The 121,763-nt window shown below is 39.8% G+C and overlaps 4 protein-coding genes and 1 non-coding gene across 7 annotated transcripts; 1 reads left to right on the top strand and 4 right to left on the bottom strand.

Annotated features, from left to right (window-relative positions):
- The first annotated feature begins 24,873 nt into the window (after positions 1-24,873).
- Positions 24,874-36,941, top strand: CNOT11 (CCR4-NOT transcription complex subunit 11). Its single transcript, XM_067294681.1, has 7 exons — positions 24,874-25,315; positions 26,176-26,340; positions 30,544-30,696; positions 31,273-31,475; positions 32,584-32,786; positions 33,760-33,856; positions 36,602-36,941. The coding sequence occupies exons 1-7, from the start codon at positions 24,874-24,876 to the stop codon at positions 36,797-36,799; spliced, it is 1,461 nt and encodes a 486-aa protein (XP_067150782.1). The 3' UTR covers positions 36,800-36,941.
- Positions 36,942-42,007: 5,066 nt separating this feature from the next.
- On the bottom strand, positions 42,008-42,118 carry LOC136991212 (small nucleolar RNA SNORD89). The gene has a single exon (XR_010883256.1). It is a non-coding gene; the product is annotated as a small nucleolar RNA SNORD89 (small nucleolar RNA).
- A 588-nt stretch (positions 42,119-42,706) lies between these two features.
- On the bottom strand, positions 42,707-62,869 carry RNF149 (ring finger protein 149). Of its 2 annotated transcripts, XM_067294687.1 has the most exons (8): positions 62,371-62,869; positions 54,598-54,848; positions 51,894-51,962; positions 48,933-49,015; positions 47,840-47,936; positions 47,296-47,325; positions 44,885-45,080; positions 42,707-44,510 (listed from the first exon to the last, which is right to left on the bottom strand). In XM_067294687.1, the coding sequence occupies exons 1-8, from the start codon at positions 62,828-62,830 to the stop codon at positions 44,452-44,454; spliced, it is 1,245 nt and encodes a 414-aa protein (XP_067150788.1). In that variant the 5' UTR covers positions 62,831-62,869; the 3' UTR covers positions 42,707-44,451. The 2 variants fall into 2 exon arrangements, with proteins under 2 accessions (XP_067150788.1, XP_067150793.1); XM_067294692.1 differs by lacking the exon at positions 47,296-47,325.
- A 3,340-nt stretch (positions 62,870-66,209) lies between these two features.
- CREG2 (cellular repressor of E1A stimulated genes 2) lies at positions 66,210-85,279 on the bottom strand. 2 transcript variants are annotated; one of them, XM_067294700.1, is made up of 4 exons: positions 84,753-85,279; positions 82,502-82,671; positions 70,762-70,875; positions 66,210-69,812 (listed from the first exon to the last, which is right to left on the bottom strand). In XM_067294700.1, exons 1-4 carry the CDS (start codon positions 85,215-85,217, stop codon positions 69,665-69,667), a joined length of 897 nt encoding a protein of 298 aa, XP_067150801.1. In that variant the 5' UTR covers positions 85,218-85,279; the 3' UTR covers positions 66,210-69,664. The 2 variants fall into 2 exon arrangements, with proteins under 2 accessions (XP_067150801.1, XP_067150805.1); XM_067294704.1 differs by lacking the exons at positions 66,210-69,812; positions 70,762-70,875 and adding an exon at positions 80,993-81,185.
- A 1,876-nt stretch (positions 85,280-87,155) lies between these two features.
- Positions 87,156-121,163, bottom strand: RFX8 (regulatory factor X8). Its single transcript, XM_067289711.1, is given in 17 exon segments — positions 87,156-87,190; positions 91,020-91,065; positions 91,068-91,312; positions 95,311-95,425; positions 96,632-96,726; positions 98,294-98,450; positions 102,664-102,722; positions 104,196-104,346; positions 105,015-105,128; positions 105,674-105,751; positions 105,836-105,970; positions 106,974-107,037; positions 108,671-108,733; positions 112,850-112,936; positions 114,551-114,612; positions 117,657-117,780; positions 121,114-121,163. Coding segments are annotated over 17 exon segments (1,680 nt in total).
- Between the last annotated feature and the right edge of the window lie 600 nt (positions 121,164-121,763).

Raw genomic sequence — 121,763 nt, forward strand, 5'->3', positions numbered from 1 at the left:
CGTAGCTATATACCCATACATTCTCATCTATATCTCACACACCCACAGCCGGGAGTCGTAAAGGATGGCCAGAAGGAAAGGACGCCTTTACTTTGGTCGTGGCAACTTCTGTTTTCCTGTTTGTTTCTTCTAGATAACAGCTTAAAACATAAGCCTGCAACTACTTACTTTGATGTTCATAGTCATGAATGAATGCCAATGTTTGAAACTTAATATCACAACTGAAAAATCCAAGTCCTAATTATTACTTGTTTTTTTCTCTTTTAAAAAATAATCAGGCACTGCTTGTGGCTGAGCTGTCTTTAGGATCATTTGTGAACCTACACAAATAGTTATCATGCATCATCTTATATTGGAAATAATGGATCAAGCCTTTTGGGCTAAGGTGTGAACAAATACAGAACAAAATGACGATCCCTGAATCATGGAGCTGGCAATCTTGTCCTCTTTAGCCTAATGTGAAATCCTTCTGGCACCAAAATGGTCATCACAAAAGCTTGTCAGAGCCCCTTCTGCAGGTTGGACCTGACTTTGGGAACTACAGAGATAAGCAAAAGAGTGTGCAGCAGATCTGCACTTAACCTCAGAAATTCACTGTGGTATTATCATTCGTACTGTATTCTAGGAAATGCTTTTTAAAACCCAACCTGTCTATTTTAGAATATGATATTTAAAATAAAATGTGTCTATTTTAGAATCTGGTATTATATTACACATTTCAGTAACCCAAATTGCCATTAAAACATGACCAGTGTACTTTCTCTCAGTCAGATCCTGCTTTCAATTAATAGCAAATATTTAATAAGTTCTTTATAACCACTGGTTTAAATGACAGCTAAACCTCACAAACTCTTTCTTAATTTGAATTAAAGACCCCAGTCACTGTGGGTTAAATCATGTACCCACAATTTGGGCAAAGATCCCCTTTAGCAGAGCATTTTGATTAAGGAAAAAGATCTGAGCTTCAGTTTACAAAGCTCAAGCTATTGTTATGTGAATTCTGAATTTCCAAACTCCTTGAAGGGGATTAATGCTGCAGTGTGCTATTTGGTGTAGCCAACGGTAATTATTAACTGGGATTTGGAAGGTGACCATGTGGACTGGTTTCCAGCTGCCAGGGGAGCAGGAAAAATTCTGTACTCAACTGCAGTCTAGTAAACACTGTGAATTCTGTTCTTTATGATTTCAGGTAAAGCAATCTTTTCATTTTCATACAGCAGAACAGCAAGCAAGCATTGTGAGCATACTACTTGTCTGATATAAAAATAAAAGCTATTAAAAGGAAGAGATGATGGACATCCACATAACAATGTATTTTAAAAATTAATGACAGTGTAAGAAGGGGTTTATTTTTAAATGCTCATTCGGGATAAGAATAGCCCAGAGGCTTTCCCAGCCCCAGAACAACCCTGAAGACATGTAAGTCTTAAAATTTTAAATAAATGCTCAATGAAGTGAGATGGGGAATTTTTTTTCCTTTTCTGATATTTGAAAATTAATATCCATTATTGGATTTCAGGATTTTTTTACATTCAACTTTGTTTTTTGAGTGCAGTGATTTGAGACATAATTGAAAAGAAGACTGAGTGGACTGCTGATCTTTGAGGTGTTTCAGAGTCTTGTGAGTTAAAGAAAGAGCAAACCAGTTTCTTTAATTTCAGTATCATGTGTCATGCACACTTGCCTTTGGTAATTGTGTCTTGAGACAGGCTTCTGGTTGAACCTAACCAATAATACTCTTTCAAAGTCTCAAGCTTTGTAACCACATCAAAGCTGGCCCAACAATCATTCAATCAAAATGTTATAATTAATGTTTTCTAAATAAGCAATTTTTCTAATGTGGAATCTGTAGAAGGAAATTAATGAGGAACCTTTTCATAAATGGCTTGAGAGGAAAAAACAAGGGGGTGGATGAGAAGAGTGAAAACTAATCTGGGATGACTAAGACAAAGCACTTTTTAATATATATTGTAATAAATACTTCACATATATTGAAAATAGGAGCCTACTTCCTCTGCAACATGGAGTTGCATGTGGATTTCCCTGACATTACAAGGAGATTGTAATGAGAAGCTCATTGCCAAAACTTCTGTGAATTTTCAGGTATCATCGCCCTCGCTTGCCTGTTACCACACGTCAGCCAGAGCTGCCCTTTCTCACCAAATTCAGAACACGTGAATGCTCCGGAGGCGCTTCAGCACGAAGCCATCCAGCATTTACCATGTACCTTAAGCTGCCAATTAAGGTATTTTGAAGAGATTCTCCGGCCTTTGTCCTGCCACGGCTGAGGGTTGCTCCCACATGCCAATACACTGGTCCTTGGGCAGGAGGGCAGCAACATGCATGAGGAAGAAGTAACGAAGCTGCCTTGGCATTGAACAGGTGCCAGGAAACTGGAGGTCAAAAAGGGCTGCAGAAAGAAGATGAATACGCTTATTATATTATTTAGGCAAAGATCTGCAAGGAAAAAACCCTCCACACACACGTGCTTCTTATCACCAAATATAGTAAACTCTAACTGCTAACTAGATAGTCTTTGGCAGCAACTAATGAAAAGTTTATATCCATGGAGAAAGTCCTGCAGCTAAGTACCAGCTATTTCCACAGCCGGTATTTGAACAGGATTTGGATGTTCTAAGGATCTTCTTCTGAAATCTCATGTGAAGCAATAGTTTTACAATGCTGATCTGTCAGATTACTAGACAGAAAACAGGGTGCTGTGAAAAGTTATATTCCTTTTTAGGTCTTCTCATGTATACTCTGGAAAGGAACAGGAATTGTATTACTCAATAGCCTGAAGGTATTTAAGGTTAGGAGACAGGAGAAAAGTAACTTAAAAAAAAAAAAAGAAAATGTATTTGAAAGTAAAGAACTGAAAGAAAATGAGATTTCTGGCCTTATTCCATACTTAACGTGCATTCTGAAATGACTGTATTTATTTGCATTGTTTATGATCCTATGTATCATTCTTAGATTTAAGTAACAGCACAAGAAACCTAGTCTGCAGTTCAAGCTATATTAGAGCACATAATCACAGTCACACCTGGAATAAATAACAATTTCATGGTGAATGTCATAAATCACATAGATCCTGAGTATCTCTGAGACAGAGCACATAGTACAGAGGCAGTAGAGGGAAGTCACAGGGCAAACTCTCCTATCTCTTCTTGCTTTTGTCACTGACATCCTTCATGACCCCAGGCGTGTCCTTTAACTTCACATCACTTCACCTTTCTCAGCCATAAAGCACATATAATTTTTTTCTATGGATATCACAGAGATGTTTGGGCAAAGCAGATTCCTCATGTGCATAAGGTCTATCAGGCATCTCTGGGCCTGGAAAAGAGCAGCCGCGGCGGTTTGGGACATCACCACTCAGCCTCCTGGTTGCCTGGGCCCTGGGGAAGGTTGCTTGGGCCTGTGAGATGATAGGAGGGGCTGCGACCTGATGGCTGCAAATACTTGAACTTACCTGCAAGACCCTGCAGCGTTGTAGGGTAGGCTCCAATGCTTGCAGTTTCGCCATTTAAGCTGATGCAAATACAGGCTGTCACCAAAACAGGTTGTCCATCCACCCCCCGCCAAATACAACTCATATAGTGAGTTGGCTTAAGGGACTTACCCAGTTGAAAGCTAACTTTTATTTAAGTGTTTTGGATAGGTTAGTTTTTAGCCATGTTGTGACTGTAGGAACACTGGGGTGAAAACACTTGCCCTGGGACAGAGGAAAGAAGCAGACTGCTCTTTTTGGCGGGAGACTGTAGTGAGATTAATTTCCATTTATCATGAAATGACACATGGAGCTTGATGTATTTATGCTTATAGCAACAAATTCCTTGGAAATTGTCTAGCATTCTGCAGGTGAATAGGCCTATCATATACACATTTCCACTTTTGAGTCTTTATCTTGTGTCTTTATTGATATCTGAAACAGTCATAATTAGTAAGCTAAATAAATTCCCAAGAACTGGTTAGTGAAGCTGCCAGATGATCCTGAGTTTGGACATATTAGAGGCAACAGTGAGCGCAGTGGAATAATGTGTAGGGTTTTGGAGAAGTAATACATATTAGTGAATGTAATATTGAAAACTCAAACTGCCAGCTAATACATCTAGGGAAAAATAATTAGAATATACTTATTCCAGTGAACCAAAATAAGCCTCACAGAGATTAACCAACAGCTGCTGATTTCAACCCTTTCTGATTTGCAGCCCCCAAGGTTTTCCACTACAGCTTCAGACTCCTGCACACCAGTTGTCAGCAGGCATCAATACACTTGCTTTTCTTCATGGCGTGTCCCCTTGAAGTCATCCACCAATTTGGAGGTCCATGGACCTCCAGCTGAAAACCACTAAGCACTGACAGCATCGAAGAGATTTTCTGAAGAACTGAGCTACAAGTTTTCAGATGCTCAGCTGGATTTTGAAAACACCTTATCTCCCACCTACACTGAAATAAGGAGCAGATGTACAAACTTGGTCAGCATCCAGAGCAGGCTTAAGCACTCAGCACGCTGTTCCCAGGCTCCAGGTCACCATTGAAAGGAACCTCAAAATCCACCACTTGCTGCTAAGACTGCCAGGCAGTCCACATAACACAGGAGCACATTTCCCCTATTGTAAAGCCAAATCCCACATCACAGGCCAGGTAAATAACAGTCCTCCTCTACAAAAGTCCAAAGAGACCATTCTTGATATATCGTATTAATTTCAGAGTACTTCAGTGCTTGAGCAATGTAGATCTAGTGGAGACAGTTTAAGAAAAGAACAACAGAAATGATTAAGGGTTTAAAACAGGGCTTGTGAGCTCAGACTGGATGTGTTTGAAATATGTGTACCTTGGCTGGAAGTGACAACTAAAGTAGAACATAAAGCACCTACAAAATGCCTACAAGTATTGGTGTGTTAAACACAAGGAAAGATGATGTATTTATTGTGTTTAAGAAGCAAATGACTAAAAGCAGTAGGAAAGATTTTTTTAAAAAGGAAAGGTTAGATTAAATACTAAGAAAATCCTGCTGACCATGAAGTCTATTACTGTGCTGAATAGTCTATCAAGGGACTAGAGACATATCAAAAATAGTATAAGATGGATCGTTCTCTCTAATGTAACTCTGGAGTCAGAAAGACTGGACAACTGAGATGCCCTCTGCCTCCTATGCCCGGATAATGACTTTCTTCACTACAAGAAATCCCCTACAAGAGGGGATTTTTTAAGATGCTTTATAAGGCTTCTCTGCAAGGTTTTTCACACCAAATCTCCTCCCAGATGCTGTCCTGTTGGAAAAGAGCCATGTTTGCCTCTCACTTGCAGAAAGTCCACTTTGAATTTGGCAGAAACAAGAGGGCCCAAAGGGAAATCAGGGTAATTCACAAGGAGCTCCAAACTCCTGGCAGCATGCCTTCATTGAAACCACCCTGCAAAGACCCTTCCTTCTGGACATATCAGATCCTGGGAATATGCAAAAATAATAATTAAGCTTAGATCTATTAAATGGATTTAAATGCAAGATGCATTTGGGTTTGAAAGGACCCAGCAGATGGCAAAGGTACTCGGTTTCCTACACTAAGGAGCGCTGTGGAAGTGCCTACATTTCCAATATCCTGTAACAACTGGCTCACAAGCGCCAGTTAATGGCCCACATTTTTGTCTTTCTGCTTGTTCTAGTAAAGTAACAAACTGTCATGAGCTGTAATTACTTCTAGAGTTTAGTTTATTATCTCTGATGAAATTAAGGTCTGTGCAATAATTAAGATATAAAAAGATGTAATACACTATCAAGAGCAAGTACAACTAATCTCCAGGCAACACTGTAAAAATAGATCAGAGTTCTTCAGTGTCGTGCAATAAGATTGCATGGCTTTTTTACAGTGCACATTTTTACATTTCAGCTGGCAGAACTCATTCATGTACTAGGTCTTTTGATGAACTATTTAGGATAGAAATGTCCAGAAATGTGTTTGCTGTTGATTCCACTTCTTGTTTTACTACCAGCATCACTCCCTTATTTCCAGTGGCAAATCCCATTTCTGCAAATTAGGACTGCAGAATCTCTTCTGGGAACCACAGAGTTAATGTGACACCCAGAAGGGCTATCAAATTTCAAGGTGTTTCGCAATCATCTCCTAAGAAGACAGCCCCTCTCAGGACATGTATTTACAATCATAGGTGTGGTTTAATACTGTAGTTCTCTAACTTTCTTCTCGTCTCCCCCAACTCCAGTTCTCCAAACCACTGGACTAAAACAGTCCTTTAGCCCTGTATACTCACACACAGCAAATCCTTAAAGAGCATGCAGGCTGTAGAGGGGAACCCCAGGCAGATGTCCATGGCCACTGTTTCTACGAAGGACAGCACTGAGGTGTGATGTGGCATGCCCTGCCACTCACTGACCCTCCTACTCCTCGATAATACTTTACTCTACCGGAGCTGAGTCTCACCTGAGTTCCTCTGCACCTTCAATAGGCCGCCCCTCTTCATCTCCATCCCAGTCTGTCAAACCCCATTGGTAATGGCCCCAGGAAGCCAAGAGGAGATGGTATCATGCAAAGAAGGTATTTCTCATATTCTCACTCAGGATACCCTCCCTGTCCATCCTCCAGGAACCTGGCTCCTGGTCCCAAAGGCATTTTTATTCTCAAAGGCATAGCTGTCGACAGACCCAATTCTCTCAGGACTTTTATATATTACCCAGTTTACATTGAAATAAGACACTGAAATTACACTGGTGCAAAAGGAGAAAAGAGCCCAGCCCCAGATAAGAAATTGCATTCCAAGACTATCATTTATTTTTGGCATGGGATAGTCACTATATTATAGTAGGAATGGAAGAGCTGGCCTCCTAATATACATTTGCACTCTTCAGGGAAAATCAAACAAGCAGCCAATGGTTTTGATACCTTCTGGAATTTAATTAATTAAACTCAGTGATCTTGGACAACAGTACAAATAAGCAGTGCTGAGAACAAGGGTGGCACAAGCAGAGCTAAAGGTGTAAAAATTCTGTTATCTCTGACAAGGCGAAAAGTCCATGGCAGAGAGTAAAAAACTTCATAAACTGAGGTTCAGGCCTGCCATTTTTCTAATTGCAATTTTCTGTATAGCATTGATGTTTTAGGACAGAAAGCATATGACCTTGATATAGAAAGGTATTGCTGTACTACCGTGCTATTTAAACTGTAGCTTCTGGCATTCACACATGCTATGCAGCCTCAAAGGAAGCCTGTAGTGGAGTTGTCAGTGTTAGTAGCAACTTCCTTTAAGGCTGTTTCCTGATCCCAAATCCCCATACTAATTCCACTTTCAAGATCAAAAAGTCTTCAAGAGTTCAGCAATAATCAGGAGATGCTGGGGGGGTGGGGGGGGGAAGAAAAATATTCCAGCACTGTATATAATGCCCTATCTGGTTTCTGTATAAAGATCGGCAGTAGCGTTTCTACCCTAGCTATCTTTTGCTGGATGTGGGTACAATCCATCTTGACTAATAATATGGCCTAGAAAGCTGACAGAATTTACATTTTGCTTCCCTGCATTTAGAGCAGAGGTTCTTATTGTTTTAAAGATTTCCTTTAGGTGCTTATCACGCTTTTCCTTTGAACATCCACACACGGGAATATCGCCCATGTAGACAGTAAAACCTTTCTGAAGCCTTGAAATAACCGTGCCTTTTTCTCAGTCAAAGATGACTCAAGGCATACAGCAACTACAGAACAGAAACACATCAAAGTGTCTTGTCTCACTGAGGTTATTATGGTCTCAGTCCTGCCTATACACAGCAGGGTCTAACATGTGCTGTTGTCCCACTGGTTTTCTCATAACCCTCCAGCCACAGGCACCAGACACCAGCTTTAAGCCTTTAAGCCTGGTTTTCCATTTTTTTCTAATCCTGTCTGTCCTTTTGGCAGCTGTGGTAGAGACGGCCTCCTCGCCGCAGAGCTCAACACCATATTATGAGCCGACCAGCGTTGAAGGGCTGAGGGTGCTGTTGAGGCTGGGCATGGCTGCACGGCAGAAGATGTCGCTTGCCCAGTGGTCCAGTTTGTTCAGTGAACTACCATTTCTGCTCATGTCCTGAGGATTTCAAACCACCTGCAGGCAACAGCAGCTGCACAAATGGCAAAACTGTATCATAACTCAAACCTGATACCACAGAAGCGTCAGTGCTTTGAGCCAAGTTTAAAATGTGTGAGTGTCTTTGAGATGCCCTTTAAGATAATTTTCCAGGCAATTTTTTGCTCACTTTCATGCGCTGGGGTTCCCCAGAGGAGCCCTTCTGTTGTGATTCTTACATTTTTCACTGATTTGCTACAACATCCAAGGTTGCGCTGAGATTGTACTCTCAGCACATCACTGATATTGCTGAATAGGAACTGTGCTGCACGTGCCTGTGATTGGGTTTGAACTTGCTCTTTCATCAGTATGGTATTTCTGCATCTAGCTGACAATTACTATATTCAGAGGCTCTTCTTTGTGTGAAAACTGTGATTTTCTCCTGTTCTGCTGTTGGCTAAATTAAATGTGATAGTCTCCATTTATACAGAATTTGGAGGCTTTTTCACCATCGCTATTTTTGAGGGTAGGCAAACAAGACTCTTTGAAACAAACAAGGCCACAAAACAGTTAAAAATGAGAATGTATAATTCCAAAGAAAATGATTATAACTCTCTTCAGAGAGGTTTTTTTTTTTTTTTTTGCTTCTCTGGATTTTAGTGTTTGTGGTAAGACTACCAATTCACATGGTTTCTAATAATGCTCTGTGTTGTCTCCCCCTCACTTTGGCAATGCTGGTAACAACATACACTTCCATGTTTTATATTCCTTTCAGGAATAAAATATTCATCACGCACTTACAGAAATGCACCCAAGCTATCTGCCTAGTCTTTATGGGAGGTGTAGAACGATTTCAAAACATGCTCTGCTTCCCTTCCCATTTGCACAGATGAATGAGTCTACTTGGAAGTCTTTTCTTTTAATCTTTGTTTATCTTTGTCCTTTTTGTAACTGTCTTAAGTCTGGGAAACCTCTGTTTTCATTCTTGCTGCAGTGCAATAGTGACAAATTAATAAGTGCTAGATGTTCATATATATCTTTTTCTCTCATAAACCAATCTGTTTTTATACACATTGGGAAAACCCAACAAGCCAACACAGCCTGAATTTTCAGAAGGTATTGCTGCTTTTGAGTGTGTGGGTTTAGACCTAGCTTTACAGAACTAATCGGCATTTAGTTGACAATGATGGCAACTGTGGAATCAGTGCTGAGTGCCAAGTGGGGCTTTTAAAAGTAGTTTTTGCTTTTGAAAACTTTGGACTTCAGCCAGAGCTTTCATCTCTTTATCTACAAAAACGGAACATGGTTTAAAAACCTCTCCAACAGCTCGTGAAGGTTCATTAGTGCTCCTAAAACCCTTGGAATGGAAAAGCACTGAGTATTACTGATTTTTATTCATTCCTGTTCTCTTGCACCTTCACATTCCTTTCACATGCCAAAGAAGTGGGTTTTGTGAGCAGCAGAGCCACTGAAGCTTGTGACAGTCTCCGTTCTCCTCTGTGTCCTCCCTCACCACCTGTCCCAGCCTCCCTCTCCCTCACCCTGATATCCCCACATCACCTTGATGTCTTTGGTCCTCTCCTTCCTGCAATGCCTTCTCTCTACTCTCCTTCCAGAGCGCCTTGGGACTCCCAAGTCTTCCAGGCAGGCGGCAGTGTGTGCTGAGGCCAGGTGGTTCAACACGTCTGCAGACTAGCCAAGAAGTGGGTGTCAACTCAAGAGGCTGAAGAGCCCGAGCCACTGCAGACTCCACAGTACAGCCCTTCTCCTCTGCCAGGCTTCCCTTTTACAAGACTTGTAAAACCTCATCTCTTTCAGGCCTCTCTCTCCCTCCTTCATCTGGTTGAAATTAGCCAACAGGTTTAAGAGTTACTGGGAATGGGGAGAGGGAGGTTGGTGCATGATTGTGTGAAAACAGACAAACAACAAAGTTGTTCCTTCCTTTGTTGATAAAACAGACATTTGAAATACTCCAAAATAATACTCAGATCATAAACAAACTGCACTGAGCAAACTCACTTTTTACTGTTGAAACTGTTTGTCCTAGTACAGTATTGACATTTCCCTACGGCCCTTTTAACGCGGTTGCAGTTACAGCAGAACATGTATGTGAGTTGATTCGTCCATGGTACACATGAAATCCTGCAAAGGTGGTGGCTTGTCACAGAAGTGTCTATATTCTCTAGTGACAAGAATCAGGACATTAGCAAGAAAGTGATATGCAGATCCCAAACATTTTCAGAAGCATTTCATGCTATTGAAATATGCTACGGTAACTTTCAGCTGGTCTACCTTGTGTGAATGTGACCTAATGTTTATTCTGTCTCAGCATTGCCTCTGCAAGCAGAAGTAACTCTTCTGGCCAGAGAAGGGATGTTGTAAACAGAGGAGCATCGTGGAACACGCTGTCTCTAAAGTCAAAGAACATACCCACAAAAATACAGGTACAGGCACATCCATATGGGTACTTTGTATATGTAGATGGACAAAGCAGTGAGCTAGCTGGGGAACTGAAATGAAGCTAGTCATGTTAGTGCTATGCCCTTCTTTGGCTGAGGAGGCAGCCCTAGGATGCAGGAGACCTGACGCTTTCATTTACTGCCAGCTCTGGCAAGTTACTTCTCTGCCTGTGTCTTGCTGTAGAATTACCCTGCTTACATATGTAGGTGTGGACACCAAGGCAAACCAAACTTGCCTGAAAACAAATATTCAGTTCACATGTCTATTATTCAAGTTACAGAATCATGGAATGGTTGAGGTTGGAAGGGATCTTTAGAGATCGCCTAGTCCAACCCCTTGCTCAAGCAGGGTCACCTAGAGCAGGCTGCCCACTTCACACAAGGAGTTTGGGGAGGGTGGCTGGGACCTCAAAGCCTCATGAATGAACTACCTTAGGAACTGTTTCACCATGCATTGCAGAAAGCCCTGTTTGTCTTTCCTCAGCTCCTGTTCACAAATGTCCTTAGTCCATTATTAAACTACCAAAAATAAAATACTTCTGATTCAGTATTTCTTCCCTTGTGTCCTCTCCAGCTGCTGCCGAGGCATGGATCCTGCCCCAATGAGTGAACTGTTCCTGTTTTGGACTGTGATGTTATTTCAGTAGAATGCACACAGAGGGCTCTGGCCATGAAGGGCATTTCAGCAGTGTTTTTTTTTAACCCTTATTTGACTGTGATGGTGCTCAGTAAAGATACCATGCTTATGTAGCAGAATAGAGACAGCTATTGCTTGCCTCAGCCTGAGGCCTCTGGTGTTACAGGGCAGTGAAATTACATTATTATCTAGACTAGAGATGATAAGCACCCACTATGGAGTTATTGTATAGGGAAAGCTGCCTTCACAGAGCCCTGAAAAGACCTTGCTCTGATCCACAAGCGCTATAATGAACCAGGGATGGAGGCCAGTGCATAACTGAGTCATCACTGCTATCTGGGAGATGGCTGTGTCAGACTTAGGTAACCTTTTCCATGTTGACAGGATTGGACATGTGACAGTAAGATGTTTGTACTGTGATGGCTAATGCCAAACGACAGGCTCCAGTGGCTAATCTATGTGAAATAGTAGCTGGCTGGGGGACAATGCACTTCTCCAGCTACACTGACTGCATGTGTGGATTCTTGGTGTGATCTCTGCAAGAAACACAGGAATGATTGGCAGGCAAAGACTTTCCTGGATAGATCTGCAGATGGTGGCTGATCATAAGGAAAGATTCATATATGCAAGCATGGGATGCATAGTGCATGAAACAAGGATCCTGAAAAGAGCTAGTGTTCCCCATTTGGACAAGGGACTCAGGTTTATTTCCAAGAATACAAACAGAATATCTGTGCCCAGTATTACATTATCTGGCCAGCTAACCATATTCTGTCGTAGCATGCAAAGTTATATGCTGAGATCAGAGCACCTGATGGCACAAGGTTTAATTATATATTAAATATTTGCAGAATGGTTTCAGTTGCTGAAGGCAAAATGGCACAGCCTTCAAACAGCTCAGACTCCAGCGTATTCAATGCCATTTGCATTAACACACCAGTCTGCACCTTCACAGCATCTGTGAGGGTGTCAGTCAAGGACACGACTCTTCCTGTGATAGGCAGGAAGAGCAAGAGAAATCAGGGATGCCACATGGTCTCACGTCTCTGTACTGTAAGTGGCATTTTTGTGCACCTGTATGCATCATAATCTGTGTATGTGAGGGTAAGAGTTTCACACTGGAGGTACTTCTTGACTCTTCTGTCTTTCCCATGTACTCAAAGGCCAACATGTATGAAAAAAATATATCTTAAATTTAGGAATATTTAAATAACAAACAATGTGATGAGAATCACTACAGGAATTCCAGTTGCCACTAACTGCAGTGTACAGAGCGTAAAATGATCAATGCATATGCATTTTAACCACTCTTACAACCGCAGGATGGACAGGGACTGTCACCCACTTCCTGTTTCATCGCACATCCATTACCACCTTATGCTTTGTCCACATGGAGATAGAGGTGATGGCACCACAGATGTGGAAGAGCAAGCCCAAGTTGTCTGGAGGTGACATGGTGGTCATCAGCTTCAGCAGCTAAAGACACCACATCTTCTGCTGCTATTCATGCAAATTCCCTCTTTAATCATTACACAAGTACTTCAAGATCACTTAGTCATCCCTCTTCCTTTCCTTGTCCTACTTATCTTCCTGATACTTCACATGAAGATTTGATCTGTGTCTAAAAACACTATGCATTTGCAGGAGAATTGGGAACCTTCTATTTCCACACCACCACCACCAGCAGATTCCTGCCTTGTCATCTTATCTGAGAAGCAAACTATATTCTATTCCCCCTGCTAAAAGAGCTTCTTTTTTGTTTATCGGGGGAAAAAATAAGATTTTTCCTATTTACACTGTCCAACATACCGGGGTACTGCTTTCTTTTATCTCATCTCTGCCCATTAGCCTGTTCAGAATCCTCTGCAAGCTAAGACGTTTCCAGACACTCTGAGATACTTCATATTTAAATTTAAAATAATTAAGGAAATAAGTGTCTCAGGTTTAATGAAGACTAGGACAATTGAACAAAAGGCATGTCACCAACACTGGTTTACATACCTTTTCAGGTACTGACTTGTTGCAATTTCCTAATGAGAGAAGAAACTGCTTTCCTAAGAAGATGTTTAAACATTAGCTGACTGACCAGCACATTGGTGAATAGGGAGGAACTAAGAGAAGCTTGGTCTTTTGAATAACTTACCAACATCTCTATAAAAAGAAATTCTCAGACATCACTATAAAGAGTCCAGTAAGGCATTAGCAGATGCTGGACTGGAGTGCAAAAGCTTTTTAAAAACCAAATCTGTTTTTCCTTTTTCCTGTTTCCATCTTCTCTCTTTTTTCTTCCTTCTCCCATTTTCTCTCTTTTCCTATGTGCCCTTCCTACGTGCCCTATTCCCATAATCTGAGTATCATGCTACATATCTCCAAGGGGTTTACACACTTTTGTTGCCACTGAGACTTAAAACACAGGCCACTGAGGACAATGCTCTGATATTGAAATATAAGAACATATTGGTGTTACAGTGGAAATATGAACTCATGTTCACTAAGCCTATAATCTTAGCCTATAATCTTATTTTAAAACTACTTTCCAGACATCTGGACTATTTTCCAGGCATCAGTTGCAAACAGATAGAGTAAATGAATAATTATGTTACATATGTGTGTTACACACAAATGTACATGTTACATACTTCCCTCCAACACACAAACATACATGCACTGTTTGAGATCATATCTCATGGTGGAACAGACAGGCGGTTACAGACAGGCAAGGAACAGCCTGGGATTCTGCCTTGATCTGAATATACTTGAGATGCTTTACAGGTAAAAAATTCCCAACAGTGACACTGAAAAGGCCCAGAGATTACCCACAAATATATGGGCAAATTTTCACTCTCCATTTGAGGTAACACATGTACTTGTAAGAGGTTTAGCAAATGACTGGTTAAACATGAACCTACCCCTATTTCCTCAGTACATATTATTCTCCATAAAGAAATTATGTGGGAAACACTTGCAGGTAATAACTAAGACAGTGATGACCTTTTCTCTGTCTCTGGCTCTGCAAGTATTTCATTTCTACCCTGTTCCTTGAACCACCACTGAGAAGCTCACCAGAACATGACCTTAAAATTCAGTAACTTTGTGATATAAAGAAAAACTCCAAGTGTTCTCTGACCCCTACCTCCTCCATGTCCACAATAACAATGCCAGCTCCTTCACTTCTCCTCTGCCACCTCCCTCTCCCCATCCCTCAAATACTACCACATACTCAGGAGACCCCCTACAGAAATACCTCTAAAAGGCAACTCCAATCCTTCCTGTTTTCCCACCTTCCAGAGGTAGCATGTGGCATGGCATTTTGTGACTACGCACACATTGACTAGCCAGCCCGTTGCTGCCCAGCTGCAGAATTCAACCAGTGCTTAGTTCTCCAGTTAGTGAACTAATAAGGTCTTTCTTCTGGCCCAGCCACTGATTTTCACAAAACTTGTGTGCATTTAACACTTTTGAAAGAATTTTGCCTTTCCGTCAGATCTGGCTGAAAAAGATTAATGGTCCAGCAGTTGAGGGGGGGAGGGAAAGAAGGAAGGGGGTTGACTCAATAGAGAGACAAATAGACAATGTGATTGCATCAGTCTCATTTCCTTAGGAAACTAGGCTAAAAATAAAAGGCTTTATTTGCTCCTGGGAATAAACCAGAATGTCTCTCACATCTTTACAAAACATTTGTTTCTATGTATACTTATAAATAGTAAGGATAGGAGAGGAAGTTTGCATGGGTTTTGAGCGGAGAATTAAAAGGAAGAGCAGTAGGTGTGTGGATTTCAAAACCTGTGATCCTTCCAAGCATATGACAGCACAGCAACAAACAGGGAGTCTTGTACACTAACACTGCATTACCCCCGTCTACTTGGCTGGCCTGTAAACCAGCTGCCCGTCTACCACTGGTTTTTTTGAGACTACTGGGCGATTTTTCTCAGAACTGCCACAGAACAAATGCACTTCTATAAAGAAAATAAATGACGTGTTTTAGACCAAATTCGTCATGCACTTTGAAGTCAGCAGACTCTCACAGGTGTAAGTGGGCAATACAGAAATTGCTATATGTGATCATATTTATGGTCTAGAGACTCATATCTGACAGTGACCAAGACTAGCTACTTCAGAGGAAATACTCCCCCCAAAGGTCTCATTCATTGCTAATGGGTTGTTTAAGCTGAAGAAGCATTTATATGCCTTCTAAAATTCTCCTTTTTTGTGTTAACTCCAGATATTCTTGTAATCTTTGGAAATATTCCTCCTTACAACCTTGGCCTCAGTGATAGTCTGTGGCAGTAAGTTCTTTTTATGCATGCTGTATATAAAATGATTTTCTCTTACAAGACTTGAATTTACTGTCTTTCAGTTTGACTGAACTGGCAGCATTTTGGACTTGTGTTTTTATGGTTACACTTAATAGAGGGGGAACAAAGTAGTTCCATATCCTCTAAAAACTTGTGATTGTTGCAAGACACAAGTGCAGACGTAACATCAAAGAGAAGAGAACAGTTCATACAGCAGGAGCCGAGGGGAACTTCCCTCATATTAGGCCAGCAGAACAGAAGGCATTTTGCATTCTCCATTTCCTTTGCTTCTGCACTGACTGTTAGTTTTTGCTTCAATGGTGTATGCATGCAAGCATCTTCTTCCTGAGACATGCTATAATTTCCATTACTGGAGTATTTAGCAGTCCCAGCAAACACTGTACTACGCCTATGTAAACATGTCATTAGAGTCAGTCCTTGTCCTGAAGAATCTATGTTTAAAATATGCAAGACGAGTACAGTCTGGGGAAAAGAGATACAACACACTTGGAAGACAAGAAATTGAACATATATTTTGCCTGGGGCTCTTATCAGGATTTAGCCTCACCTCTTGGCTTCAAATCTATTCTTGCTTCCCCTGGGGATTCAGCATGACCTCGGGGATGGGATTTATCTGCCCTAACTTAGGGGTCAAAACCAAGACATCTGAGGTCATCATTCCACATTCCCTCTGCAGTCAGCAGAGAGAATCAGGTACTTCCAGGAGACCGTTCATGTGACCTATTTTAAATAAAAAGATAAGAGCCACTTCTTCTGTCTTCAATGATGCATCTGAAATTTCTTCTCTGATTGGTTCTTACTACCACCAGTATTAAAGCTAAACTGTTTTTCTCATTTCCAAATTTGTGAACCAAATGAAGACAGTCTGTCTTCTTGATCCTCTCTGTCACTAGTTAGAAGTCAGTGCCTCTGGATATGGGCAGAAATAGAACTTTACATACATTTTCATCACAACACATGGGCGCCTATGCCTGTCTTAGGTACCTTAGCTGTTAAATGCTCTATGATTTCTTAGGTAACCTCTGAGATTCATGTATCTATCTTAATTTCAGCCTAATTTGCATACTGGGAACTACTCCTAATTCAAAAAGTGTCTTCAAAAGAGTTCAAAATCACTTACATAATATTCTCAAGAATTTTGTGACCTGCAGTATGATCTCGAAAGATAAGCACAGAGATTGGAAAAAATCTGAAAAAAATGGTAATCAAAGCAGCTAGGCCTTCTTTTGCTTTTTGCTAAATAGCAAAAAACCTGTCTGGTTATACTTAACTGCAATACAGTCTGAGTCATGACCTGTCAGATGATCCTGTTGGTGGATGTGGTTTCAAATGAACAGCTGCACAGTGTGAAAGCAAATGAACTGCAAACCTTGTACAAGCATTAAGTCTTCCATGAATCCCTGGTCTTTTGGCTTTTCTCTCTCTGTATAATACTTTATGCCCATTCAAGGGATGGACTGTATTTCCTAATATCTTGATAGTGCATGATATCATGCACATTTATGTGGCCGTACAGGTAATTGGTGTGTAAAGCATACAAATGATGCTGTGAAAAGGCAAAAAGGTGAGGCTTATATTTGACGCAAATTGCACTCGTATTCATTTGTTATAGACAACCCCTTAAAAAAAACCATAATGGCTCTAGAAAAAGGAGGTCCACAGTTATAATGCAAGGAACTATAGGAGTATATATGGCTGGTGCAGCCTGACAACACTGCTGTTAATGTTACTTCAAAGTACCCATGTATGGGGGCTAGCCACTGCACTATATCTACGTTCCATCTTTCTCATTGATTTCTTGGAAACTTCTCCTAAATGCAGTGCTCTCTAACTCCTGAGTTATTCACTAAAAGGAAACTGTTATATTTTCTTACCTTATAATGGCATGTATGTTTACTGTTTTCATATTTCTGTTTGCTTTTCCTAGTCCACTCACTTAGCCTGAGTTACGGGACGCTATAACTAAGCTATCTCCTATCTAGAAGGCATCCCTGTGCAGTTTATTTTGTTGTGGAGTTAATGCGCTGTATTCTCTGACAACCTTGACTGAATCTGGATCATTAATAACTTCTTTGTGACCACAGCAGATAAGCAAAGCTGTACATGGATACAGTGATCTTGTGTTTTTCCCATTTATTCCTTTGTATCAAGGATTATGGTTTACTCATTTCTAAGACACTGAAAAGGACATACTTCTAATGTGGCTGATTGCAACAGACTGCGGCGGGGGTTCAGTAGACAGGGATTGTGGGGCTTTTTTAGTAGACAGATAGTGTGTTGCATTTGCCTTGTCTTTGAATCACATTAAATATAGACACTGTTAAAAGGCTATTGAAATGTTCAAATGTCAGTGTTTCAAATGAAAATCAATATCATGCTATTAGGCTCGTTATATTGCTGTTATGCATCATTAAAATGTATTTAAAAGCCTTCACCATAAAACAGGAGATGGGAAGAATAACAAGACACTTTGAGGATATGCAGCATACTTAGAAGGCAATAAAGAATCTTGAGAGAAACTTTGTAGGGAGTTGGAAAAAAAGGCCTGCAAAGAGCTCAGTAGGTGTTTGAAACATCTGGGAACGTTATAAAATGAACAACACAGGACTGAGTGAGGGTAGAGACAAATCAGTGGAGCTGCAGCACTGCTGGAGAAAAATAAAATCATCAAATATTAAGATACTTTTACAAATGAGCCTTTGCAGTTTGAGGTTCTCTCTTTGCCTGGTCTATAAATATCACTGTACCACAATGCCCAGTAATGCCCCTAAAACACCACTCACATTTTCCTTCTTGCAGAAAAAGATTGTATTAGGGCCTAAAAGCATCTTTAAAAATTATCATTTCCAAGCCTCTTTCTGGTCAAATGTCATGTGGAAAAGTGTCAGGTCATCAGATACTCTAACCTCCTTCTTCCCTCTCTGAAATAGAATATTTCTAATAAGAACCTTATGTTTTAACACTTAAATGTGTGTGTATATTTTCATACATGGACAGGTATGTAAACCTACATTTATATACATGTGAAACAGAATTTCCTTTCTAAATTTCTAAAAAAAAAAAAAAAATTCTAAAGGAAAAGAATGGGAAGAAGTGATTCCCTCTCCTAATGGCTGGGATTTTAAATAGGCAACGAGGCAACAGATTTCCAGACCCTACACTCATGCATTTTTATGCTTTTATACCTGGTTATCATTGAACCTGGTTATCATGCCTGCCTTGTTCCTGGAGCAGGACTAGAACACAGATTACCATCCTGCATTTCACCAAGAACAGTCTCAGTAAAACCATCAGACCCTGGTTTTGCTCCCTTTCCCTTCCAGTGAATCTTTATCTCCTGTAAACAAACAAAATAACTTCAACCCAAGGAGCTGAACATTCCCCTCTGCTCCTAGGATAACGATAGCCCAGGATTTGAGTTTGAAAACCTAAAGCAGAGGAAGAAATAGAATCTCAGTCTCCCACTTCCCGGATAAGAGCTCTACTCAGCTCTGAATTATTGAGTACTTTCTCAGAAAGTGGATTTCAAATTTGCAGCTTATGCATAAAGTCCTTCCTCCTGCAATTCTATCTGCAGAGGGGAAGATTCAGCTGAAATTGATTTTGGATAAAAACAGAAACATAAAGCGTAAATCAAGTCATCAAGCCACAGAAGAGAAATAGTGCCATTTGAGCTATACAATTGCACAGCTCAAATTATAAACGCTGAGTACTCAAAGTTCAGCGTGAAGAGTTCCCAAGCAGTGCATATGCTGACTTTTTAACACAAAACACATGCTCAGCAATTTTAGAATAACAAATTTTAAAAAATCCCTGTCTGATTAAATAAGAAGAAAAAGGGATAAACAAAAAAACATTTTGTTTTGAATCATTTGCTGAGGAGAAAATGTTTCTAAGTTATCAGCAAAGGGTTCTGTAGTCAGAAGGGGAAGATCATACAAAAATATACGTGTGTGTGTGTGTGTAAATAGGCATATTTTATCTTGTTTTTATGCGCCAATATGACATGCTGGAGTTTTACCATTGATTTTAATTGGGGCCAAAATTTCATCTCTTCTGGAGTGTCTAGCATGCTGAAGAAACCAAGTGAGTAGACTAGCATGAATTTACATATGTGAGAATCTGGCATTTGAAAACTGGCTTAAAATGCAAATGTATCACTGAAATTCGCAATACCTAAGAATGCAGCAATATACATGTTCATTTCTAAACTACCCAGTTATCAGCACTTATGTAGTTGTGCTCTGATATTATAGGTGTTTCTGAAGTGTACTTCAAGCTATATCCAAGTATCCCTTGACATCTTTGAGGTCTGACTAAAAAGTGAAGATTCATTCTCATACAGTTACTCAGAAAAGCTTTTAGGCATTGTTTGTGTGCCAATATTGTCTGTTATGCCATGAATAACAAAATCCGTGTCTGCATTGGTGGTTTCATCTTGTGTCTCGAAGAGATGGACTTAGAAGAAAAACATGCAATGGGTGCTAGAAAGATAAGCATGAAGAGATGCAGACAAAGCACACCTTCTCCTTCCCCTTTCTGATTTGTTTCTATTTAAAATACACTGTAGATGGGATTGGCCACTTAAATTATCAAGGAAAGTAATTTGTCTCCAGGAGAGAAATCTCATGAGAATAAACAGAACAATCTGGAAGTGCTTTAATTTCCCCTTAGACTTTAAGGTGTGATCTAATTCCTTCCTACCATATTCCTCCCAAATGAAATGAGAGATCAAAAATATGCTGGTGGAAGTTGTTTCCTAAGTATTCGGCTTCTTTGCTAAAAGAAACTCAAATACTTGTAGATCAAGTCAAATTAATACAGCTTTTTTACCTTTTTCTTTCTCCTTCCTAATGCTATCTTTTCTGCTATTTCTTTGTTAGTAGCTTTTTTTCTAGCACCCACAATGCAGTTCTTGTTTGTTAGGTTCATTCGACCTAAAATAAAATAGCAAAAAATAACAATTTATTTTAATAAGGAAAGAAGGCAAAACAATTTCTGAAGTGAAATTATATGGCTTTTTCCTTAGCTTTGCCCACTATTAGGAAATCAAATCAAATCAAACTGAAAATGCTCCTTTGGTCATGGATCTAATTTTCCAATAACAATTACGATTTCTCAAATGCCGGTTTTCCTTTAAATATTAAACCAATTGCATATTGGAAGTCAAATAATTTGTAGAGTTTTATTTGTATTTGTAGAGGGTTACCTGACAAACCAGACTATCTGTGTCACTTTTAGTCTGAAATCCATGCATCTGTATTAGAATTTATGAGCCGAGTGGACAGAGTTGGAAATGGAGAGTCAGTAATTCAAGTACAGCCCAAATCCTTTTGTCCATCTTTAAGAACTCAATGCATGATGTTTACAGAGGTTCTTAGCCAAATCCAAACATAAAAATGATGGAATAAACTTTATGCTCTTACTGACCATTTAATGGCTACTCTATAAGCCTTCTAAAAGAAATGGAGTATGCACTGCCTAGCTCCAGAGGAGCTGTTCTGCAAAGGCAGAAAACTGTACCTTTCTTTATCTTTACACCATGAGACTGTGCTGCAGTGATGCATCTTCTGTGGAATCTAAACCCACTGAAGTAGCTGGAGTCCCAGATTTCATCCTTGAGAGTAAAGTGGTCCCTTTCAGAAGTCATATCTTGTGAGAATTCATCTGAGTCTCTGCAAGCACCACGTTCTCTTGGTTCTTCATTATGCAAGTTTCAAGTTCAAGAACATCAACAGCAATACACTCTGTCAATATGCTTACAAAACGTAGTAACTTGTGCAGTAACTGAAACCCTCTTTTGTAGCACATTTACTATACTTCCTGCCCCAGTAGCATTTTACCCCCATCTTTTTCTTAGATTAAGATTTTTGCTCCCCCAAAATGGTCATCTGTTTTAAAAGTCACAAGGACTTCAGAATCTCCTTTGTCAACTGATGCTTGCTGCCCACCCCACTTCCTATGAAGTATTCCATCTTCTAGCTTTTCTGCTCTGACCAGAAACCTTTTAATTTGGATAGAACAATTTCAGATGGCTTCATTAGCCACATATGAGTCACACAGGTTTTTTTGCTATCTCAGTCACTGGAGAAACTTTTTATTGCTCTGAAGTCCATTTCTGCAAATCTACATCCATTACTCCAGTAAGCATGTTATACAAGAGTGACTGACATTTCTGCAAATTATAGGAAAAGAAGCTTTCTCTTTCTAAACATGTTTGTTCCTCTTGCAACAAATCCTTTGCTCTGCTGTCTTCAGCAGAGTTTCTTATTAAGAAGGAGGCTGTACAAAAAAGACCATATGGACAGAAGCACCACAGGTCTATTTGACTGTGAAACAGCACCTGGCAAATTGTTCTTCAATTTGAGCTACAGTTTTAGGCATCATCATCCCTAACCACAAACTTCATCCCAAAAATGAACAAAAAGAACTTTTCCTAGCACAGCAAAGGCAGAAAATCTGGAGAGTCTGTGAATTCAACAGATGAGCAAGATATAAAAAACCACCGAGGGAAAAAGGTTACAAGAGAAAAGCCAAATTAATTCTTTGCATCTCTACATGAGATGCTGGAGATGTTCCCAGACAAGAACCTTTACTGATGGGGTACAAGTAAAGAGAACTCTCTCACACTGAAGTAAGAGATATGAAACTAAATGCATAAAATGAGCTATTATTTATCACCAAGAGCAGATGGGATTCACCCAAGAGATTTATATCAGCTGAAGGATGAAGATGCTAAACTATGAACTGTGGTGTGTAACCTGCTGATCTAAATGGTCTCAGTATCACAGAAATAAGGGTGGCAAATGTCATATGAATCTTTAAAAAGGCCATGGGGATAATCCAACAAACTACAAACCACCAAGTCCAATTTCCACACACATTGCATGAAACCACAGCAATGAACAGAAATGTGAACACAGAGGTGAGACACTGAGGAGTAACTCCCATGTATGTGCGTTAAGGGACTGATGAAGCACTCTTCCTGGGTACATGTTGCGGCTGCTCAAAGATTCCCAGTGAGACAAAATCATTCAGGATTGTCAAAACTAGAAGTCATGGGAAATCTCAGGAGATTTTCATAATATTGAATGACTAAATGGAATGGCAATAAAATCAAATATTTGATAAATGCAAAGTAAAACACTGTAGCAAGAGTGGGGTGCAAAGGGAAGGAATCCTTCCCTTTTGTAGTGGTCGGCGCTACCCAACTATTGCTGCTGAGGAAAGCTAACCTGAAGTCACTGAGGACAGGTCTTTGATAGTGTCAGCTCAACCCTCACTGATCAAAAGAGCAAATAGCATATTAGGCATTACTGGAAAAGGAACAGAGAACAAAACACGACTCATTATATAAAGGTGTGTAAACATACAGATCTACGGGACACTCACAGGTTGAATACTAGATGCAAGTTTGGTCCCCACTACTCAAAAAAATGATATAGCAGAAGTAGAAAAAGCAGAGAAGGGCAATAAGGATGACAGAAGTACGGAATGGATTCCACAGAAGGGGCCATCAGATAAATGAGGACTCTAGTTTAGAAAGGGAACACCTGAGACAAGATAAGAGATGTACAGAATAATGAGTAACGAAGAGAGTGGAGAAGGAAGTACTGTTTTGCACAGCATAGTTCTTAAATTGCCACGCTCACTGCCACAGAGTGGCAGTGTCACAGGGTTTTACGGATGCCAGAATTATAAACGGGCTCGAAAAGCACCTAAGACGGGCTCATGGAAGCAAGTTCCATCAATGGCTACTAATCGCAGTGATGAGGATTCAGCCTTTGACTCAGGAAGTCCCTAAGCTGCAGATGGCCAGAAGCCAAGAGTACATGGGGGGAAGTGTCACTCTGTGCCTTCCCTGTTACACCCTTTCTCTAAGCTTCTGCTAACGGTCATGGACAGGGCACTGAGCTCAATGAATGTTATGAACCTCGCTGCTTTTGTGTACAGCAATGGACATTTATAGCCACAGCTACCCATACAAGTTTCTTTCATTTGGTCCCATGGCTCCTAGCAGGAAAACTTAGTTTTGCTGTAATAAGCTACCACTCTCCCAAGTCTTTTATATCCCTGTATCAAACCATATTCCCCCATCTGTGTAGCTGGCTTAAAAGAGAGACAGGAACAGCCACCAGGGCCTTCTCCACTCTGCAGATCATTGACATTGTTTCACCTTCCCAACAACCAATAGTTCTTTAACCCCACAAAACCCAAAATCTTTCCCTGACAAGAACAGAGAACTACAGTAATTCCGCAACAGATGAGTGTTGGTGGGTCAGAGGGGAAGACAAAGTTGGTCTGTTCTGCATATCCTCAGTTCCTCTGTAAGCTGAAATGTCTTCTCAGAGACTGAGTGTTCAAGCCAGCTGCAGAAGTTCATCTTTCTCCCTATTTTTCCAGAAAGGCATTTGACTTCTGAGGAACCTTCCTCTCCTCTCTCAACTACTGAGCTTTCACATTATTTGACCGGGGATAATCAACCTCCTCTAGGCGTCACAAGTAAGGCAGGAAAGCTCTCACACATGTCTGAACTTTCCCAAGCTCTCCGGCAGGCCTCACCGCACACCTACACCAATGACTTCCTCAGCAGTCTGCAGTCCTCTGGTCTTCCTCCCAAAAAGCCACCCCCACCCATCACAGCCATCCCCCTGGAGGCTGGTCCAGGCGGCCGTCAGGAAGCCGCGCACCTCCTCCCACACTTCCCACCGCACCTTGCACCGGGATCGCTCTCCTCTAATAAAATAAAATAAAATAAAATAAAATAAAATAAAATAAAATAAAATGTAAGGAAACCGAGAAAAACGCCTGCCCCCGCGCCGAGGGGCTCCGCCGCGGCGCTCCGTTGGCCGAGTCCCCACACACGCAGCGAGCGGCAGCGGCGGCGGCGGCGGCAGCAGCGGGGCGGGCGGTTGGGGCGGGTCCCCACCTCCAGCCGGCCCCGCCCCGCCCCGCCCCGCGACGGCTCGTTGCCGCCGGGCTCCCCCTGCCGGCCCGCCCCAACGGCCGGGCGGTGCCGCACCCCGGCGCGCTCCGGCCCCACCCCCCGGCGCGGCCCAATGGGAGCGCACGGAGCCGCGCAGCCACAGCCAGTCCCCCGCCCCCCCTCTCCCGCAGCGCGGCGGCGGCCAATCGCTTTCCACGGGGACAGGCAGGGGGCCAATCGCCGCCTTGACTGCGGCGGGGGCCAATCGCGTGCGCGGGTGGCGCCCCGCGCCCCGCCGTCGCCCTCCCGCCCCGCGCCAAGCCGGAGTCTTCCGTCCGCCCCGTTGCGGCCTCGCGCTGCTTTACGGCAGCGCCGTAAAGCGGCGCGGGCGCGACGGGGCGCGGCGTTGCGGCCGCAGGGCGCAGGGCGCAGCAGGGCCGGCGGCCTGCGCGGGGCGGGGCGGGACGGGACGGGGCGGGGGCGCGGATGCCCGGCGGCGGCGGCGGCGGCAGCGGCAGCAGCCCGGCGCCCTGCACTCAGCTGGCAGCGGAGGAGCCCGGCGGCGGCGCGGCGGCGGCGGGCGGCGCGGCGGGCGGCAGGATGAGCCTGTCGCCGAAGGAGCTGTCGAGCCTGCTGAGCATCGTGTCGGAGGAGGCGGGCGGCAGCACCTTCGAGGGCCTCTCCAGCGCCTTCCACCACTACTTCGGCAAGGCCGAGCACTTCCGCCTCGGCTCCGTGCTCGTCCTGCTCCTGCAGCAGCCCGACCTGCTGCCCAGCCCCGCGCAGCGCCTCACCGCCCTCTACCTCCTCTGGGAGATGTACCGCACCGAGCCCCTCGCCGCCAACCCCTTCGCCGCCGTCTTCGCCCACCTGCTCAACCCCGCGCCCGAGCGCGGCGGCGACGAGGCGGAGCGCACGCCGCTCTCCGGTGCGTCCCGGGGCCGGGGCGGGGAGAGGAGAAGGGGAGCTCCGGGGGGGCCTGCCGCCGCCGCGTTTCCCCGCGGTGCTGGGGGCAGCCGGGCGCCCCCGGGGTAGCGCCCGCCCCGGGCTGAGGCGCTGGGCGTCGTCCGGCCCTTTGCCCCCCTTGAGCGCTTCTCGGGGCTTAGTACGGGTGGCGCTGCCAGAGAACGGCATTCCCAATTGGGGAAGAAAAAATAAAATACGTAGCGGTTTTTCATGGCAAGCGTTTCCGTGCCAGTTCGGCCTGATACCAGAGAGCCTGTTAATTTGACCATAAAACAGAGCTTTTTGCAAATAAGCTTTTGCAAAAGTGCGAAGGTAATAGGAGGCTCTCAACAGCTTCTTCAAAATGGTGAAGCAAACTTCTTAATGAAATACATGAAACCCTAACGTGAAACACTTTTCCCCATCAGCAAGTACAAGCATGATAGTGATGGGTAAACCAGTTTCTAAATTTTTTTTGTGTACTGACTATGAATTGCAATGAATGTCATGTTTAATAGCTTGTTACTTATCTAAATTAGAAACCATGTAAAGAAACCATTATGACTGACTTAGTGTTAGGTGTTGCATGTCAAGATGTGCTGGTTTTAGATTACTGTTTAAGAACCAGTAGGTATAATGTTGTATTTCACATCACCATTACATCAGGAGCTGAGTAGATAAGGGTTTTGTACATATTCATGAAGACTTTTCAGTTACACTGATGTCAGCATGGTACAGTAGTTTGTGTTCTGTTTTTGCTTGCTTGCTCTACATGAAGAGTATTGAAAGTATTAACGTTGCTGCCTTAAAAGTCAGGGATTATTTTTCCTTGTGTCTTCACAGGCTTTTTACCTCCCATAACTGCTCCAGAAAAATTCTTTCTTTCCCAGCTGATGTTGGCCCCCCCTAGAGAACTCTTCAAGAAGACTCCTCGACAGATTGCTTCAATGGATGTAGGGAACATGGCCCAGTCAGTGGATATAAGTGGCCTTCAGCTAGCCTTAGCAGGTAAGGAAGAACTTCAGTGTGGCATGGTTCAGTTAAGAATTGAAGTGTTAATTGTAATTTGCCCGTGAGTTACTTGACAAACTCTTTATCCTAAATATTAAAAGGGTTCAGCAATGGTTTAGAGTAATAGAAACTTCAAGCACAGATTACATCTTTATCCTACTTAAAAAGCAACTTCTTAAGCACGGAAGTCCTCACTGCCTTAAAAATGAGAAAGTTTCGCAAGTATAAAAAGACTTTCATGTAAATCATTTTTTCTTTTGTTTTTTTTTTGTGAATATTTTTATCCCTTTTCACTCTTTGCAGTAGTTCTAGTATGAAAGAACATAGGATAACTGTCACATAGCAGTACTTCAGCTGCAACTGGCAGATAGGCTATTACAATTGCATCTCCAGTTTTATAAAATAAAGTCAGATTTTCAAGTGTTAGCTTGAGACTGGGAGCAGTCTGCTTTTACTAGGTTAAAAAGAAAAGCAAAGTGCTTATCCTTTGACAGGAGAAGGGAGCATGATTGTTCCGATCATTTTGACTGATGAGTCACTTCTGGAGCTGTTATGAAATAGAAAATATTGTTGAGGGCAAGGAGCCAGTATGAACAGCAAAAATTGGTAGTTTTTTTTTCCTGGGTATGTGGAAATGCACTTACTCACCTGAAAACTGATCTTCCTGGTTTTGTATCTGTATAATGTGTTTCACCTCTCTGACTTAGGCAATGACTAGGCTTTCTCAGTCCCACAGTTGTATCTTGATATCCTCATTTTCTGCAGGATCAGTCACTGATTTCTTGTGCTCTGTTATGCTGTCCCTTGTTTGCGGTGTATAAATATTCTCTGGTGTCCTCCTCAGTCATGATTTCCAGACTGCAGGATCTTTTGAAAATGCAAATTGAATCCACTAACCTACCTTCTGGGGGGGGCGGGGGGAACCTCTTCTGATTTTGCTTCTGTCAATTCCATCTGTGCTTTTTGGATTATTTTTGTGAAATCAGATTTTACAAAATTTCAGGTAACTTGTGACTTTAGCTGCCCAATGCATGGTGCTTTAAAGAAGTCTGGTGTTTTTTTGTTTGTTTTTGTTTATTTTTCCCTTTGGTACAGTGCTTTCTTTCTGAAGATTTTGTTCACATTGAAGGTATAACATGTAGGGTTGTCACAGTTGTATGGATGGGTACTCTAGTCAATACACTTTATTCTGCCCTTTTTTAAAATACAAGGCAATGATGCCTTTAAAAACAGTAGTTATTAGTGGTGCTTTGCAAAATGAAGCTCTGTAAGATGTGTTTGTATGTTTACTTACTTAAGATATTAAACAACATGCATAACTAGCTTTGTTATATAACTCTTGCAAGGACTCCTAGCAATACTCTACTTCTGATAAAACTTCATGCTGCCTTTCTCATCCTTCTAGCTGTAGCTTCCGAGAATACATGTCATCTGCTTTCTATCCACTTTCTTAGAAGATGGCTTTTTTGCTCTTATTTTAACATTGTCATGCTTCTTAACTGTCTACTTGTAACGTTTCAGAAGCTCTGTAAATTTTTCAGAAGTCTTCAGTATGTTTCTCTTAATGATTCAAAATACTAGATGAAGCTGTGCTTTTAACAGTGCATACTTACTTCTATTACGATGCTTAAATACAATGTTTGAGGTGTTGGATTTGCCCCATTTTTCTCCGTGTTTCCTGGAATGTAAAAGTTGTAAGATTTGATGGCTCTGGAAAGTTTTTTGTCCCGGAAATGAATTCAGAGCTATTTAGGGGAGAATGATTTTGACCTGCTTTAGAATGTATCTGCAAAATCAACTTAAGCTATTTAGAAAGCATCATGCTCTGCACTGAATCCATCCCAAACATTTTTTTCATAAATGGAAAAAAACCACTTAGCTTGTCCTCTGGTGTCAGAACTGAGGCATAATTTATGCATTCCTTAAGCTAAATGTGACAACCTCCCTTATCAGCTGTAAGATGGGTTTTTTTGTTGTTTGTTCTGCTTTCTTTTTTCTAAGAGCAGAATGTTGGAATACAGTGTCTTGGGAATCAGTATGAAAGCTTGGTTTGTTCTCTTACTTTGGTTTGCACAATGTTCATTCAAGCTGCTGTCTGTTTCTCTAACTTGCTTTTGTTGCCCTGGTGTGTACCCTATCAAAAATGTCACTTTCTAGTAGTTGGAGGGACATGACTTCTGAGAAAGTGTTTTTAACTGTTCATCTGATAACCCTTACTTGTTTTGAGGGTAGTGGAAAAGTATTGAAAATTGATTTCTAATGCATTGTAGCATGTTTTGTTAAGAATTAAAGGAAGTCTCTTCTAATCTGTAAATACAAAAAAAAAAAGCTCTGTAATGGAGCCTTAGTGATTGTTTTCTGATTAGCTTTTCAATTCAAATGTACTAGTTCAAGAGGCAGGCTATATTCTTTTCTGTTAAGTCAGTATCTTAACTGTAATTGACTGCTTTCAGTTTTTGCTTCCAGTTATCTGAAATTATTGATCCAGCCCTGATTCTTGGAGCAGTGAGGGTGGGCTGTTGAGCCTGAAGGATTGTAGCCTAAGATTTTATATTTCTTGGTAAGCATCATTGGTGATTTGAGATTATGGGGATCCAAACAAATCTGTGATTTACTATTACTGACTTGATAGAGATTTAAATTCTATACTATAAACTGCAAGACAGAAAAAAAAATTCAATATCTTTTTCTTCCTTTTCCCTCAGAGAACTTCATTTCTTAAATCAACCATTTTGTTCAGTGGCTGAATGGGAGCATTCACAAGCTGGAGTTTGCAACAGTTCATAAAGTAGAAGAAATGTTTCATAAACCAGTTCATTTGGACTTAGACTTCAAAATCACTTTTTTTGAAAATAGCTAAAAAATTATAATGCTTGTCTTTAACAGAAAAACACACCCTGCTGTGCTAGTTCAGTAAGCATATATTCAAATGTTTGCATCATATGAAATAATTGGCTAAAGCAGGACAGAGCTGTAAAGGAAGTTAGCAACGTGTAGTGCTCTGTTTTGATGACCTCTTGCCACTCATAGGAAGTTCACTTTCAGCATCTCTCCTGGTTTTGGCTGGTGTCATATAAAATAGAGTCCTTCTGCATGGGAAGTCATGAAGGGTCACGATTGCCCAAAAGGGAGCAAGCACGCTTTACTTCAAACAGTTAGGGACAGCTCACAAAATCTGAGAACACTATGCTGGTCGCAAAAAGAAGCGGTGTTTAGTTTTATGTGGAACTTTTCCAAGGGATTCTTTGGGCCCAAAGGTAAACTCTGTGAGACCAACAATTTGGGGATTCAGCTAAGGTTTAGTCTGCTGCCTAGTGTTCTGTCGGAGAAAAATATATTTACACATGCAGTTGTATTCAGCAAGATTGGCAAAGCTTAAAACAAAGTGCCAAAGTCATAGAAAACAATGTCTGTTGGTACAGAGAATATAGAGGGTCAGCCATTAAGTCTTCAGGGACAAAAGAGTAATAGATTGTGATGGAAACTAAACACCTAAAATCTAGTAATGTAAGGATTGAGCCTGATTTTTTTTGTTTGTTTGTTTTTCCTGTTCAAAAACTGGCTATTTTTTCATGTCTTAAACTCTATGTACTAGACTTAATGTTATTTTTGGGCAAATTATGTTTTCTAATTTAGCCTATAAAGGGACACTGTCAGGTTCTCTCAGGTCAGCTTTTACAGTGATGTAGAATCTTGTAACAATTCAACTTGGGCTTGTTCATGCAAGCAGTTGCTGTAGCTGTGACAGCAAATGCAGAAGTAGCTTATGCAATACCACTAAAATGTGCTGAATAAACCTGAATAGCTGAATAGTACGGCCTTTCTCATTGTAGAGTGTAAACATTGTATCCATGTAGGTTTTTTGCTTCCCTGCTCTGAAAAGTGATTGTAGAATGTGAGGTGGTATGTGAACTCTTTCAGGAGTGTCTGAAACTACTTCTAGTTCATTTTAAGAAGCAGATTAGATCAGTTAACCTACCTTTTTTAAAGCCAAGACTACACTTCAGATTCATTTGTGTTTCTACTTTATCCTTGCTGGCACCTTAAGAATTAGCTGACTGATGTGGTACTAAATTTCACATTGTTATCTGTTTTTAAGCTAGTTCTTTTTTAAAGCTGATTGTTTCTTGCTACTTTTAGTATTCCAGACACCTCTGTTTCGATTTTATGCTTTAATATTATGGACTGACCTTCTTTCAGAACGTCAATCCGAGTTGCCAACACAGAGCAAGGCCAGCTTCCCCAGCATTCTCAGCGATCCTGACCCAGATTCTTCCAACTCTGGTTTTGACAGCTCTGTTGCCTCCCAGATCACTGAAGCCTTAGTGAGTGGACCAAAACCTCCTATAGAAAGTATGTGCTTTTTCTCATCTTTGTTTCTGTAACTCCTGACATACTGTGTTATTGTACTTCTCCAAATCAAATGTAATGTAATCCAAAAGTACTTTGAAGGTATGAAATGTGAACGGAAATGAATGAAACGTGCAAAACTTCATCAGGATGGTCTTCAAATCAGATTTCACAGTGTTCACATTTCCAGACTTTTCAAAATCTGGAGTCTTCAAACTGTTAACTTGCATTATCTGCTGGCTAAAACATTGGGTCTGATGCCCTTGAGATCTTAGTCCTCTACACTAAGATCTGCATTGACTATAACACCTCAAAGAACAAGTTATTGTGGATGGGGAAATGGCCAGGCCTCTGTGGTGCAAGCAATAACTCTCTGAGCTGAATCACAGAGAAACAACTGGCTGGATGTAGCAGCATCACTAAGAATCAGGAATAAACATTTGTCTGGGAATAGGAATCATAATGTTGTTTTTGCTACTATAATAACCTAAAGAAATGGGTGAGGGGAGACTACTTCTTTACTTATTTTTATTTAAATACCTGAAGTTAAAAAAACACTTCGTATTGTTGCCTTTTCAGGTCACTTTCGACCAGAGTTTATTCGACCACCACCTCCGCTCCATATATGTGAGGATGAATTGGCATGGTTAAATCCAATAGAACCAGATCACACAATTCAATGGGATAAGTCAATGTGTGTTAAAAACAGCACTGGAGTAGAGATAAAACGAATCATGGCAAAAGCTTTCAAAAGTCCCTTGACTTCCCCACAGCAAACACAGGTATGTATGATGTTTTTGCAGTTTTCTGTTTAAGTTGATTTTTCTAACAAGCTATTTATTCGTGTATTTTAGAAAACTTGGGTCATTTTAACTGAATTCAGATCTATCTTCTGATTCAGGAAACTCCAAATACTTTGAATTGTCAAAACCCAAAAGTTTTGACTTGGCTTTGTATGGATAAGGAAAAAATCTTTATACTTCATAGCATTGGCTGGACATGGTTAAAGCTAATCAGTAAGTGGCACCAGTATTTCTCTGCTTGGAAAATCTTCTCATAGCAAAGTTGTTTGTGCTTCCGTGGAAGCTTTTGATAAGAAATTAGTTCAGAAATGCCATCACCTAATCTTTGGTAATATAACCCCTGAATTCTTTGGACTTTTTGTGATATTCGTTATGCTAGAACTGTGAAGTCTCCATTATTCGTAGAACTTTTTCTGACAACAGAGAACTTGAAACTGAGGTTTTCTTCTGCTAAATAGGAAACTAAAGAAGGATGAACCTTGTAATGCTTCTTTTTCCCCCCCCCCTTCCCTTCCTTGCTGTCCACTGATGAAAGACTATTAAATGCCTTTTAAAGGCACAGGTGTCCTTAAATAGAAATATTAGGTACATCTACAGTGACTTTTAACAACGGTGTCTAAATCTAAATGATTATCATTCTCCTGTAACTCAGGTGGATTATAGCTGCTACTTCAAATGGCAATATGAATAGTTTAGAAAAAGTTGACTGTTTGGTGGTACACCTTATCTCTAAGTATTCTAACCTGCCCAGGTGGCCTTTTTTTTTTCCCCCCCTACAGCAAATGGAGTGAGATGGGTGATCAGTGACTTGTATTTTAGGGTACAGTGAATTGCCATCTCCATGGAATAGGGTTACTCTAGATTAATAGCTTAAAGTAGACACTTTATTCTTAGATTGTTAAATTTGGGCATGATGAATATGAATCTTGTTGGTCGTGAAATGGAACAGTTCTTCATAGTCCTGGTATTTCTTTTCAGGGCAGTGGATATTAAGAAATGAAGCATAATGAAGTCCAGGTTGTGTTTTAGGTCAGCAGCTTGTTTGCAGTTGATTACTGGAACTTAAGAGTCTCTTCTTTCTTTATAGCTCCTTGGAGAACTGGAAAAGGACCCCAAACTTGTTTATCATATTGGTCTCACTCCTGCCAAGTTGCCTGACCTTGTTGAAAACAATCCTTTAGTAGCTATAGAAATGTTGCTTAAACTGATGCAGTCAAGTCAGATAACAGAGTATTTTTCTGTCTTGGTCAACATGGACATGTCTTTACATTCGATGGAAGTGGTAAATCGGTAAGGAGTATCTCCAATCTAAGAAAGTTTTCTTAAGTATGTAAAATGTGATTGTGACACTAGCCACAGGGCTATATTTGGATTCATTTCAAAGACTGTCAAAAGTAAAAGGAATTGAGGAAATGACTAGTCAGATTACAGTGAAGGAAAAGAGAGAGTATCAGGCAATCATTTCCTTTTCAATTTCTCCATGCTATTTGTGATTTTTTTTTTTTTAAATCCTCTTTTATACTAAGACTAAAACATAGTGTCTTTGGATTCATCCTGTAGAGGAGGACAGTGTCCTGTATTTATAGATTTCTGCAACTATTGGACTACCTAAGTATGTTTCTCTTGTAAAGGTTTTATTTGCTTTGCATGCAGTTTCTCACTGGCAGTGCCTGTAGCTAAACAAACAAAAACCCAACTCTTCTTCTGGTCTAGATTAAATTTGTAAAGTTAGCTGTGGGTTAATAATTGAAATCTGGATCTGAAAAAACTAAGGAAAGTGTTTTGAAGCAACAAAAAAGTTATTCTGGTTGTATACTTCAGGAGGGAGCTCAGCATCTAGATTCAGTACTCGAAACTCAAATACGAAAATGCAAAATTGTATTACAGTACTTACTGCAGTAGAATCTTGGTACTCAAACAAGTGGTCTTCAGACAATTCCTCTTAAATTTGAAATGAGTAACCCTGACTCCTTTATGTAATATATAGCAAGTGTTTGTGGAGTAAAGGTCAGGGGTGTGTTAAATACACTAGAAACCAAATCCAACTTAGCTTCTGTACTGTGCCTGATCTCCAGAAATGAGTTTTGGACTCTTACTGGAAAAAGTAAAATGTTTATAAACATGTCTGTGGAAGCTGTCAGAAATCAGTTCTATATGACATGTTCCAGGAATTAATATTATAGGTCTGTAATTCATCTGCTTTGTAATGGAGTAACTAAGATTTCTGGCTTCATAAATCATTGGATACTTTTAATTTGCACAGGCTTACAACTGCAGTTGATCTCCCTCCTGAATTTATTCATCTTTACATCTCTAACTGTATCTCCACCTGTGAACAGATTAAAGACAAATATATGCAGGTGAGTACTTCATAGTAAATTAGTTAGAAAAAAGGGTCCCATCTCTTGCTCTGTGTAGTTTGTGCTGAGATTTTATAAGGCTGATACCATTAAATTATTCTGCTTTACTGCTTCTTTATTTCAAAGGATAATTTTTTTCCTAATGAAGTACACAGTTCTTCATAGTGTTTATCACACACTTTGTATGTTTCTTCACCTTTTTTACAAGACTTCACAGGTAATTACTGTTCTTTTTTCCTGTAAACATCATATACTTCTCCCTGGCAAAACTGCAGTTTTATGAGACTCAGATCCTTACATGCAAGAGGCTTATCTGTCACTCAGTATGCCTTTTCTTCACCCCCTGCATTAGATGCTTGCCTTTTTGCTTATTTTCAAGCTTCCAGTTCCTTTTCCGTCAAAGTGCACCCACCACTTCTGGACCTTTGAAATTGTTATAAAACTCGTGGAATTTTTCCCCTTCATTCATGCCTATTACTGACCCACAACAGCTTGCAGAACTCCTTGAAGACCTAAAAACCCATTCTCTCCTACTCTGCTAATACCATACCCACTGCTTCCCAAGCCTGCCTGTCTTCCTTCCTTAATACCAGCATACAAGTTGTGCCTACTCCAAGGATCTTTACCCACCTGACAAGTTTTCCACAGCTTTGGCACAAGGTCCTCTACATGCTGTGTGAGGTACTTCCTTCCATGCTAAACTGATCTGTTTCACCAGGTGCCTAGTATGCCCTGTGTTCCAGCATTTGGTGAAAAACAGTTCCACATTCAGTTTACCCAAGGCTTTGTAAACCTTGATCTTGACCAATTCCTCCCCAGGCTTTCTCCTTGCCATACTGAAGGATTACAGCCTCTTTAGCCTCTTGTGAGGCAGATGTTCCTTTCCCTTAAGATTTTTCTGTTGTCCTTCTCTAACTCTACTTATCCTTAAGCTGCAGAGACCAAATTTGCACACAGTACTCAAGATAAGGGCGCAGTGTGGTTTTAGCAGCAAAATGCCCTCTGTCTTGTTCTCAGTACTGTTCCTGATGATGACTCTTGACTTTTTTGGTGGCTGCTGCACATTTGAGCTGATGCTTCTCTGCTTTGGGACTCTGCCAGATATGCGTGCGTGGCTCAGTCTGTGACTTACTGAATAGCTTTGCCAATTCATTTGGTATCAGAATAGGAAAAAACTGTAGAGCTGGGCTGCAGCTGGGTATATACCCACACAGTGGGACCCTGTGCTCAAAGGGGCTGCTGTAGAAAGCAGACTCCAGAGAGCACGTAACAGCTGTGCTTCAGGCACACTGAGGATGAAAAAGAACAGAGGGTCAGGGAGTATAGCGACAGCCAAGTAGCATTTGAGTTATGCACAGCAAGACTTGTGAGCTGCAATTTGCCTGTTCCTAAACTATGATGGCAAAACACCGAGAACAAACCAAAAGCTCTTACGTTTGTCAGTGCTACGTATGAGGTCTCACAGCAACTGGAACACAAGATGTTTTGTTTGAGAAGCCCTGTACAAAAAAAAAACCCTTCTAATAGAAGTTAAACAGCCATGATTCTTGGGAGTCAGCCAGCATCTTGCATTTGTACTTTTGTTCTGAGTTTCATACTCTCCAATTATTAAAATTACTCTTCTAACTAATTCTTGTGTTGGAAAGAAAACCTGTGATGCCTTTTTGACTGCAGTGAAGGAAGTAGCTTGCTTGGTTTTGCATTCTCTCAGCACAGGTAGCAAATTTTGCAGTTGTAAACTCAGTTCTTGTAAAAATAGTTGATAATTTGTCTCCTTCAGTTTTCAGTGATAAATAATGTAAAATACCTTGAACTTTTCTATTAAGTCCAATCAATTCAGTCTGATAGATGCTGTTCATGTATATGGCTGTTTTTTAGAGAAAGATTTGGGTTCAACTCTTCCACAATGCAAAGTATGAAACTATTTTATTGATAGTTACAGCAAGGGTAAAATGCACCCTGTATAAAGCGTGTAACTAGTGACTGAATCTGTGTATGGCAAACTGTAGGTGTTAGTTTCTAGGTCTTGAATTTGCAACTCCTGGCATGCTCAGCAGGGTGTTAGCTTAAGCAGCCCCTAGGAAAGAGGAACTTTTCAGAAATCCCATCTTTTCATAGGACCAGGCAGGGAATTACAGCTCATAGCATGAGCTCTGGTGCATGTCCTTGAACTAGGTGTCTCTGGTACTGGTCTTTCCTTCTAAGACACACCAAGAGGGTAATATTATTATTTGCTGATAGAGCACTTTTCCAGGAAGCAAGTTGGGGATGGGTTCAGCAGCTATCATTTCCCAGCTGGAGTGCCTTAAATGTTTGATGACTGGGGAATTCTGAGATGTGAAGCTTGTTCGTTTTTGTGTTACTTAAGATTATTTTCTATAAATATTAAGAAGGGTGCTCTTAGTGATAACAGTGTCTTGGGATATGATCCCTTCTATCAGGACTTTATTTGGTGATTACATAATAAATTAAGAACAGTGTATTTGTAGATCTGGTACTTCATTTATGCATGAGATGATTAATTTTAAGAGACTGCTCTTCTATCTAGAAGTGCAGTATTATAAAGCAGAGGAGTGCATTTTTAAATAGAGTAGTATGGGAGGTAGAAGAGTAGGGGCAGCATATAAAAATCATGATGATGATTACTGCTGTAGCTAACTAAGTACTCCTGAAACAACAGTCCTTTAACTGAATTGTTTACAAGCACTTATTTGGATGATGAAACTGCCATCTTTTCTGTTTCAGAACCGCCTGGTACGTCTTGTTTGTGTCTTTCTCCAGTCTTTAATCAGAAACAAAATTATTAATGTACAGGACTTGTTTATAGAAGTGCAAGCATTCTGTATTGAATTCAGTCGGATACGAGAAGCAGCTGGCCTTTTCAGATTGCTGAAGACACTAGATACTGGGGAAAATCCATCAGAGACAAAAGCTTCAAAATAAAACCATTTTGTCATTGGAAAGAAGAATTAACATTCTATACCAATTTATTGTACATTTTTAAACTTAAATCATGGGATTAAATGACAATACACTATAAATAGCATTTTATGCATTTAAACAATAAATATTGCTTTTTCTGATACACATGCTTGAACTGGTGAAATGTGTTAGGCCTTACATGTTATGCACATGACATGCAGCATTTACCTGTAGTCATAGAATGTCCTTAACAGGCTCTGCTCACAGAGATGTAAATACTATTTGCCAGTTCACATCAAATTTAAGTATTAACCTGGCCTTTTCACTGTCTTTGTGTCCAGAACGGTTGATGAATAGCTTAAGGCAACTTCTGTCAAGATAAGTAACTTCTGTTCCTGTTTAGCCTTTTCTCTACCCTCCATGTAGGAGACCTTTTAAAAGCTGAATGCAACCTGATGCATGTTGTTTTCAGGGAGTAAGGAAAGTCTGATGTCTGGAATAAGCTAAGGCCTCATCTTTAATTTCTGTTATAAATAAGTGTTGAGTTCCATCTGCTGAGAGCAATATGCTGTCTCTTCAAGATCACTGAATTGCAAAATACTGATTTCATACCAGCAGTGGCTGGTATGTTTCATGCTTGCCAGAATGATTTTATGAAAGAAAGGGGACAGTGGAACAATGTCCAGGAGCATGTTCACACTTTGAAACTTGCATAGGCAGTTGCTTTGTGGCTACCAAAATTAAAATAGCCTCTTTTTGCTAAAGCATGTAGTCAGAGTACCATTCATATGCCAGAATGAAGGTGCTGAGGAAAGCTGAGGTGGAGGGATGCAGGATAAAATATTATTTCATGTTGATAAACAGTAATCATTGTATTGAGTCCTGAAAGTTAAAAGCAAAATAACTTAACTTGAAGAGCTAGTTCTATATTTAATGGTGCTTGAGAAGTGACAGCTGCCATAAGTTCGCATCTGCTTCTCAAATTTTCATGAAGTGCAAGATCAAGACTTTCTTTTGGCTTTATCTTTCCAAGTAGTTTAAGTGGCTACATTGCTGATTGAAAATCTCATCAGTCTCTCACCAGGACGTTATGCTGCATAAAAAGTCCTGTGAGAAGTGTTTCCCAGGGATTAGGTTTAAACTTACACAGCTTCCCCCAATACAATTTTATTAAGTTTACTAAAGTAGCATTTAAGCTCTGCTTCAATTCTAGAAATTCCTTCTTATACTAGACAAGTTTGCTATAAATCACCATTAACAGCAAGAGTCAATATAGCTCTAAGTTTGTAACCTACTGCTTCACATCTACTGAAGTCATTAAAGTTCAGCATTTGACTGCTATAATAGGATTCATCTTCTCTCTACTAGTATCCCTCTTCAGACAGTGATTAAAAAAAAAAATCCTTTATGGAGCATTTAAGTTTGTTTGGAAATTACAGCTTTAAACAAAATAATAGACTCAATCAAAAAAATTGGTTACTACTCTATTTGCATTATGACTTTAAGAAACACTTTAAAAGAATTTAAGCCTTAAGAAAAGTAGGTTGCATAAAAGCTGCAGAAGGCTACTATGCTACAGCAAAAGCCTAGTAGTTCTGGCTCTTCACACTACTTGCTTGAATTCTGTTAGCCTATGTAAATCCTCTTTCCATGGATTAGTCCTGTAATTATAAAGTTATCAGTGATCAGAACAGTTATGATTTAGCAGTGGAACTTCTGCAATGTAGTCCTATACTCAGGAACTTGGCAGAACATCCCCTTCATTTTATACTTTTGTGGGTTGATGAAGACATTTTAACTTGTTACTGAATTTGCTATTATCTTCTGCCATTGTTTCTTGTTAGGAGGGAAAGTGATCCTACATATAGGTTACACAGGAAAAAAAAACATGCAAAAGGCAGAAAGGATGTGAACTTTCACGTAGACAACACTCTCCTAATTCCCCAGCACAAAGTTAAGCTTGTTCTGGGCTATGCTAGTTGAATGCCTCACATTCATTTACAAAAATGTAGTAAAGAAAACAAGTGTTGCTTTTTTTTTAAAAGGTCTATAATTTATTATGGAATTTGAGCTTTCAGCCATTAACTTTTAAGTTACATCAACAATGCATAACTTGACATTCTTACAGTTGTACATACACAATGGAAAAAGAGTTCAGTGCTTAATCTAATCAATGCAACCAAGTTAATACAAGGTTACTATAAAAGACAGTTGATTGTGAGTAGTAGTTGACAGCAAGACTAGCAAGTTCAAATGGTTATGTGCAGACATTTTTGTAGTAGAAGTAATTGAACTCCAAGTTTTGGACTTAAGCTTCAGACTAACGAAATGATGGAAGTTCAAATTATTTTTCTCTTCTGAATTAAGAAGGATATGCTCATTTTAAAATGCAGTATCATTACCATGTTTCAGATGGTGAAAACTAGCTTCAGGTCCAATGGAAGTATAAACAGACAGTTTCCAGGCAATGCATTCCTCACACAAACACATGCAATTATAAAGACATTCTACTTTTTAAACTTTCTCAAATCAAGTTTTGCAATACAGCAGGATATCTGAGGAGAGAGATCAGGACCTATACTGAACAAGAACAAAAGCCTTCCACTTGGTTTGTGCATGTTTAATCTGCAATTCCAATTCCCAAATCTTCACATATCACCTGTGAGAAAAGAGAACATCCAGTGAAGAGCAGGCTCAAGGACAGAAAACACGCTACAACTTTCACAACACTTCTGGTTGAGAAACCTTCCATTTCAGGTATAATAATTCAGCACAGCCCTGCTATAAAACTGCATCTGAACAGCTCTTCCCCCCCTCAACTCCTCATTCCCTTAGCCCAGCTTTAACACTCACCTAGTTACACAGTAGAGTCATTCAACTCCCTACTTGGCAAAATATATCTTTGATAAATTTATTTTCCGCTATTTAAGCTAAGTTAGCTTAGCACATGCTCTTCTTCTGAATGCAAGAGCCAGCACAAAGTAAATAGTGAGAGCAGAACCACACTTATCTCCTCCTGGTAAGAGGAAGCTATTAAATCGGTTCAAGCCATTTTGTGAACTCTCACCCTGACTGGTGGCTTAAGTGAGACGGAGAACAGTCTTGTCAAGCTGCCAGCACAACTTGATCCACCAGACAGCCAACGTCAGAAATTCCCTTCCCTTGAGGTTAACCTGACACGATACTGCCAGCTATTTTTTCTTCTTTTTAAACTAAATTTCAGTTCCTCTTTTCTTTGTAGAACTGCAGAGTCAGTACTCTCCTGTTGATCTCAGTATCCTGGTCCAGCACAGAAACACCACAATACTATACCAAATGTTGAAAATCCAACTAATGAAAGATTACACATATAATGTCTCCACTCTATTAAAAATATAAAGGTAAAATAAAGCCAACAACTTCCACAATAAGATAATTACTGCCTTGATACAGAGCCCTTAAGGCTTTTCTGAGCAAATGCTCTCAGCTTTACCAAACACTGAGATGTGAATGTGGTATAACTGCCCATTGTAACAAAAAAATATCTTTATTACACATTTACAGCCTTGCCACCACCCCCTCTCCCCCCCAAAAAATCCACAAATTCAGAATGCCATTCTTAAACTACTGATGTATACTTCAAAGCACTAATTGGCTTTGCTAATAGCAGTTATGTTTAGACTCGTCTAGAGTTGTAAGAAGTTTGCTTTAAGGGGAGGGCTAAATAATCATCCCAACCTGTTGTCCTATTTGTTGCTACCATAACATAAAACCAACAGCTTACACTTCTGACTGAGAAAGAGACTATATCGACACTTGAAGGTTTTGCTAAGTTCAAAATTTCTCTGAACCACAGGGCATAGGAGGTGGGAAAATAATCACTACAGAGCTACTGCTGAGCTACTCGCAGCAAAAGCATGGCAGACTAGACAGAAACCAAGGATGAGCGCTCCTAAAATCAGGAAGTGGCAAAAACTTCATATGTTTCACAAAGTTAGGAAACAGTTTGAGATATTTATAGCTCCTTTTTAATACTCTTGTACTTCACAACTTTTCTCCCCCAGTAGTAACACTATTTGCCCAACTGACTCAACACTGCCATTTACACTCTGAATTATGTTACTTTCCTACAATCAAGTGATGCTTACTAAGCCTTGCAGACTTATTGCTCAACAGCATGGAATTCTCCACCCCAGAGATATGAAATGAGAGGATTCATGTGTCTCTTACTCCTGCTGTGCTACTGCTTTAATATATACAATGTTGAGCAATTCAGGTCAGTCTGTATAATTTATTCTAATTAGATACTTCCCAGTTTTACTAGTGATTATGTTTTTCTCCAAGCCATTGATAATGAAATGAACAAAGGGCAGAAAGCAGATTTCTGGCAACTCAAGTAGAGACATTCATTTTCTATTACAAGAGAAGGCATAAATTAGCAGGTGATTTGATATACATTATTTTGGTCATATTAAGTACTAGTTTTTAATATACGTATACATGCAAGATTTGACTGATGTGACCCGTTTTCCACAATGCATTGTTGTCAGGCATTTATTATACCATTGTCTTCTAGTTTTCTGTGATTCTGCCCATTTCTGAGTTCCACCTTCACCAGCCTATAGTGGGGCTTCGGGGCAGGGTGGGTGTCCACTGAGTTGGCACTTTTGCTTTGTATAATCATACCGCATGCATATCTCTAGAAAGAACCCTTCTGGCTGATACCAACAACATCGGACAGAGATCTCAGAGACAAGTTCCTGCATGTTTTGTGAAAAATAAGCAGATAGGAAGAAAGGAAAGATCCCAGGATAGGGGGGGGGGAGTAAGCACAAACTCCCACATTAGGCAGCAATAACCTAAACAGAAGAGGCAGATTATAGATTCTTCAAGCAGGGGGAGGGAAGTCACAACACCAACCCTACAAAAAAAAAAAAAAAAAAAAAAAAAAAATCACAGGAAAAAAGCCTCATTAGTTCTGATCCTCATATAAACCTTTGGGAGTTATAAGGGGCTAGAAGCTAGAAATACTAGTTTGACCCAACATAGTAGGTGCAGATCAGCAAGATCTGGGAACCTATAGCTGCTTACAGCCATTTACTCTAAAAGTTATCTGTTGGAGCTGTAATAGTAGAGGATATCCTTCATGTTTCTAATCATCCCTTGTTACTGTTTGAAGTTCCATAATTTTCTCTCTTTTCCTATACTTTTTTCTACCCCCTTCTTTTTCCTAATGCATGTAGCTATTTTACTGAGGTCAGACTAATGATTCGCTTCAGACTTTGTCATCGTGCATCCAAGGAGAGCAAACTGCTTATGGAAGCACTGCAATTCGGCCTTTTATTGTCATCATTCCTCAGCAGTGCGGCAGGTCTTACGAGACCCAGCTGTATAAGAGATTAACTTTGATGCAAATCAGTTCAACTAAAACAACTGTAACTCTTCTTCGGAAAGTTTGAGTGAAACAGGTAGTGTCATCGTTAAAAACATATTCCAGGAATTTCATACTCGGGCATTTTTTCAAGATCAGAAGCATTAAGCATCACTTACGCTTTGGATTTTATAAGCGCACTCTTTGATTTGTGGGATCTTTAGCTTTGCTTCCCAATTTCTGTCAGATTGCAGCTCCAATTCTTAAAAGATTTTACTTTTACAAGTAAAAGTTGAAGTACTTACCACATTTCTCCCCTCCAGCATGAATACTGTGGTGCATGTATCAGCAAGTCAGGATCCACAGATTGACAAGGCTTCTCTTGATAGCTCCTTTTGATTCCTCATTGAGCTAGAGTTTAAAACCTTTCAATATATACTATATCAATGTTCAGTTTTGTGTTAAGGAAGAGGGAGAAGACTTAATTTTCATATTGAAGTTAAAAAGGCAGTTTCTGGAAATATTGATAAGCTTCTTTTGGAGACATACAGGTCCCTATACCTTGGTTTAGTTGTGGGGGTTTTGTTTTTTTTTTTTTTTTGGTTCAGTTTTGGAGATGGTTGGTCAGTCACATTCCATTCTCATGTGCTTCTCATAAGATAAAGGCATCACAAAAACTTGCACCTGCTGGTGACATCAGAGAACTACAACCTGACAATTTTCCAGTACACCTAAAATAAAACTCCTACTGGGAAGAGGCAGATTTTTTTTTTTTTTTAAGTAGGCGTTAATAAGAATATTCTGAAGAAAATTTAGGATGAAACATCTGCTCTGCAAAATACAAATTCAAATTCTTTTTCCCCAGCTGAAACCTCTGTCATTTCTGGAACATTCATTCTAAAATTAAAAAAAGTTATTGCTTCTATTGAAGCTCAATATAAGTTAGAAAAAGAATTGCATATTTTCTTAAAAACATTGCAAATATACATCTAAGAAACAAAATGCACTCTAAAACAAGTGTCTAGTAAGAGACACTGTTTTAAACAACCTGTAATTAACAGCTTTACAAAAAAATTGAGGAATGTAGCACATTTATAACATGACAATACTAAAATCCTAAACAATTCATTTAGCATTCTTGGTAAGTAGTGTTTTAAATATACATATCTCTTTACAAAACAGTTTAGCAATTCCTTATACCACTTACAGTATATAAATATTTGAATAAGAGGTCATAATGGGAGATGCCAGGGTTTATATTTACTCTCAGATGCTTCAGATTTAATAAATGTTTTACTATAAGGCACAATACTGCTAATCCAAAAGAAAGGAATGAAAGCTAATGATAAACCCAGTCAAAACTCCTAATATGGAACCACCAAGAGAAGAATTCTAGCATCTATAGGAAAACAAAACAAAACAAACACACACACTTCAGAGAGGATCTTAAGAAATGGTTCCAACTTGTACATAAAGTGGGACAGGATGGGAGCAGGAGTAAGAAGGAATTCAGTAAAATCTTATAAATAGACTAATAAATATACTTTTAGCCATAATTAGCCCTTTACCTCTGTTCTACTGAGTTTAAGATTGAAAGAGGTAACCAGTGTGCATATACGTAAATAAGTCTACATGCTCAGCACGTTAAGACCCCCTAGCACAACCTATTACTGCCATATTCAGTATAAAAAGCTAGTGAGATGGAGAAAGTCTCCTTTTCTCTCAGCATCCACTCTGAGTGGAACACATTACAAGATCAAATTAGTATTTATTACATATAAGGATATTTGTAACTATTATTTTTTCATCTTGAAAAAGGATATGCAACATATCCATGAGTTATTTGATTCCTTCAAATAATCCTTAGACTATGTCTTTTCTAAGAACATCTATCTCCAATTACAACAGATCAGAACTTTCAGATCATTTTAATAGTTGTAGTCTTGTAAGTGTTCTCTGTGTGTAGGTACTGAATGTAAATAGTGCATCCAAAATATTTACCATTAGACATTCTACACTGTTTTCACTGCCTAGTCTTCATCTTTTTTTACAGCCCTCTGGAACACAACGACATTGTAATAATGCTTACAGAAAAAGGGTTATTGCATCTTTTTTAGGATGAGACATCCAGAGGAGATATTATAAAATCCTCTTTTGTACAAAATTCTAAGTTATTAGCCCTTTTGGAACACCAGCTAGAAAAGTTTGAAAGGTAAAATAATTTACATTGTTATTTTCCATTAACTAGACAAAAGTTCATACTAATTAAATAAAAAATAATAGTTCTTTAACAGTCTGTTCAAGATATCTTCCATGAAGCAGTTCAGTGGGAACTTCCATTAGCCAGATGTTCTCCATGCCGGTTATTACTGACATCCACATCTAGAAGTCAGGAATTAGAAGACAAATTGTTTGTTGATTTACCATTTTAATGCACTTTATCTGTTAAGTTAATCTCATCTCCAGCAAAAAATGCCATATTCAGATAAATCTAAGGTTCTCAAGCTTCTCTAGGTGAGAAATCCTCCCAGAACATTGTTTACATCTTTTTTTCTCTTAAGTCCAATCTTCTCCAGCTTGATGGGAGTCTCTCAAAGTCTGCCTGCTTGTAATTTTTGAACATCAGTAGCAACACTACTCAATCTGGTCAGCACTGCAATATTAAGACTACTAACAACACTTACAGAAAGGTTTCTTCTTCTAACCCAATTAATGGCATTAAGGTTTGTCAAGGGATATACTGCATTATTACTTACCAAGTAATGCTGTGGTTTCACCTGCATCCTCTTTCAAACTGGTACATTGCAATACAGATTCATTGGTGGAGGAAGCTGACAGTTCGCTTACTTCGTTTCTGTCATCATCTTGTAAAGCAATACTCAGACTTCCAACTGAAACACTGCCACTTATTGATTCAGGTATTGGAACATCAAGCGCATCTTCAGAGTCCCCCTTCAAAATTAAGTATATTAACTGACACTTTGGTCCACCATTAGGAATCAACAGTCTTCCATTTTAGCACTTTGTAATCTGACCTTACTGAGAAAAGGATCATTCTTCCCATTTTCCACACTCTTGGAGACAGAATTGAGCACTATCCACTCTCACTTTTAATATCTGACTCCCAAAAAAAGAACCCTTGATGAACCAATAACAACAACTGCAGGAGTCTACTTAGCTAGCATTCAGGATGGGGTATCTCAACACTTGTTAGCAACTGTATTGCTGCAGTCTGGTTAGGAGCATGCTCAGCCTATACAAGGTCTTCACCAAGCAAACATGCTGATCCTTTACAAGGTTCTACTGAGTCTGTGGGAACTGCTCTTTTTCATGATATTAGGCTAGCAAGTTTGGACAGATTTTATTATTTCTATTGAGGCAAGCAAACTTTTGACATCAGAACAAACTTCCCTCCTCCTCTTCCTACAGCCTATCCTTAAACTCTTCCAAAAGATGAAGATGCTGGCTTCTCAGTTCGCAGGAAGAAAACATTTTCAACACAAAGGGATTTATTTCAGCTATTATCTAGCATGTACTACTTTACTAAAACCAGCTCTCAGAACGGATCAAAGAAGTCTTACATGCACAATTCTGTTCCTAAGATTAAAGAGACCCCCTTCATAAAGCCATTGCCATTAACGTTATGAAATTAATATTATGAAATTAATATAATGACATTATTTATGCACAGGCAAGTACACTGCAGTACGAAGTAGCTATTCCTCAGGCTTTATAAAGAATAGTCTCCTCCCCGCTTGCTCCACCCTGAAACGATTAGCAAACTCCCATCTCCTTAGGATTTATGAGCTTCTAGGCTGGTCCATTCTTTAGCATCAAAGCAGCACAGTTTAAAATATGCTGAATTTTAGTAAGTTATAGAACAGTTACATTTAAACACAAGTTAAGACACACATGACAATTAATCGCCAGGTTTTGTCGTATGGCAGTTAATGGTTTTGGTTTCCAAAAAAATTCGGTTTCCAGGCAGTTAAATAAGCACTGAAGTTACAAGATTCAAAAATGCTCCACTAAATCAGTAAATTAGACATGTTGAACTCCAGTTCTTTTTTTCATAAGAAATAGTGTAATGCAGAACTAGATCACTGAAATCCCTTGTTTACAAAACAAGGGCCAGGAAATAGAACTTAATGCTTTCTTTCTATTTTAAGCTTTTAAAATTTGAAGCATATAAATATTTCTATTTTCCATAAAATTGAATCCAGCCTTCAGCCTCTCTGCAGAAAGTTTAATAGATTTCTATAATAAGGCTGCACATTGCTGGCTGCAGTTATGTCACTCAGTGAGCTCACCAGTAAAAGCTGTCTTGTTCTTCACACTTACTTTTTCTTATGTCTGTAAAACATTCACACAATCACTCTACGAACCAGACTGAGCAACCTGAATCAAGCTGAAAGCTAAACCAGATAAAGTACTGAATGATTTCACACATTACTAATTTCAGTGGAGCTTGAATGTTTGATGTATAAGCAAGCTCATTTCCCCCATTCCATTAGGAAAAAACTGGGCTTCTGTATATAATATAATATAATGCCATTCGACCTGCTTCCAACATTCGTTTTTCCTAAAAAGCAGAGGAGGTATTACTCCTCTTGATTATGCTTAGTATCAGCATCCCCTGCAACAGTCCAAATTTAGTGAAGAAAAATGATGTTCTGAAGGACAACACATTTCAGTATTCAGACCATACACAAAAGCATATATCCCTTTGCATATAACAAAAGTTAGGTCAACTCCAAGAACTGAAAATAAGCCAAAATTAAGCTACTAACACAGACGTGTTAATGTAACTGCAGTTGTTCCACATGACCAAAAAGATTACAAATCCTGGGTAAAGTCAGGTTTGATGCACAGAACCACCACAATCTGGTATATATTATATTGCATAGCAAGAGTATTGTCACCTTTGACAAAAATTAAATGGCGAGTCATAAAAGCAATGTCTCATAGATCTGCTAAGTCTCTTTTACCAAATAAGAGAAAAGCTAGTCAAAATGCACACGTAGTCTATGAAGGGAAGGTACCCAAAACCAAAGAGTGCCACTATTTTCTCAAGATCTCTATAGAACAGTAGAAAAGAGGTACATTCATGCCTATGGCATTTTAGTGGAACTCAAGACTATTTATCAACAGCGACTGAGTAACCTACCGCATGTGTCTTCATCTCTCTTTTCTGGTGCTGTCAGAAAGAAATGAAAGCACATCATTTTCTCTATTTACGTAACTCCTGGTGAAAGTCTTTAGGAAGGTTCTGAGTACTGGTTCATTTACAAGGACAAAACATTTGGCATATGTAGAAGCACACATAAACACAATTTAGAAACACTAATTTCTTCCTCTGAATCACAGTTCTCAACAAGACAGCATATATGTTCTAGATCTACTGAAATTAGCTAGATTTGTGCAGCTTGGGCAAATTGCCCCACCTCCGCCTTAATTTCATTACTATTGTCAGCTGGGGATAGAAAAATTTGGTTATTACAGAAGAGTACATGGAGGATTAGCCAACTGTACAATACACCGTTCAAGCTATTACTCATAAAATTCCCCTATTTTTCCTGGTTCTCACTTGATTACTCTTGCATCTTTGCCCAGCTTCTTCAGTCTAGGCAAGTGACAACTGTTCTCACATTCTGAACAGTTATATGAAGTCTTGTTTCTTGCGTTGTACTTAAAGTAAGTATGCAACATACCCAGTATCCCAAAGCTTTAATAACGTCTAGTTTACACATTGGACAAGTTCGGTGGTCCAAAAGCCATGGGTCAATGCACGTTCTATGAAAGATATGCCTAAGGAAAACAAATACTGATTAGAACTTATCATTCAAGACTATTACATTAAGAGGTAAGCCAATTCCTTCAAAATCTTGACAATTATTCTACAGTTCATATAGATAATTAATATTCTTAAAGCATCATTTCACAGTCTAAGTGATTAAAGTGATATCACATAAAATAGTTGCAACAGTTGAGACAAGATGAAAAATATAATTCCTCAGAACTTTAATACACAGAACTACTATGCATATGGCTTGCATCAATAACCATTCAGAGCCAGTGCCAGTATTTTAGCAAGCAAGCTCTAAAAAATAATTCATTAAACAGTTGCTACACATCTAAGAGCAGCCATTTTAAAGCTCAAAAAGTCCATAACATCACATGCGTAATGGTGTTTTCCTATGATTCTTAATTTAAGATACACTGAAATATTGAGGATATTTTCTCATCTTTGGAGTTACCCATGCCTATACTAGCAAACCCAGCTTCCAAACAGATGGTGACATGTGAACTGCCCATCACAACTATCCCTAGGATGTTCTAATGCCTGAACTATACCTGAGAATTGTTTGGGAGAGTGTCGCGCTGGCAAGGGGCAAAAGCATAGCAAATAATGTACTAAGAATTTAGCAGCGTTCCAGTATGCAGGAATGTGTTTAGGCACTTTTTTAAATTCACTAGTACAGGCATAACCATAAGTTTTCAATTTCATGCTAGCCTTCTTAAGAACGAAATGTGTTACTAACCACATAAAACCCACTGAGCTAGCAGTTCAACAGTTCAAACTTAAGAGGTTCTGCTTTGCTCCTACACTTCTCCCAATTGCTACTACCACCTCATATATGAAATACTATACAGTCTCCCAAAGCCCTTTAACATGTAACTGGCCATACAAATGGCACAGCTTCAGCTCTGTATACAGCTTTGCCACCAGAGTTTCCAGGAAGCTCATCGAATATTTCTTAGGGAAAACATAGTAAAGAGGAGAGAACAGTTATGGTAACTTACTTGCATGGCAGAATCCGGACAGTATCTTTCAGTTTATAATTTTCAATGCACACAGCACAGTTTTCCGCATCAACATCTAAACCCTGAAGATGACAACACATTTAGATGCATTATGTCCATCTGTCATTACAGTAACAAGCCGCGTCTCATATATAACTTTGCAAGTGTATGTGGTATAGATTGTTCTAGCAAACAAACTGCTTCTTCACTTAATTCGAGATTCCATCAAGAGGTGATTTGATCAAGTGATACCAAAGATTAAAACCAGCCAAACTCCGATTTTCTAATTTATACAACTATACACAACACCTTAAGCCACTTGTTAAGTTGCAAACGCTAGCTGTGTTCATGGGAGCACAATAAAACTTAGTTTAACATCGCTACAACATGAAGAAAGTTTGAGAGATTCACAGAGATGCAAGTACATAATCTAATTCTTAACTGATGGTCGGTCTCAAAGGCTTGCAAGTGCACAAGTAGGAAGAGACTCTGGGGGTTGAATGCTACAAACTCTCCTTTCCCTACATTTTTCTTTCTTCTATCGCATCCTAGTAAATAGTCTTGGGAGGCTAGAGGAGAAGAACTGAAGTAAAGAATTTGCATGATTTTAAAACTCCTCTCCAAGCTCATACAAAAGATGTAGTCAAAACACAGTATTTTTTTTTCCCCAGTGTGTGTCTTTCAAAGGATCCTAACAGGTCATACATACATACTAGGTTATATATGAAGGATATATCCTGATACAGGAGAAATAATTCAGTGTTAACTGGGTTGTATTAAAAACAAGTATTAGAAGAACAGAGAGCAGGCCAACTCCCTTTCTCATCCCCCACAAAAAACTGCACTATTTCAATATTGTTACCACAAATGTTCATATGAACTAGTGCTACAAGCAAGCTTTTAAGATCAGGGCAAAATTTTCTTTTTTTTTTTTTGCATACTATCAATTTACGTAATTAATGATTTAAACTCCTATATAAGTCAAATTAAGATTTGTTTTTATAAAAGCAGGGAAAATAACAAAAAATATTGTATTTATTCTACTGCAAATATTTTTCATTCCGTACAAGAGGCAAAGTCCAAGCACATCGTATGTAACACAATCAAATGAGTATCCATTTTACAATAATCCCTTAAGCCTCTCAGGAAAGACCTAGATGATAGCAAATACACTTTTTAAGGTTGACCTATTTTTAGTTAAATGCCTCAACTCTGAGTGAAATAATGAAAATTGTACTGTATCACAATAACTAAAAAGAAGAAATATACTCTTTCAATCATAATGACTGAATGAAAGGAAATATTTAAAAGAAAACGTACATTTATAGAGTAGAAAAGACTATTTTCAGATGAATTTGCATCAGTTCACACAAGTACATTTGCATCAGTAAGTTACACAAATTTGCTGATAGTAGGCTGATTCAAACCAAATGATAAAACATAATTCACCAAGGATAAAACCTGTGTAGAATTTAATCTAATTTCATTCTACTTGGCTAAACCAACATGGCATTCATTGTTACAACCAATGCACTGTATAACAACTTACTTAAATTCTGCTTCCCCCCATTCCCCCTTAAGGGTATATAGATGGGAAGGTACACTGCAAACCTGGTACACTGCAAACAATCTCATAATCCTTTTTAAAGGTTTACTGAACATCAACTTAAAAGCAGTTAACAGCTTCCTTATGGCCCTCATCACAGATTTCATCACGACCCATTTACACCCATTTCTTCTTATGCTGCTTTATACTTTGATACTAGTTTACACATGTTTTGGTTCAATTCCATCCTTCTTGATCTCATCAGTGCACTGCACAGAAGTATGAATACTCCTCTGTTCGTGGCTTGACAAAGATGACAAGTGGAATTTAGAATATAATTAAAATAAAGATTAACAAATAGTTGTAAAATGCTACTTAAACATGCTGAATGTATAAGGGGAAAAAGGCAAGTCAAAGACAGTTTTTCTTTTAATTTAAAACTGGTTTAATAAATGAAGCAAATATTCTAGGAAGTATTCTGGGACCTAGGCCCAATCGCTTCTGTTCAACCATGTCTTCTAAAGTTTTTAAAACTTCAACATCCTTTCTCACCTTAGTTTTATTTGTGGATTGAAAGCAAAAAAAAATAACTTTTTTTTTTTTTTTAAAAAAGTCTCTGAGCAAGTCACTCCTTAATTAAAAACTAATCAAATAAGCCAGATTGGGTGGGAGAGGGGGGCCAGTAGGGGGAAAGAAATCTCTGCACTGGCAGAAGTCTGCAGTCAGAAACCAATTCAGACCCTGGAATCAGAATCTAGAGACTGCCTGAAACAGTATTACTTTCTTTCAAAACCTAGGCTTTTTCTACTTCATATTTATTTTAGATTTAATAAGTTTAGGCCTTATATGCCAAACATATCTGTTTTAAAAATTCAATACAACTTTCAGAAAGTTTTTAATATAGAGAAATATTTTAATTTATGCTTCAAGCAGGTCTATATAGCTCCTTAATGTATTGTATGTCAAAAGGGATAAAACAAGTATTTTATTTTTCATAGCTTTTTAGATTTCTAAAGCCTTCTAATCAATAAAAAATATGGATATTCCATTAAAAAAAGAAAACAAAACATTACATCAGCTGTAAAAACTGTGCAATCAATAGGTCCTAGGAAGTATTTTGCAATTCACTTGTTGATGCTTGCAAGTGCTGTTAAGATATTAGTGTTTCCTCATGTTTACAGAGCCAGCCTTTTTAGTCTCCTGCAATGTTCTGCATAACTAGATATTATTTGCAACAAACTAGCCTTACATTTCAGAAATAGTCTGAGTTTGGCCTTCTAAGCAAAGGCGCTAAAGAGGTTATAAGGGTCACACTCCAGCTGGGCAATCTTGCAAGCATTTTAGTTTAAATTCTACAAAGATTACTTTACAGCAGTGTTCAAATCACATGTCAATAACCAAAGCCATTGAATTACCTTGTCTCCACGTTTCACAGTATGCAGCTGAAGCTGGCTGATTGCTTTCTTGGTTTCTTTCCTATGTCCCTTGAATAAAGCCAGACAATTTTAAATATTAGTACACAGGTTAGTTTTAAGAGTGACATTTAAAAGCTTTTAAACACTTGCCATGTAGATTACTAAGTTTTCTGAATGCATCCAGAAAATTAACAATTTGGCTAGATCATATGTTTACAAAATACTTCCAGCCAATAGATGTTGAGGAACACCATGTTTTGAATTCTTAGGGCACACTAGTAAAAATTATCTATAAACACTCTGCTTAACAATGGAACTAAACTGGGTGCAGAATTATGCAGACAAGGTTGACATATGTAGTCATGTACACTAATTGCCTGCATTAAGGGACTTCCCACTCAAGAAAATTAAAACTAATTTTCTCTTTAGAGGCAATCAAAGCTGAAACAACAGTAGTATAACCAGGCCTTCTAGATAGTCAAACCAATAAGCAAGCATGCTGGTACATTTTATACAAGCTTGAGAGAAGGGGGAATTCCACCAAAGAGTCTATAGCTAGTTATCAAGGCTTAAGGTCAAAAGGCTGTTTGTTGCTATTAATACTTCCCCTCAGTTGCACACTGTGTAAGACATTATACAAAGCCTTCCATTGAAAAGACTTGCTATGCAAAGGAGATAACAAGAAAGAAAAGGCCTAACAGACATGAGACACTATATCAGACAACTATACATTAACAGTCCCAATTATGCTTAGAGGGGAAGTGAGAAAATGAAGAGGTACTATATTCTAAGACTAAAGTGATAGCTACCATTTGAAGTTGAAGAACGAATCACACCCAATCAGCAGATATTGATCTGTCTAGCAGCAACCCACATCATTGATGAAATACCATTAAGAAATCAGAAAATAATAATAATGGCAGCTTTTCTCTTTAATGATGATTACAGTGACTTATATCCTGCAAACAAACTTATTTTTCATTCTTTAAAAAAGAAAAATCCTAATTGTCAATATTAGAATTAAGATTAAAGTACCCTCAAAAATAGACAGATTTAACGAGGCAGCAGTCTATTCCACCTTCTATACCAGGTCAAGATTTTCTGCACAGTCCTATTTCATCTTTGGTAACAAGGAGCTCTTCCAAAGATTTATTGCTAAACTGATAGTAGGACAACTCAGAAGATATCCTTTTTCAGCTTCACTTACCAGATATAGAGTAGCTCGCATTAAAGCAAAGCTTCATTAACTTCCAAGTTTTTATTACTATGGGGTCTTATTGCCAAGCTAAATAAAGGCTTTTTGGAAACAAAAAGCCACTTTTCTAACTCATATTTTAAACATCTAATAATATATCTTGACAAAAGTGTCCAAAGTCTGTTTAAAACCTAGTTTGTCGAAAACTGCATTTCGGGGGAGGGTTGATTTAAAAAAAATTTTTTTTTACAGCTGTTTTAAAAGAGGGAGACTAGAGGAGAGTGGCATAGCCTTCTAATGCTAGACAATTTCATTAAATTAAAAAGCGCTTAAAAGACAAACCAAATGGCAAACTTTGTTCTTAGCGTTTGTGACATGTATTTTTGGGAAACATCCCGTTCAATCTATAAAATGCTCTTAAACTCTTTTTATAAAGAGTTTGAACTTTCTGTAACTGTCCTAAAGCTAAAATAACAGGAAGAAGCAACTTTCTTCATGAAATAGCTGTTACAACAGATATAAACATCCCTTTTTCTATAAATATTCCTCTAAAATTCTTGGGCTTTTTTGAAAATATTCTGAGGTTTAAGTTCTAAGACTTAAAGCTTCATAAAAAGAACATAGGGAACCAAAACAAGCATCTTTAAGTAGACTGTAAGATTAATCATTATGGATGCCCCAGGTGTTATCCTCAGCTGTTGAAAAGAGGAATTAATTGTTTTCCTAGAAGAGTCCTGTAAATTACCTCAGAGCTCAGGCTCCTGAAGTCAATCAAAAGTTATTATTCTCCTTTCCCTCCTCCCCCATAGTTAGAACCTACACATCCAAACAGAAGGCATATAAAGTCCAAATGTTAAGTAGTCATTTGAAACTACTTTTTCATACAAAATTAAGATTAAATGAAAGAAAGAAAAAAGCTGTTTGCAAACAAAACCAAGTGCAATTTTCTTTTTCACTGTGACTAGAGAACTATGGCATGGTTGCTGATGACGATGGATGGACCATGATGACTGCACACTGGTGGAAGGATAGGATTGTAAGTCTCAAAAGGATTTCTCAAAGAACCAAAAATCTTAGGCCTAATTACTTGAGTGTCCTATTAAAAACAGTTAACTGTAACACTGTTAATCTCCGTTAAAAAAAAAAAAAGTGTGCCCTGGTTAGTGAAGTTAGTACTTTCAGAATGAAAATTACTTAAGAATTAACATAACTTCCTTCCTTCTGAAGGTAATTTAAACTAAAATGACAAATCACACAAGAAGCTGCCTTATTCAGTTGTTGACAACTGGCTAAATATATTTCCCACAACTTCGTACAAACTTGTGATACTGATTAGCACACTACTTATTAGCCTTACTAAACACAACTGAGTACTGCTCATAGATAATGCAGTAGCAAGCAAACATAGATCTTTAAGAATACTTCAATAAATAGGCAAAGTCAGGAAAATGATTTGACATGAGAAGACTGCAAACACTAATGCTTTAAAGCATCATCATCTCTAATTACCTGGTTTCCAAATTGTGATCCTGTATACAGAAAACGTTGTATATAGTAAAATATGAGCCAAGCAAGTGATATAATCATCATGGTGATGAAGGCGATGGCTACAAACACAACCGACTGACCACTAATATATTCCTGCACGTGTCGTGTACCAACAACGATACTCATTTTTACTGGAATCCCTCTTCGTACTGGCTCCAGTATCTCTATTCCTTTTGGATAACCAACCATTATCACCACTGTATTTCCTGTTCCTGTTGAGGGGGGAAAAAAAAAGGTCAGTCAACATGGTAAGAAAGGCAATCTGTTTTGATGGTAATTTTGGCCTCTTCAGTTAAGATCTGGGAGGAAAGTTATAGGAAAATGTCTAAGCTTTTCATGCATAGCAGACCTTAAAGAGAGTTTAATAGTAAAGAACATACTATTCACATTATGAAACACTTACATGCAAGAAAAAAAAAAAAACCTTCAACAGATGCGCCTTTATCAAGGTTCTTTACTCCTCATTCCACACAGTGAGACAGGATATGGATGCTAGGCAAGAATGGGCAAGTTATAAGCATTTCACATCTTGAAGTTGCTAAAGTTCTAACACGCTTTCAAAAAACAGCTAATCCTTATTTGTCAGTGCAGAAGTTTTAGCCATAGCTGGAGACAGTCTAGGAAGTACCAAGAGGCACATCCAGTTAAACTGAATCAGAATCCACAGCACAATTAGATTGGAGAGGTGAACAAGAAAAAAAAAGATTAAAATACATTAATATTAAATTATATTAAATACTTTAATACTTAAATATTTAAAATTTAATGAGACCTCATGACAAGCTCTTGTTAACAAACACTCTGGGACTCATTTGAGAGCAAAGAATCAAAGGATTTTTCCATTATATTAAAACTTGAAAGCCTTCAATCCATATGAAAACAAAACTGATTCCAGAAAAAGACTTTAAACACATTAGTATGACCAAACAAGATAAGATATTGTCAAGACCTACTAGCAGAAACCAAAGATCCCTTCTGGCTAGAGCTTCACTCATTTTTTTTCTGGAAACATCTCCAGCATTGTCCCAGAAGCATCTGACTTAAGAGTTTACAAAATAAATGACAAAACAAATCTACTTGTTAAAAATGTTACCGCACATCTTCCTGGTTTAAACCATATTTATTCAGATAGTTCTTACTTCGTTTACTAACACTGCTATATACTCCTGACAAAACATGTTTTTATAGCCTACATTTCACTCATGCTTCTGAGAAAAAGTAACTAAATTACAAGCCAGCTCCTTTCAGAGAGAAAATAAGAGGAAAAAGAAAGGGGCTTTCCTATCCAAAAAGCTAAAGTCATAATATCATGACTACCTTTTTAGATACTCAAAATTGCCTACTTGCAGTAAGACCTTCCACTGAATATTTATAAAACCTTTTTTCTTCACAGTTGTGTTAGTTTCACTATTGAGAAGCTATGTCAAAAGAAACTGCTAATTTATAACATTACATCATGGGGGGATTTTCAAAACTTAAAGAAAAGCATTTCACATCCAACCACCCACCTATCTGCCTACTTAGACAGAAAGTTATTTGCCTGAAGCATTAAAAAAGTCAGGGAAACTCTTATCCATTGGCATGCTAGGATATCACACACTTTCACTTCTGTAGCTCCCCCTTCCATTAACAGTTCCTCCTTCCGTAAGGTGCTTACGGTCTGCTGTGGATAAAACGCTAAAAGTTCCAAATAATGGCATAATCCTCCTATCTGTGTGCCAGTTAGCCTTTTTCACCTTCAGCTTAGGCAATCATCCCACTTCCATTCATCTACTCTTAGAAACTATTGCACCCGTTTGTGAGTTTCGGACCTGGCAAAAGAGCAGATTTTCCAGATAAGGCTAAGTTTCTAAAAGTTTTGAGGGTTGTGTGGAGAGACAAAGAATAAGGTGCCTTTGGAGAAACTAACTTATGTCTCCACTCAGTCATCACACACTGTGCACCAGCGGCCAGTTGACCAGTCAGCATTCACCCAGCTCACAGCATGTGTTGTCTTGCCTAGTGGGAGTATTAGGAGACACAAAGCAATGAAGTTTAAGATGACTAGGACACATCCACAAGCAGCTAGGCTTCACTAATTAGTTCTACTGTCAGAAACAACGTGCTTATTCACACGACACCAAAAGTCCAAGCATGCTAAGAACTGATTAACAAATGTTATTTTCCTCTTAAACCAGCACAAAAGCATTATCAAAGAGACTAATGAATCTTTGAGAGAAGGGATAATTTGAAATTTTCTTTGCTTTCTGGCCTTGGACAAACCCATTGGAGTTAACAAGAAAAGAAAGTAGGAAGACAGAAATTCTCACATAGTTGAGAACTGTTACCCACAAACTTAAAACAGGAGATTAGGTTCTATTATGTCTTTAATCAACTGTAAGAGTTTCAAATAACTGGGTGCTTCAGGGTTCTTACTGACTGGTAAAGGACTGTTGGAAGAGGTTTGCATGGTTTCATTCAGGCTGAAGAGAGCAGGGAAAGTTTCAAGACTAGAAGAAGCTTGGATTTTTAGATCAGTGTCTACCTCCTCTTCAGTCCCAAAATCTAGAGTTGGTTAAATCCTGCTATACAATTCTCTGCACCATTTCTAACGAAAATATTTTTGAAAAAGGCCACAATAATCAGTAATGCCTACTGATGGAACAGCTGTTTTGGCATTAGCATGTCCAACTGTCAGTCAGCTATTGCCTTGATTAGGAAAGCTGGATATTTTTGTGCAACAGCTGCTAGATACTGTGACATCTTCCAGTTTTAAAACTTAACAAAAGCCAAAAAAGTGAGATAAGGCACACCAATACCAATCTTATATCTATTACTCATATGCCACATTTAGTTTCTAGTTTGCTTTTACCTCTTACAAGCTTCAAGTTAAACAGTATATGTATGACATTTTTTATTTAAATGCCCATTAAAGCATTTTTAACATTTTAAAGATTTGGTGATGAACCTATTAAAAATACATAAAATTAAACATGATGGCCTTGAAGGTCATGAGATGGAAGGAGGGGAAGAAAAAAATGGAGATTCACTATTACAAAAGGAACAAGAGTGGGCTCAGAAAAGCAGTTGCCCCAAGCAGTCCATAAAACTTTGGACTATAACTTCAACTCCCATTCCCCGTGCTAATTTTAGACTTCTGTTCTGAAAGGCATTAAAAAAAAAATGCTGCCGAGTCATTCCATCAGCTTCTTCAACTGCAATACAACTCAAGAGACCTTAAATCACAATTACAAAAGAATTTCAAGCATCTTGCATGCACGTGTGCACACACGCACACAGAAAGCATGATTTGTTGGCTTTACTCTTCTGTGACTATTTCCAATTTTGCAATAAATAACCAGATGTTTATTCTGCTAGAACAAATTTGTTATATTTTTTAGGATTGCTTGATGCTTGAGTGGAATTGGGTAGATTTGAAGTCTGGCATGTGCTTTTTAAAAATAATTATCCAAATAAAGCAGTGCGAGCTGGCAAATCCTTAGGATACCTGGAAATGAGGACAAGTTTGGAACTCTGAGGAGACGGAGGCATGTTTCCTGCCAACGTGCCAAGGTTATTTTTACTCCTGGTATTGTTACAGTCTTCTCTTGTAGATGGAAACCAGCACTCTCCTGATGAGGAAGAAGCAGCGCAGATACAAATCTTGATTCCAGGCATTCCAAACTATCACATTTATTCCCATTCATGCCTACACATAACTTCAAGATCATTTTCTATCATCAGGGAACCAAATACAGCTATAGTCTAGTTCTGTCCTCATGAGAAACACCAGAAAATCCTCAGAGCTTGAGAACCCTGGTAAGAATGTTTGAGGTCAGTCTATTTTTGAGGTCAATCTATTTAAGCTAGGCATCTTACTCAAATTGCCCAAATTTACACTGAATGTGCTCTTTCACTTCTGATTGCAAATCAAAAGCTCTGACCTTTACCAAGCATATAGCAGTACACTAAAAAGTTGAGACAATGAAGCTTGTCATCTAATATCTACCCCATTCCATCTTCCCAAATCCCAGATTTGGGCCATGTTTTCACTTGCCTCGAGGAGGAAGATGTGTAACCAGAAGAATCAAGTAGTCAAGGAGTCAATACAGATTCCCCCCATAGGTTTCTAATGCATGTTTGCTCTTATGTATAAAACAAGATATGAGCATTTTCAAGTTAAGCCTGTTTCTTCAGAACAATGTAGCAGCTCAATGTAATATAGTTGTTCTCTGAGTTAAGAGCGAGCCACTGATTTCAGTTCTATCCTTTTAGAAGAATTGTACCAGAAGCTATCAGAAGCCATCATTAGAATGCAAAAGTAATACAGAAAGTTATTCACCATTTCAGAGTCGTGGTAAGAACTCAGGTCTCTGAAAGCTACATGGCAAAAAGTTGAAGTATATGCCAAAATAACCTGAACTCTGCTCCTTTGGAGCTGGTAAGAGCCTTTAGAATCATTACAACAAAGTTAGTCTCATCTGCTTTCTTTAATATAAAAAAAAGTGACAGTGAAGGAAAGAATTAGTTGGAACACTTTGGTAAAGCTGCACCAGGTCAAACACGATTTTCTTTACATAGCCAAAGCCATACACTCAAGTCCTGAGCTCCCATTAAATCTACAAGTCACACACCAAAGCTCCAGACCCATTTCTCAAAGTACTGAGGCCATCCCCCATTCTTCCACACTACACCATGTTTGTCAAGCACAATCATATTTTATTCCTTGGTCTTCAAAGCATCAAACTCACATTCTGATCGGGATCCCCAAATCCTAGCTTGCAGAAGAATTCAGAAAGGGGCAGGATGCATAGCATAAAGTATAACAGAAAATACAGAACTGAAAGACCCTTTATTCTTTCCACTGCAATATACCTGTCTCCCCTAACTTCTCCACTGACACAGAGCCTTTAACTCTCCTTAGTCTACCCTTCATAATCCTCCCCACCTTGCCACTCCAGACTCATCACCAATCCTCTCCCAGCTAACATTCGTGTATGTAATTTATTTTCTTTTTGGAAAGGAATCTGAAGGCTTTCAGGCTACCGTATAACAATAGGGCACCTCCCCCCTCCTATAAACCTTGACAGATTTAAAATTGCCTGCAAAGTCTAGATTGTTGACAAAATTGAAGTTCAAATTTATACTGTTCAGATTCAGTAGACAAGGTATAATTCCTTGAGTCACCCAGGTAAAATGAACACTTCCTAGTGGAAAGTAGTCTCTGCCCCACCTGAAGTGGTTTCAGTATTACTTCACCAAAGGAAACAAGGCATCTGGCATTTTGAGCCACTTAATTCAGGCAGGGAAACAAATCAAAAGTTCAAAGGCCTTTTCTTTATTTAAGAAAGAGGATAAAAAGATGAAATAGGTAACCTTGAGATCAGAAAAGCTACCCATTTATCACATTCATGTAAATCAGGCTACACCTCTCTCAGGTATAACAGCTGTCTCACCTCACATCTTTGCCAGTGCCACTACTTGCAAATCCATTAAGTGGACATGCCTTATGTATATAACTCCAGTTCTTAGTTACAGCATTGCAGATTTCCCAGGGTATTTGTTCTCAGCACACCTCCCAGAAGCAGGGCTTCCTCAGATGCCGCTTCACAAATTCCTTCAGAGGAATGGCAAACTTGAACCCTGTAACACAAATAGCTTTACATTCCATGTTCTCCCTTGCCCAGGAACCTTTTCTTCAAGTAATCCAGGATTCAAGTCACTAACAGTAACTCCTCCCTATATTCCCAGCAAAGTACACTGAAAATTGTAGTAGCTATTTAAACATTTAGCCATTTGAAAGTTTCAACCATCAAACATGAAGATTTGTTATTCCAACAGAGCCAATGATTATATACTATTATATTCCTGCCCCATCCAGACCATCTTGAGGTCCAACCTGCATTTGTGAAATAGGTATAAGGCCATACAAATGGATACAAATATATACAAATGTATGTACTATAATAACAAAGCACTCCTTACATAGAGCTTGTATCAGCAAAATTCTATCAGTCTAACAGTAAAAATGTTGTTAAGAGAGTGGTAGCAGTCAGCAAGCACTTCTTTCTCTTCATACCACTGCTAGATGCAGCTAGACCAAACTGGAGCACCAACTCAAGAATGCCTTCTGCAGCACAGAGATGACAGGGAAGCAAGAAAATCATGAAAGTTAGAGATTAAGCAAGATTAAAAAAAAAAAAAAAAAGAGATTCTACTGAAAAGCAGAGAATACTTATGAGAGGGTAAGGTGGGGCATGGAGAGGAATATGGGAAAAACCAACAGGGAGAAAGATTTTTTTTTTTTTAACTGATTGGCCAACACACAGTAATGGCCAGAAAAAGAATGTAGCAACTGATAAGAGGAAAGAATTACTACAAAATAAAGAACCTTATTTGCCACATAATATCAAAATGAAAGATACATTTTGCTTAGCATCCCACCTCCACTTTCATGAATGATTAAGAACACAAGAAACAGCCCAAGCTGATACACCCAAGCAAGCAGGAGACCAAGAGGAATAGTAACTACGATTTCAACATCCAAGTTGGTGCTACTCAGTATTTCAGGAAGAGAGAGGCTAGTTCCTCCGCAATATCAGCAACAGCTCCCTAACTGAGGTTTTCAGCTAACCATATAAGAGTAAGTTTGTCTTCTTTAGAAGCACATTACAGTTCTACTTCTACCAATCAATCCCCATCTTCCTTCTCCTCACCACCAAGAAAGATGGACTGGTCATTAACAAGCTCATTGTACCAAAACCATATGAAACAGACATTTGCAGCTTTTTTCTCCCTATTTTGCTTTGTATTTGCATCCTTCTCTGCAGATCTTCCAGTTCGTCAAAAATCTACAAATGCAGTCAGATTTTAGCAGAGTTTTTTTTTCTTCAGTTTAATCATTTAAAACTGTCACGTTCACAGAATTCAACAACGCATTTTAGTCTAGTAGACTGAACAGAGACTGATGCTAGAACATTTAAGTTCTTATCTTGGCAAAAATCATAGATCCTTTCTGTAGGCATGTATAGATAGGCATGCTTGGGCAAGCCAAGTCAGCTTGATCTTTCTCTAGGCGTCAATTTTCCTACCTCATTTATAAGCATTTAAAAATTACCACCTAATGTTTATATCTTTTCCCGTCTTTTACAGAGTTACACATGAGAAAGGTGAAGGTATTACAATAAAGTCTGCACTAAAAGCCATCTTCAAGTAGCTAAGCCCGTGCCTTCAGTGGCACCAGAAGACATCTTCAGGATATCTCATATATTTCTGCACAGTCTGTAGAAAGAAGCCTATGTGTTATTATTGTAACAATTCTGCTTGGAGGTACAGGCTAAAGTAGAAAGCTAGCTTTAAATACGACCATTTCTCCTCTGACTGCAATTCGTTACAGGGCTTCCCGTTTCGATGGCTTCGCCACCTCTTCTCCTAAAATCCTCGTCTGCAACTTTGAAAGCAGAAATGCAATCTGCGTGTTTTCGCATTGCAATGTCTAGTACTTCAAAAAAAAAGGGGGGGGGGAGAGGAAGTCGGAACCAATTCTTCGTATCGTTTTTTCGGCGATTTCTCCTATCCTCCCCCCACCGCGCCGCGCTTCCGTGTCACCGAGGCAGCGATGTGGCCCCGCGCTAGACAAAGCCACCTCCTCTCCCGCAGGCCCTCTGAGAGCGCGGAGGCGGTGCGACAACAAAGCCCCGCGGCGGCGCCCCAGCCGCTCCCGGGGGCCCGTCCCCCGCCCCGCGCCTCGCTCACCGAGGTGCGACATGGAGACGGTGCTGTTGCCGAAGCGGGCCTCGTTGTAGATGACCACGGCCGCCGCCCGCTTGCGCGCCGCGTTGGTGATCTTGTCCTTGAAGGTGCAGCCGCCGCGGGCCACCAGGGCGATCCAGGGCGGCAGGTCGCCGTCGGGCGGCGCGCGGCTGCCGGGCGGCAGCGGCACGTCGTAGTCGGTGTCGGCGGCGCAGCCCTCCATGTGGCGGGGCGAGGCGCCGCGGGGGATGCCCACCAGGCCCTGCGCGCCCTCCTTGGGCGAGCTGTCCCCGTAGCGGCCGCTCTCCGTGTTGCCCCGCACCGTGCGGTTGCTCAGCGGCTCCACGTACGCCGTGCTCACCCACGCCGTGTACCACTCCAGCGCCCGGGCCCCGTGGCCGCTCGGCGCCCCCAGCGCCACCAGCACCGCCGCCACCAGCGCCAGCCGGGCGCGGCGCAGCATGGCCCGGCCGCCGCCGCCGCCACGCCGAGGCGGCTCGCCGGGGCGCTGCGCACACCAAGAGGCGCCGCCGCCTCGCCGCTCACTGCCCCTCGCCCAGCCCCGCCGCCGCGCAGGTAGCCCCCTCCCGCCTCCTCCCCGCCCCGGGCGGAGCCGCGGCGCGGGCGCAGCTAATGGCGAGGGGGAGGCCGGCCTGCCGCCGGCCCGCCCGCCCCGCCAGACGCCGGCTGGTCGCCACGGGAGCGCGCGCGGGGCGCCGCGCCGCCCAACGGTCCCCCCGCGCCAGGGGAGAGGGAGGGGGAGGGGCGCCCGCCGAGGGGATGACGGGAGGGGCGCCCCTTCCCCTCCCGCCTCGGCCCCGCCCCGCCCCGCGAGCGCGCGCGCGCGGGGGGCGGGGGAGCGGCCGTTGCTGCGGCCGCGCGCTGTAGGGCGCCACCGCCCCTCTCCCCGCCCCCGCGCCAACGGCCGCGCTAAACGGCCGCGCAGGTGGCAGCACATCGCCGTGCTGCCCGCGTCGGGCCGGCCAGCCCACACGGGCAGCGCCGGCAGGCTGCAGGGCCTTTCCTCCGGGAAGCGGGTCTGCTGGGGGTGGTTTTCTGCTCCCCTCTGCGGTCCCAACTGCCTGGATCCCAGGGAGGCTGTTTGCTCGGGTCTGCAGGCCGGCTCGCTTTGTACACTTTGCACTCTTTCTGCCTGGGATGGGCATGTTTGACCCCCCTCGGTGGAGCCCTCTGGATGCGCAGCCAGGGCTTGGGTGCATGCTTCTGCATCGAGGTGCCCCATCAAGACCTTAGCACCCATGCCAAAGGTTAGGCCTAGACAGAAGAGCTAGGAGGCATTTTAGACAGTGTAGAAAACAATGACTGTGCAAAGCTGCTCAGCGCAGGGAGATCTGTGCAATTTGGATGAGCAAGGGCTTAGTGGGACCGGTGGCTGTTGTGCGCTAAGAACCCATGATGATGTTTTTCTCTGTGTAGCAAGCATGTCTTTGCATGATGTGACTTAATTACTTTGAAAGTGCAATAAGCCAACTCTCTGCATGCGAACAGTGGCCACACAGGGAATTAATGTAAAGTATCTAGCATGCTGATTATTTCCACTGTAGTTTTCTGTATACCTGCCTCCCATACAAACAAGCCCATCAATGCTGTTTTTACTTTAACCCCAGCAATAGATAACTATTTTAAGTCCAGTCTGTCAACTTGCCCAGTGACACATGCATAAATTGAATTAGTCATCTACTCCACCCTCCAGAGCACTCCTCACCCACATTCAAGGGTAAAATAAGTGTTCTCCCAAATGGAAGGCAGACTGCGAGTACAGGAAGTGAGGATGAATGGGAAGAAGGTATGGTCAGAAGCTGTCCAGAAATAGAGCATGATCTATAGCAGAGCAGGAAAAAAACCCAAATCACTGAAGCTAAAAGTTCAAATAAGAAAGGTACTTGTGCTATTATACTGAAGGAAGCTCATGCAAGAAGGGTGACAAATGTGAAGAAAGTCAGTACCCTATAAACTTAAGAAAAATGTATTGAAATAGAGATAAAAGTACTGAATAAAGATGATAGTTTTATGGATTAGTTTTACATTAAAGAAAAAAAAAAGATGTTTACCTCTTCTTGCATAAACATGTATTTAAAGGCTATCTATTTTTGCATAAAAGGCATCTGCATATTTTTCTAGCTTGCAAAATTGATCTCTTGTTCTCACCAGTCCTTTTCGAATGGTGTTGAACACTATCATTTCTTTTTAAAAAGTCAACAGTCATTGTGTGATCTTACATTGTTACATATGTTGTCAAACAAGGCTTCCCCTTTTCTTCCTAGTCATGACTGTATGTTGTGGCTGCTGATGCCCACATGGATTCTAGTAGGGTTTGAACACTTTCTAAAGGTGTGGCTGGCCTCCATCTTACAAAAGCCTGGGGCTTGGTTAACTCTTTAGCAGCAGAACTACTCTATTCTGTATCAGCATCAAGGCCAATGTGTTAAAAGTTCTGATCTAGAGTTGGTGCTGAAATAAATTTTCAAAAGATTTTCAAACCCGAAGTTATTCTTTAAAGTAACTCTTTAGCATTCTCCTAAAACACTTGGCAATGTAGTTTTAGGACTCTATCCAAAGGCACTGAGCATTGTGAGAACAAGATCAAAGCAGCAAAATCAAGAAGACAGCCAAGACTGAGATTTGTGAAATGGGGAAAGTAGTGTGTAAGGAGCTGTGGAGCAGGAATCAGAAGCTGAAGAAAAAAACACAGCAAAACTAGAGTTAAGAAAAAAAGTATGGAAAAGAGGATAAGGCAACAGAGGAGCCGGAGGATGTTAGATGGGAGATGATGAATGCAGTTAGCAATAAAGGCAGGTAAAAGATAAACATTGTTAAGGACAGCACATGACAGAAAATTCAGAATAAACAAGAATTCAGTGTTTGGTAAAAAGACAATCAAGAAAAGTGATGGTATTTTTAGGGAGTCCAAAAATGTAGTTCAAATGAGAATTTTTTGAAAAGAAAGTGAAAAACACTTAGTGAAAGCAGAATAGACATCAGCATTGAAACTGAAATCACTCCAGAAATACGATAAACTAGAAAGAGTACAGAGTGTTCATTATAGTCAGTGAAAATGAAAAGAACAACTGCAGGAAATGTTCTTTTAAGAATATGGAAACACTGACAATAGGAAAATGGTATTGACTATGATTATACAGGTTAAGAAATACTATTGCCACAGTCTTCACAGAGAATGAAGCAAATGACAAGACAAAGAATGTACAGCATAAATAGGAAACAGAGACTGTTTCCTATAACTTTTTTGAATAAGGAGTGGGAATTTTAGAGGGAAAACTTGAATTTTGTTGAAAGGAGATGGCAGGAAAGAAAAAATGAGAAGATAAATTAATGACCTTAGCTTGGGAAAAACTGCCAGAGGAAAGCAGACAGTAAAGAACAAGGTGTAACAGGAACGTACAAGAACAAGGCTAGTAAGGGAAGAAATAGCACTGAGGAAACTTCCAAAATACCATTAATGCAGACCTGATAGGTGAGTGCTCAATCTCCGTGTGCAGAAAGGAATAGCAAACTTTACTAAGAATGACAATTAACTGCTACCTTGAAAGCAGAGCTGATAGAAATGAGAAGACGAAAGAAGGATAAAAGGTGCTTGGCTAGACTTTTCTGCCCTAGAGAAAAGCTAGGCTATGCTAAGACAGATCTGAGTCTCAATTCCCAAAAGTCCCTTGAAAGAAATCAGCTTGGTTCAAGAAAACAGAAAAAAAGCAGATGTTCAGATCCGATAGAAATCATAATGGCTGTCAACAAAAGGTCAGTTGCTCTGGCTAGCACTTTACTGAAGACTTAAGAATGTTCTAACTGCAGTTTCACCTCTGAAATTTATTTTATTTGCATTTTTGTGCTTGACAGACATTTTGTTAACAACATTCAATATCTTCAGAAGTCAAAATACATTGCAAATTGCAGTACACATCCAGAAACAAGACGTAGTGAATTTCATCCACTTAAGTGATGAAAATTTCATTAGAAATGGAGCATTCTTTGGTTAAATAAGAACAGCAGTTAAAACTAGCTGTACTTAAATACTGTGCATGCATTACATTTGCACAAATTAGCTAAAAGTTAGAACTCAAGTATAGGAACTTTGTCTTCCTCTTTTCAGCAAATATACAGACATGACTAAATGCATCCCTTAAATATTGCAAAACTACAGTTCAAGTTTTAGCTATTATATGTTGCATGACAAGGTTTTTTGGGGAAGCTACAGAAATAAATAGCTAAAATACAGAATACATGAAAATAAAAATCAGCTAGTTGCAATGCTTTATAAATTCAAAAAGGCTTACAAAGCCTTTCATAAAATGTCTATTTGATCTAATAATTAAAGCACAACAAATAAATAAGAATTTTGCTATTGACTTGAACTAAAGCAAGATCAGACCCATTACAGTCTCAAGAAAATATGATTTATTATAGATCTTAATGATAATCTTTGGATTAAAAGCTTTAACAAACATCACTTCCATGTGATGACCAGTATCACTTGAGACATTTGTCAGTTTAAAGAAAAACTGTAAGTAATATATAATTAACAATGTAAAGTCCAATTAAACAAACTAGTAGCTATCTCCTCTCCTTTTTTTGCTGCAGAAAATTCCATTCAAACCCTGCAGAGCATATTTTTGATGAATTTTTACAGGCTTTCAGGAGCTTTCATGGAAACTATTTTTTGGGAGAAAGAAGCATGAAATGAGAACAGGTGATTTAAGATGACATTTCTTTACAAAACCCTCTTTGTCACTTTACATGCCCCTGCTATTTCATGTTTTGAGGTTCTGTCAAGAGTCTCAAGGCTTGTCCATATAGCAGAGCTTGTCTATTGATGTGTCACTTTATAATATAGTAACTACTCCAATTAATCTAACCATGCAGGCAGAGAGCTGATAGCAAATAGCATATTGTAAATTCAAGACTTTTCTTAGTGCACATTGACTTTTTAAAAGGTTAAAGCTCTACTAAATATCGTTGATACTATCCCTTAGTACTTTAAGGCAAGAGTGTTAATAAGTAACGGATACTACCTGGTAGGGCCATATCACTGTTATCAGGCTATCCGAGTATGTAAGTGAAAATGAGAGTATAGTAATAAGAACATTTCTAAAATTTTTATTCTCTTCCTTAGCTTGTTTAAACATTAAGCGTGTTTGTGTGTGTGTGAGAAGGAGAATATAAGCATTTCAGGTTTCTCTGGGAATAATAGTGAACTAGGATAACAAGTAATTAAAGTTGCACATAAATTTGTACTTCAGACCTGTGGAGATTCTCTTGTTGGGTCTAGTACTATTGAACACTCTTTAAAAAGTCCCATTAATCTTAAGGGGGATAGAATCAAATCCACCGTGGATAAAGATCTCCATGGTAAAATAATATGAATCCAGGAGGATTTCACTTAATGGTATTCTATAAAGCTATATAGGATCAGCTCTTTTGCTTCAGTACTACAAGATTTGGGAGCAAACTCATATGCAAAAATGCTCTTGATCTGACAAGAAAAAAAAAGGAAACACATTCAGGCAGGACACTTCCTCTTTTTGCATAATTACCTCTGCAAAAGATCAGCACTGTTAACAGGCTGGAAGTGAGACAAGAAAAAATATGCTTAGCAAGTGTCCAAACAAAGATTGCCCCCCTGCCAATTTTTCTCCAGTTCTTATAGAATATTAGTAATGGTAGCAATGCCTGGAGCCTTGAGATCACCCAAGGTCTAAGTGGCCCCTAGTAGTTAAAACAGCATGTTGTCTAGCTCGGCTCAGAGAATGATGCCCTGTCTTAATGCATGAACCAAAATAAGCTCAGCTACGCTTACTTGGCTTCCAGCTGGTCACAGTGCCCTGAGCTTAACTTGTCCGAAGTTTAACTTGTAAAAGCTCAGGTTGCTAGCGGAGACACCCATGCTCTTCCTCGGGCCTACCTTGGCATGGGTTACTATCAAGAGCTCTGGTTCCCTCCCAGGGATACTGAAAGACTTGTGCATTCCCTTCCAGGCGCATAAAACCCACCTAAATTTATCTTGTTTTTAATGTTACAGGGAGGACAACTGTATAATTTACAAACTGTATAATGAATTAGCCAGTTAAGCCATGGGACCTTTTTTAACTGTGATACCCTTAGAAGCTACAGAATAAGTTTACCATCTAGAGAAAGGGCTGAAGACCTTTGAACAATTTTAATATTATAGTGAAAAATGCCAATACATAATGTGTTCGTAATGAAGTTTGCGCTGTCCACACTAAGAAAGTGAGTTTTTCATGGACTGAAATATCTAACTATCATTCGGCCTCTTTAAAAAATAAATTCAGGAAGGAACCCTTTTAAGCTTGATGAGAAAACAGAGTTAAGGGACTGGTTCCACCCCTTAAATGAGTTAGTGATGCTTTACAAAAGTCAGTTGCACAAATGAGTTAAAAATAAAACAGTAGCTGGAGATGGGATGTAAAAAATTTGGAACTATAGACTATTAAAAATACTTTTCCTGTCTCATAATCTACAACAGGCTAGCTGAGAACATTTACTTAATTTTTTTTTACAGGAATGTTTATACCTGTATTGGGATAATCCTTGTGGGGCTGATTTGTTGTTTGGCCCTTAACATGTTTAACCAGCTTTGCATCAGCAGGAGACAAGCTCTACTGACGTTGTGTTGTTCTAACTGCTCGCATTTTTGCTACTAAGTGAATGATGGGAGGCTGTGTTCTACCACCAGCCTTGCTACTCAATTTTCAAATTAAATAGCCAATTAGATAATTAGGGAAAAATACATGTAGAAAATATAAGTTAGCAAATGAGGACACCTTTATTAAAATATTTTTTAACTTAGATATCTAAAGTTGTAGCTATTAGATTTAGCTTAGAATGCCTACAAAACACGAGAGACCAAGCAGCAATACTTCCACAATACACAGAATGTTTTGAATAGGCAATTCGCTTTTCTGTAAATCAGAACATTATATTTAGCACGCACTATAATTTCCATGTGGGTGTGCAGCAATAAAAGTCAAAACAAACAGATACAGAATGTTTTTAAGTGATGTTCAAGATGATATATTGCCTGTTTGAAATGATGCATTTGTACTTTGCAGGTTAGGGTTACTATTCACCTCTCCTTTATAATTTCAAAGTGTGTGTTGATTTATTTTCACTCTGTTCCATACAAGACAGGGCTATTTTGAACACTTTTGAAAAAAAGAATCACTGTAAAGAAAACATCCAGCATGAAATTTTAAAAGTGTTTGGAAAGGAAACTCAGAAGACCTGTATTTCAAAGCCCATTTAATCATGCTATACTTGGAATTGCTTTTAAATACTCTTCTACTGTAATGGTAGAAACTTCTCCATTCCAGCTTTGAAGCCAAATGTGCTCAATGTTCATTTTCATGAAGAACCACTCATAGTTACGAGGCCACTTTCTTATCACTGGGTGCCTGGAAAGACAAAAAAAAAAAAAAAGAAAAGAAGATGTGCCAAAGCATATGCATAGTCCGCTTTTTTTTCTACAGTCTAGTGCACTCAGCCAGACTGAAACCTGAGATGTGAGAATCACCACCATTCATCTTTTTTTTTCCTTTCTTATAACAAAGTTTATAATGCTCCATACCTCAATCTGGCAAGAAATACTACTAAGGCGGCCAAGGAACACCACCCTACTCCCTTGCAGAACTTCGTCTCCAAAGGCTGATGTTGTTTGGTCTATAAGTAAGTAAAAAACAGTAAGAGCAAGACTCTAAGCATGCTCATTTTTTCTCCAGTGTAGCTCATTTGAAAGTGTGAAGAACTGCAGCTCTTGGAAGCATGGGACAAATTGTTCCTTTTCAGCCTGCAAAGAATTTCCAGAAGATGGGAAGCAGATGACCCATAATTTTGTTGTACTTGACATAGGCAATTAGGCTCAGTGGGCATCATGGACGACCATTGTGGGACTCCACTCCACAAAAAGGTGTGAGCCTGATGCCTGAAAGCAGCAAAGTTCGTCACTGTATCTTAATAGGCTGTGGCTTAAAAGCACTATCTTGTTCTAAAGTGGGGGAGAATTATTAAAGGTAGTGCCACACTGAACAAATAAACCTTGTAGTTAGGAATCTCTCCTCAAAGCCGTGTGAAATAGTTTCCTAATCCCCAGATTATAAACCACATGTACTATTGGAGTCTAATATTTACTAATTGTATTTCCATATTTCATTACCCCAAAAGTTAAAAGGAGGCTCTAAAGCTCTGCGTATCATTGTAAGAAACACAGGAGTCGAATTACTTTTGTGGCCTCCAAATGAAGGCCAGGTTCATTACTTCTCAGATTTTCAGTCCCAAATGGCCATGTCTATATATTTGTCTCAAAACAGCATGTTGTGTTATACTATATGCATATTACATACAGACCTAGAAAACATTGCTTGCTTGGCAAATTCCATTTCCTCCAGAGGCACCATGACCATCTGTCCTGTGAGAGTCAGTCTGGTGCATCTTGGATCCTCAGGATCAATTACATTTTTTCTGCGCACAAAGAAAAATGCTCATGTATAATAGCTTGCTTTTTTTGTTATGAGCCTTTGAGAAATATGAATGTGAACTGATTCTCACATATATATATAGCTGCAATATTTTGTCAGACCTTTCAGGTCTTTTCTACACTCAGCAATAACATTCAGTGGGGCTACTGAAGGAATACTCACCTAAAGTAGACCTCTGTTGTAGAGATTTGTTTAATCTTCATTTATATTCTTTAAAACTAGATCGGAGTATGTAGTCAGGATTCTGAAGAGTGTTAGTGAAATGGTTAGTTTGGATCTAAGCCTAAAAAATAAGTGTGCATATGTATATATGTGGGTATAAAATACAAGGTCTTTTCCTAGTGCCTCCTGCAGACTCAATCCCTGTTTACTTGTACCCTGCTGATTGCTTTATATCAGATTCTTTTTGCAAACAGAAGAGACGCATAAAATCTGTTAAAAAAGATCCTTGAAATATCTCCATCCTTCAAACCGAGAATAGAAAGGTATTAGTTGCTTGTTGGATCTTCCTACACAATAATAGTATTTAAATAACTCCCATGAATAGCTATGGGGCAGCTGCTGACTCTGACATACACTATACATAACTTGACCAATAGCAAAAAACTTGCAGGAAATCACCGTAAAGGCCTGATCCTGTGAAGTGCTGCACCACCCCCAAGTATCTCACAGGACTGTGTCCCACGTAAGAACATAAGCTCAAAGAATCACATTAGGAAACGAAGATTGCATTTCTTGTTCTCTGTGCTTTAATCTGAAGCACCAAAGCACAGTAAATTAAATCTAATCTGTGTGCAATTTTACTTAAAGATCTTGGCTTTAACCCTTTAGCCTTCACTGTATATGCAATCTGCAATGCCTTTTTTCCCTATGATTCTCAATGCGTGTCTGTTGCATGCAGGAAGCACATGGGCATTCTCCTGCAGCTAATTTAGCACCTGCAGATTCCCCACAGATGGTTATGAAAGACTGCGTAGTTTACTGGATAAAGTGTCTGCTTTTATACATAGGACCATGAGCAGAAATATGCCAGAAAATATAACAGGCTGATACTCAGCTATGCCCAGTAAGCACTTGGCACAGTTTGTAGCCTGTGCTCCAAAGAGCCATTTGCAGTCACATCATTTCTGGGATGTTTTTTTCAGCATCCTGATCAGTTCGGAGCAGTTCTCTGAAGTTGTTCAGCTTGATGATGTCTGGACAAACCCCACTCATACTCTTTTTCCTCTACCTCACTTTCTGCATGGAAAGAAGGACAGCAGCCAAGGATCCAGCTCAAGCTTTCTATTCACATTAATAAATAATGCTCAAGATTTTTTCCAGTATATTTTTTGAAATATGAACTAATAAATGAATGGTGGTCTAAGTACCTGAAAATCTGCATTCCATGCACCAACTCTGGATTTAATTTTATCAGTGTATATTCAGAGTATGAACTTGTCTATGTTGTCACCTTGGCACACTGTAGAGCCTCTACACTAACTCATACCGCGTGCTGGAGATGCAGTCTCACAACTGGCTTAAGGTGATCTAAGACTGTACTGTCCCTAAACAGTGCAGCTCCATTCTGGCTTTTTTTGCCCCAACATTAGCCATAGTTCATGTTGTTTCTTCTGCATTGGCTTTTGATGTTGTGTGGCCATTCAGTGTGTGTGATCCACTGGGAACCTAACCCACCAAATATAAATATAAATATCAGTCATTATAACTGAAACAAAGGAGGAAATGGGTATGTGCAGCTGGGAACAGCCTGCAGTTTAAGACCAGATTACGCTAACTATAAAGCTGTACTTTATGATATTTCAGGTTACAGCTGAACTGATTTAACAGGTAGTTGCCACCAAAAGGTTCAGATCTGCTTTTCCCTCTCACCTCACTTTTCCCCTACCAACTGCATTCCCTCTCTCTCCCTCATGGTAGGTCTGGCACTTCTCAGGCTGCATGGTAACTCTTTGGAGTGCCTCTGTGGCAGAAAACTAACCAAGTTTTTTTAAAAAAGGAAACAGTTTTGTGTGAGTTTAATTCCCAGAGTTCATGCAAAGAAAGGGGCAGCAGCACACAGCCTGAGTAAAGATGGAGAGGAGGGGCAGAATTGCCCCTTTCGTTAATTGTTTACAATAATTTACTCCACTTTGGAAGTGGGATAAGCTGTCTCACAGAAGAGCACTTTAAGTGGGAGTCAGCTCACCTACAGCGTAGATGAATACAGTGTACACAGTTGAAGAAAGAAATATGAAGGAGGAATGAATCCCACTTATAGAGTGGGAGATCAGGGCCTGAATGTCTAGCATCTAGGCCAGTGTAAATTCACACTCCTGTACACAATTGGCCCTGTATAGAAAAGTCATAAAGTCCATTTGAAGGGATTTCCTGATCTACTGTTACATTTTGTGCTTAATCTTTGTATTGTAGCAACACATTTTACATATATGTATATATTTAATTTGTAATTCTTAAAAATAAATGGAAGGGACTTCTCACAAGCAAATTTTCACTTTAGAAATTTAATTTAAACTAATTTAAACCACATACCTGCACGCCTGGAGCCCTTTCCAATGGAGCCTAATAGTACTGTAAAGCAACAGAACAGCTGGGAAAAACAGGAATAGTTGAAAGCGCTTTTGTTTGGTATAGCTCCTAGGTTAGATGTTGTTAATTATTTTCAGATAGGAATTATAAAGGGATTGTTAGTGAAGGATGTCTACCGCTCATAGAATGGATCAAGGTGATAAATTTGGGTGTGATGATGAGCAGTGAGAGATTTTGGCCTGATACCTTCTCAAATTACAAAATTTACAATTATTTAATTTCTTCTGTAAGTATTCATTTATTCTAAAAGTGTACTTGCCAGTTTTGAGTAGGCAACAGACATGATGTTGCTGTCGTTAAGCAATGAATCCTATCTTCCTTACTGAAATCACTGAGAGGTTTTTGCTTTTTGCCTAAGATTGGAGGGTCAGGTATGACTTTGATTCTTCACTGATTTACAGGAAAAACTGCTCTCTGCATATTTGGCTGACAACAGAACCCATATACTGTACACCTGTATCTGGAATGTTTCCATCTCTGTCTTTTCCCGACTTCTTTTATTTTCAGCTTTCTCTACATTCGTTCCTCCAGACCTTGTGTGTTGCATTAATTGACATACAAAAGCAAAATACTATCATTCCTAGTAAAAGTTATTTAAACTGAATGTTGCACATTGGAATAATATTCTGGAGGGTCAGAAGTTTAACTTTCAGGGAAACGAGACAAACAAATTATTTGTTACAATTATGTTTGACAAAGTTTTTGGAAGAGCTGAACAGGGACAATGATACATTTGAATTTAGTATGCTATGTTATTACTTTCTTAGCTTTGTTTTTAGCACTGCCTCTTATCATAGGTTTTCTATTTCAGAATAGTAACCTTGTACTCTAGTCTTACATTGACATTAGTATTTTCTTTATCAAAGGAGTTGTTCATGTTCTGAAGCAAATCTGTTTCTGCATCACTTTTGGCATAGTATTTCCCTAATAATGTGTAATTATTTTTACACTTTCTAAACCATTAAAAATCACTAAATTTATAGCTACCACTTCTAACTCTATTGTGAATTTTCAGTGGTGTTACTGGTGTAATTTGTGTAAGTGCAGGCTTTGTTTCCTAGGAATAAAGGGATATAACCAGGATTACATCTCCTATTTTTACTAAAGATGAAAACTAGATACTAGGGATAAATCTGCAGAGGTCTAGTCACGCATTCACCAGTTACTTCTTGCCTTCTGTATAAATAAATACTTATTCAGCTCTCAGTCCTTGGGTCCCTTTTATCTTTGTTGGCACAAGAACAACTAGGTACGTAGAAGTGGCTTTATGTAACATTTGTGCATTACTGACTGGGGATTGAGGGAAGCAGAATTAATGGGAAGAGATAGCATGCTGATTATACAGTCTCTGTAACGGGGAAACCCTAGATGGCTTCTTAGGCTCTGTCTTTACCAGTGCTGAGAATCAGGTCCTTGGTATTACTGGAGAGGAATTCATGAAGGCTATGATAAAATATAAACTGAGGGGAACAGAAAGCAGGAAACTGTGGAAGGAGACAAATCAATAGAGAACACATTTACTTATTTATGCTTATGTAAAATATGCTCACCTTGTGGAAGAAATTAAAGGAAGACAGATTAAAATGGAAGACAATTCAGTTTATGCATTTTATAAGAACATAATGCATTAAGAGAGATTATCTTAATTATTCATCTGATTTGAGGACAAGGAAGAATTGATTGTCTCTGTTCCTCTGCTTACAGTGAGCAAACTATGTATGCAGCATTTGACTCTGTCCGGGCAGTTGTCTGTTTTGAGTACGTGAGATTAGAGAATGAGCTGTGTTCAGTCTCATTTAATGGCCTATAGAAAGCAATCTCTTACAAAGGTGTCAGCTTTTCTGAGCTTATGGAGAAGTCTGTGACCAAGTTAAATATGTTTCCCAACAACGATGCAATGCAATGAAGCACATTGCTGATGAACATCTCCCACTTATTTCACTATGTTCCACTTCTGCCCCTTCTGGGTCATGGTCCAAAAGTGGTTCAGAGTAAAGAGTGCCACCTACTCATTAAAATATTTACTACACTAGCCATCTCTTGGATTTTAATTAGAGGATTTTCAAATGAAAACTAGCCAGGTCCAGATCTTGTGAAACTATGGCTAAGGCTGATATGGCCATACTGGCACACAAGGTGATGATGCTGGGATTTAGGATTCTCTTTCACAGTTGAGATCCCTGCTTTGACCGATGCTCTGTCTCCTGCTTTCTGACCAAGAGTATTCTTAGGTATTATTTCCATTCTCAGCCTCTGCAGTCCACTAGTGAGGTGGCACTGCAGTGAAGGCAAAGTAGGAGTGTAGGAGGCATTTGGGAAGGAGAGTCAAGTGTTTCCAAGAAGGAATCAGTAGGAAGAAGGTGGGAGGGATCAGTAATGTTCCAGGGATTGTGGGAGGATGCAGGGGCCTGTGGGTAGGAATCTCTTTTTCTTCTTCACCAACCTACTTTTGCCACTGTGGAGTTGCCATCCATCTCCGCTCCCCTGGGGAGACAGGAGCTTCCTTCCTCCCCTTCAGGATTCCTAAATCCTCCCCATCTCCCCTGAACGCAGTTCTCCCTGTCCTGTGAGAAAGCACTACTTTTACCCTACTCTACTTGGACAGAAGGGAAGGAAAAAGAAGTTGGGAAAGAGCTTTCCCCTATTGCAGAAAGGGAGAGAGGACTACGCCAGAGAGCCAAAAGACCTAGAGACCAGTTTCCTACTCCTGCTGTTGCAGAGCATGCACCTTGTGTGTGGCATAAGTAAGGGCAATGACGGATTTTGCTCCACACACCCTAATCTCTCCTTCAGTGGTAGCAGCAGCCACACAAAGCCATGCAATTAGGAGGTGGGGACTGGCTGTTCAGGATGCACTTGCTGCTGGAACAGCTGATCCCTGTCACCTTCTACGGAGGTGAGGTAAGCAGTCTGATGGCCCATGCAGAGTTCCTGTTTGCCTAGCCCAAAACTGGGCATGAGGTGAAGACTCAGAGTTGTTTGTTAGCTTGAAAATATATGACACATCATCCTTTTTTTTCCCTAAAACCTACAGAAAGAAATAGAGGAAATGAAATGTCCTGGAAAAATCATTGTAACGTGTATATAATTTTGATTGTATATTTTGAAAAGCAGAAATTATCCTCCTTTTACATTCCATTCGCTCATCATTAACTAATGAAGGCTTTGAAGTAGAAACAATGTATTAGTGTTACTAATCTGCATGGCATGAATGTCAAACAAAATCCCTGCTGAAAGCCATTTCATAATCAGAAAAGCTGTTGCTGGCCTTCAGGTGGATATGGCTGCGCAATTTTGCCCCGCCTTGCTCTTATTTTTGACAAGAATAACTTTCTTTATCAGTCATGTTTGAGATCCAGCAAAGTTAGTTAAAAGTCATCTTTGCTTTCAGAAGTGCAGTCTTCCATTCTGAATCTAAAGTGATGCTTGGTAGTAATGAATACTGTTAAAATGGCTTTTTTGCATATAAGTGATTCTGTATGCAGAGCATACCTATTTTAATGTTTTAAATCATGTCACTGTTCCTAGAAGATAATCCTTCCTAGAATGTTTTTTTTCTTTATAATTTAAGTGAAGTCAGTTTGTTTGTCTGTCTTTGCTGACAATAACAACCCATTTCTTTGGCTGAACTATATATATGTCTAAACCAGGAAAGTTTTATATAGTTTAACAATAGACAATTCATGGGGAAAAAAAAGAATCATAGCATCAATTATTTCAGTCAAAGCAGACAGATGAACACGTACTAGTGTACCAGACAGGGATTTTGTAAAGTTGGTCATTTAAGAATACAGAAAAAAACAAAACAGTAATTTAGAGCTATATTGTGTGCATTGGGCCATGATGATAGTAGGTTTCATATTTAACTTTCTAATTTGGTATTTTCCTGAATTTTTAAATACAGGTTTTTCAGGAACAGCTACTGACATAATCATTTGCATATGACTAAAGAGGGCCAGTATAAATGCCAGAACTAGAGATGTGTCTGTGCCACAGAACTAGGAGGTTGGCCTCAACTTCTCAAAAATTGAGAGATGTTTGGATGTCAGGATTTCAGCACAGGCTCTTCTCTAGCAGATGCATTTCTCTTCTGCATGTGTAGTTTTTCTTTGCTCAAAGGTGTAATGCCAAATTTATTTGTCATATTCATCCTTGTATTAACGGACAGTGACTATATAATCACAGGGGTAGATAAATTTCGGATGGCCTGCTGGCATCTTAAAAGTTATGTCTGTGACCCAGGCAGTTTTATCTGTCAGTTTTACCAGCTGCTGAAGCAGCGGATGGAACACGTAGGTAAAATGGCTCTGAAGGAAGCAGCTTTGCCATCCCAGATACAGGTCACAAACAGTAGGGGAATGTGGATCACTCAAAATACCACAGTCTGCAGTGCAGACTGGAAACACCATCCTCCAAATAAATAGCCAAGGAAAACAAACCTATGGATTAATCCCAAAGAGTGTTGCTTTTCTTTTTCCCTTGTGTGAAAATCAGTTTGCAGCATCCGTTTAATTGTTACTTCTCTAAGAAAGCTGCATTTGGTCTCTATGAAGGTGCTGAACCTGATGTCAAGGAGACAACACACGTTTAAAATTAATTGCCTGTTTTCCAGACTGCAGCTGTAATGAGGCAGGCCCAGGAGCTTAGTTGGAAAGAGAGATCATCTGAGCAGCTTGTGTGTTGGGACATTCATTTAGAACAATAGCTGCTCTATTCTTTAATGTAGGGCTCAGTCTTGTTCCCTCTGAAATCTGTAAGAATAGGACTCAATCTTTTCAGTTTTTCTGTGGAATAGACTTGCCAGCTTTGTCTATTTATAGCCTTGAACCATTTAATTTTTCTCCCCTCTGTTATCCATTTATTAGCCTTCCGATAAAATTCAGTGTTGGTAGTTACTAACTAATGCTTTCTTTAGACTGACCATCAGAGAATGTTCTAAAAGAAGTGCAGCTTTTTTCCCTTTGGGAAACGGAAATCTCTAGGTCAGAGATGAGGAATCCAGACTATAGCTGCAACATTAAAATGTCTTGCAATTAGTGCCTACTGAGATGCATCATAGCTCTCTTTCTTTCATTATTAAATGTTATTTCTGTTATTAGTTTAGGCTTTTCAAATTTTCTTTCCAGATGATTAAATATTAACACTGGAAAACCAAAAAGACTGCTCTATTCCTCACTTCTCCAAAAGTGAAAACATCTATTGTCAAGGTTTGAAACTTGAGTATGTTCTGAAACAAAATAAAGGAAATTCACTACTAACTAAATTTAATAACAAACTGATGTGCAAGCACGCAAGTCACTTGATATTCATTAGATGCAAGACTATTGAAATGTCAGCTATGTTTTCTTTCTAAAGGCCAGAGATTTCTTTTCTATAGAACAGGTCAGAAGCATTTTCAGCAGAGTGCCAAATACTCCCACAAGCATCGACTACCTGCATCAAATAGCTTTTACATTTATTTTGATTCTTAAAACTCAGAGTAGGTGCATAATGAAATTCTAATGAAATTCTACATGAAAACAAGCTATAGCGCCAAATTCATTGCTGGCATACAAGGGCATGAACTTACTCATCTAGAGCATTATTCATTTAGCTGGTTTTGAAGTCAAAACAATTAATGATGCCTTTGACCACAGAACTTCTGGTAGTAAAACTACCTATAAATGACATTTTCCTTTGAAAAGGAAACCCCACAGATACTGCCTTAATACCAAGCAGAATCTGAGGTCTTTCAGACTAAGATTTTGCCCCATATAATGTGAGTAACGAGAAAGAAATTTGCTATAGGAAAATTAAACCACCACGTAAACGTTGCACTAAGGATGTTACATGCTGTTTGCATGGCACAATCTTAACACCTCATCAGACGGAGAGCATCCGAAAGAGAGGCTTGGTTTGCCTGTGGCAAACCTCATAACCTGACACTGTTACCAACAGCCCAATCAATGCTGCAGACAGTGCTGGGAGACAGATAACCCCATAGCACTGACAGCAGGACCCCTAAATGCTGGTTATTTTCATGACCACTGCACTGGCCTTAGAACCCCTCTCTGTGGGGTAACAGTAGGATCTGGTACAGATTTGCAAGGTTTCTCTTCTAGTTTAAATGTAAATTCATTTCTGACCCTGCTCACAGGGGGGAGATGAAGCTCTCCCAGTCCTCATATCTTTCCTGGTTCCTGATTGCAAGACAGCCCCAAAACCTTTCCACATTTTCCTACCTATCAAAAACTCAAACTGCAGCTCAACAACTGCCCCTATTTTCCATTCTCTGTATCACTTGTTCTTTGTGCTAATACCATCCTCTGTTGCAGATGGGAACTCTAGAAGTAAAGAGAAACAAAATGAATGTAACAACAAAATAAATATTTCAAGGAGGACTGATTAGACTGTTAATCTTTGTATTCAATTCAGTAGTAACCTCAATTTTTAGGCTACGGTTACATGCTGAAATGGGAATGTCCCACTCCCCTCCACCTTCTCCCTTCCCTTCTCCTTTGTACTACTTTGGCTCTTGGTGAGCTGATTCAATGTACTAACCCAGCAGAGATCTAATCCAGCAAAAAAAAAGGGAAGCGGTTTCTGCTGGGTTACTGAGCTAAAGCAGGTCCACCTCCAGGAGCAGGAGTGGAGAGAGAAAGAAATGAAGGAGGACCAGCAGAAAACTTTATTCACATTGTTTGGTTAATTTTCTTCTGATTTATGCTTCATTCTGGGTCACACAGATCCTGGAAGCTGATGTAAGAGAGAGAGAGAGAGAGAGAGACACCCTGCGACCAACTAGTCATAGGGAGGGAGAATGGGGATGCGGCAGCTGGTAACTAATTTGGCCTAAACTGTCATGGAAATACAGGCTTAGTTTACTAGTAGTGTCCAGAGAGCATTTCTTGCCATATAATTCAGTCGCAGGCTGCTGAGAGAACTACAGAATCATGTGGTAGAATTTAGGTTGCCCTGGCTGCAGTACAAACAGTAATTTCTGGGACATTAAACAAAAGGGTAGTAGTTAATTTTGGAAATTAATGGTTGCTTGAGAGGAAGCCAGTGAATAAATATTCTTGAAGGGTTGTGATGTATATGACTTTCATATTTCTATAAATCCTGAATAGATTTTCTTTTACTGGTGAATTAGCACTTCCCAAACTGGTGAATCAGGCAGTGATGTTGCTGTTGCTAAATCATAAAAGGCAAAGACTGTCAAAAGTGGATGTTTAAAGTCAGGGATGAAAGGCCACACTTAGGTGCCTAAATGAGTGTGTAATTTTCAGAAGTGTTCATCACCAGCAGTTATCATCAATGGAAGCTGCTCTGCATCTAGAGCCTCTGAAAACAGGGCAGCTACTTAAGTGCTAGGACACAGGACTTAACATACGTTTTTAAGCACTTGGTCTAGATATTCAGCTTGTTATTTGACTGAATGAAAAAGCAGGAATCAGTTCTGTTAGTCTTTTAAGAGAGAGCTGATACATTTATTCACAGTTTGAAATGATCAATTCAAAATAAATTAATGAAACAATTTTAAGGAACAGAACTATTCTGGTTTTAACTTTACAACTATGTTGATTTTCTCAAGCATTCAAAGCTGAAGCACCTTAATAAACATTGTGATGGAAAATATGTACTGGGCATCTGATATTGCAAGAGGTAGCCATGATATCCTGGTGGTCTTCCATTCCTTGGGAATGGGATGTCAGCTTGAAATCACTGCTTAGGATAAAGAAGCAGTTAATTTTATTATGATATAACTCTTAAGAAAACAGGCTGTATATTCTGGAGACAAATACAGACAAGCGAAACAATAATGTGCTTTATATTTGCCATTCACTGTTTTTTCTCCCACTGTTCTTTTCAGCTAGAAGGCTTGAAAGGCAGGATGATGCCCAGGATGATCCCCCATTGGGTAAATCTGGAATCTAGTTTTTAAGATAAACCTCTCCTCCCCCAAAGAGCACCTTAACTTGGGGTAAAAACTTTTCTTTTAAAATCATTTCTTTTTGAGGCAGCCTGTAATTTCCAGTTTTTCTATTTCCTTGGAATATCAGTGGAAGATCTTCCTTGGAAGATCTGTCCTGTCTGACACAATTTCAGCGTCATCACGTACCTCATCATGTAAAGAGGCCTCTGGAAATAACACTTCACACAAGGCTGACCCAGCCAAGCTTGTCACATGGTTTGACTGTAAACAAACATATGGCACAGATATGTCTTTTTCAAGGAGACAAGTATGCGAGGGAGAATTGTATCATTTTTGAGTTTCCATGCATACATACATTTTATACATGTAAAGCACCAGTGATCTAGAATTATGCACACTACTAGGAAGAAAGAACTGAACTCAGTACTATCTCTGGAGAGGCAAACCCAGGGCCAGCTGTATTTTAGATCAGTAAATCTCAAACCTGGCTTCCTTTATGGGGGGGATCATTTGACAACAGTTTATGATATACAATGCACTAAAAATCTGTGATGATATCATACTTAATTGTATGCTCTGAAAGAGGTGGAAATTCAACTGTGTGGCATGGTCCTGTGTATAACTTGTGAACTAGTAGTTTGGGATCCCATTAAAGTTCATAGAGAACTAGTCAATGCAAACAAGGCCTCAAGAGCTGTTTAGTAGACCAAGGGTGTCTCCTTTACGATGACTTAATTGCTGTCAAGACTCTATTGACCTTATTGACTAGATCTCTGTGGATTATAATGGGATCTCAAACACCTAGATTTTATGTAGACACCTCCAGGAAGAGACTCAAATTTAGGTTTGTTAATAGGCAATCTGAAAGCCACCCCAACTTTTGATGCTACAGTACACTGAAATGACACTCCTGCTTTTCTTTAAGATGTACTGTGGCAATTTACTGCAAAATAAACCTAAAGAAAAGGTTGTAGCTGATGGTGAGAGCCAAGAGTAGAAGTGGGACATTGAAGGTTGGGACCTAGCATAAAGCTATCACAGATTTATCTTGAGGATTGTATTTGTTCTCACCAAAGGCAGTACTACACAGGCAAAATTCTGTTACCTGCAGAAATTGCCATCCGCCTCTGGCAGGGTCAGAGAAGCTACAGGATTCTTCAGTAGATCTGCCACAGTGTTATCCTTTGGTGTCACATAAAAGAAAGGGATTCCAGTGCTGTTATTGATGGGACCATCGCTGACAAGTAGGCAGTTCCCATAGGGCATACCTTGGATCTGGAAAATCCAAATAATCAATGCCTTACAACTTTGCACATAGACAGTTTACAGTGTTGGGGACTTCCTCAAGGTCTTTAGCAGAAAGGGCAACAAAACCCATTTTTTCTGTCTCACACTTTCTGTTGTCACCACTAGACAGACCATCTTCTAAATCAGATCTCACTATCACGCTTCTATGAAAACAGATCTCTCCTCCATTTCTTTTTCCAGTCCTGTCTGTGATGCTACAGAAAAGATTTTCTCTTCCACTGAACTTAAAGGAACTAGCAAATTAAAAATGTTTAAGTGCATTAAAATCAATGTTCTCAGCATCAAGAAATGTCTACCCCCAAACAGTGCTGATACCCTTTCTCAAACCCAAAAGGATACAGATTCTAATTTAGACGTGATTCAATCTGCTTTTTAGTCTGATTTTGGCTCCCCTTTTAACCTTGATTTGGAATGTGGTTGCATCAATTTGCCAAAATATAGGGAAAGACATTTTAGCTAGAACTGTGCTTAAAGTCAAACTGAACGTCAAACTAGCCAGCAGCAAAGCTTCCTCCCATGTAGGAGGAGGGAGCTGCGGAGCCAAGTTTTCAAAGTTTACTCCCAGTCATTGACCTGCATACACACGATGGATGTTACACATGCAAAAATGTCTTTGCCTAGTAATGACACCCATTAACATTCTCTGCGACAATTTATATTGTTACCATGCTTTTCATGCCATTAGAAATCACAGTGACAGATACTTAATGAATCATTATTTTTTCATGTCTTCAGATATTTCTTTCCTCAAGGTCGATTATATGATAAATAGTAAAATTATCAGTCAATATATTAATTCAATGTTACTGATAAATGCTTCATAACAAAATCAAATTAAGTATGAGCAGTTAATAAGAAAACCCTGGGTGATGTTATTACCTGGACCGCATGCTTTCTAATGTTTATATGTCATTAAAATTTTAATGTTTATAGTGCTTATAAGTGGTCCTTGCTGTGCATATTAGTAGAAATGTTTTAAAGAAACTCCATGACTTAGAAACTAAAAATATTTGTGTATTATTACGATTTACAATGTAAAAAAGTAGTTGCTGTCAGTAATTGTGCAATACATGTTTCAATTGCTTAAATATTCTCAGTCTTTCATGCATGGTTAACTTCACAGCAGATGTTTGGAAAGAACTGTGATCACTGGCAGTATAACTCATCAGAGTAGCAACATTCCACTCATCAATTCCAAATTTTATTCTGAATCAGATTTTTCTGTATTATCTATGTGTTGTAATTAGAGACAGATAACTGCAGACCATATTAAGACTGTAATTCTACCACGGGTTTCTGGTGAAAGCATAAACCAGAAGAGTTAAGATCATATGATTTAACAGTATCTCTGAAAACATGAGGTAGAATTACAGGCTTCTTGTGTATAAATGAGAATACTTAACTAATGATATTTTTCTTATCCCTGTTGCTTTGCATTTCAGAATAAAATTGCCACTAACTCAGCCACTGGTCAGCCAAAGCTTGCTGAAGTTTAACTTGCTTCTAACTTTTTGCGTTTTTTTAAATTTCAAGTATTTTCAAGACAATGAGAAAGCTGAACCCGGCTTTTCTAGTTGCAGTGGTGCTGAATGCAGCGTTCAACTGCAACCCTGCCCTTTAACCCCCCCCCCCCCCCCCCGCGGAGGCGGGAAGCCTCCCACTAAGGACAGCGCTGTAGGTCTGGCTTCACGGGTTAGTCCTCTCTGCGACTGCCTGCGCGGTTGCCTTCAGCATGCCTCCTTCACTGCACTCCACGCGTGGTTTCTCTCCCTAGACGGCAGAGAAGGACGACTGTGAAGGTCGCTACGCGCTTGGCGCCGGGGTTTGGACAGCGGCCGTTAGCCGCCCCCAAGCGCGCTGGCCGTTAGCCACTGCCCGCGCGCGGCCGTCAGCCGCCCCTCACGCGCTGGCCGTTAGCCACTGCCCGCGCGCGGCCGTTAGCCGCCCCCCGCGTTGTCACCTGCCGCAGGCGCCCGAGCACCCGCAGCCGCGCAGGGCGCCGGGGTGCTGCCGGCGGGGCCGCAGCGCCGCGCGGGGTGGCACGGTACCTTGCCTTGCGCCGCCTGCGTAGCCACGAAGCCCCAGGTGTTCTGGTGGGCGAGGAAGCGGGCGGTGGCGGCGGCCCGCTCCGGCTCCCGCTCGGGCAGCGGCGGGTTGCCGGGGCCGGGCCCCGGGCCGCTCTCCCGCCGGTAGGAGAACATCCTCGAGGGGGAGGCGCCCTGCACCGCCCGCCGCGCCGCCGGCCCCGGGCCCAGCTCCCCGTCCTCCCGGTACGCCGAGGCCGGGTAGCTCTGCTTCCAGAGGCTGCTCGCCTCCTCCAGCAGCGCGGGCAGCGCCTCCTCGGTGGAGGAGCTGTGCAGCTCGTCCCCCGCCGCCCCGTCGCCGTCGGGCAGCGGCCAGGACACCGAGCTGAGCACCACGTAGCCCTGCGCCGGCGGCAGCCCCGCGCCGCCCCACAGCACCGCCGCCAGCCAGCACGCCGCCGCCGCCCGGCCCCGCCGCCCCGCCGACATCTTCTGCCGCAGCGCCTCCGCCGCGCCCGGTCCGCAGCACCCTCCCGCGGCCGCGCCGGCAGCGGCACCGCCCGTTCCTTCTCTGCACTTTTCCGTGAGAACCGGGAGAGGAAACGAGCCCATCCCCATCGGCCAGACAGAGGCAGCGCGATCGCTCCGTTTGTCAGAAAACGGAGGATCCACCACAGAGTGCGCCCGCAAAAATGTTCCACATGGCAGGGAAAGTCTCTTCGGGACACCAGGGCCAGGCACCGGCAAGGCCCAAAGTTACAGGGTGGCAGACCTCCTCAGTTCCCACGCTCGTGGGATTCCTTTGGACATGGAGCCCCTATTAAAGAGTATGGTGACTAGGTAAGGGCTTAACTAGGCAAAGATTTAAATGCATATTTGAGTTGAAATAAATGGCCCTATTAAATAAGAGTATTTTTGTATTGTGGCTCTTTTTCTGCTCTTGGCAGTAGACCCCTTCGATGCAAACTTACAGTTCTTTAAAATACATACTCTCAAACTTTCATTGTATTCATGTAAATTATTTAAGGAGTACTGGTTCAATATTAGGCAGGGAGGAATAAATCTCACAGGAGACTTTCATAAGGTTTGCAGATACGTTTAGTAGACTGTACATAGACTTTTTGTAGCGTGAAGAACAGACCATAAGGTTGGTCTGCTGTTCTCATTTCTGCTTAATTGTTTCATGAGACTATGCTGCATATATAATTAGAATAGAAACTTTTATAAATAAAAATTAACTGAAATATTGAGTATTTTTAGCTTCTGTTTCCTAAACCCACTGTTTGTATTTTATCTTCACCATAGTAACCTGAAGAAATGGTGTAAACAGGTATAACAGGCTGTAAGGCCCAAATTCATTTTTCAGACTGGGAAGATATTTCCACCGAGTAATTTCTCCACCAGACTCTTAAACTTATCAGCATAACTGAATACACTTCTACTATTCCTTTAGCATATGGTCCTGACTTCACATGTTGTGATACTTTTGAATATTGATTCTTTCAGTGCTTGGGCTGAGAAAGAGGAATGTAGATAGAAGTGGAAAATAAATGTGGATTTCCAAAACCAGAATAAATAAAAGCTAGATAAGCTCACGGGTTTTTTTCTAGTTCAGGAGATGCCCGTCTTAAAATAATGAAGCAGGCCCTTGATATTAGAGTCAACTTCCCACAGTCATACTCTTCAAACTTATTTTAAAAAGCCAATTCCCTTGTGTTTCTCACTGGACAAGTATTCAGTTTCCTAATGCAAACTGATGCATATGTGATACAAATTTTGTTCTCTTTATTTAATATTTCATATAAATTTATTCCATGATTTCTCTCTATAGATTCTTTGCTCATACTATGCTTATAGAGCAAGTTTAAACAACTTAAGTTTCTGACATATTATAAACAAATCAATAACATTATATACAACCTATTTTATTCCAGTTAATAGATTTACATATGAGCAGCAATGGGAAGCAATGCAGGAATTTTTCAAGACAGGGATTAGTGCTAAATTCTATATGCAATAAATAGCAATTTTAAATTGTGTACTGTAGACACAAAGCAGCACTGGTACAGGGTCATTAATCTATTCAGTAGCTTCCAGATAAATTCATCACAATGACTTCAGGTAGGCCTCCAGCTTTACTGATGACAGAAATACAAGACAGATAAAACACAAGTATTTCACTTTGTATTCTGAAGATTTATTCAAATAAAGTCAAATAGCTAATTCACATGAAAACAGATTTTAAATTAAAATTAAAATAGTATCAAAAAGTAAGTATGGTCTATCCTCATAAATAATTTTCAAAAGTCAGACTGTTCTTCTGTGGAGATTTACTGTGCATCAGAGGCACAAACAATGAATTTCCGTTCATCTTTTAGAGTAATAAGTACTTCCTTTCCAATTGGAAGATCCAACTTAACAGAAGTTTTAGTAATTCTGTCTTCCAACATGACCTGGATGAGCTGAAAATTAGAACAGAAACATATAAATATTTTGACCGTAGAGACTGCAAATTACTGTTTCTCCCTTTACTGAATAAAAAAACTTCTCTATTCTTTCCTGCTGAACACAAAATATTTTGCAGATACCCAACCTAATTTTATGTCAATTAACTCAACAAGCAGAGATACACATTGGGTTTCCTCGCAGGGTGGCAAAGGTCTGATAGGAACACACAACTCTCTTTTAATACATTATTCATATTTTATCTGTCTGCTATAACTCCTATTCTTCACTTTTTCAAAACAAATAATCTCAGTCCTGTCTTTCCCCCTCATGGGGACCGCTTTTTAATTCTGAAATCCTGGTTTTCTTAAAGTTAGTGGAAGTTTTGCCACTGACTTTAAACAGGTTCAAGATTATACTCTGATTTTTGATCATTTTAGTTACTGTTTTTACTTGATCTCTGTATTCTGGTTTACATACACCACTCAGATGAATACTCATCATTCATTTATGTGAAACAGTTAATTATTTCATTATTTTTTCTCCCTTTATACTAAATCAAAGTGTTTGATTTGCTGTCTGCCAGCTGAGCTTCATATGAACAGTGTTACCTTGGTCTCTCTTTGCTCTGATTTACAGTATATTATATGTCATGTGGGCATGGAATTGGATTAAAAGCTATAGCACAGTGCTCTGCAGATAAACCCACTGCAGGTGTGCAGTTTAATAGGATTTTAATTTGGTAACAGGTGAACAAAGAGAAGAAGCACAGAATGGGATTTTCTAGATGAAAAAAATGCTATTCGTGCTGAGAGAAAGCAACTGCAAGCTCTGTGATAAGCCATAAAGATCAGGCCAATGCTCTCTGAGCTGCACTTTTATAGATTACAGTTCACTCAGAGCTTCTTCACTTGTGCCATTAGTTTCAACAGTTCTTATTTGATACTAATTCCATTTGGCTATACAGTATTTAATCTGCCACATTGTCCATCAAGCCCGCTTTTTAAAAAATCTTGCATTGTCTCATTCCCCTTCCTCTACAGCTTTTCATATTAAAATAATGTTTTCCTTGGGAGATGTCAGCAACTTGGTATTATTCCATTTTCAAGATAATTAACAATAATTTTCATGCTTCAAATTAAAAAAAAAAAAGATTCAAAGATGTGCTTGGCTGTTCAAAATAAATGGAAAAACATGGTCTCTCCGCCAAGGAGTGTAATTTATATTCAGCATGAACTACGAATGAAGGACCAAAAACAGATGGGGAAGGAAAAGGAAGGATGAAGGTGACAACTGAAAGATCATGGAGTGATCTGTTAAGACAGACACATATTGATACTGCTGATGCAAGGGCAGGGTTCGGAGATTCTTCTCTGATTTCTGTTACCAGTCCTCCCTCTCATTTTTCCAGGGCTTCATAGCAGAACTGAGTTTTTAGCACTAATTTCAATGAGATGAGGGTGGAGGTGCAATGAACAGATTTTTCCAAGCATAACAGGCTGTATAGAAGGCATAGAAATGCCTTGTGGGACAAGATGAAAAAGATATGGAGGTTGGTGTTGTTGGCAGATGATAAAGTGGAGGATTGGAGCTGAAGAAAGACACTTGGCCAAATAGAACTGCAGAGGCTGCATGAGGTAAAGAATTTAAAGGAAAAATCACAAAATATACCCTAGATATATAGACCAATATGTCAGGTAGCAGAAACAGAGTCCAGGATACAGCGGCATGGCTGGTGGCTGCCCCTGAGACTGCTGAGGGCTTACATATGCCTCAGAATGGGTTATTGCTGAACGGGGATTAATCAGGAGCGGAGACAGATGGTTGCTTGGGAGCATGGGAAGGCAACCAAAAGGCGCAGAACAGAAATCCTTGTGCAATGGGAATCCATTCAAGGGATCTATGGAGACAGCAATATGAGCAAAGTGGTGGGTGATGGAGATGCTTTTGGCAGCTGCATTTTTCGGCAACCTCTAGAATTAGTATTGACACCCAAAGAGAAGGAACCTGCAACTGCTGAGCTGGGAGTTACCACCTCTTCTAAAGACACAGGTTGACAGAAGTGCTCACTCACCCCATCACAGCTCCCGAGACCCTTCTGAGCTGCAGGTTCAAGTTTTTCAGCTCCCTCACAAACTGCAAACACTTGAACCGCTGCATCAGCTGGCTCTTTACAGTTTCTCTTTTGCATCCTACCAGTATCAGCATCTGCTGTACATGGACTGGTAGAATCCAGGACTTTCAAGCCCACTAGCTGTCAGGATCTTTCATCTCTCTAAGCACTTTCTACAGTCTCTCAATCCTTCACTTTCTCCTTCCCTCTTCCATACCTTCGCTCAGGTCATTCTACTCCCCATTTCACGCTTTATACCCATCCACTCTTACTTTGACACTCGTTGTCCCTTACTTCAACCAGCCTTGCTCTATTTCTGAGACCAGAGATCATGTACAAAATATTCAAAAATGATAAATCTATTTATAAGCACATCACTTATACAAACAAAAAGCCTGGGCAATTCTTGACTGCTGTCACCTGCATAACAGCATTAGAATGGTCATACTGGACCATGCCAAAAGCCCACATTAGCAGCACAGGGGAAGAGCATAAGCAGCGGGGCAGACACAGAGTAACTCTGCTGTTTTATCTCCCCACTTCTGACCATCAGTGGTTTAGAGATTCCTTTGTGATAGCCTGCATCCAGCTCAGTTTGGTTTTTGAAGTCAAGGGGGTATGGCAGGATGAGGACATTATATTACACTTAAAAAAATAACAATCACTGTCAAACGCCCATGATATTCCTATAAACCATTCATTTGTGTCTTCTTTCTCCCCTCCAGTTTTCTTTGCTGATCTAGTTTTAGCTTACTTTACATTTAAAAACATGAGCCCTTCAATGGTCTCAGTTAATATAGACGCTTTTTAAAACAGTTCCTTTCTAATCTTCATCCTATTTTACAGAAACTGAATACATCTTGGAAGGTGCAGGATAAACAGCAAAAGAACTAGAGCAGGATCACCCTAAAATATAATTTTCTTCATGAATCTTGGTGTCATTAACATTTGTCCAGCTTTACTTTCTGGAAAACACAATGTTCCCTGCGACTTAAGATGTGTGGTGTTATTACAAGGAAGCGAAATCTGAAAACAGCTGAGTGTCTAATGCATCACTTATATTAACCACAGAGGCTTGATCCATGTTCCCACATGTCCTTATATTTAGTCTTGTTTTCTAAGGAGAGTTAGACATTATGTTTTCTGCCTGTCATTCCTTATGCTAATAATTTTGAATGAGTGGACTGACTGCAAAAAAAAAGTTTGGCAGAGCAGAAAGGTCTCAAGGATTTTATATTTCAATATGTTTTGATAAAACTAATAGTGAGACAGAGGATGGAGAGCCTATCAGTGCTTCTAATATTGAGAAAAGATGATATGATGCACTCTCTCTTCTGATCAATAAATACATGCATCCTGTCAGGTCAGCCCATGAACAGCATGGAACACACCAGAACAGTGCTGGTCTTGCTTAGACAGCACTAACGGAGAGCTGAAGGTACTTTGGAAACCGAAGGACCTGTGCAAGAATTAGGAAACTGTGGTGAGGCAGATGTAGGTGATGTGGAAATTATAATGCCATAAAAGAATCATGAAGTGGGAGGGCAATGAGGAGGATGTTTTGTGGCTGGGGGTTAGGTGACATTGGATACAGTTCCGTGTGAAACTAGACTTCATTATTTCTACTTCACACACATAGAAAACCCAAAACAAACCCCATACCCCTCCCTGTTTTCCCCACTTATAACCTAGCATTCATTGTAATTTTCTGTAAAGCTAATGTTTTGTTTCACCTTGCTGCCTGTGTCTGTGTCCACCAAACAACTCAGAACTCTGAAAAAAATGTTGCTTAAACTGTCATCGCTCTGGCTCTGCATCAAAGTTACGGGAGTTGGCTGTAGGGCTTTGGTTTGAGATTGCTGCTCTGCAAAATTGTCCAAAAGATGGTCGGGCTCATGAACCAACAGAATGGTTGAGTCATTTTGCTCTACAACACAGAGATTTTCATCTCCCTCCTCCTCTAGATGGGACTGGAAAATGTGAGCAACATATTCCAAGAGCAGCAAATTAAACAAATGCCAGGATCCTAGGTTTAAAGAAAAACAAAAGTAATTATAACAACCTCTTCATTTGCCTATCTTCATAATGTATTCCTTTTTGAAGGACTTCATTCAGGTAACAGGCTAGACTGTAGCAGCCTAGCACTCATCAAACAGTATTTACAAAATTATGTGCTTCCAAATATCAGCAAAATAGGCACCAACTGCAGATTTTAGACATAAGCAAAAGCCTTTTCCCCTTATTTTAGCTAGACATAAAAGTATACTTGTGTTTATTCATTTTCCTGTTCAAGTTCTTCCCCAAAATTCACTGCTACTACGAGGGTTAACAATCACACATCATCCCTATTCCCCCCTCACACAGATAAATCATTCCACCTCTTCCCAAGCAAACCCTCCTATGGACTTCAGTATATTCTGTATTTATAATGTTAGATGGCCTACCCTGCAGCTTGAAGCATAGCTGCTAAAACCAAAAGAAAGACTCACTGAGGCCACTGAACTTTGAAACATACCTTTGGCTGAAAGCCCCTTTACAGTAAAGAGCGTGTCTTCTTCCATGTCATAAATCTGCACAGGAACTCATCCAGCAATTCATAATCTCCACACCAACAAACATGTATACATGAGCATCAGCAAGAAGTTACTACAATTTATATGAACTACCAAGGTCTCCAAGAGCTTTAAAAATGAAAAATATTGCCTCTTCTGATGTTATATATGTCTGAGAAGCTGCTGCTTCTGCTATTTATACTTTTGCACATCCTTAAATCATAGTGAAGGAAGTGAAATGGCTTGTTTATCTATGTGACTATTATGCTTAGAGTTCAAACTATACAACCTGATGCTAGTGCTCCATAAGTGTTTCTAACAGTCTTACAGCACAGGTGTTTTCAATATATTCAAAAAGAGTAAGTGTGAAACAAAAGCTACCACTCCAATTTTCCCTTGGGATAAGATGGAGGGATACAGTTTTGAACTGACATTAAGTTGAAGCAGTTTGCTTACAAAAGAAGAATGCATAAACTGCTAATCATAAATAGCCTCACAAAAAGTCATTTTTTGAGAGTATGTGTAAGGTAGCGTGTGCTGAAAACTGGTGTGGGACCTTTCTGTACAGGAATCAATGGCATCTGATGAATTATCTGTGCTGTCCAAAGATAAGACGAGTCCTGTAGAAGTCAGTGGTCAGGAAACTGAGGTGATCTTCATGGATCTGGAGCTATTTGGATATAAATCTGCAAGTGTCTCCTATTTGAAAGGAGGATGTACCCTAGCACAGGGTTAACCATTAAAGACAGTTAAGAGAACTCTTCTTCCCTTCTACTTTCACACCATAACCAGAAACAAAACAGAGCTATGCTAGGGACCAGGACCCCATCAAACCATTTCGTAAGTATGAATTTCTGAAACAGGTGTACATGCATACTGAGGTCACCATCCAGCCAGCATGGTTCAGCAATACTTCCTTGAATGTCACAGCAGCTAGACTGATAAAGAAAATGGAGGTGTATCAGCTGACATAAGGTTTTGCGATGGAGATAGACAGGAACACACTTGCTGGAGAGGAGGTGGGGCTGAAAGGGCTGTAGCAGTCCCATTAGCACTGACTACTGTAGCACACTTGCACCCTGCTACCTTACATGGGAGTAGCTACACAGTTCCTCTGATCACACTTGGTCATCATCCACATGGAGACTGAGCTGGAAGATGATAAAAGTTGATCCTGAATTCAGAGGTCTGAGTATGCCAGTATATTATATCTGCCCAAAGTACCAAGCTTCAAGCAAAAGCCTCCAGACGGAGGTGAGTTTGGTTTTGGTTACTGTTGTGCCATTTATTTTGGGGGGGAGTCACACTGCACTAATATGACATTCTCACATTTACAGAAAATTCCATGTTTTGCCAAAGTAACTATATCTCCTCAGCATGGATGCTGCTTATTTCAACTTGCAGGATGCCCACAATTCCTGCAAGAAAAGCTGAGATTTAAGGATTTTCTGAAAAGCAATGACCCTGACTACAAAACATTTATACCAGATGGCTTGTTAACATAACTGCTTCAGCTTTGTCCACTAAAACTTGAAATCCTACAGGACTTGCTCTCATAGGAAAGAAGGGGGTGTTATTAGATTATACAACCCAACATCTTAAAGAACCAAGGGTATTAAGAAAGAAGATAACAATGACCAAAATAATTGGAGCATCAAGGAACAAGAATAGAAAATATTCTTTAACTCTTTCATATGCGAGAGTAAATTCAGTCTTAGTGTTAATGAAGTACAATAGGAAGACTATCATAAGCAGGATGAAAACATCATTTGTAACCAGTTTAAGGAAAGCTCAGCAGAGGAAGGGATGCTCTAGATCAAAAGGCATTAACCGTGTCCCCAATCACCGACAACTGCAGAACAGGGAAGCAATTCATTAAACTTCACTTGTGGTGGGAAGAGTGGAGAAGATTCTGTCATCATGGAGAATTTCAATAAATGTTATGCTTCTCATGCTGTTCTTGGAATTCATTCACAATTTCCTCATTGCCCAAAATATGCATCCAGCACTGGAGAATTCTGTAGAGAACTCAAGATCTTGAGAGACAGAGAGGAATGTTTATTTTATTATTACTGTAATGCTTGTAGTGGCAGTCATGGACAGGGACCCCACTGTGCTGTGTGCCAGGGTAGACACAGAACAATATTCTAATTCTGCTCCAGAGAATTTGCAATCTAAATTTAAGGCAACAGGTAACAGTAAATGCAGACAGAAAGTGGGTATGCATTCGTGCACACGTACATGCACGTGTGTGCACACACACAGACACAGACACAGAAATTAACTGGGAAGAGTGGAGAATACAAAAGGCAGCAAGCTTAGCACATTCCTTTGTTATGTCTTTGTAGGAAACATGGGAAAGCAGAGTTTTGAAAAGGGATTTCAAAGAAGATAATGAGGTATTTTTTGGCGATTTGTGTGGAGCTCCACTCAAAAGAACAGTAAAAAAATATGAAGGTGCTTCTTTGAAAAAACAATCAAAAAGCAGTGGCTCATGCAGTCTGAGATCAGATGTTGATCACAGGCTCAAGGAGAATTTCTCTAGAATGAATTACAGACAGCTTGTGCAAGGTTTTGCAAGTAAAGAGAAAGGCGCTTAAGTTTGATGCAGTATAGAAATGGAAGGGACACAGAGAGAGAATGGATTCAAGACACAGTTCTGCCAGTTCAAGAAAACTGGAATAAATGTGGTTGGGGTCCTGTCCTCTCTACCACTTGACTGCTTCCCTTGCCTTGCACTGGTGTGTGACTGATTTGATGCTTGACAGCTCAGAACACTAAAACAGAGAGAAAACTAATGCAACTAAAGGAGTGACTAGTTCTCAGTCAATTTAACACCCTAAACATGCTTGCTGCTGGCTAGTCAAATACTTGTGTCAGTATAAGGCACAAGGAAAAGGAAGGAGAGTTTAGCTGCTGTCAGTGAGACTGCCTTTTTGGCAACTAGTTATTACACTGGCTTTGATATATCGTGTTACACAGAAAGAATCTGAAAGACTAGGAGCTATCACTTGAGAGATCTGGAATTTTTATGGCTTGAGATATTATCGGCCCAGCTCTCCATCACACCCTTCTGCTGGAGTTTGCAGCTCTTGTAACATGGGTGAACAGACATTCACACCTCAGGCTACTGTTCTCCCCTTCCCCTCAGACAAATGATAGCTTCTGCCGAAAGAGGGAGTCCTGCCCTTCCCACCATCTCCAGGTGCATGATTGTACTTTCACCCCTTATGCTCATCCTAGAGTTTGGATCAGAGAACTGATCTGGTTGAAAACTAATGATTTTACTTCCCTGATCTGGCTAACCACATCACCAGACAAATGCTACTGCTTGAAGCAAGAAAGGCAGTAGGAACAAGTGATGCCCCTTTTGATTGTAGCTTGAATTTATGTCAGTTAAAATGATCTGCTGCCTCTGTCATCTTCTCAGGTCACAGAGGGGTGTATCAGATGAAGGTCACAAAGATCTTACCAAAACTGACTGTACGGCAGAGTGTCATAGCTTTGCTTACTCCAGTTAATAGGAAGTTCCATCTGAGCTGGAAATTAGCTGCCAGTTTTTTAAACTCCTCTTTATTTTTGCTTGGCTGCAAGTAAGGGAAAAATTCTGCTTTACCATAAAGCTAATTAAAAGAATTTCTTATTATATTGCAGACATTATTTCCATATACAAATTGCATATAAAGGTGGAACAAACAGTTGTTTGGTTAGTATCCTAAAATAACTTATGTTGAAAGGGACCTCTGGAGGTCATCTTGTCCAACCTCTTGCTCAAAGCAGGCCCGGCTTAGTTCAGATTGCTCATGGCCTTGTCTAGTCAAGTTATTACAGTCAAGGAATACCTTCAAGGATAGAGATTCCACAACCTTTCTGAGCAATCTCTTCCAATGTTCAACTACCCTCATGGTATTTTTTTTTTCATCTATTGGATATTTCCTATGTTGCAACTTGTGTCTGTCGCCTCATGCCCTACCACTGTGAACCCCCCAAAAAAGTCTGGCTCCATCTTCTCTATGCCATCCCATTAGGCAGCTGAAGGTTCTGTGAGGTGAAGGCACCATAGAACTGCAAGGTACTATTGTTAGTAAAAAAAAAAAAACCAAACAAAAAAACCGCATGAATTACTGGGAAATAATTAAGCTAAAGAAGTACAGTTTACCCTGCTTTTTCAGAAAGGGAAGAAAAGTCTTTAACCACCCCGGGCCCCATGCAGTAAAATTAACTGGTCTGTCTGACCATCAGAATGCAGTGGAACCATCAAGCTACTGCTGGTTCTGAATCACTAATGGAGCAGGAGGGGCAGAGCTGATAACCTAGGGAAAGGTGTATATGCAAGGATGATTAGACTTGAATCTTTCAGAAATAAGTGCTAGAGCCATCGTACTAGAATTTATCACTCTCCTACTACCTGCTCGACTCAACAGTTTCATGAACCAACAACTTCAGGAATCATGAAGTGTTCTCTTCATTTTACAAACCTTTTTCTTACAAATCTTGTTTTATAAGAGAGTGTTATAATGGGTGTCTATAAAGTGAGACCAGATACTGAAATTGCCTGAGTGGATATATGCACAGAAATATGCCTGTGGTTGTTTGCACAGATGGAATTTTTGTATGCCAATTAATTCCCCCTTTTTCTGCAGCATGCATAAATTGTATTTATGTAAATCTGCAGTCTGGTCAGGTTGCTAGTATACAGTGCAAGTCCTGCAAACTATTGATAAGTCAGCATGTAACATGATAAACAGTGTGATCACTCTTTCTTTTCTGAAATAATGAAGCTAATTTTATACCTGAATGACAAAAGCCTGAAGATTTGAAGACATACAGTTCAGGAAAATCCGAATATCTGTGGAAGTGTCCAGCAAAGCTATTAAGTCATTCAAGCCTATAAAATATGTAAGGGAGATGCATTACTTGAAGTGGCTGGCTTGCTTTTTGGTTTGATTTGCAGTTTTTAGCTTTTTTTTTCTTTCAACTTTAATTTAAAATATGTTAAAACATCTGTTTATAGCATTTTGATTAATACACTCATATCATTCTTTTACTGTGGAATTGTACCCAACTCTGAAATCAGTCCTATCCTATTCAGATTTCTGTCCATTTCCACCATGGCTGTATTGACCTACTCATCATGGTAGAGGTGGCAAGAATAAACAGTTTAATTGTGAAAGCTGGAGTTTGGTTATATGCAGTATCAACTTACTTATCTGAGCTTTTATGTGGTTGAGGAAAAAAAAATCTTGTTTTATCTGCTGAGGGGAAGAAAACTGTTTTAAAATAGTAACAGATAACACAGAAAATTCTGCTGACCAATAGAAATATAGATAATATTGCCAAATACCAGTGCAGCTGTATCCCCAAAAGATTTGAATCTACCATCCAGTGCCAAAAATTGTATCACTATTGCACCTCTCTGAATTTACACCCTTCTAATTGAAATGTCTTCCTTCAGGAAGGTATGTGCATAAGGCTTGTGAGACCTTGTTTATTATAAATCAAAACTTACAAAAGCAACAAAAACAGAAAATGCAGTAAATCCAACTTGAAAAGAATAAGATCATCATTAATATAGAGAGAATATGTAGTAAAAACATTCTGCACAGTATTTTGGATTTTAAGACATGTATATAAATATTATTTAAATGATTCTCATGATGCTTCTGTGAACAAGGCAAATTATTCCTACTGAAAACAGTCACAGAAAGGCTGCAACGCATCCCTTGTCAGAGAGCAAGTCAGTGGCAGGCAAGGAACAAAGAGCTCAGGTTCTCACTATCAATTCTGTGCACAGTCTAGTTCAAGTTGCCTGTCTCTTGCTAATAATTTAAATGGCAGTTCATTAATCTAAGAATTAACTTGCCATTATGTTCCCATCACTTTTCATTAAACTGGCAAACACATTATATCATGGCTCCATACAAACTGTGTATTTTATTGTTTATAGCACAACATCAATTCTAGAGGCCGCAATACAGAAAAATGACATGAATGCTTTAAGGTCAATAAGTCCTTGTCCCATTCAACATGCAATATTTAAAATTTGGCTATGTGAAATAATTTTGTGTACTTAGATTAATAACAGAGAAAAATGCAGAATGCAACTCTTCAAACTTCTTTTTATCACAGAAAGCAATAACAAATGAATATCCCTGTTTGTCAACCTTCTTCCAGAAGATGTATCATTTAATAACACAAAACCCACCCTTGTTGCCATAGAAAGCTTTAAGACACAATCAGAATGGAAAGCTTTTCATTCTTAACCTTTAAAGTTAAAAGGATAATATTACATGATCCATTCTCAATTTTATTGGCTCTTTTCCAGTACTTAGGGTTACTGCAAGACAGTAATTCCCATTAGGGCAGATGCCATGAATAAACAAGAGGAAATGCTAGAGCTTTAACAATGTCAAGCAAGGGCTTAAATGGATAGAAAAGATACAAAAAGATATTACATTTGAGTTCTATGTCATTCTCCAGTTCATCCGGATTCCTAAACTTCTTTTGAAAGGGGTTTCCATGAATATCCACAAATTCCTGATCGATGACAGCATGCAAGTCTGATTTTAGAACAGTGACTTTGCTGTTGTTGTTCAAGACTATTTTCATTGTCTACAGATAATAAGAAAACAGTTAATGTCTTTCATTTTGTTAAATCCTTAACTCAGTCAAAAAGCTTCCCTTATTCAATGCTAAGTTAGAATAGGGACTTTAAATATATACACAGTCTCCAAATGGGGGGGAAAAAAAATCAAAGGAGATAGATAAATCGTAAGTGGTCTTCAAGCCTTTTTTGTTCTGGATGATATTCTTTTCAATGACACTTTGTATTGCTGTGTGTGATGGAGCAGACAAGGCTGACAGATACTTGAAGTATCTGGGCAATTGCCTGGGCAATCTTTTGCCTATAGTTTTATAGCTATGCCAAATAACAGTATTTTGTCTAAAATATGGAAAGGTGTATCAGGACCAACTTTCCTGCAGTACCACCTGTCCTTCATATACATTTCAATTAAATGTAAAGGCAACTTTTCTCAAGTTACCCAGACCTTTGAGAAGATAAAAATAACACTGGAATCTTTAGAAATACGGTATCAGTTAAAATAATATTACTGGAGATTTTATCTCATTTACCTGTGTATGAGTCATTTGTGGATGAGTCTAGTTTCATATTTGTCCCCAAAAATATTATTCAGACAGATACTGCAAAAAATCTTCAGCCTAACTTCTGATGAACTGCCCATTTCTTCACTATTTTTTTCAATTAATTGCCAGTATCACACAGTATTGCTTCAGATTACTGACTAAAACATTTTAAGGGGGAAAACAGTGAAGAAAATTAAATCTGAAGACATTGAAATTCATTAATCTATAAATTTAGTCTCTCACTTTCACACTGGTATCAGTAGGAGCCTAAATTGTTGAATTTGGGCTTTTTAGTGCATAATGAATAATGTTTGGCTTTCCAGAGGAAAAATAATTTCCGGTAAAATTCAGAAAATTTTCAGGATTCATAAACATCTTCACAAATCCCATTCATCATATGCATGATAGAGAACGCTGCTGACTACACCTCACAAACAGCAGTGAATCCAGCTGCCCATTTGTTTGAAAATATAATTCTCAATCTGGTGATTTTTGTTTTTCATTATTCTGCTAGTTTTACTGAAATATCAAAAGCACTGCGATTCTGACACAGTAATCTCTTTCCACAAAGTTAAAGACAAAGTCTCTTTTCTTATTTTACTTGGAGTTTCCAGTATCAAAAGAACAGCTGCTGCTTAAAATAAGAACAAACAAGCTGGACACTGGAAAGGAACTACTAAGCACAGAACTTTCAATATGCTGCTAACACCCAATTCCATATTCCAATATTTTAGACTACTTTCTTGAGCCATTTCACTTCACTATACTAAGTATAACATCATAAGTGACTGAGAGCCAGCCCTGACAACACTTAAATACTGCTTACCAGAGGCAGGAAGCAGCCACAAGAAATGATAAGCATTATATTCACGTTCCTTTCTCACAGGGAATTCTCACCTTTTTATACACCCATTATTTCTATATGACCAGGTAGTAGCAGATGTCAGTCTGCTTTATCTACACATGATGGGAAAGTTACTTCTTTCTTTTGAACGCTGACCCTGACAAAATTGTCCATATTTTCTCACCAGGTGGCTAAATTATTGCAAAGTACTCTACAAGGGACTGTGTGTTTACACCATTCAAAAACCGCAGCTGTACAGTTCCTCAGCAGTACTTCTCATTAGGAGCACAGCAACCTGCTTTGACCACCAGTCCCTAGTTGAAATTCAAGATGTGTTTTTGACAGAGAAAATACAGAAGGATGATTAGAAATATCAAATGACTCCTGTATGAGAAGACTAAATAAAATTCAACTTAGGATAGAAATAACTGAGGAAAGATATGATAGAAGTTTACATGAAAAGTAGCATGAAGAAGAACAGAAATTTTAAAACAAATAAAGTATTTTTTCACATGAGAAACAATTAAACCCTGGAACTCACTACCCCAAGATGTTGTGGATGCCAAAAACAAGCTATTAAATACAAAGAAGCGGATACAACCTTCCTCTCAGATTGCTGGAAGCTAGGATAGTACAATGCAGGAGGAGTGAGATACCACTTGTTCTGTTCTGATCCACTTCACCTGAGCATCTGATGAGGGCCACCAGGGGAAACAGGATACAAGTCAACACAGACCTCGTATCTGGTCTGACCTTGTATTTCTGTCCAAGTGACATCCACATCCCCATGAAGTAGCTGCATGTTTCTCACAAGCTGAAAATTTTAAACATTTGTGATGGTACACTGTCTTCTGATATACACTACTTACTCTTTTTTGCTGGAGCCCAGACTTAATAGCCTTGGCAAGTTCTCTAACAGAAGTTCTAATTCAGGCTATACGACTGCTGAAAGATGATGGGGATGTTCATTTACAAGAACTATACAATTTCACTTGTTGAAACTATTATTTTAAAATAGCTAATGGGTCTAATAGTCAGTTACACTGGAACTCATTTGCCCTTCCCTTATATTTCAAAGAGGCCCTGGAGAGGGTGCAAATATCATTTACTTGTGAGAATACTGCCAAGAGCTCTTTAGCATAAACAAGAACCAGGCTCAGAATGCATTCAGTTGTAAGTCTACTTATGACCCAGATTCGCAAGTCTACAAGGTTCACTTTGTGCTGATTAAATGGTGTAAAGTGGACATAAAACAGCTAGGGGCTGCCACGAGAGAATTCCCCCCAACAAGGCTAAAATTCTCCTGGCATAAATCTCAAGGGTTTAAATTAAAGTTGACTCTCTGTGGCTTTCTCCTTACATTAGGAATGGGCAGGGAAGAATCAAAAAGCTCCAACGAGCTCCTTGACAGCATAGCTCAAGCACAAGAAGAAAGATATAAAGTCTAAATACACAAATCAAACTTGCTAGATCAAGTTCTTTGATGCATAAAAAGCACTGTTTAGTAGCATATGAAGCTGTGCTTATGAAGTGTCAGTATCTCCAAGGGCTGCTGCAGTAGATCGGAACTGAGGGTGCTCAGAACTTCACAGAGGTAGACCCTTTGCCTATGTTAGCACACATATGTACGTTTGTGCATTAATTTTTTTTTAATTTTTTAAATGTGAAGTGTGACTTTTGTATGTTGCTGGCAATGAGGTTTTCCCATAAAGAAAAGCTACATTTAGTAAGGGAAAATGTGACAACAGCATGCAGTCCAAAGAGCCACAGTTCCCCTTCTCATTCCCTTCATTGTTGGGACACAGTGTAGTGATTTAACCCAGCTAGTATCTTGGCAGAATCCTGTACTTGCTCTTTGAAGCAGAGGAGCCAATATGCTGCCTGTTTTTTTCTGCTTTCTTCCCCATTCATTGCCTATCTGATCTATTGTATCCCAACCCACCTCAAAAACCAGTGATTTGGAGGCATCTAAGGCCAGCAATGGAAGGAACCCTACTGGGAGGGTACAGCCCATCATACTTAAACACACTGAGTAATTGCAGTTTGATGAAACAATATATGACACAGTTCAAAGAGCTGATGCATCTCCTCTGTCACTATAGCTGAGAAGAATGATACTGTAGAGCAAAAAGTAAACGGAGATACGGTTTGAGAACTCTGATTTTGTCTCATTCTTTGCCCCCCCAAAAAAGCCAGAGCGATGACTCTGAGGAGGAACGTTCAGAGGATACACCCCCGCAATGCTCCTTCCAACACTGTCTGGGCAGAGGGTAGAGAAGAGTTTGTCAGCTGATCCCCAAGGGTCCATGAAGAAGGTCAGGGTCTCTGCAACAGCTTGAGCCCTTAAAGATCTTATGCCCAGCTCCCCAAGAGCATGGCTTCAGTGAAACTGGGGTATTAATGATTTCCCTTGTAAAGGCTGCTACAGTGCTCCTCAGAGACAGCGGTCAGGATGCTACATAAAACCAGCTTTAGGGTAACTCCAGCATGTGTTAACTGATTTACTTTCTATGGCTGGGCAAAGATACTGTAAACCCTCATCTGAACCTTCCAGCTACTGTGGTTGTTCTCCGCTCCACGGAGGACCATTGACTCTATCTCAGAAGTTTTCACAGAAGCCAAAGGGAGAGAAAAGGCTGCTTCAGCATACTTACTGTGTGGGAAGAGATGGGTAAGAGGGTGAGCACGATTCAGATGATAGTCAGTATACAAATAAGAACACTTGTTTTGCTGCTGTACTACAGTGAAGCATCTGATAAATAAAACAAACTGAGGCTGGACTTCTTGAGCGAATGAGATGCTCAGGTTTTTTGTTTCATAGCTTCTGGAACTTACCTTGGCTATACTAGAAAGATATGTCTTTCTTCTGAGTCTTTTTACAAACACTGTAACTTCTGTTAAAGAAGAAGAGGTAGATGTTTCATATCATTGATATTTTACATTCCCAAAGACAGTAATGAAGATAGATCTTTTAAGTTAGAAAGTGGATCTCTGAGGGAGCAATGTAACAGGCTAAACCAGGGCACAGTGAGGGCACTGAGCCAGCATTATGCACTAGGGACCCTATCGGTTTAACGCTTGCAAGCTGCAGCTGCCTAGGTTACCACTTTTCCTTCACTGCAAATCTGTTAACCAATGACACAAAGGAAAAATACTTCAAATAATTTTTACATGAAATACTTCTTAATTGAGAGCAACACTGTTTTACATATACAGTTTAAGATCAATGAAAACAACATTAATTGTAAACCTTCCACACTTTGATTAAAGAGTTTAAATCTTCACCTTTGTGCATCTATAATTCTGCAGCACTGTTAATAAAAGTTGATTTCTTTGGTTCTATTTGCTCCTGTTCATAATGTGTTATAATTATGAAAAGCATGGTCCAAGAATATCTTTTTTAAGAATAAAATATAAAATAATTGATTCTTAGTTGAAGAAAGACCAAGTATAAATTGACTTACAAACTTCTGCAGACAGGCAACTGTTTTCAAGTGAAAAGGTTTTCAAGTGAAAATTTCTGCTTCTCTGAAGTTTGTACAAATCAGAAAGCCCAGGATGTGTACAGAAAGGATTGTATCTGATTAATTATATATAATTCCATGTATACAAATACGTTAAAAAAAATTTCTAAGTTTGCACTGTCAAACATTCAAAAGGTAAGAAATGCCAGAATTAAGACTGACTGTGCAAATCTTTCCTGCAAAATAATGATAATACAATCCTTTGTCTACACAGAAAGCCCTGCTTTGTCACTGAGATGGTTTTCAATCAATGAGCAACTGAGAAACATTTTGTTTTAGCCAAACGCTTTAGCATCATATATATATATATATATATGAATGTATGTATATATTTACAAACACACACATATACACACACTTTTATATATTACACACTATTCAAATCCTATTCTAATGACAGTCACAGTTTCCTTAAGGGCCTATGACTTTTTTTTCACTTTAATATTGAACTGTCCTATAGCTATTAATTAATCTGTCTTCATAAAACCATTTGCAAGGTGAAGAGACGGAACAATACCTAATTGTCAGAGAGGATGCCTTCACTGCATATTATTCATAATCATCTACGTAGCCAGAGTGATCAGGGCAGAGACAGAGCTTTAAAAAGATTCAAGCACACTTTAATTTACCATAAACTGGGAATAATTTGGCTTAAATTTGTTCTCACATGGTATCTGAGACCATTTATTTTTAACTGTATCCCAACTAACTCTAGTCTTCACTACTACCAAATTACATCAGCTAAAAAAGTTTTAAAATTAAATTATGCAAAAGTCTTGCAACACAGTCTTCTCTGCAGTTTAAGCAAAGATTATTTTCTGAAAATCTATTACTCAAACATACCTTTAAATTTGGACTTTTGGAGCAGTAATGGAAACTCTTCCAAAGCATTAAGCAGCCAAAGTTTAACATTTTTACTGAACAATTTGATTGACTTCAAGTATTGTATAGACACATCCTCCAGGAAATCATTAAGTAGAATGTTCTCCATTTCCTATAATACAAATTCATGGAACTGCATATGATTGGTGTACTACAGATGTTTACAGCAGCATGAAACAAAGTTATACTTATGGCTTAAACATAAATTATACTAGAGCCCATTTTTTCCTCCACTGAAGTCAATAGCCAAGCTACATTCATTTTATTAGCAGAAGAAAAAAGATCCTAACTATAAACACTGTTTCCTGGATTAATTATTAGATGCTACTTGGTAAACAGTTGTAAATAAGAAGCAAATTATTTTGAACAGCAAACTGCCTATTTCTATGTGGAATGTCACTGAGAAAGTCTATGCAGTAGTATTATCAAAGGAAAAATAACACCCTCATAGTTTAGAAAACAGCTATCAGTCACTATTTCAGTCACATATATGCTCATGCCAGAACAGACTACATTTATAACAGCATACTCCACTGATGTTATGGACTTTCAAAGGAATATATGGCAGCAAAATGGAAGTTGTCTCAAATTCCACTGATTTCTTTCAAAATCTAAACTGTGCTGTCTCAAAATAAAATACGAAGAACAGACTTGAGGTTCAAATAAAAATCCCATTGTACAGCACATAATAAACAACTGATCTTTCTCCTCAGGTAGAACCACTGTAAAGATACAAACATATAATAAAATAATTACAACAAACAAATGTGTCTACAATACCTTGAATAGTTGCCTATCATAGTATTTGAGCAGCTGGCATACATCTGGCAATGACATAAGTGTTGTTGTTTCAGGCTGCAAAGACTTCCAGAATGATATGATACAGTCTTCAACCTATTGCACAAAGTCCTTTATTAATTTCCACTAATTTTGCATTTGTGAAATGTGAAGCGCAATTCAGTAAAACAACACATATTAGCACAGAAGCAAAAGAATTAGTTTTGAGCTTGTCTCTCTGCCTGGCCCTGTCCTGGCCAGGCTCAAGCATAAGTAGAAGCATCCGGGTGCAACAAGCTGAATCCAAGCTTGAAGCTTGCAAGGGAGAGTAAGAAAAAAAGAGAAGCAAAGAAAAGTAGGTCTGGTCACAGATATGCTGATATAATGAAAGATATGTGTCCATGGCCATTGTGTTTTGTGCTGAGCTCAGACCTGTTGGCATGTTAGGAATGCTTTGGATATGCCTACAGAATCAAGTCCTCAGAGCATGTTATGTTAATTAAAAACTCCAGAAAGATTTGACTGAATGTGCCTTTTGTCTATAAATGATCATCTACCTTAGATAAGACACTCAGGTAAATAAGCTACAAAGAAACAATTTTATTCTTACAATTGTATGCTGTCATTGAAATGCATGTCACTCAAGCATAGGCAAGGCATACCTTGTCAAGCTCTTCCTTTCTCACATTCTGTAAAATATCTTGACAATAGCTACAGTACTCATCTGCAAGCAGTGCAACCTAGAGAATGGGAACAAAAGGAGTGTACAAAAAGATCATACACGCAAAGAGCTCATTTGCTTGATTATGAATACTTAAACATACCAGTTCATAGGGGTGTTTCTTCCCTAGCTCTTGCTCCCAAGAATAGAGTTTCCTGAATTCAGGCAACGAGTATTCAAATCTGTCTTCTTCATTCTTCAAATTAATGACAGAAGGGAAATAGTGCAAATCCTTACTCTCAATGCAACAGAATTTATTTTAAACAACAAAAAAATCACACAATTATCCTATCACTTGTATTAAAGTTATTAAGTATTTCTTTAAAGTTGCATAACATTATTTTTTAACAGCATGTATTTCTTCACAGGAATGCTTGTCCCTTTCTTTAGAAAGTAAGGGTGGACGAAAGAAACAAGCACGCTTAACTAAATATTTAAATCCTAAAGAGTACATCCATTCCTTTTCAAATCAAGTGAATATTTAATGCTATACATAGCTTACACATATATTTTCCATAGCACTCATTTCACAGTTGTAACATTCTAAATAAGGCTACAGATAGTTGGCTCTGCTATAGAGGTGACAGCACATTTTTCATCAGCTGTCATTACATGCACTTCATTGCGCTCATTACTGTGTCTGAGTGCTCTGTAAAAATAAGACATACAGTTTCTTCTTTTTCTTCACTTTGGTTCACATAATTCTGTTGCTCATGTTCTGTTGGCTGACTTCCAGCAATTCCAGTGTCAAGCCAATTCATAACAGCACACTTATCTGAGAACTGCCACAGGTTAGCCTAATACCACCCCTTCTTTCTGAACAGGGATTGTGTTCTTTTTTCTTAATCCTTTCATAGTATTTAAATACTTATCATGCCAATAAACTCTCAGTGAATTGAAAACACACTGGCTCAGCAGCATGAGGGTCTCTAACTGTGGGCCTCAGACAAAGAAGGCTGTGCTCACTAACTCCCCTAGTATTCAAAACCTGGGCACTCAGCCACAATTTCCACTCTCAGCATAGATAAAATTATTTGAGCTGACACTGAGACAATAAAAATATTTAACTACCAGGTGAAATAAGAATGGGAGGTGTAAGCATTTAGTGAGACTATGCAGAGAAAGATTATTTCAAAGAATATGATGGGTTAACTGTACTTCATTAAAATGTTTCATATAGCAATTCTAATTAAACATACAGATACCCATTTTGCTGTAAGTCTAATTTATCCAAAACTCACTGTTCCTTTTTTCTGGCTATTGCTCTTGTAACCAGCTGCATCTCCAGAAGTGCAGGCATCTCCACTGTGGTGAAATGCACAACATAAAAACCCTTTTAAAAAACCACCAATTCCTTCTGTGTTTAGTATGCAAATGATCTCAAACTGGATAGAGTGCACTAGACTGAAGTATACAACATTTAGTTTGTGAAAAAAAATAAACTCTTTCTTATCATTCAGCACCCCATGATTTTCTAATAAGTCTGAAGACTTAGTTCTTCAAGATAAAACTGAATCATTAAAAAGACAGCAAAGTAGTAGCCATTTAAGAGTGCAGTCTTCCACCTTCTTGTACCAAAATCATGATTTTCTATTTATAATTGCAGTTCCTTTGCAATGATCAAAATAATTATAAACATGCAAATAATGAAAGCATAACCATCCTCATGCTTTGGTTACACAGTATATCCATTTTCTGCACCCTTTATCAATTTAGATAGTAAACTAATAAAGACTCTGTCCCCAGTTTTCTTTGCAAGTCTTCCATGATGTTCCACACCTTCAGAATTGATGTGGACCTGCAGAGGAAGCTGGTTTGACAATTAGACCGAAAAACCAGGAATGTGGGAACCACAGGCTGCTTTCTTGCTTTAACATCTCCTACCTCTCTCTACGCCTGTTTCAATGAGGCTAATCCTCAAGGAGAGAGAGGTAATGCAGCTAGGAAAAGGGACATGTTGTCAGATTTGGATTCCTCCATTTGAACCCCCATCTGTTGATGACACCTGCTTGCTGTCTGTGAAGTCATTCCAAACTCCAGGGTCCTTTTGGACTCAGATATTTTGGAGGGTCATAGTCAGGGCTTTGGAAAAAATGTGCTTCCATTGGTGAGTGCCCAGAAGCCAACACTCAGGCTATCTAATCAGATACCGACTGTGTGCTGGCGACTGCAGGTTTTCATCGCTGTGATTTATGATAAATCAGGCTGCCACCATATGCACTGAAAAGGCAGAAGACGAAATGCAGCAGCTTATCTGCTTGGAAGCTCAAGCCACTGAGAATGCCTCCTCACGATTCTCTAGAGTCTAAGCAGTGTTCTTTGTTAGGACAGGGACCACTTCCTGTCCACAAGACTGACCCTTGTCACCCGAAAAATCACCTCTCCCTCTGCTACTGTTCTCTGCCACAAAAGCTCTGCTCCACTGAAACAAAAAGCTGTCTGCCAAAGACTGTTACAGGGCACAACCTTAATATTGCTTATGTTTAGCAATACTCCTTTTCCCACATCTTTTAAAGTTTGTGGCTGGACAGACAAAAGAATATGCAAGTAGACATGTTCCATAACACTTCTTTTAAATGGGTCATTCTTGCAGATTTCTAAAGCCTGTGATACAAAATTAACGAATATTTTCCAGTTCCTGCTCTGACTGAGAAGGCAGCCAGCTGTATCTTCTGCTGCTGCTACTATGGCAACACGTATCAGCAGGCTCTGTTCAGCAGGCTGGGGCATGCTGGCTCCTGGGCTCACCCCTTGCGTGGGCCCAGCAGTGCGAGAACGGGTGCTGCCTAGAAACAGACAAGCGGTAGCCTTCTCCCTCTGCTCTGCAGCAGCCAGATGAAAGCTCAGTGATAATTAAGTGCAAATACCTATCTCATCTTTGCTATGGAATATTAATATCTATGTGCTCCTGTGGTTAGCAAATGCGATTCAGACTTACCCAGCACCCATACATGGGCTTGACTGGCACGGAGAGCTGTCCCTCTCCTGTGGAACACAGCGCCTAAAGGCAAGACATGCAAAAAAAGACGGTGGGTGGAAGAAGGGGGAAAAAAAGAGGTAGCAATAAAATCGCAAGGAATTTAACTGTATATCTTGCTGAGTTTGGATGATGCTATGAGGTGGGAACTGGAGCTAAAATAGGAAATACAATGACTGGGATGGAAAAAAAACCTAACAGAGGAGGCAAACGGAAGGACAAAGGAAGAATGAAATGAGGTAGGCTGGTGAATGTGCATGCTGCTGACTATCAGATTATACTGAGATTAGAGAAGGCCCCGTTCACATTTGCCAGCCTCATTCCTGAAGAATCACCTCAGATTTTTTTATAAAAAATCACAGGTTTGCTTCATTAGAAAATAAGAGGCCCAAACCTTCCATATTACTAGAATCATAAAGCAACTCTTACAAAGCCAAAATGTGCTCACATTTTTGTTAACACTGCCATACTCCAAGCCTCCTTGATCTGCCAGAGCAGGTACCATTTTAGGGAAAGCACCTCCTCAAAGCTCCCATTCCTCAAAGACACCCTACTGTAATGCAAACCATCAAAATAACATATTCCTTCAAATCTCCTTAATACATTTGTATACTCCATCAGTTACAGTTCTGTTTATTTACATTCACAACAACGTCATCATCGGAGTGGCAGTAGCAATATCTTCAATCTAAGATTTCAAAACATACCAACCCACAAGTGTTTTCTGAGAAGATCGTCGTCAGCCCTACTGTGCGCACATTTCAGCAAGGCAAACTGACACATCCAAGGCTTTGCTGACTACCAAAAGACAAATGCCTTCTTTGGAGTCAAAGGCAAACAGTTACAGTTTTATTGCTATTTATGTTACACCAACAAGCAAAGCTCCCAACCTGCTAGACTCTTCAAGGGCCTAGTTCCTTTCTACCACCATCATGTCAATTGACAGCAACCTTAATATGGTCAACAAAGATTGTTTTCAGTAATTAGAGACGGTGGATCCCAAATTTGAAACCATCTCTTCTTGCTAGCCCACAGGTTGGGTGGGTGCGCTGGGATCTCAGCTGGACTCCTGACTCCACCTTCCCCTCAGGTCGATGCAACAGAAAGAGCATCTGCATGTTGGATTGTATTCAGTCATGGGAGGAAGCAATAGTTATTTAGGCCATGATCAGTACTTGAACAGCCATTCCCTGTCTCTGCCAGGGGAAAATGGCAACAAGCCAGAGGGTTATATCCCATTAGCTGGGTATGGTCCACAGACCAGCATTTGCACTGCACTGCAGTAACATACTAAAAGTCTTCTTCACTGGAAGTCAGAAATTTCCACATCAATACCCTATTTCAAACTGAGATGTTATGGGTCAAGCATCCCTGCTGCAATTATAAGATTGCCTCAGCAAGAAATTTGTCCTTGCAGCTAGAAAACCCCCCAGGTTTTGATTAATCTCTTTCTACATTTGCTTCCTTTAAAAAAAAAAATCTATAATTTGTTGGTGGTAGTTATACCAACTTCATTGGATCAATGGAAAATGAATTCTGAATTCAGAAAGCACTGAACCCTATACAGGTCAGTGAACATGCATTGGTGCTGTTATCCCTTCTTGAATTTTAAGCCAAAACAAGGGTTCTGCAAGTTGTTCCCCATCAGAGGAGAAACGTGTTAACAGTCAGGTATTTTCTTGATGTGTTCCTAAGGAAATGAACTCACTTATTTGGTCCAAGCTGCACTTTATTTTGTTGCTGGCCTAATTATTTTTTTCAGAGTTATGATACTCTTGCTTCTCTGGCTGTGCTTTGTGCTTTTTCACTGCTTTCTCTTTCTCAGTTTCTTTCTGATAAAGAACACTGAGAAGTAACTGGGACACTCAGCTGCCCAGGTGTTCCTGATGTGTGCACTGGCTCTGGACAGTGACAAGTGGCAGTATTTAAAGTGGAAGCTGTTCTAATTTCAGCCATCTGGCTTCACAAGACAGCTTAATCACTTCTTATAACTTTCTTAAACAAAGGAAGCATTGGGCAAAATAATCATATAGTTATGAGACTTTTCTATTGAAGCTGGAAAGGTGGTCTTACCTGAAACAATTTATATTTTCTGAGTTTTTAATTTTGAAAAAGTTATCCCAAGAAACTGTACCAAGATCACTACATGATCACTACTTGATGCAAGCTCTTTCTCTGCAATGCATCTCTTTTTCCTCAGTTTGACCAAATGAAAGATCATTTTTTAGGAGTAGGTGTCTTAGAAGGCATCTCTGGCAGCTAATGGAAAAGGAAACAGAGGCCCTACAGTCAGTGCAGTGACTCCCATGGAAGTAAGCATGGGCTCTAGAGTATTCTCTAGATTTGCAAGGAAAGCAGCTTGTTTCCTGTGGTGGGCAAATGACCCAAGATATGCTGACATAGCTGGTGCTTCTGGTGCTCAGCAGTGGCTAAAGACTGTTCTTGCAGCTTGCCTCGACTTAGCCAATGTCACTTCTGTATAGTTCCTCTTACTTTTTGTAATTTCAGCAGGCCTCTACCCTCAGAGAAAAAAGAACAATAATACAAATTGTTCTGTTCTCTGTCTGCCCTTTCGTATTACCACAACTAGCAGTTCTCCTACTAGGCACATTGAGCTAGCTGTTTTCAAGGGACAGGTCAGGAAAAAAATACTATCCTTTTCCTGAAGGAACAGCACAGAATCAGCCCCATACCTGCAATATTCCTTGAACAATGGCCAAGATACAGTTTTCCCATTATGGATGCCAACGCTCAGGCCTGTTCTGATTATACTGGGTGTGCTGGGTAGCTAGGGATAGCACTTTAATAGGGGTGAACTGAACCTCAAGTTGCCTAAGAATAATTTGTTTAGTCTTACAACAACTGATTGTTACTTGATCATATACAGGGCCTGATTCTTCACCCTGTTCCATTCTTTTTACCCTTGCACCATTGTCACTCTATGGACTTCTGCAACATTACTCTGCTACAAAATCAGTGGAGAAGGGCAACAAATCCATCGGTATAATTTTCCCAGTTTCCTGAAGAACATGTATCCAGTTAGGTATCTATAATCTGAAATATCACAAACACTGAAACAGCTTTCATCATCACCAAAATATCTGGGTGCTTAATAGTCTTTCTGGTATACCTATAGCATTCATACTATAGAGAAATGCTATTATCCCCATTTTAACAAATGGATACCAAAACACAGAACGCACATTAAGGTCATGAACGAGTATGTAAAAGAGTGAGGATATGAACCTGGGTCTCCAAAGTCCAAGGCAAAGGCTGTGCCCCATTCTGTTTCTCCTGTGCATTTAAAATGAGTGCAAAACTGTTAAAGAATGGATTTTGATTTGGCAGCATTTCACTTCCTCTTTTCTCAGGTGTGACTACACAAGGTGTGTTACGCAGGAGAAACGCAAGCCTGTAGTTTGTTTATCTTGGCCATGAGCTTAATCATGAGAACTCTTTCCAGCGCTGCCTATGACTGGAACATGATCAAGTCTATAGTTTACAGTCTGCCTAAGTATCTTATGTTCTTCAATTGTTTTGAGAGTTTGAATTTTTGCAATCAATTTATACTCTTGTCTTATATATTTTCTCATCGCTGCTTCCTTACAAGAGACAATTTTAAAATCTGTAATTTCAATACAAAAAAGGAAGTGCTTTCAAAGTAATATGCCTCACGAGTTCAAGTAGTAAAAAAAGATAAATGACTACATACAGGACTCTCTTCAAAACAATGAAGTCATTTCTACTTTAATACCTATCTTTTCAGCCTACTATTTAACAAGGAAGGTGCTACAATGTCATTAAGCAATTGTTGCTATGTTTATTTTAGCTCCCATTTAGATTCTCAAAATATTAGCTCTTCTTTCACGTTTGGCAAGAGTTCCTGCTCATGAGATCTATATGTTTAAAGTGCCGAATCCAAGGAAGTCCAATGAGGCAGGCCACTTATTCAAAATGGAGCTTCTCTATTAGGGACATTACTTAATGGCATAGCATTAATAATATAATTAATAATAATGGCATAGTAAGAAGAAAAATAGTAGTATTTTTAATGTTCTTCAGATGATTTAGACTATTATATACAGACAATATATAGACTTTTGTGTGACCTTTTATGATTAAAACATTTAAAACCCAAACCTGTGATAATTTTTTTCAGACAGAAGAGAGCAATAACGTGCATAAAAGGAAGAACTCTTCTTGACATATATTCCATCATAATGATACCTAAAAAATAAAAAACTGATGAATTGACAGGGCTACAATTTTCAAGATAAAGTCAGCAAAAAAATTCATATTCCTCCAGCTCATCATTCTGTTTAAACAAGAAGAGAGCAAGTAGAAAAAGCTACATTTATTTTTTAAATTCTGTTGAAACATTATTTCCCCCAAAATAAGATAATTGTACATACTCAACTAATCTTTCTAGAATGACTTTACAAACTCTTTTTAACAGTTTTAGCACTGTAACAATACCTTTTTTAAAATGAACAAACATAGTAAGTAAGTGAATGGAGTGCAACAAACTTGTACAGGACAATTACATAAGCTAGGGAGCAGAGTCTGAGCTGGTCTATGTCCCTGTATCCCCACTGAAGATGAAGGATTTAGTTCAGTTGCACCACTATGATTTACAACAGCTTATGGACTGGATGGTCTATCTGTTGTCCCAACAAGTTAAAAAACAAGAATCTTGCAAGACCTGCTCTAAAGTTTTTGCCAATCTGGGTGAGCAGCAGAGTGATTATTCCTGCTATCCACGTGCCACCACCTGGCTCTTCCCTGGCATTTTCAGGCTGGATTATTACCTGGTACAGGTCAGTTGGTAAGAGCAGTGCAACAATTTCTGGCCACAAACAGCCAGCAGAGGGTAACCTTCTGCTGATGGGAAGCCAGTGCATGGAGTCTGAGGGCTATCACGCATCATCCCAATTCCAGCCAGGTATGAGGAAAAGCCTGGGAGCGTCTGTGGTAAAACACTCCCAAAGTAAAGGATCTTGCTGGATCAAGCTGATAGCAAGTCCAGGCTAGTGGAGAAAAATCACAAAATCAAATAAGGGCATGTCATTCTCAGAACCAATACTTTACAGCTACTCAAAATGCTTGTAAAATTACTGTGTCTCAATGCCCTTAAAACATCCCTTTCTCCAATCTAGATATTCATAGGTTGATTATAAATTTGGACACTGAATCAATGAAAGTGCATTGAACTCAGTTTTCCTTCTTTCCATGCTCTTCTGGAGGAAGAGAGGAGGGGAAGAGGAAGAGAGGAGGGGAAGAGGAAGAGAAGGGAAGTGTAGGAGGAGAAACAGGTGATTTGATTTCAATGGTTTTCAACCATTTGTAACAATCCACTGATGACCAAAATATGCTGGGGCACTCCATGGATATGTGCAAGGATAAAAAGCATTCTCAGTGCACAAGGGTCCTGGCACAGACATTAATCACAGCTGCCATCCCTGCACGTCCCTGAGACAGGCTTTCCTGACATGGCATCTCAAGAGACCTGACTGAGCTTTTGAGGTCCTGCAGCTGCCTACGCATGCTGTGCTGTAAAAGCCAGTACAACTCAGAGTGTTAAATTTTTCAGAACCAATCTGATCTGGAATTCATGCACTACCGAAGCAACGCCAATGTGGTTAGTTTCATGGAATTAACTCTATTTTAATGCACTTGGTGACATCACGAATCACTCTGGATCTGTTCTTGTGATTTATTACAGACTGCAACCAGCAATTCAGCTGGAGTATCACAGTGCTGGAGCTCAAAATTCAGCCATTTTTAAATTTTGTTAGGACAGGCATGTATAAGATTTTTAAACAAAGAAAGTAAAAATAATACCTGGCACTCCCTCTTGTGCCCAGCCTTCTTGTCCCCACACCTGGGAAAACTAACCGAACAAGCTAAAAAGCAAACAGAAAATAAGAGATACTTGGCTAATTCATTCTAAAACACAAAAGCATATCTACTACATTTTTCTCCTTAGTCATTTCTTTTGCCTTCTACCATTTGCAGGCTAATACCTGTTCTCATGTACCTCTCAAAGGGTAACGCTTGAGCTGCAACTCAATAAGACAGGCTTCTATGGATCAAAATCTAGCAATCTAAGCGATTACCTCTCACAAATATGAATTTTTTAGAACAGCTTGTTTTGCCTTGTACTGAAACATACTTGCTGCGCACATCAGGAGACCACACACAGTCAGTTACTGTATATCAACTAGGGGAACTTGATCTGCAAGAGCACATCTGACCAAGGCCTTGTAAAGGTACAGTGACTGTCTAGTATTCTGCCAGTCCTGCAAGCTTTACTCATTCATGTAGTCCTTGCTCACACAAGGGACTTAGCCTACCTACTACCCACACTTACAAGGAGTGCTTGCATGATGGGGGCTGACTTATGTTTTTAAAAGGACCTGAATCATCAAGCTGCAGAGTGACTTTTTAACCATCAATGTGGCAAATGTGAACTGAGGGCATGCAGCATCTGTCACGGTTAGGTCCTATATAAAAATAAGATACTGTCAGTGCAATAATCCACTTCATTACGATTATTCTGCATGAGCTATCCTATGAAGACAGAGGCTAACCAAAGAGAGCTGGAGCTAATGTTCTCTACAGAGCAAGAACAGAGGATCAAGCACAAACTGTTACGGATGAGTGAAGGGAGCCTCCACTGAGCAGTGCAAAGTTTGGACCTTGAGAAAAGTGCACTTGGTTGGTCCAAAGGCCTTGTAAAAGATAAATTTCCCCAGCTCACATTAAAATGCAGCTTCATTTTAGCGGTGTTTGGGTGGTTCTGTTCTTTGCACATTTCTGTGAGCATGCACCTCAGGTTTCTCAATCTGGTGTTTTAGCATAATCCCACTTTCCTAAAGGCCAGCCGATGAACTGGAGCTGCTCTGTCATGAGGCACATATTCCTTCCCATTGCCTTTTCTACAGAAGTGGTGTTATATTTGGGCAGAGGGATAGGGCAGTTGGGATTAGTAACATCTTCAGTCACCACAGTTTGATTCACACAGGGCTTGACTGCAAATGTCATTACGGTATATACATATCTAATGCAATCAGGTTACCACAGCTTAACCAACTATGAATAGTTCAGCGCACTAGCCGAGCTGCGGTAACTGATTGCAAGTGCACCTTTAGTTGAAATCAGCACTGCTGCAATTCCTGCTCTCCTCAACCTCTTGCCACACAGTCCCATCCCCTGCTGCAGAAGCACAGACCAGTTCAAGCCATTAGGCAGCTGCACCCCAGTTTGTTCATGTCATGTGTTAACTTGCACTGCAGTGTATGGAGTAGGTTAAGGCTATGAATAAACAATTTCAGGTATCAACTAATAGGAGTTATGGATCGTCAGCTAAGCTTTTCCGTGTGACCAGCCTCATGCTTCATGCATGCCTGTCTCAACTGTAAAGTAAAATGCCTTAACTTAAAACACAAGAAGGCTTAGCTTACAGGTGGTAACTCTATCATGCTGGAGCACCTGAAAGTGCACAGACAGGATGGGATTAATTTTACCTCCATGGCTACAAGGTAGAGATGTCCAAGATAGTCACTGCACACTCTATAGTCAATAGAGATAACCAGGCAATTCCAAAACACAATTCATTTGATCTAATGTAGATGACTAATTTACAGTGAGAGGAATCCCATGTAACTGCCTATTTCTTTCCACTGACTACCAGGAGATTTTAAGATGACTAGCTTCATGGCAGACATCTACATTAAGCCAGACAAATTCTACCCACAGGCTGATGGGTAGGTGATGATCATTAAGCTGTGGCAAATAAATCATCCTGGACCACTCAGTCAAATCTTAAGTAAGAGTGATTTGTTATAAACTTAGCCAGTAAAAAAATCCCATTCAACTGAATTGAAATAAATTATTCCTAAAACAAAATGAGGTTATCCACACACACAAAATTAATTTCAGATACAACTTTTACTTACATTAATTTGGCTTTGGGATAAAAAAAATGCCTACTAGCTCCTACCATGAACACTAATGGAAGAATATTAGCAGTAACAATAGGAAATTTTGAACAAAAAGTTTTGAGCAGCAAATAACCACAAGCCATTCTATTTTCTTTAATTTGTTAAATAAAGTTGGGTATCTATGAGCATGTTTGCTGCATTTGGGATTTTTAAATGGTAAACGCCCTGTGGGTTGTATCAGCTTCTGTTTAGTAGAAGAACATAACTGTTTAACGGAGATTAGGTTTTACATCTGCATTTGTTTCACTTGGATGAATCTATAAAGACTTTTTTGGTATGTGTTTGGAGCAAAATCTCCCTATATACACTTAAAAAATAACACAAAACCCTCACCAATAAAACAGAATTGAGAACTAAAAGATTTTTCCACTTGAAAGCTACTAATTATGTAACAAGCAAACAGGTCTTTTAAGAACAGAAGCAGCAACTACTCAGGACTACTTTATTAACCTTACACTGTTTACACTGCTAAAGACTTCTAAAATACATTGGCAAAAGAAATCTTTGCTAGTGTAACATACACCAGTTCCATGAAGAAAATAAAGTCCATCAGAGAGAATACTTTTCCCCTAGTATAACTGTGTCAACATGAGGACACTTACCAGAAATATATCAGACAAGACACAAGCACAGCTGTCATTACTACATCAACAAAAGTCTCTGTGCACCTGCCACAGAAAATAAGTCATAAAGACACAACTCCCCAAATAGACTAAAGAGGAATGAAAGTTCTGACAGAAGCCTTCAAACACAATCTTTTTTCTGGGTCCTATACGGAATTAATTACTGCATAATGCACTATAATCACCCTTTTTTGTAATTTAATCTCTCTTCATATGCATTGTATATATTTGTTATGCAATGTATATATTTGATAAAAACTTGTCCCATTTTCTCTTTAGGTAGTTCAGCTTCTTATCTTATATAGCCTGTCTAGTCTGTACCTTTCCAAAGGTGGCTGGATTTACTTGATCGTTGACATTTTGACTGCAGTTTTCTATATACATTTCATACAGTAGACAACGGGGTACACTGCATCCTTCACATACACAGAAATTATCAGCTATCCTTTAAAACAAAAACATCAACCAGTTTATGTGAAGATCAGAAGACAGGATTGTTAGCTTGTCATTTTAATAGCTTACCAGGTTTACAGTGAACTCTGTACCATTTTATAGAGGTGTAAAATCAAAATAAGAGCTACTCCTTTTATGTTAATCTATATCCTTGAAAAAACAGGATATCTTCATAGATATATTTTAGAGAAGTTTTCTAAGTTTGTTTTTAACTTTTTAACTTCTACTTTCCTTGTTTCCAAAGTGTAAGAGAGGTTGTGTGATACTCTGCTAAGAAACAGACCAGATCTCATAGTTTTTAATAATAAAATACAACTTAATAACATCATTACAACATTAAAACCAATATGCAAAGTATCAGCATCTAACAGTACTTAACTTTGATCTTCTAACTATACAGGTCTCCGCTACACCAAAGATAATAACATGAGCATTTTTTGATCTAAAAACATTGCCCAGTAAGATGCTTTGGGATGAAAAGTGCACAAATTATGAAGGACCAAATTCTGATCTCGTACAACCCCACTGATTTTAGCAGGACTATAAAAAGTGAACAGAATTTTATTTACCGTTACTATGTGATAGAACTGCCAGCATTATAACTGCTCTAAGTATGCTCAAATACTCATCCTTTGGCCAAAGCTCTTGCTCTTTCTGCTTGACAGAATGGTGACAGTCAAGTAAATGCAACTTTGTGTTTGAATAAGGTGAGGAAGATGTGAATTTAGTTATCTATTAGCTTAAGCTATTACCTTCACCAGAAAAAGGCCTTTAATTATGAGATAATGCCAACAGCTTCAATGTCAGAAGATAATAGCTTCCTGCAGTACAAATCAGAAGCAAAGCTGGTGCAGAGAGGCAGAGAGGAGATTAATTTTCAAAGCATGACACACGGATTGTATGACAGTGTTTTCTTACTGTGACTCTGCTTCCGTTATACCAACTGATATATGCATATTTAATTATTTTATCAGATGAATGCTAGTGCAACACAGTGCTAGTTACTCCCTGTGTCTTTACCGATAATCAAGTTGGTTGAGAAAGCAGACTTTTCATAAACACCAGGTGAGATAAGCAGTTCAGGTTTTAAATCAGCATTCTCCATTTTATTAACAGCCTGATTTCAAAATACCCAGTGTTTACCTTTTCATATTAGTTTTAGTGGCAGTAGATAATGGATAAGGTCTTCAGCAAACTGGCTTGCTAGAGCAGAGTCCATTTGATACCCGTGAGCAAGAACATTATCACTGTGCAGGCCACTGACGTCTTGCTTCAGCTTCCGCTCCACTTTTAATTCATGCCTCCATCCCCTTTTCCAGTCTGACCTCCTCCCCCAGTTTTCATTCTCCCTAGAAAAAGGCCCTGAAATACCTTGCGTTTGCCTACTTGGAGCCCATGTTGCCCCCCACCAACCCAACAGCCTCATGCTGCCAAAGCCACTAGCCGCGTTTCTGCTCCACTTCCCCAGCTGAGCCTGCAGGGCTCCCCGCCAGGTCCTCACCACCTCCAGCCTGACCACCTATCGTGAAATGCTTCACAGCTACAAAAAAGGAGCAGAAACCAGCACTCAGGATAGGCAGGAGATAGGGAGAAGACCTGTGTGCTGATGGGATATTTCCCATCATGCAGCTAAAAGACAAATGAGTTTTATTCCAAATAAGAGTCCTGACCGAGCCCTGCGTCCCAGCAGCTAGAAATACTTGTTTCACCCAGAGCAACCATCTCAAAACCGATGGTAATTCAGCAGTCCCAAAGGAGATTAAGCCTAAGTCCAAATTCAACCTTAGTATAACATCACAAGAGTTGCTAGAAGTGTGGCAGAAATTAATTCATACTTTAGTTAACTGGTTACTGCTAATAGTTTTGCCTCAACATTTAACTGTTTAGTGGAAAAATATCTGGGAATTTTATTTCATGAATTTATTGCCCATTAAACTGTGAGCCTTTTTCAAATAAAAAAACAATCATTCTTAGTGCTGACACAGAAATACAGAAGTACTATCTATCAGAAAAAATCTACAAAGACCACTGTGCTTATCTTCTTGCTTATTAGCCCCAAGGTTCTCAAAACCTGAATGTTTATGGCATGCGTCAAAGCAAAACTGTTTAATCGAGACATCAAAATCAACAGGAAAGAGAACGGTGAGGGTGGAAGCTGGAGGATAAGGAAAAAGCACATGTGGAGAGACCACCCCCATTTATTTACGCTTTCCCCTGGGATTGTCATGTGATCAACACCAGGCAACCACCTCAAATGTACTCCAGCTTTTCTGGGGTTTGCCACCTGTTACACCCGATGCTTTGGTAGCTAGACCATCGTATCAGTTTGCATACCTGCTATTAAACTGTTTCTGGACCAAAACCTGTTTTGCTCTTGTCAATATACCAACCACAAAGATGAGGCTACAAATTTTAAAATTTTCAAAACATGAAAAGGTGACCCAGAAGGAGAATATAAAGATTTAAGATTGGGTGTTGTCAAGTTAAAGTTCCCTTGTAAGTGCTGTTATTGTTCAAACAAACTTTGGAGCCTGTTCCCTCCACCACCCGGACTCAGCTGCGATTGGGGGAAGAAGAAAAGCAACGCTGGTTTCTCTTTTCGCTGTCACACAACAGAGGACACACTTCTCAAAGCACAAGAAAAGTAACGGTATCAACCTCACGCTGTCACAGGGGAGCGTCTCGCCGAGGAGCCCAACCATTGCGCGAGGCTCCAGGACACCTAAGCTCAGAGGGTGCCCGCGGCTCACAAGGACTCTGCACGGCAGCTGGTCTCGCAGCTGCCCCTGCGGTGCTTTAAAAGCGCGGCAGCCAAGGCCCAAGGGAGGGCGCCAAGCCATCCATATACCGCACCGCTACCTCGTCTAAAACGAATGGCAGCTTAGCGGCCAGATTTGAATGAGCGGATGGGCTTGGATAAAACCCCTTTCCCCCCCATACACATCAGACCACCTCCACGTCAATGCAAACTATGCGAGGAGATGGGCTTTCAGGGAAATTTCCCTGCTTGCGTGGCATCATTTCTACACCACCGCGATGCCAGAGCCTCTACAGCAAAGGAGACTTTTGCCTTACGAAACCGCCGTTAAGCGTTAAAGCCAAATTCCTGCCTTCCCCGTAGCGAGTCCCGTGGTGGCAGGCGGAGGGGACGAGCGCAGACCCGCTGCCCAGCTTCGACGCCCCTCGCCGGCCCCGCGCACCGCCGGCAGCCCCCCGCCCCCGGGATGGCCGCCCCACGGCCCAGGCAGGGGGCAAGGCAGGGATGCCCCCGCCAGCACTCCCCGTGTCTCCCTGCAGCGGCGGGGGAGGGGGAAGGGGCACGCACCAGCGGGTGATGGACTGGTACGAGGCGGCTCTGGGGCTGGCCTCGGCCATGCCGGGCGGCGGGGGGGGGCCGCGCCGCGCCGGGTCGGGCCGGGCCGGGTCGGGTCGGGTCAGGCCGGGCGGGCGGGCGCCCTGTTTACTTTAGAAGCCGGTTCCAGAGCGCGGGGCCGGCGGCTCCGCGGCGGGGGGCTCGGCCCCCCCACGCCTTCCCCGCGGAGGGGGCGCCGCGCCCGCGCCCCGCGCCTGCCCTCGGCGGGAGGCGCCGCCTCCCCCCCAAAACCACATTTGTGGCGCGGCCGCGTGCGGAGGCGAAGGGGGGGTGTCTGAGCCCGTAACAGCGGCCCCCGCCAGCGCTCTTCCGTGGCCTTGCACGTCTCCGTTGCAGCGGCGCGGGCAGGTCTCGGCGGCGTTGCCCCTGCGTGGCGCGAGGCGGGGACGCGGAGCAACGCGGCGGGGATTACTCGGTGTGACCCGCACCGCAGCCTTTCTCGGCACCGAGTCACCTGTGCCCGAGCATGAGTTTTGTAGGAATTACAAGAAAATGAATTGTATGTAAATAAGCGGGTGCAGAGGTGCTGGGAAGAGGCATAAATGCACAATCACGCGGCTATTCACTTTGAATAGCGTGAGTGATGCTTAATTGGTTTTGTA

The sequence above is a fragment of the Apteryx mantelli genome, chromosome 1, assembly GCF_036417845.1.
Source record: "Apteryx mantelli isolate bAptMan1 chromosome 1, bAptMan1.hap1, whole genome shotgun sequence".
In the NCBI taxonomy this organism is placed as follows: Eukaryota; Metazoa; Chordata; class Aves; order Apterygiformes; family Apterygidae; genus Apteryx; species Apteryx mantelli.

Excerpts from the sequence above, each read along its gene's own strand:
- CNOT11 (XM_067294681.1), top strand. The coding sequence starts at position 24,874 with ATGCCCGGCGGCGGCGGCGGCGGCAGCGGCAGCAGCCCGGCGCCCTGC. Across the intron at positions 25,316-26,175 it reads GGAGCGCACGCCGCTCTCCG|GCTTTTTACCTCCCATAACT; the intron begins GTGCGTCCCGGG and ends GTGTCTTCACAG. Across the intron at positions 32,787-33,759 it reads TCGATGGAAGTGGTAAATCG|GCTTACAACTGCAGTTGATC; the intron begins GTAAGGAGTATC and ends TAATTTGCACAG.
- RNF149 (XM_067294687.1), bottom strand. The coding sequence starts at position 62,830 with ATGCTGCGCCGCGCCCGGCTGGCGCTGGTGGCGGCGGTGCTGGTGGCG. Across the intron at positions 54,849-62,370 it reads CGTCTCCATGTCGCACCTCG|GAACAGGAAATACAGTGGTG; the intron begins GTGAGCGAGGCG and ends CCCCCTCAACAG. Across the intron at positions 51,963-54,597 it reads GATCACAATTTGGAAACCAG|GGACATAGGAAAGAAACCAA; the intron begins GTAATTAGAGAT and ends GCTTTATTCAAG.
- CREG2 (XM_067294700.1), bottom strand. The coding sequence starts at position 85,217 with ATGTCGGCGGGGCGGCGGGGCCGGGCGGCGGCGGCGTGCTGGCTGGCG. Across the intron at positions 82,672-84,752 it reads CGCAGGCGGCGCAAGGCAAG|ATCCAAGGTATGCCCTATGG; the intron begins GTACCGTGCCAC and ends TGGATTTTCCAG. Across the intron at positions 69,813-70,761 it reads AAGCAAGCAATGTTTTCTAG|GCACCCAGTGATAAGAAAGT; the intron begins GTCTGTATGTAA and ends TTGTCTTTCCAG.